The 144,179-nt window shown below is 34.4% G+C and overlaps 1 pseudogene; it reads right to left on the reverse strand.

Annotated features, from left to right (window-relative positions):
* Positions 1-27,498: 27,498 nt before the first annotated feature.
* Positions 27,499-29,438, reverse strand: LOC125137465 (tigger transposable element-derived protein 1-like; annotated as a pseudogene).
* Positions 29,439-144,179: the final 114,741 nt, after the last annotated feature.

Raw genomic sequence — 144,179 nt, forward strand, 5'->3', positions numbered from 1 at the left:
GCTGCTGGCCTACACCACAGCCAGAGCAACACCAGATACAAGCTGTATCTCTGACCTACACCAGAGCTCATGGCAATGCTGGATCCTTAACCCACTGAGTGAGGACAGGGATTGACCCTATGTCTTCATGGATGCTAGTCAGATTTGTTTCCCCTGAACCATGATGGGAACTTCAGAAATAGATTTTAAGAAGTCAAACTTCAGTTGCAAAACAAATGTTATGGGTACGAAATGCAGAAGTGTGGGGAATATAGTCAAAAACTCTATAATATCTTTGGCGACAGACTGTAACAAGGCTTATCGTGGTGATCATTTTGAAATGTATAGAAACATAGAATCACTATGTTGGGTGACGGGAACTTACAAAGGTTTTTTTTTTTTTTTTTTTTTTTTTTCCCACTGTACAGCAAGGGGGTCAGGTTATCCTTACATGTATACATTACAATTACATTTTTCCCCCTTTCTTCTGTTGCAACATGAGTACAAAGTTCTCAGTGCTATTCAGCAGGATCTCCTTGTAAATCTATTCTAAGTTGTGTCTGACAAGCCCAAGCTCCCGATCCCTCCCACTCCCTCCCCCTCCCATCAGGCAGCCACAAGTCTCTTCTCCAAGTCCATGATTTTCTTTTCTGAGGAGATGTTCTTTTGTGCTGGATATTAGATTCCAGTTATAAGTGATATCATATGGTACTTGTCTTTGTCTTTCTGGCTCATTTCACTCAGTATGAGGTTCTCTAGCTCCATCCATGTTGCTGCAAATGGCATTATGTCATTCTTTTTTATGGCTGAGTAGTATTCCATTGTGTATATATACCACCTCTTCCGAATCCAATCATCTGTCGATGGCCATTTGGGTTGTTTCCATGTCTTGGCTATTGTGAATAGTGCTGCAATGAACATGCGGGTGCACGTGTCTCTTTTAAGGAGAGTTTTGCCCGGATAGATGCCCAAGAGTGGGATTGTGGGGTCATATGGAAGTTCTATGTATAGATGTCTAAGGTATCTCCAAACTGTTCCCCATAGTGGCTGTACCAGTTTACATTCCCACCCACAGTGCAGGAGGGTTCCCTTTTCTCCACACCCCCTCCAGCACTTGTTATTTGTGGATTTCTTAATGATGGCCATTCTGACTGGTGTGAGGTGATATCTCATGGTAGTTTTGATTTGCATTTCTCTTATGATCAGTGATGTTGAGCATTTTTTCATGTGTTTGTTGGCCATCTGTATATCTTCTTTGGAGAAATGTCTATTCAGGTCTTTTGCCCATTTTTCCATTGATTGATTGGCTTTTTTGCTGTTGGGTTGTATAAGTTGTTTATATATTCTAGAGATTAAGCCCTTGTCGGTTGCATCATTTGAAACTGTTTTCTCCCATTCTGTAAGTTGTCTTTTTGTTTTCTTTTGGGTTTCCTTTGCTGTGCAAAAGCTTTTCAGTTTGATGAGGTCCCATGGGTTTATTTTTGCTCTAATTTCTATTGCTTTGGGAGACTGACCTGAGAAAATATTCATGATGTTGATGTCAGAGAGTGTTTTGCCTATGTTCTCTTCTAGGAGTTTGATGGTGTCCTGTCGTATATTTAAGTCTTTCAGCCATTTGGAGTGTATTTTTGTGCATGGTGTGAGGGTGTGTTCTAGTTTCATTGCTTTGCATGCAGCTGTCCAGGTTTCCCAGCAATGCTTGCTGAATAGACTTTCTTTTTCCCATTTGATGTTCTTGCCTCCCTTGTCAAAGATTAACTGACCATAGGTGTCAGGGTTTATTTCTGGGTTCTCTATTCTGTTCCATTGGTCTGTCTGTCTGTTTTGATACCAGTACCACACTGTTTTGATGACTGTGGCTTTGTAGTATTTCTTGAAGTCTGGGAGAGTTATGCCTCCTGCTTGGTTTTTGTTTCTCAGGATTGCTTTGGTGATTCTGGGTCTTTTGTGATTCCATATAAATGTTTGGATTGTTTGTTCTACTTCTGTGAAAAATGTCATGGGTAATTTGATAGGGATTACAAACTATTGTAGGTCACTTATAACCTCAAAATCAACCACCCAACCAAAAAACTTATTTGAAAAAAGAGATCAGATTCCTGGTTACCAGAGGCAAGTGTGTATGGGGAGGGGAAAATTGGCTAAAGGCATTCGAAAGTACAATCTACTTAAAAGATAAATAAGCGATAGGGATGTAAAGTACAACATGAGAGATATAATTAACCCTCCCATATGTTATGTATGAAAATTATTAAGAGGGTAAATCTTGAGTTCTCATTACAAGGATTTTTTCCTTTTCTTTAATTTTGTATCAACATAAGATGATATTTAGTAAACTTGTTTTAATAATCATTTCAGGATGTTTGTAAGTTAAATCATTATGCAGTACACCTAAGATTTATACAATGCTCTATGATAATTATATCTGAGTAAAACTGGAAAAGAAAATACTGGCACTATTTAAATTATAGTTTTCCCCAACAAACTTTTAATTCTATTTTCTTCTTCTCATAGCACATTTACTGACATTATACATATTGCTTTTTACTTGTTTGTTGTCTGTGACAACTCTAAAACAATTTATGTACTATGCTGTCTTATAGCACAGAGAACTATTACTAGTCACTTGTGATGGAACATGATGGAGGATAATGTGAGAAAAAGAATATATATATATATACACATATATATGTATGTATGACTGGGTCACTTTGCTATACAGTAGAAATTGACAGAACACTGTAAATCAACTATAACAGAAAAAACTAAAAATGTTAAAAAAATATGTACTATGATGATTTTTTAAATCTTTTGTTTGTTGCTATATATATATAGCTCCTGCAAAGATGTTTAGTACATACTAATAGCTCAAAAAACAATCACTGAGTGAATGAACTAATAAATGCATATGTAGTTAGTCAATTAGCTTAAAATATAGATACTTAAGAATATATAATTATGTAGAATAGATGGTATGATGGAATTCAGAAATGGCTCCAGTACTTTATTACCTTAATCACATCCTTTGCAGTGTGATTTTGTGATGTCTACAATTCTAACTCCAGTTTTAGGTATGCAATTTTCTCTGGTCAATAGGATACCAGCAAATTTTTATACAAGCAAGACAAAAAGTATTTCCGTGATTGAATTTGCTTTCTCTTATGCCATCCACCTTTTATATGATAATACATGTGAGCTAGCTTGATGTGAAAACATTTGGAATAAAACTGGTTGCCTCAGTTGCTTCTGTTGAAGTCATCCTATGTCAAACAAGAATTAGCTGGTGCTATATATGCAAGCTAATCTAGTTAATATCAGCAGATCTGCCTTACTGAAATATTGCTGATTGTAGAAGTATGGAAAAAGACAAATCAGATCAGGCAAGCCCAGCCCATATCTACTGAATTTTATTGACTATTGAACTAAATAACTGCTTGATGCTGTATGTCACTTCTCAATGAAGCTCCAAGCTGAAGTTTCTTTACATGCTGTTAGTAATCCCTTCAAATAGCACAAAGTTTGTTCCTTATAGAATCCAAGAAATAATGCCACTTGACCTGGCTGTCTGAGGACATTCATCTCATGGAATACTAAGACTACCATTTCATGTCTATGAAATATCATTCACGTAGTGTGGCCATTCTAGAATTCTCAAATGAGCTCAAGTCTCTATACACTAGGGAACTGGATTACTAATTTAAATTTTATTGAAACTCACCATCTAAATCTTTGAATTGCTCACATGCCTGGATTCTTTACATATAAGCCTCTGTAATTAATTACAAGTCATTCCCACACTGCTTAGTGCAGTGACACATCTTTTGAATTATTTTTACCCTTTGAAATTCTTCACAATGCCATCTACAACTACCAATTATTAACTAATAACTCTCCTAGTTTCTCAACAATATTTTCAATAATCATTAGTATTCCCAAACACATCTGATAACTATTTTGTCCAAATTTCTGCTTCACATGTACATTTTTCAAATGGAAGTTTTTCATCCCCCATGCTATACAGGTATGAGTTCAATTTGAAGGTCTCTTCTTCCCTCATTTGGAAGCTAGTCCAAAAATATTTCAAGAGGTGAAAGAAAGGAAACTGATTTGAGGATTTATGGTGATCAGAGGGTGGGTCCTGCATGATGATTCCCTATGTACTCTGTATGGTGCTTACATGATTAAACTTTCCCACAAAGTCAAAGGAAGAGGTACCCAGAATTCTTTATTAGCTAGGCAGATGTGAGATAGAAACAAAGAGAGAGGGGTGCAGCCTAAAATCTGGCAGTTTAACATAACTAAAGGGTCAGACCCTTTGTCACATCTACTACTGCTGCTCATTATTATCTGCTTGGTGTTCTATTCCCCATAATATTCAGGATGTTTGCATTCATTACAAATGTCGCAAGTCTTCATCTGCTCTTTTAACTTACTCCTGATTTTGAGAAATCTGAAATTATAACATGGAGACCCTTTAAAGATCTTGCTCTCTCTGGCTCCTAAATACATCTACTTGCCTTCATAGCCACTGTTGCTTTTTCTTTCCTTGTTCACCTTGCCTCTGATTGCAGCCCCTTTCACACTCTCAAATCAGGGACCCGATTTGATTATCTCACCTGTCCTGTCGGTAATTATAAGAAGTAGATTTTTAAACTTTCACTTGAAGCATAAGAAAATCCATAACTGGTGTTTGTAAACCACTGGCAATATCAATTAGGAAATTATTCTATATTATCTTTAGTTCTATTCTTGACCTGACATTGATTTAGATGTGCGGTGTGAGATTGGGTCAATTTTTAGATGACAGAGCTCTTAGTTGCTACAGAAATACATAAATAGAATGGGAAAAAAGGAAATGACTGTTACAAAAATGAATGAAAAGATATAATGAGATGGTAACTTTTGATTTAAATCATGATTCCTCAGGAGATAGTTGGCAACAAATAAGGATAGAGCCAAGAACTCGAAATAGTGAGAATCATTTTCCTGACTGTGTGAGAATCACTTCACTCATTCTATGTGCTATCAGAGGGAAGAGTATTATCAGAAGAGATGGTCACAGAATGAATCAAAGGGCAAAATAACTATCACAGACTATAAAGGAAATAATAGGCAAATGTGCAAAACTTGGGAGAGACTTCTATGTGGGAAAACCGAATGAAGAAGATTTCTTGAAAGAATGGTAAATATAGTCGATTGCATGAAATGACTGACTGGCCTATTAAACAAAACCAAAATATGAATAAGGAAAAAACTATGTGAAGAAAATCCAGATAATGACAGAGAACGAAAGAGTTTAAATGTATAAAATCCAAATTATATGTTTTACATGTTACAAAATATAACATTTATTGATATTTATCTAAATCATATTTGAGAAATTCTGATTGGTATGGACTGTATTAGAAACAAGAGCAGCAGAAACACTATGAAGACCTCTAATGTTATTGTCCAGGCATGAAAAGATTATCGTCTGTCAAGGATAATGGTTAAGAAGTGGAAAATAAAAACTGGGAAGAGATTCGGGAGGACAGAAGTATTTGGTGTATTTAAGGTATTGAAGTGGTAGGAGAGAAAAAAAAGAAACAAGTATTTTGGAGTGAAAATGATCTGTTTAACTTTTGGATAAGTCACAGATGAACCTGAATATAGAATTGTGACAGGAAGATATCTGGGCTAGAGGCAGCTTTTGGAATTGGCTCTTGATAGATATGCAGTCAGAGTGCACAGATTCTCTAAGGGCCTTATTAAAAAATATATCAACAGAGGGCAGAGACTGAACTTACCGAGGTGTTCACAAAGCATGGAGTCCTGAAAACTCCAGTGAGATGATAGAGCAGTCAATGTTGTCAGATAATGCTAGGAATATTTTTTTAAAAGAAGGGAAAATTGTATGATTTTCAAAGGGTAATAATTGGTGATTTATTAATATATTCATAAATTTAAGTTTGTATTAATTTTTTAATTGAAAAATATTATTCTGGTTTAGCCCCGGCCCTCATGGAGCACGTGTAGTAAATGGAAGATTAATATATAAACTAATATTATAAAATACTATCTTGGAGTATTTCCTTGTGCTTTGTATTGAAATTAATAAATTGCTAATTTAAAAAGAAATATTTAAGATAAATCTACATAATTTCATTTTACTTATTTGAAATTTACACTTTCAGATAACCATTCTCATATTTATTGTAGCTATTTGTGATAATAAAATCAGACCCAGTGTAAATTGAAAATTTATAGCTGACTTATGTACTTAGGAATAAATTTTCACTTAGGAGTTTTCTGAATAGTGATACCATCTTAGCAATAACTAGACATATAATAAATCACAGCAAATCTTATTGTTTCAAAATTAAAAAAGAGAATATTGATAATTTAAACAATAAAGAATGTGATTACAAAACAGGAAATTATTGTGTTGGCCATCCTTCAAGTTACTGATGTTACAAAAGTTCTGGGCATTAAATGGCAATAATAGACGGCAATTTTTAATTTCAATGCGTGTCACAAATGATAATTCTCAATATATAAAATTAATATTTTCATACATTTCTCAGCATTCCAGTTTCAAATAGGAAGTGATACATTGTCTTTATTTTGATGGCAAAAAGCAAGAGGTGTTTTGTTTTTGTTTTTATTTTTTTAATTACCTGATAGTGTGCACATACTTATAGAAATATGGATTACAATTTAGAATTTCTTAATAAGAAATACACTGCACATATTCTCATGGAAAGGTGATAAATAAAGACAAAGTGTTATAAACTATGGGAGCAATGAAATTAAGATGATAAATACAGAATTTGTTTTCTTAGGAAATAAACCATTGAATGTGGTAAATTCTAGCCATCATTTTCTCTTCCCTGAATACCTCTTGTTATTAAGCCACATATTAAAAATATTCATTTAAAATTAAATTCTATTATCTTCTATCCAATTTACTATCTACAAACTTCAGAATTATCAGAAATATGAAAACTGCACCTTAGTTAGTTATTCCCAGTAATTTTTAAAAAATGTTTGCTTAGAAATATCAAATAATAAAATACATTTTAATATCTTAATATAAATATATATATGCAAAAATATATAGGATATGGTATTATTTTGCTAGATAAAGATTAGAATTTATGAAATTGTTCTCTACCTTCAACTATTTACTTGCAGTATTAGTGGTAATTGCATAATTATTTTTGCTATATAATTTAAGTGAGGTGTAAGGAACTTAAGGGAAATTAAGCAATACTAAATTGAAAGTATTTCACTAAATGGATTGAGGACAATAAGTTGATTTATCCAGTCTCTGATTTTTTAATGCAGATTCTTCAACACTCAACTATATTCTGTGTCAATACATGACCTTTCTACTCCCATTTTCTTCAAAGTATTATTTTAGAAATTACTTTTCTAAAGTTACTTTTCGTAGTGTCTTTTTCTTATGTGTATTTCTTTTTCTCACACCGAGTTCTGTTTTCTATGGTTTACAAAGTGTTATGCTGCCAAAAAAAGCTGATGTTTTGATGTATAAAAGAGTCTTTCATCATTAAAAATAATTTATTATTGACTCCAAGGGAAGCATTAGAATAGGGGATTAAAAAAAGGATAAGGAATATATTAAAGATAATTTCCCATCTGACTGTACTAAAAGTGTGCAAGCTAGCTTCTGCAAGTTAGAAGTGTGAGAAAAGGACAAACGCAAGAATTTGGGTTCAAGTGTGATGGCTCACAGTCAAAAATGGTGGCAAAGGAGTTTATGCATGTAAGAAACTCTGATGTTCCTTTGTGAAATTTTTGCCCTATTTTGTAAAAAATCTGAATTCTTCACCATACCTAAAATAGGGTGTGTAAGCTCCAAAGCAGGTTCTCTTACCTTAGTCCAAGTTTCATAGAACTCTACCTCTTCTATTTTTCATGGATTGTAATTTGGTGGTATAATTCTCTTTCTCTTCATTTTGTTTCTATCTGTGTTTCAGTGTTTCTCTCTCTCTCTCTGGAAAAGTTTAAAATACCTTTAAGGATGTGGAACAACCAGAACCTTGTTACATTGATGGTGGCTTCATAATTTGACGTAATCACTTTGGAACAAATGTTTGGAAGGACATACTTTCAAAAATTAAAGATAGGTACTTTAAATGAGCTAACTAATCTAATTAAACTACTGCTAGATATACAACAAAAAATGCATGTATCTAAAAAAAAGGAGTCTCTAATGTATAACAAAAATGTACAAAAATGTTCATAGATGATTATTTTAATAGGCAAAAACTAGACACAACCTAATATCCATCAACATTAGATTGGTAATTTTATTTTATATTTTTTACAGAGGAATACTACTCAGCAATGCTGGCACACATAAAAGCGAATACGAACATAATATTCATAAAGTATTCTGTATGATTATATCCACGTGGAGTCAGAAACAGGCATCACTAATCTATGGTGATAGCAGTCAGAAGAATGGTTACTTTAGGGCTAACACTAACATATGTCAAGGAGCCTGCCAGGAGAGTAGGGATATTCTATAACCTGATCTGTTATATAAAGCCATATGCACATTAAAATACAACAATTAGTATGCTAAAGATTTGTGGATTTTACTATAAAAAAGATACATTTTGTATAAAGTCAATCAAAACTGCACTAATTTGGAATATAACCTCAGAAAATTGCAGGTCCTTTAGATAAGTCAATACATATAGCATGGTATCAGAATAAAATATTTTTCTTATTTGCTTAATATTTGGTAGGAATAAATTTTTTATCTTGTCATTTTTGAAAGTTTTTTTTGTTGCATATAGAATTCAAGTTTGACTTTTTTTTTCTTTCAGTACTTTAAAGCTGTTGCACCTCTGTCTTCTCACTTTCATTGTTTCTGATAATAAATACAGTGCTATCTTTGTTCTGACAATAGGACTACTTTTATTCTCTAGCTGCTTTTAGGATTTTCTTTTTATCCCTAATTTTGGCCAATTTGATTACAATATGATATGGCTTGATGTAGTTTTTCTTTGTGTCTCTTGCACTTAAGATTGATGTTCATTGATCTGTGGGTTTACATCTTAACCAAATTTGGAAAAATCTTAAGCATTATTTATTTACATATTTTTGCTCTGCTTTGTCTTTTAGATATTCAAATTACATATATATATATATATGTGTATATACAGACATTTTTTTGTGTGTTAATGTTTCAGTTTACTGAAGCTGCCAAAATTCATTTTTGAAGTAGTGTTTTTTTTCTCCCTGTTTATTTTACTTTTTATTACTATGTCTTCAAATCTACTTAGTTTTTAAGCCTTTAAAATCACTTGAAACTGCCTCTGCCTTTTCCATTAAACAACCTCAGAAAGTGTAAGCAATTATTTATTTAATAAACATACATTGTGATCAGAAAACCTACACATTTGAAATTTTGAAAGGACATGAGCAATGGAAATTTAAGGTAGCAAATTAAAAAAAAATTAATTATATCATTTACATTTATTCTCAATCATACAGAAAGTCAACATATCATTGCAACATTGTAAAAAGGGAACTAAATATATATTAAATACAGAATGGGTTTATTAAAGTGATATAAAATATAATGCCCTTTTTGATATATAGCAGTAAATAATTTTCTTAACAAAGAACTGCTAATATGCCAATTTAATTGTTTAAGCTATTTAGCAAAAAGTGACAGAACGGATGTGTTCAGAAAGCAAAATTAGGAAATTACTTTATCTTTTTTCTCTGATTCTGAGTAAACTGAAATATACCTTTAGCCCTATTGAGCTGTTTTCTTTGACTATCCTTCAAGAAACATATATTTAGAAGTATAAATAAATTGTTTCCCCTGAGCCAGTTATGAGTGATTTCTGCTGTAGGAGGCACTCTCTCCATTGTAAGAAAAATCAGATTTTAATAGAATGGACATTTGCATGAGTGAAAGAACACAAAGCAGAAAAAGTATGCTGGTCATAGTGTCACCACACTGGAAAACTTGACTTCAGATGAAATTAAACCACCTCAAAAACACAAATTTCTTTTATGCCTTAAGATATTAACCACCTAAGTTAAATGTCATGAATGAACCTAAGTAAAAATAAATGTATTTCTATTTCTGTAGGTGGCTGGTGGACTTCCCTACATTATTTTAATAACATCTAGGAGAAAAATTATTGATTTCAATCCCCCCTCTTCTTTTGAAGATCTATAATGGCTATAATTTATACAAGTGAGTTGGGGAGGTGTGTCTGTAGGGGAGAGGCTTCTCACAATTGCAGTCATTTTAAAAATAGGTTTGAAATATCTTGTTTTATTACTATTTTATTTTTGGTAAAACACCTGAAAATGTTCAGCTTCTCAGTGGAATCCTTTTTAAAAAATACATTATGAATATAATATGTCATTAAATGCATAATATAATATGCATTTTCTTCAACCTAGAAAAGCTTTTTGTCATAACAAGAAAATGAGGATTATTATTAGGTAAAACAATAAAAGGATGAACTAAGGAGCACTCTTGGCTTTGGTTATGTAATCCCATTTTAAGTAATGGTGCCAACATCAGAATAAAAGGTATTTGCAGAAAAGCCTGTGGTATTTACTAATGACTAAACCTCAGTCAACCTCTCAAATCTTGATATTAAATTATGAACCTTTCTGATAGATGCTTCTAACCCAGCTCTTACAAAGATCCTAAAATAAAGTATAGCAGTACTACATTATTTTCTCATTGTAACTCAGCTTCCTTGGCATAAACAGACTATGCCAAATAGAATGTCAGGGCAACAGACAATGTTTATAAGAAAAGAAACAGAAATGAGGCAAATATATTTGGGGAATATATTTCAGAGTGCATTTACATGGCCCCCAATTACACCTTATCCTTATTTTTTCTTCTAAACAGAGGGAGTTAAAGGTAGAAAGTGTATGGGTGTGTACTTGTTATCAGAACAATATATTGTGATTGATTAGTGCCCAGGTACATAAGAGTGATCCAGTGCGAGAAAAGCAATAGCGCATATTTCAGACATTGATAAAACCAGAGAATACGGCACAGTTGACCAATGGCTTCGAACTGTTAACAGTTTTCTCTTGGTCACCATATGCTGGTAATGAGGGGAACACATTCAAAAGCTGTTATGCCTTATACATCAATATGTCTTGTAGGGTTGGCAAGGTGTCCTGTAATTACATATAGGAACAGAAACAGTTGTTCGTGAAGAGATCAGGCAAGGACTAGTACGTAACATGGTTTAGACCTGGGGAGGCCCAAATGGAGTAACTTGTATAAAATTTCCACACAGATTGCTTTAATCTTTAAAATATCATTTAAAACATTTCTTACGATGTTAACTTACGCATATATAATACATAAATTAAGGAATATTAATTTAATATTCTAGGACTTTGTTTTGAAAAAGCATGTAAGTTTGACAAATCCAAAGAGGTGCCTTTAAAAGTTGGAGTTCCTGGTATGTCACAGTGGGCTAATAATCTGGCTTGTCTCTGTGGAGGTGCTGGTTTGATTTGGCATTGCATAGGTTACAGCTCCAGCTCGGATTTGATCCCTGCTCTGGGAAATTCTATATGCCATAGATGTGTCAAAAAAAGGGAAAAAAAATCAATAATATACATAATGAATCAAATCCTTCCTTTCTTTCTTTCTTTCTTTTTTTTTTTCTTTTTGCCTTTTTAGGGTTATACCCTCAGCACATGGATGTTCCCAGGCTAGGGGTCCAATCAGACCTATAGCCGCCAGCCCACCTCAGCCACAGTAACATCACATCCGAGTTGCAACTGCATCCTACACCACAGCTCACGGCAATGATGGATCCTTAACCCACTGAGTGAGGCCAGGGATTGAACCTGCAAACTCATGGTTCCTAGTTGGATTCGTTTCCACTATGCCACGATGGGAATTCCAGATCCTTCCTTCCTTTCTTTCTTTCCTTTTCTTTCTTCCTTTATTTAATAAGCCTTACTGTGTATTTGTTCAGAGTGAGGCACTGGATATGAAATGATAAAGCATGGCTGATATCGTTGGGAAGATCATAGTCTAGTAAGGGAGCTCTAATGAAGTGTACAATAGAAATCACATTGCCACAGGAATACTTTTCTTACCTAGTTACAAACACAAAATTTCTAGAGAGAACAAACCATCTTTAGAAAAATTTTTCAAAATAATTTATCTACATTTCTTCCACAAAATACAACATTAGCTAGTACAATTGTAAATATTGACCAAAGGAAATTATAAATATATCATTCAAAAATCTGTGCTAAAAATGACTGGAAACCTGGAACAATAGGAATAATGAAGTCATGTGGGAAAGTTGGTAGTCAGGGGTATCTATGAGACTATTGGGTAGTCTTATAAATATCTGGATACTATAAAAATATCTATTTTTATGAAGAAATAGAAAATTTTTTGCTTCAATGACATTTGTCTATATAAGATGTGATTGAATAAATTTTTATTATTTCTTTATAAAGTCACTAGGTTCTTTCTCTGAGGTAAATATTTTTAAGACTAATATAGTAACAGAGACTAAAAAAATGTGAAATCTTTCATGCTGTCTTTGGTTGTGTTGCTCATTAAGTTATAATTTTTCTTATTATTAAGATATGAAAAGCCTATCTTAAAATCTGAACACTATATTACTTGAGAGTGAATCAATCAAAGGGCATGACCTGAGACTATGCTGATAATTTTCACATAAGGCCTGGAAATGACAAGCTATTTTTATACACTGTTTATGTACATTACTTTGGATATTTTTAAGGTTGGTGGACATATTGTCCATTAACTATTCTGGTTACCATATTAACTGTATCTTAAAGTTTAAGATTCTGAGATTTATTAAATAGCTACGTCAATTTAGATAATCATTTTACCATAGAGATAGACATATAGATCAATGGAACAGAACAGAGGATCTGGAAATTGACCCATGCAAACATGGTCAACTTATTTTTTTTTTCTTTTTATGGCTGCACCTGCAGCATATGGAAGTTCCCAGGCCAGGAGTCTAATTGGAGCTACAGCTGTGGCCTATGCCACAGCAGCACTGGATCCTAGCTGCATCTGTGACCTATACTGCAGCTTACATCAATGCTGGATTCTTAACATACAGAGTAAGACTAGGGATCGAACCTGCGTCTCACAGAGACAACATGGGATTCTTAACCCACTGAGCCACAATAGGAACTCTCTAATTTTTTTTTTATTAGAATTATTTTTTAGAGTAGTTTTAGGCTCTCAATAAAATTTGGTGCAAAGTACAGAAAATTTCTATGTACAACCTGATTCTGTATATGCACAGCCTCCCTCCCTCTCACCATCTTCCAGGAGAGTGATACTTTTGCAACAATCAACTGGGACATATGATTATCACTCAAAGTTGACAATTTGCATTAGGGTTCACTTTCAATGATATATATTCTATGGGTTTTGATAAATGAATAATGGCAATGTAACCATTATTTTAGTATTATGCAGAAATTTTCACTGCCCTATAAGTCCTATGGTGATCTGTCCAACATATTTTTGATAAAAATACAAAAGCAGTTCAACTCAGGAGGGAAAGCCTTTAAAATAAATGGTACTGGATCGGAGTTCCCATCGTGGCTCAGTGGTTAATGTATCCGACTAGAAATCATGAGGTTGCAGGTTCGATCCCTGGCCTTGCTCAGTGGGTTAAGGATCTGGCATTGCCGCGAGCTGTAGTGTAGGTTGCAGAAGCGGCTGGGATCCCGCATGGCTGTGGCTGTGGCACAGGCTGGCAGCAACAGCTCTGATTAGACCCCTAGCCTGGGAACCTCCATATGCCATGGGTGTTGCCCTAGAAAAAGGCAAAAAGACAAAATAAATAAATAAAATAAAATAAATGGTACTGGATCAGTTGAATATCCACAGACAAATAAAATAAACTTGATCTAAACTTCTCTCTCTCACACACACACACGTCAAAATGAATTGTGGAATTAAATGTAAGATAAAAATTTTGAACTTTCAAAAGAAAGCGAAGGAGAGAATATCTTTAGGAATGAAGACTTAGAGAACAGTTCTTAGACGATATCAAAAGCTAGATCATTAAAAAAATCAATATATTGGACTTTATTAAAAACAAAACAAAACAAGATTTGCTCTGCAAAATACCTTGCAAAGAGAAAGTATTTATAAATTGCATCTCTGATGTGGGCCTCATGTCTTGAATATATAAAGAATTCTCTCAGAACTCAAAAGTAAAAACAAAAAATCCAAGTCGAATAATGGGCAAATGATATGAAGAAACATTCTACTGAAGGGGATATGTGAATGGCAAATAAGCACAGGAAAAGACACTAAACATTTCTCTACATTCTCACCAACATTTGGTATTGCAGTTTTTTTTTTTTTTTGAGTCTGTTCTAATAGGTATGTATGATATCCATTAGGGAATTGCAAATCAAAACCACAAGGAGATATCATACATACCTATTAGAACAGTTCTGAAAAGCCAAAAAGCAATGGCAATACGAAATGTTGAAAAGAACATGGAGAAACTGAATCTCTTATACATTGGTGTTGGGAATGCAAAATGATAAAGACATTCTGGAAAATATTTGTAGTTTCTGTAAAAAATAAAATATAAATGTATTGCATGGCCGGTCTTTTAGAACTTTAATTCTAGAAAAATTAAGTTATATCCACACAAAAACCTGTAAATGTTTGTTCATACAAATTTTATTAGTAATAGCCAAAAACTGAAAACAATCAAATTTTCCTACTACAGGCGAACTGTTAAGCAAGCTAGTATATTCATCCCATGAACTATTACTTACTAAAGAAGACCAAATTACTGTTTTTCTTTTTTGCTTTTCAGGCTGCACCTGCAGCACATGGGAGTTCCCAGGCTAGGGGGCAAATTGGCGCTGCAGCTGCTGGCCTACACCACAGCCATAGCATTATGAGATCACAGTTGTGTCTGTGACCTACACCACAGCTCATTCAACGCTGGATCCTTAGCCCACTGAGCAGGGTGAGGGATTGAACCTGTATCTTCATGGATACTAATTGGGTTTGTTTGCACTGAGCCACAATGGGAACAAGAAGACTGAATTATTATTGCACATAATAACTTGAAGGGATCTCAGGAGAATTATGCTGAGTATAAAAAGCCAATCTCAAAAGTTTAAATACTGTATGATTCCATTGTTATAACATTTTCCAAATGACAAAATTATAGAGATGGAGAACAAATCAGTCATTCCAGGGTTTAGGGACAGTAAGGTAAGAGGACAGAGGTGACTATGAAATGTGAGCATGAGAGATCTTTGCAATGATGAAATAGTTCTGCATCTTGATTGTAGTGATAGTCACAGAAATCTACACATCTGATAAAATGACTTAGAACTAGTTATACACATTGTACAAATATCAGTTTCCTGGTTTTGATATTGCACTACAGTGAGATATAACCATTGGAGGAAACTGAGTGAAGAGTACATGAGTGTCTCTGAAACTTCCTATGTATCTAAAATTATTATTATTATTTATTTATTTATTTATTTATTTATTTATTTATTTTTGTCTTTTTTGCTATTTCTTGGGCCGCTGCCTCGGCATATGGAGGTTCCCAGGCTAGGGGTCTAATCGGAGCTGTAGCTGCCAGCCTATACCAGAGCCAGAGCAACGCAGGATCCGAGCCGCATCTGCGACCTACATCACAGCTCACGGCAACGCCGGATCATTAACCCACTGAGCAAGGGCAGGGACCGAACCCGCAACCTCATGGTTCCTAGTCGGATTCGTTAACCACTGCGCCACGACGGGAACTCCTAAAATTATTTTAAAATGTAAATTAAAAAATTAAAAGTAATTAATTTTAACCCAATATCCAAAATATTATTTTATTGTATGATCTAGATTAAAAAGTATCAACTGAAAAAACAACTTCCCACATTATATTTAAGTCTATTTTTTAGGTTTTTATTTTTTCCATCATAGTTGATTTACACTATGTCAATTTCTGCTGTACAATAAAGAGACCCAGTCATGCATACATACACACATGCATATATATATATATATATTCTTTTTCTCATATTATCCTCTATCATGTTCCATCACAACTGACTAGATATGGTTCCCTGTGCTATACAGCAGGATCTTATCCACTCCAAATGCAATAGTTATTAAGCCCAAACTCCCAGTCCATCCCACTTCATCCTCATCCCCCTCAGCAACAAGTCTGTTCTCCAAGTTCATGAGTTTGTTTGTTTTCTGTAGAAAGGTTCTTTTGTGCTGTAGTTTAGATTCCAGATATAAGAGATAGCATATGGTATTTGTCTTTCTCTTTCTGACTTACTTCACTTAGTATGTCAGTCTCTAGTTCCAACCGTGTTGCAGCAAATGCCATTATTTTGTTCTTTTTTATGGCTGAGTAGTATTTCATTTTGTATGTATACCACATCTTCTTAATTCATTCATCTGTCAGTGGACATTTAGGTTGTTTCCATGTCTTGGCTATTGTGAATAGTGCTGCAATGAACACACAGGTGTATGTATCTTTTTCAAAGAAAGTTTTGTCTGGATATATGCATGGGAGTGGGATTTCTGGGTCATATGGTAGTTCTATATTTAGTTTTCTGAGGTACCTCCATACTGTTTTCCATAGTGGCTTTACTAGTTTACATTTCCACCAAGAGTGTAGGAGGGTTCCCTTTTCTCCACACCATCTCCAGCATTTGTTTTTTGTGGGCTTATTAATGATGGCCATTCTGACTGGTGTGGGGTGGTACCTCATTGTAGTTTTGATTTGCACTTCTCTTATAATTAGTGATGTTGAACATTTTTTCGTGTGCGTGGTGGCCATCTGTATGTCTTCTTTGGAGAAATGTCTATTCAGGTCTTCTGCCCATTTTTCAATTGGGTTGTTGGGCTTTTTTGCTGTTGAGTTTTATAAGTTGTTTGTATATTTTAGAGATTAAGCCCTTCTCAGTTGCATCATTTAAAACTATTTTCCCCCATTCCATAGGCTGTCTTTTGGTTAAGTCTATTTTTCATCTCCTTCACTCTATTAGTCTGCGTGTGGATACTCTCACTAATACCACACTGTCTTGATTATTGTAGATTGGTAGTACATTTTGTGATCAGGTAGTGATAAGTCTTCAGCTATAGGTGGACCTTTTAATAATTTGATCAGAAAACTTTAAAATACTCAAGAAGATTTATTATATCTCCTCAAGCATATTCTGTACCAAAGACTTCAATTTTACATTTTTTTCTATTTTCTATCTCTGATTTCATCTAGCCAATTTGTCCAAAATAGCTCATTACAAGTTCTATTATGAGACTAAATGGCACATTTACATATTTCAGTAATAGAATCAAAAAAGTTGATAATAAAATTATAATAATGAATATATTCACCAAATTTTAAGACAAATTATTTCTAATTATCATACATACAAGCAAAGGTTAATGTGAAAAAAAGTTAAAGAAAACTCCGTATCCATATTATCTTTCCTCTTGTGAGTTATATTTAAAGAAATGTGGGCAATGTGGTCATATGTACCCTGAAACACCATTGTGATATTGCTTAGTACAAACTGATATTTAGTATCAGATATGTAAATTTTGAATATTATCCAAGAGAGTGTAATCATTAAAGTCCCCAAAGAATTCAATGTATTGGACCTATAATGTACTCACAAGAGGATAATTAAAATAATTTTCAATTTCTTTTGAATTTAAGTTTAAAAAAATACATCAAATACATCGAGTATTTTATAAACACTCAAATATAAATTTTGAGTAAACTAATCTGATGTAAAAATTCATGTGTGAATGCCAAAATAATAGTAAGAAATGGGATTATTTTGTTTTCTTTCCTGGCTATCTCCCTTGATTTTCAACTTCCAGTGTCCAGAGACTCATGGTTGTGATGGATTGTGATAAAATTTCTTGCCTTTGAGAATGTTCACCACATAGTTATGGAGCTCCATAATTATAAATTAAAATAGATTTATGACATCATTAAAATTATAGTACCCTTTAAATATATTTGCTAACGTCTTTGAAATTCTTTCTTCTGATGAGATAGAAAGCTAAAGGAACAACACTTGCAATGTGGTAGAGGATGGTTTTACCACAATGAAACAAAAACAAAGATGATACTGAGCCCATTGATCTTGGAATGTTATACATTTGCGTATTGAAGATGCTGTGTATGACAGTTTTGACAAATATTTGAATAATTATTCAATACTCTTATTATTTCATTTATATTTAGATCACTGGAAGATAAGAGAACCCATAGGTAAAGACTCACAAATAAGCCCAACTAACTTTTGACCAAGGTACTAAAGCACAATTCAGTGGAGGAGGAAGAGTAATTATTTCAACAAATAGTGTGAAAGCAATTAGACATCCACAGACCAAGAAAAATGAAACAAAATTTTGACCTAAACCTCACTCCTTATACAAACACAGACTCAAAATGAATCACTGACTCACGTGTAAAATATAAAATTAAACATTTTAGAAATAAATATATAAAACATTTAGCCTGAAGTTAGGTTAAGAGTTGGTAGAACTGGCATCAAAACATGACACATACAGAAAAAAAGATAAATTAGACCTTGTCAAAATTAAATTTTTGCTCTTCAAAAGACCACTTGAAGAGATTGAAAAGACATACTAGAAATTGGAGAAAATAGTCTCAAGCCACATATCTGACAATGGTCTTATATTTAGAATATATACAGAGCTCTCAAAATTCAATGTAAAAAAAGATACAATTAAAAATGGTCAAAAGACAAGAACAAATATTTCACTGGAAAAAATATACAGAAGGAAAATGTTCAACATCATTAACTATTTAAAAAATGCCATTTCAAAGCTCAGTGAATGAGATGACTACACACTTTTCACAAAGGCAAAAAAAATGATAATACATATGTGTGTGCATATACATATGTGTTTGTGTGTGTGCATATATATATATATATATTCCTCTTCTCTATATATAGATATATGTAGAGAGAGAGATTGAACCGGGGAGAGACAGAGAGATAAAGCAAGGGTAGTAAAATGTTAATTGGGGGATCTGGGTAATGAGTAGTTAGGATTTTCTTTAATGTTTCTCCTAAAATTTAAGAAGTATTTCAAAGTAAAAATTTACAAATATTAAAAACAAAACAAAACAAAACACTGGTGAGGATGCAGAGAAACTTGATCACTCATACATTGCTGGTAGGTATGTACAATGGTGTACAGCTACTAAGGAAAAATCTATGACAGTTTCTTACAAAACTAATCATGTAGCTCCCATAGTTCTGAGTAGTTTTACTCTTGTGCATTTATCCCATAGAAATAAAAACTTATATCAACTCAATACCCGGAAACAACTCTAATGTCCTTTAATTAGTAAATGTTAAGCATTTGTAATACATTCAAATCATGAAATGCTACTCAGCGAAAATTTTATTTTTTTTTTGTCTTTTTGCTATTTCTTGGGCCGCTCCCATGGCATATGGAGGTTCCCAGGTTAGGGGTCTAATCAGAGCTATAGCTGCCAGCCTACGACAGAGCCACAGCAATGCCAGATCAGAGCCGCGTCTGTGACCTACACCACAGTTCACGGCAATACCGGATCGTTAACCCACTGAGCAAGGGCAGGGACCGAACCCACAACCTCATGGTTCCTAGTCGGATTCGTTAACCACTGCGCCACGACGGGAACTCCACTCAGCGATAATTTTAAAAAAAACAACTATTAATACATGCAATACATTAAATGACTCTCGGAATTATGTTTTAAGTGAAAAAGCCAATTTCAAAATATTATACTAAATGATTTCATTTATGCAACATTCTTGAAATGACAAAACTATAAAATGGAAAACAGAGTAAGGAGATTGGTGGGGCAGGGTTCATGTTGTTACTATAAAAGATAGCACAAAGAATTCTTGTAATGCAACTTTTCTGTATCATGACTTTGGTGGTAATCACAGGAATGCACATAAGTGATAAAATTACATGGAACTAAACATGTGCACGTGCACATGTGCATACATACATACACTCACACAGGAGTGAGGACATGTGAAACCAGTGAAATCTAAATCAGGTCTGTGAATTATACCAGTGTCAGTTTATTAGCTGTAATATTATAATATAATTATGCAAGATACCAATATTGAGGAACACTGGGTGGAGGAAGTATTTGACCCCTATTATTTCATACAAACGCATTTGAATCTAAAGTCATCTCAAGGAAAAAAAAATTAAAGGCAGATGGAAATTAAAATTAGAAAAGTAAGAATCAGTGTATCTATTAAATATGTTATATATCTGGTCTTTTCAAATGTTTAGAAAAGATTTTTTAATATAATTTTTTCAATTTTAAGGTTAATTTAAAATGTTAATACAATTTTTCTCAATATATTACTACTAATTCTAGATAAAAAACTTCAGTCTAAGACTCATATTTTTCCAACTGTTCTTTTTAAACTTAAACATACTGTAGTGTATTTCCTACTAGGTTATTTGTTTACACCACAAGACTGCTTTCAATGCATAATATTATTTGATATAATTTAATATAGAAATACAGAAATTTGATAAAAGTGTCAAAATATTAGGTCCTATGCATAACAACATTTTTGTGTTTATAATATAATTGCCTTTTTTCAAATATATAAAGAAACCATTAAAGTAGCAAACATGGCAAGTTTTAGAAAATTCAAAATATATTCTAAATTAACATAATGTAATAATATTCAGAATTTTAATTAATAGGAGCTATAATATAGAAGTGAATATTAGAAAGTGATCACTTAAAACTTCAATTATTGAATGGATGTTCATAAAACTTTTTAGAAAGTGTCCATTAACAATTAAATAATAACTTCCTGGAGTTCCCGTCATGGTTCAGTGGTTAATGAATATGACTAGGAACCATGAGGTTGCGAGTTCGATCCCTAGCTTTGCTCAGTAGGTTAAGGATCCGGCGTTGCTGTGAGCTGTGGGGTAGGTTGCAGATGCAGCTCAGATCCCGCGTTGCTGTGGCTCTGGCATAGGCTGGTGGCTACAGGTCCGATTCGACCCCTAGCCTGGGAACCTCCATATGCCTCAGGAATGGCCCAAGAAATTGCAAAAAAAAAAAAAAGAAACACACACAAAAAACAATTAAATAATAACTTCCATCACTCTGTATGCAAAAATGTCTCTTCTTAAATGAAATGAAATTGTATGCTAAATTCTGGAAGGTAAGGCCTCTTTGCAACCCAATATCCAGGGCTTACTGCAGTGTCTGCATGTGGTTGTCACATAATTAGTATTTGTTACAAATGAGTGAACAAACAGATGTACATATTTAGGTTCATCCCTACTGAATATTTGAGATCTTCTACAGATTTTCCAAAAAAAATCTCCAATATATTAACTATATTTCAGTTATTCCTTGTCCTCTTTTAAACTAACCATTCTTTTTACTTGTATCTAGTTTAAACCTTTATTTGTAAGATAGTTGCATTTCCTTCTACAGATGATACAGGTGGACAAGTAATGCTATTTGTGTTTTAATTTACTATTTATTGCCAATTACCTCACATTTAGTTGCACTAACAGAAAATGCAAGTAAATCATCTTAAACAAGAGGATTTATTGGGTCATCTAACTGAAAGGGCTAGATGTATTTTGGAAACAGACATAGTTTGATCTGGAATCTGACTTCATTTTCCTCCATTTCTCAGCACCTGCCCCCCATGTGGATACTGGCTTCATGCTCAGTTTTGATCCTTATAGTTGAAGATGTCTAGAGGAAGCATTTACTTTAACTACAAAAGAACAAATTTCAATGCTTTGTGCTTATTGTGCCACTGTTCATCCAATGTGTGTTATCTATGGAATGACATGGAGTAATTAGATGGGTTCTAGTTACCTTAAAAATCTGACTGGCTCAGATCCCGAGTGATTGGGACCCCACATCATTCTTAAAAATCAATGTGTAACTAATTCTGCCTAACTAATTGCATGTTGTATTTATAAGGAGGGAGTTTAGGAGTGATAGTTATAATGGCATTTGCTGGATGTTTTCTATCTGTTTCTCAATCAGAGAGACAAAGTGAGCCATGAATTTGGGGCAGATCATTGGTGAGATTTGGTTGCCGCGTTATAGCTCTAATCCTTGAGCACTTGCTTGGATAATGGGGTTTTCTCTGTGAAGAGTTAAGAAGATATAAACGAAAAAGAAAAAGGAAAAAAAATAATGTGATTGAAAGTACTGTGTACCTCAGTTGCTGATGCTGTCAGGATTTTGTGAAGAGCATGATACTTTTGTTTATGAATATTTGATACTTTATATGAAATTGTACATTGAGACAGTACATGGAGACTCTTAGAGCAAATGAAGAATAAACCTAGGAGAGAGTGAAAAAGTAAATGCTCAACTCATCTGGGTTTCAAAAATAAGCACTCAAATTTCAATAAGATATGATATTCCTCCTGATTCCAACTATTCCCCTGCTAAGAAATGTAAGTACAAATTGCAATAAAAATTGAGGATATGGAGTTCCCGTTGTGGCTCAGCGGTTAACAAATCCGACTAGGAACCATGAGGTTGTGGGTTCAACCCCTGGCTTTGCTCAGTGGGTTAAGGATCCCACGTTGCTGCGGCTCTGGTGTACACTGGCAGCTATAGCTCCAATTAGACCCTAGCCTGGGAACCTCCGTATGCCACAATAGCGGCCCTAGAAATGGCAAAATGACAAAAAAAAAAATTTGAGGATATACATTTTGGAATAGCTACAGAAACAATAATGCTTTTATGATGCCTGGTATAAAATATTTAAATAATTGCTCATATTAGAAAATATCATGAAGCTAGAGCAGGGTCTAAGAACCAAACTGAACATTTAAAAAGGTAAGGAATTGGAGTCATAATTTAAATTATGTCTCAAGTGGTAAGCTCAGAAATGAGAATGAATGTGTTATTAAGAGGGAGACAAGTCAGAAGGCACCAAAGAGGTCAGAGAAACCAAATGGCTAAAGAGACATTTAACCTCGAAAAATTCCAGAGATGCAATTTGTTTTTGACAAGTTTCAGTGAAAAGACATATTGTGAATAATGACATCTGTCAGATGATATGTATTTTTTAAGTGGACTGAACATATGCAGTAGAGCCTCTTTTATATTTTTGAGTTAGCCTGCCCCAGAAACAGATTTTCTCCTTCCATCGCCCAAATGAAGTTCTCAGTTCTCTTTGTCTCAGCTGACAAACTGTTTCTAAGATGTTTATGAAAATAATAGCTGAAAGTTCTTTGAAAAATAATAATTGAATGTTGCTACTGGATTTCAAAACTTCCTATAAATCTATAGTATACTAATGGTGAAAGGATAGACAAATCTACTAATGGAACAGAGGGGCATCTGGAAAAAACTTACATTAATATGGTAATTTTTTTAAACTAATGTGCTAGGCTAATTTAATGGGGAAAGTTTAAATTTTCCATCAAGTTATAATAGGTAAATTGAATATCTGACATTAGTTTAAAAAAAAAGTCAAACAATGTGGACCAGCATCTCATAACATCCAAAAAATTAAGTTCAGATTGATCATATAGCTAAATGTATATTACAGAGATTTCAGAAAAAAATATAAGGTAATGTCTTAGGATAAAGGTACTAAACAATACAAGAAACAGAAATAATGAATTTGACCTTATCAAAACTAAAAACTGTTTTTTGAAAGATATTTTTAATTTTAATAAAAGAAAAGAAACTCCATAGCCTATGGTAATGTATTAAAACATCTGCCATATAAAGAAATGATAAAAAACTGTACTCAGAATAGTGTATCTATATCTATATGTATTTTGAAAACTTCAATAAAATGATAGTCCAGTAAACATACAGAATTACTTGGGAAAAAAGACTTTAAAAAAGAAAGTGAATGTGTAAATGACTCATGAAAAGACACCTGACATGGTTAGTCTCTAAGGTAATGAAAATTAAAGCCATGATGAGATACAACTGCAAATCCCCAAGAATTAATGCCAAGTATTTAGAGGATGTAAGAATATAAAATTATACAAATTTGGAAAAGAGCTTGACATTTACTCATAAAGGTACATATATACCTAAAAATGACCCAGGATTTCCATTTCTAAGCACTTACTCCAAAGGAATGAAAATATATGTACAGAAATGTTCACAGCAGCCTTAAGCATAATCACCAAAACTGAAAAGACTGTTCTGTTTTAGGTAATGGATATATTTATACAATGGGATACCACCTACCAATTAAAAAGAGCAAATTACTGCTTTTCTAAAAGTATAAATAAAGAACACAGTTTAGTGAGTGACAGAAGCCTGCCATCCAATAAAATGTACAGTGTGTGTTTTCTAGTTAGTATTAAGCCCTGAACAGACAGAACTAAGATTTGATGAAGAGTATAAAACCAGTGATCTTGCTGGGTTGAGGAGTAGAGAGAGATATCAATGGTAGTTGAGAAATTTGGGGGATAAGAGATTTCTGTATCTTGATTGTGGTGGTGCTTAAATAAAGACATTTATCAATACACATTGATCTGTACACTTATATTTTATGAAAGACATAGCTCAATGAATTGATTACAATAAGACAAGCAAAAAATTATTTTATGAACACTTAGACTTTGTGAATTACAGAGCTGTCATTCTGTATCAAAGACTAGCCTAACAGAGTCTTACAAAACCTAAACAAATTGGGAAGCTTGAAAACAATGAGGGTTAGAAAAAAAAAAGATTTTACTCAATTTATAAGAACTTTAAAAATATTTTCCAATGTTTTAATTTTATGAAAGAGTTTCAGAAGCTTGTAGGATATTGTTGTTGGCAGATAGAAGCAGAAGAAAAAAGCATATGCATAGGATGCATCTTTGCTTTATAAATCATTTTGGATTTGAAAACATACAGGATATATTAATAAGAATGTTGACATCTTTTGAGTATTAAGATAGAGCCAATTTTTTTTTTTTACTTCAAATGTGTCAGGATAAGTGAACTCTCTAGCTAAATAATCAAGTTTAGTTTGAAATTATGACCATGTAACAATTACGAATTTTGTTAAATGTCTTCTTTCAGATAGATATCTCTTCCTCCATCTTTCATTCTCACTCATCCTCTTTTCCTCTTTTTACCAATAGTATGAATTCTTATCCATAAATCTGTGTTTTCCTTTTATATATAATACCATGCTGTTATTTTTTAAATGAAAAGTGATTCATTGTTACAAAGTATAACATTTCTTGTTTATGTTCCTGGAAATTGATTTTTGTTATAAGGATTTTGTCCTGTTTTCTTCCTGACAAGGCAAGGCTTACAGATGCAAATACCTATAAGCACATATCTTGAGAAAAGTTTCTGCCTCTGGGCAGATGTCCCAGCAGCTCTGCTCTATGTACAGTTAATGGACCATATCATAAAGACACATATGCTGCTAGACAATAAAAACTGATGGTGTACAAATGTTTGCAATATTTAGGTAGAATTTCAGTCACATGTATTGTGACACTGGCCATCTGGGAACAACTTAAAATATGTATACAGATTATTTTTGTAAACATATTTTGCTTTTTTGATGAAAGGTAGGTATGTTTTCAGCAGGAAAGTTATTCAAAAATACACAGTCTGCTTCCCTTAAGCACTACTAATATAATTTGCATTTAAGTTGATTATGCGCAGTCTTGAGCAATAGATTCTAAAAGCTACAACATTTTGATTGAAATTAAAAATAGCTTTAATTTTATTTTGGTGCTCTGTGTGTGTGTGTGTGTGTGTGTGATTTTAGAATGTCATATTTTATCTGAGAATACACTATTTTTTATTAGAACATTTTGAAGCTAATGATATTGTGAGAAACACCAGTTATTATATAACTACTGCACAATGTGTTTTTATAACTAAATGAATAAAGATGTAATATTTGAAGGTATGGCATAAACAAACACTGTGCTCTCTTATTCTATGCTATGAAGGATGTTTATTTTTAAGGCTGTCACTTTTGAATTCCACTGAATCTCAACAAAACAAAACCATTGAAGGGATACTCTTTCTTCACAATTGTTAGTATCTGCTCAAAAGCTATGCCTTCCATCATATTTAAACAAAACTGTCACTTTGTAAAATTAGACTATTAATTTTCACAAGGCATGAATCTCAACCTTCATGGTACTTTTTCAATATAATCATTAAGAGAAAGTTCATGAATACTTAATGAAAAAGAGGCATTTGCATCATATAAATACCTTCAGTCTCCTGTTCTGTATGCAGTAGTTGCACTACCATCTGTCAAAGGTTTCAGTTGACTGAAGTTAAAGCAATAAATTAATACAGTAAAAGATGCTACCAACAGTTTTAAACCAATTAAAATACTTGAAGCAGGCTCAATGCATGTTAAAATGTTATGTCTGCTTCTGCCATTAATCATGTATAGAAGAATTATAATAAGCCAACAACAGCTGAAGGAAAGTTAGTAGGAGTCAAGGGTGCTTTTCACTGTGGGCACTTCTAGCAAAGACTCACAAAATTAAAAAGTCAATCCTGGCATGTGCCCACCCCACTCACTATACCTTCCCTACATCTCAGGCAAAAGTGAAACTTACTATTATTTTTATTAAACATGTGAATACCTTTGTATTTCAATTGACATAGTTTGATATTTCATGTCTCTGAGAAATTACTACTAAATGGGATCTATTAGTGGAAAACTAAAACTTAATTTCCCAAATTTCCAGCTATCACTATTGAACTAAAGAGAAGACAGAGTATGGCCACCAAATAACTTTGAAAAAAAGTAGTTTTTCCCCAATTTATTTATTTTTTAAGGTACTTTTTATTTTTAATGCAGATGGATAAAAGAAAACAAGTGAAGATTTTATAAAATCCTTTTGATATATAAGAGATACCAATAAGATCACAAGATTGGAAAAGCAACAAGATTCTTATGTTTCATATATGAGATAGTAAATATTATCTCCAATTTTCATTCTTTGCAAACATGAAAAACAAGATTGTAACTTCACGTTTCTCAGGCTGGTAATATGTACCCTAAATTCTGATTATTAAATAAAATGAATGAGTTTTAATGGTGGGAGTTCAGTTCTATAATTTCTCTGAGAGTTGTGGGTTTTTTGATGGCTATTTGTCCTCATTATTGTAATTTAACTATAATTATTCTTAAATCACAATTTGTTGATTCAGTCTTTTAATTGTGTTGGCAGTTTTAGAGACACTAATATAAATTAGAAGAATTGGCAATTCCTGTCTATTCTATCTATCTGTCTATCTATCTATCATCTCCTTACCTACCGATCATCTATCGATTATCTATCTATATGGGCAGGCCTTAGAAATACTGCATGTTTGGTTCCAGACCACCACAGTAAAGTCAATATCATAATAAAGTAAGTGTAGTCTGCTAGGTGTGCAGCAGCATTATGTCTAAAAAACAGTATTCATATCTTAATTAAAAATACTTTATTGCTACAAAATGTTAACCATTATCCTCATCTTTTTTCTGGTGGAAGGTTTTGAATTTTGTTGATGGCTGCTGACTGATCAGGGTGGTGGTTGCTGGAGGTTGGGGTGGCTGTGGCAATTTCTTAAAATTAGACAATAATGAAGTTTGCTACATTAATCACAAATGATTCTTCTGTATCATGGAAAGCTGTTTTAGCCATAGTAGAATGTCTTACAAGATTGGAGTCAATCCTTTCCAAATCTACCACTGTTTTATCAACTAAGTTTAGGTCATATTCTAAATCCTGTGTTGTCATTTCAACAATCTTCATTGCATCTTCATCAGGAATAGGTTCCATCTCAAGAAACTGTTTTCTTTGCTCACTAAAAAGCAACTCCTCATCCTTTAAAGTTGGATCATGAGACTGCAGTAATTCAGTCACATCTTCAGGATCCATGCATGATTCTAATTCTCTTGTTATATCCACTACACCTGCAGTTAGTTCCCCCACTGACTCTTGAACCCCCTCAAGGTCATCTATGAGGGTTGGAATGAGCTCCTTCTAAACTCTTAATGTTGATATTTTGACCTCTTCCCATGTATCACAGATGTTGATGGCATCTAGAATGGTGAATCCTTTCCAGAAGGTTTTCAATTGACTTTGTCTAGATCCATCAGAGGAAGCACGATCTATGGCAGCTATAGTTTTATGAAATGTATCTGTTAAATAATGAGTTGAAAATTCAAATGGCTTATTGATTCATGGGTTTTAACATTTTGGTTGTGTTAGCAGCAGAGGCAAAAACATTAATCATGTTGTATATCTACATCAGGGCTCTTGGGTGACCATGTGCACTGTCAACTAGCAGTAATATTTTGAAAGGAATTTTTTTTTTCTGAGCAGTATGTCTCAATAGTGGGCTTAAACTATTCAGTAAACCATGATATCAACAGTCATGCTTTCCTGTTCCAGTCATAGAGCACAAGCGGAGTAGATTTAGCATAATTCTTAAATGCCTTAGTATTTTTGGAATGGTAAATAAACATTGGCTTCAACTTAAAATTATCAGTGGCATTAGCCTCTAAAAAGAGAGTCAGCCTGTCCTTTGAAGCTTGAAGCCTGTCACTGACTTTTCTTCTCTAGCTGAGAAAGTTCTAGGTGTTATCACTTCCAAGAGAAGGTCATTATATCTACAATGAAAATGGGTTGTTTAGTTTAATTATCTCACTTAGATCTCTTGGATAGCTTGCTATTTCTCCATCACCATGTGCTGCTTCACCTTACACTCATACAGAGATGTCTTTTTGGATTTCCCATTGTGGCACAGCAGAAAAAAATCCGACTAGGAACCATGAAGTTGCAGATTTGATCCCTGGCCTTATTCAGTGGGTTAAGGATACAGCATTGCCATGAGCTGTGGTGTAGGTCACAGATGTGGTTCAGATACCACTTTGCTATGGCTATGGCATAGGCTGGTAGCTATAGCTCTGATTCAACCCCTAACCTGGGAACATCCACATGCTGCTAGTGTGGCCCTAAAAAGCCAAAAAAAGTCTTCTTTCTTTAAACTTCATGAACCAACCTTTGCTAACTTCAAATTTCTTCTATAGCATTCTCACCTCTATCAGCCTTCACATAATTGAAGAGAGTTAGGGACTTACTTTGGATTAAGCTTTGGCTTAAGTGAATGTTAGTAGGTTTGATCTTCTATTCAGACCACTAAAATTTTCTCCACATCAAAAATAAGGCTGTTTAGCTTTCTTACCATTAGTGTGTTCACCACAGTAGCATTTTTAATTTACTTCAAGAAGTTTACTTTTGTATGCACAGCTTGGATAATGGGACAGGAGGCTGAGCTTTTGGCCTGTCTCATCTTCTGAAAAGAATTCCACACTAAGCTTAATCTTTCCTAGCTTTTAATTTAAGTGAGGGACATGTAACACTTCCTCATACTTAAACACTTAGAGGTCATTGTACAATTATTAATTTACCTAATTTCAACATTGCTGTGTCTCAGAGAATAGGGAGGCATAAGGAAAGGGAGAGAAAAGCTGGTCAGTGGAGCATTCAGAACACACACAATATTTATTGATTAAGATAATCATCTCAGGAGTTCCTGTTGTGGCTCAGTGGTTAACGAATCTGACTAGGAACCACAAGGTTGTGGGTTCAATCCCTGGCCTTGCTCAGTGGATTGAGAATCCGGCATTGCTGAGATCTGTGGTGTAGGTTGCAGACGTGGCTTGGATCCCACGTTGCTGTGGCTGTGACGTAGGCTGGCGGCTACAGCTCTGATTCAACCCCTAGCCTGGGAACCTCCCTATGCTGCAGGTGCGGCCCTAGAAAAAGGCAAAAATACCAAAAAAAAAAAAAGATCACCATCTCATAGAGTTTTGGTTTTCCCCCAAACAATTATAGTAGCAACATCAGATATCACTGATGACAGATCACTGTAAGAAATAAAATAAATTAGAAGTATTGGGATAATTAGATTGTGGGGGCATAATTAATGTGGTTGAGTAAGACGTAGTGCCCATGTTCTCTCAAAAACATGTCAAAAAAATCTATATGTGGGGAGGTGGGATTAAGATGGTGGAATAGAAGGACTGGAGCTCAATGTCTCTCCTAAAAACAACAAAATTCACAACTAAAGGATGAGAAATCTTCAACCAAATGGACTGGAAACCTTAAAGAAGACATCCTACTCCAGAAGACAAAGAGGAGCCCACATCAAGAGATACAAGATATAAAACTTATGCAAGAAGAGATGTAAAATACAACAAATGAAATAAAAAATTCATTAGAAGCAGCCAACAGAAGAATACAGGAGGCAGAAGAACGAAAAAGCAAGGTGGGGGATAGACGAGTGAAAATCATTGATGCAGAACAGAAAAGAGAAGAAAGATTGAAAAGAAATGAAGAGAGTCTCAGAGAACTCTGGGACAATGTTGAACGCACCAACATTGTATTATAGGGATGCCAGAAGGAGAAGAGAGAGAGAAGGGGACAGAAAAAATATTCCAAGAGATAATAGCTGAAAACTTTCCTAACATGGGAAAGGAACCACTCACTCAAATCAAGCAAGCACAACGAGTACCATATAAAATAAACCCAAGGAGGAATACACCAAGACACATATTAATCAAACTGACCAAAATTAAAGACAAAGAGAAAATCTTGAAAGCAGCTAGAGAAAAGAAACAAGTAACATACAAAGGAACCCCAATAAGGTTATTGGCAGATTTTTCAGCAGAATATCTGCAGGCCAGAAGGGAATGGCATGATATACTTAATGTGATGAAAGGAAAAAACCTCCAACCAAGATTACTTTACCCAGCAAGGCTCTCATTCAGATTTGAAGGAGAAATCAAAGCCTTCTCAGATAAGCAAAAGCTGAGAGAATTCAGCAACACTAAACCAGCCTTACAACAAATACTAAAGGGACTTCTCTAGGCAGAAAAAAAAAAGACAGCAACAGGAAACAAAAATACCACAAATGACAAGGCTCATCAGTAAAGGTATATATACAGTAAAGATATGAAATCACCAATGCACAATTATACCACTAATCAGAAATCATCAGAAGAGGTAGGTACAAATGCAGGACACTGAAGATGCACTTGCAATTAAGAGAACAACAACTTAAAACAATCTCATATACATATAGAATCTTATACAAAACTTCAGAGTAACTGCAAACCAAAAATCTACAACTGACACACACACACACACACATACACACACACACACACACACACACACACACACACACACACACAAGTCTCAAATACAACACTAGAGATAGTCATCAAACCACAAGAGGAGTGAACAAGAGAAGAAGGGAAGAAAAAAGAGCAACAAAAACAAATCCAAAGCAATTAATAAAATGGCAATAAGAACATAAATATCAATAATTACCTTAATTATTAATGGACTAAACACCCCAAACAAAAGTCATAGACTGGCTGAATGCATACAAAAACAAGAACCATATATATGCTGTCTTCAAGAGATGCACTTCACTTCTAGGGACACATACAAATTGAAAGTGAGAGGATGGAAATAAATATTTCATGCAAACAGGGCTCAAAAGAAAGCTGGAGTAGTAATACTCATATCAGACAAAATAGACTTTAAGTTGAAGAATATTTTAAGGGACAAAGAAGGTCATTACATAATGATCAAAGGATCAATCCAAGAAGAAGATATAACAATTTTAAATATCTATGCACCCAACATAGGTTCACCACAATATATAAGGCAACTGTTAACAACCTTAAAAGGACAAATTGACAATAACACAATCATAGTGGGGGACTTTAACACCCTACTTACAGCAAAGGAGAGATCGTCCAGACAGAAAATAAGTTAACACAGGCCCTGAATGAAGCATTAAACAAGATGGACTTAATAGATATTTATAGCATATTCCATGCAAAAGCAACAGAATACACACTCTTCTCAAGTGCACATGGAACATTCTCTAAAATTGATCACATCCTGGGCTACAAATCAAACCTCGGTAACTTTAAGAAAATTGAAATCATATAAAACATATTTTCTGACCACAACACTATACACCTGGAAATCAACCACAAGAATAAAACTGCAAAAAACACAAACACGTGGAGACTAAAAAACATGCTACTAAACAACCAATGGATCACTGAAGAAATCAGAGGAAACTAAAAAATACCTAGAAGCAAATGACAACAGAGATAAAACACTCCAAAACCTATGGGATGCAGCAAAAGCCATTCTAAGAGGAAAGTTTATAGCAATACAAGCCCACCTCAGAAAATAAGAAAAAGCTCAAATAAACAAGCTAACATTACATCTAATGCAGCTCCAGAGAGAAGAACAGACAAGACCTAAAGTTAGTAGAAGGAAAGAAATCATAAAGATCAGAGCAGAAATCAATGAACTAGAAACAAAGAAAACCATAGAAAAGATCAATGAAACAAAAAGCTGGTTCTTTGAAAAGATCAACAAAATTGATAAACCCCTGCCAGATGTATCAAGCAAAAAAGAGAGAGGACTCAAAACAATAAAATTAGAAATGAAAAAGGAGAGGTAGCAACGGACATCATAGAAATACAGAGGATCATAACAGACTGCTATATGCAGCTATACACCAATAAAACGGAAAACCTAGGAGAAATGGACAAATTCTTAGAAGAGTACAATCTTCCAAGACTAAACCAAGATGAAATAGAAAAGATGAGTGGACGAATCACAGGAACTAAAATTGAAACTGTGATTAAAAAACTCCCAACAAACAAAAGTCCAGGACCAGATGGCTTCACAGGCAAATTCTTTCAAACATTTAGAGAAGAGGTAACACTGATCCTTCTGAAACTATTCCAAAAAATTGCAGAGGAAGGGACACTCCCAAACTCATTCTATGAGGCCACCGTCACCCTGGTACCAAAACCAGACAAAGACTCCACAAAAAAAGAAAACTACAGGCCAATTTCACTGATGAACATAGATGCAAACATCCTCAACAAAATACTAGCAAACCACATCCAACAATACATTAAAAGGATTGTACATCATAATCAAGTGGGATTTAAACCAGGGATGCAAGGGGTCTTCAATATCTGCAAATCCATCAGTGTGATACACCACATTAACAAACTGAAGAATAAAAACCATATGATCCTCTCAATAGATGCAGAAAAAGCCTTTGACAAAATCCAACACCCATTTCTGATAAAAACCCTTCAGAAAGTGGGCATAGTGGGAACCTACCTCAACATGATAAAGACCATATATGACAAACCCGCAGATAACATCATTCTCAATGGTGAAAGCTGAAAGAATTCTTGCTGAGATCAGGAAGAAGACAAGGATGTCCACTCTCACCACTACTCTTCAACGTAGTTTTGGAAGTCCTAGCCACAGCAATCAGAGAAGAAGAAGAAATAAAAGGAATCCAAGTTGGAAAGGAAGAAGTAAAACTATCACTATTTGCAGATGACATGACACTATACCTAGAGAATCCTAAAGACTCTACCAGAAAAGTGTTAGAGCTCATCCACGAATTTGGCAACGTTACGGGATACAAAATCAATACACAGAAATTGATGGCATTTCTACACACTAGCAATGAAAGATCAGAAAGAGAAATTAGGGAAGCAATCCCACTTACCATCACATCAAAAGAATAAAATACCTAGGAGTAAACCTACCTAAAGAAACAAAAGACCTGTACTCTGAAAAATACAAGCCACTGATGAAAGAAATCAAAGATGACACAAATAGATGGAAAGATATATACCATGCCTGTGGACTGGAAGAGTTGATATTATCAATATTACTATACTACCCAAAGAAACCTACAGATTCAATGCAAGCCCTATCAAATTACCAAGGACATTTTTCACAGAACTCAAACAAATTAGTTTGAAGTCTGTTTGGGAGCACAAAAGACCCAGAATAGCCAAAGACATCCTGAGGAAGAAAAATGGAGCTGGAGGAATCAGGCTCCCTGACTTAAGACTATACTACAAGGCAACAATCATCAAGACCATATGGTACTGGCACAAAGACAGAAATATAGATCAGTGGAACAGGACAGAAGGCCCAGAATTAAACCCATGCACCTACAGCCAACTAATCTATGACAAAGGAGGCAAGAATATACAATGGAGAAAGGACAGCTTGTTTGATAAGTGGTGCTGGGAAAACTGGACAGCCATATGGAAAAGACTGAAATTGGAATACTCCCTAACACCATACACAAAAATAAACTCCAGATGGATTAAAGACCTAGATATAAGAGCAGAAACTATCAAACTCCTAGAGGAAAACATAGGCCAAACACTCTCTGACATAAATGACAGCAACATCTTCTCAGATCCACCTCTTAGACTAATGACAATACAACAAAAATAAATGAATGGGACTTAATTAAACTTCAAAGTTTTTGCACATCAAAGGAAACCCTAAACAAAATGAAAAGACAACCCACAGAATGGGAGAAAATCTTTGCAACGAATCAACTGACAACCAAACAACCCCATCAAGAAATGGTCAGAATATCTAAACAGACATTTCTCCAAAGAAGACATACAGATTGCCAAAAATGAAAAAATGTTCAACATCACTAATTATTAGAGAAATGCAAATCAAGACCACTATGTGGTACCACCTTACACCAGCCAGAATGGCCATCATCAAAACATCTACAAACAATAAGTGTTGGAGAGGGTGTGGAGAAAAAAAGAACCCTAGTACATTGCTGGTGGGATTGTAAATTGGTGCAACCACTGTGGAAAACAGTATGGAGATGCCTCAGAAAACTAAAAATGGAATTACCATTTGATCCAGCAATCCCACTCCTGGGCATCTATCCAGAGTAAACCATGACTCACAAAGACACATGTACTCCAATGTTCATAGCAGCACTATTTTCAATAGCCAAGATATGGAAACAACCAAAATGCCCATCAACATAGGAGTGGATCAAGAAGATGAGGTACATATATATGCACAATGGAATATTACTCAGCCATTAAAAGGAAAGAAATACTGGCATTTTTAGCAACATGGATGGACCTAGAAATTATCATGCTAAGTGAAGTCAGCCATACAATGAGACACCAACATCAAATGCTTTCATTGACATGTGGAAACTGAAAAAAAAGTACAGATGGAACTTCTTTGCAGAGCAGATGCTGACTCACAGATATTGAAAACCTTATAGTCTTCGGAGGAGACAGTTTGGGGGGTGGGGGGATGTGCTTGGGTTGTGGGATGGAAATCCTGTGAAATTGGATTGAGATGACCATTACACAACTACAGATGTGATAAATTCATTTGAGTAATAAAAAAAATCTATATGTGGAACGATTCATGCAGAACATCTACTGAATGCTGGCAGAAGACCTTAAGCCTACAAAGGGTGTGGGGGGGGAACCTTCCACATATATGGGTATAACAAAAAGAAAAAAAAATTGAGAGAGAAGAGAAAAAAATGAATCAAGATGGGACTGGCACTCCTAAGAAGGAACTGTGAAAGAGGAAAGGAATCTGCACCCTGGGAGGCCACCTAACTGACAAGGAGCTCAGCCAGAGACAGAGAGGGAACTTCAAAGCATTGGAGAAAAGCATAGCTGCTGGACTGAGGAGGGAAAAGCAGAGAGAAAGAGCTGCACAAACCATTGGAAACACCACCTCTGAACACCACAGCCTGAGATGCTTGGGTGGGGACTGGGCACCAAGACTCAGGCTCTGGAGGTCAGTTCTAGGGAAAGGACTAGGGTTGGCTGTGTGGAGAGATCCTGAGGGTTAGGGAGTTGTGTGCCAAGGGCTGGGGAGTAGAGCACAACAAATACTCTTTAGAGTATATTTGAACCTATGTGACTATCAGGCTAAAGGAAGCAGATATAGGAAGGTGTTAACATACTTGAAAAACAGGGCAACCACAAATCGAAACCAAACCTTACATTCACAAAATTAAAAAGAAGAGGACACAAGCATAAAATAAAAGGAAATCATCCAAAAAAAGAAACAAAGGAGAAACATAGAGTCAACTGGAAAACAAGATTTAAAATGGCAATAAATACATTTTATCAATAATTTCCTTAAATGTCAATGGACTGAATGCACCAATCAAAAGACACAGAGTGGCAGACTGGATTAAAAGAAAAAAAAACAAGAATCTATAATATGCAGCCTACAAAAGACTCACTTTAGGGCAAAGAAACATAAAAATTGAAAGTGAGGGGATAGAAAAAGATATTTCATGCAAATGGAAAAGACAGAAAAGCAGCAGTTGCAATACTCAGACAAAATAGACTTTAAAACAAAGGCCATGAAGAAAGACAAAGAAGGACACTATTTAAAGATAAAAAGATCAGTTCAAAGAGAGAAAATTACACTCATCGATATACATGCCCCTAATATAGGAGGACCCAAATACATACATCTGATGCTAACAGCCATAAAAGTAGAAACTGATGGGAATACAATACGAGTAGGAGACTTTAGCACCCCATTCACATCAATGGACATATCCCCTAGCCAGAAAATCAATAAGGCAACAGAGATCCTAAATGACACAATAGAACAGTTAGACTTAATTGATATTTGCAGGACATTATTACATCCCCAAAAATCTAAAATACACATTCTTTTCAAGTGCACATGGAACATTCTCAGGTTTTGACAACATACTGGGGCACAGAACTAACCTTAACAAATCTAGGAGTATAAAAATTATGTCAAGCATCTTCTCTGACCACAATTGCATGAAACTAGAAATAAACCACAGGAAAAGAAATGAGAAAAAAACTGACTACATGGACACTTAGCAACATGCTACTAAAAAAACTAATAGGTCAATGAGGAAATCAAAAGGGAAATTAAAAAATACCTTGACACAAATGATAATTAAAACACAAGTATTCAAAATCTATGGGATGCTGCAAAAGCAGTTCTTAGAGGGAAGTTCATAGCTATACAGACCTGCCTCAAAAAAGAAGAAAAATCTTAAATCAACAGCTTAATATACTACCTAAGAGAATTACAAAGGAAGAGCAACAAAAAAAGCTAAAGTCAGTAGAAGGAAGGAAATCATAAAGATTGGAGAGGAAATCAATAAAAGAGAGATTAAAAAAATTGAAAATAGGAAATCAACAAAACTAAGAGCTGGTTCTTTGAAAGGGTAAACAAAATTGACAAACTTCTGGCCAGACTCTCCAAGAAGAGAGAAAGAACCCAAATAAAGAAAATGATATATAAAAAAGGTGAAATCTCAATGGATACTGCAGAAATAGAAAGAAAGAAAGAAAGAAAGAAAGAAAGAAAGAAAGAAAGAAAGAAAGAAAGAAAGAAAGAAAGAAAGAAAGAAAGAAAGAAAGAAAGGAAGGAAGAAAAGAAAATACTATGAACAATTATATGCCAACAAAATTGACAATCTAGAAGAAATGGACGACTTTCTAAAGACACACAGCCCACCAAAACTGAATCAAGAAGAAACAGATCAACTGAACAGACTGATGACTAGAAACAAAATTGAATATGTAATAAAAACATTTCCTGCAAACAAAAGTCCAGCATCAGATGGGTTCACAGGTGAATTCTACCAAATATACAAAGAACTTAAACCCATCCTTTTTAAACTTTTCCAAAACGTTAAGAGGAAGGAACAATCCCAAAGACATTCTATGAAACTACCATCACTCTAATGCCAACACCAGGCAAGTATACTGCCAAAAAAGGAAATTATATGCCAATAGCTTCAATGAATATAGATACAAAAATGGGCAGAAATGTAAACAGACTCTGCAAAGAAGACATACGGATGGCCAAAAAACACATGAAAAGATGTTCAACATCACTCATTATTAGAGAAATGCAAATCAAGACCACTATGAGTGACCACCTTACACTGGCCAGAATGACCATCATCAAAACGTCTATAAGCAATAAACGCTGGAGAGGGTAAGGAGAAAAGGGAACCTTTTTACACTGTTGGTGGGAATGTAAATTGGTGCAACCACTGTGGAAAACAGTATGGAGATTCCTCAGAAAAATAAAAATGGAATTACCATTTGATCCAGCAATCCCACTTCTGGGCCTCTATCTAGAGAAAACTATGACTCAAAAAGATACATGTACTCCAGTGTTCACTGCAGCACTCTTTTCAATAGCCATGACATGGAAACAACCTAAATGTTCATCGACAGAGGAGTGGATCAAGAAGATGTGGTACATATACACAATGGAATATTACTCAGCCATTAAAAGAATGAAATAACAGCATTTGCAGCAAAATGGGTGGACCTAGAAATTATCCTGCTAAGTGAAGTCATTCACACAATGACACAGCAACATTAAATGCTCTCACTTACATGTGGAGTCTAAAAAAAGGACACAATGGACTTCTTTGCAGAACAGATACTGACTCACAGACTTTGAAAAACTTATGTTTTCCAAATGAGACATGTTGGGGGGTTGGGGGAAGCACTGGGGGTTTGGGATGAAATGCTATAAAATTGGGTTGTGATGATCATTGTACAACTATAAATGTAATAAAATTCATTGAGTAATAAAAAAAATTCTCAACAAAATTTTAGCCAACTGAATCCAACAACATCTAAAATAGATCACACATCACGACCAAACGGGATTCATCCCAAGTTCCCAAGGATGGTTCAACATATACAAATCAATCACCATCTAGAATATTAACAAGAGAAAGGTAAAAAAAAAATAACACATGACCATCTCAATAAATACAGAAAGAGCATTTGACAAAATCCAACATCCATTCATCATAAAAATTCTTACCAAAGTGGGTATAGAGGGAACATATCTTAACATAATAAAAGCCACTTATGACAAACCCACAGCCAATATAATACTCAATGGAGAAACACTGAATGCCTTCCCACTAAAATCTGGGGGAAGACAAGGATGCCCACTCTCACCACTTTTATTCAACATAGTATTAGAAGTCCTAGCCACAGCAATCAGAAAAACAAAAGAAATAAAAGGTATCCAAATTGGAAGAGAAGAGGTAGAATTGTCACTCTATGCAGAGGACATGGTACTATATATATAGAAGACCCTAAGGACTCTACACAAAAACTACTTGAACTGATCAGCGAATTCAGGAAAGTAGCAGGATACAATACTAACATTCAGAAATCAGTTGCATTTCTGTATACTAACAATGATATATTAGAAAAGGAATATTTTAAAAAATACTTTTTTAAAGTAGCACTCCAAAAGTTAAATACCTAGAAATAAACCTGACCAAGGAAGTGAAAGACTTATATGCTGACAATTAGAAAAGATTAATCAAGGAAATTAAAGAGGATTCAAATGAATGCAAAGATACTCTATGCTCCTGGATTGGAAGAATTAATATTGTTAAAATGGCATACTACCCAAAGCAATCTACAGAGCAAATGTTGTTGTAAAAATAGACTCAATAGACTTGCTTGACACAAGGTTGCCACAAAACTTTAATTTGTGTAAAACAGAATATCTGCAAAGTGCAATAAAGTGAAGCACAATAAAATGATGGATGTCAGTACCTTATGATGATACAGATTGATTCAAATGTCAAGTGGCTCTGAAAACATGCCTAGGCCAGTTGCTTTCAGGCTTCCCCACCTGAGTAGTAGAGTATCATGAAGAATCCCACCACAGTCATGTGCACACAGAACCAAAACAAGGGGTGAGTAGTGGAAACTCCACCAAAACATAGGAACTACTATCTTCTCTCCAAAATGGGGAAATATTATTCTTGGAAGATAAAACAATGTCCACTGCACTTTAATTTGTAGTCCTCTTTTCTGCTCACCTTGTTTTTAATTTCTTAAGTTTATCTCAACATATGATTAATTTGGCCAAAACCACACTATTACATTTCTATTACTGAATGAAACAGACAAGATGGCATCGCACCCCTATGACAACTCATAAGATGAGGACCAGTACTGGGGCTACACTGCTGATAATGGTTCTGTAGTATCTATTACAATCAGAATAACTGGCAAATATAAATAATATCTACTATTTATTGAGAGCTATGTTCCATATATTTTTATAACCATTTTATTATTATAAAAATTTTTATATTTATTAAGATCTCTGGAGAATGAATGATTTGGGTTTGAATGGTCCTTAGACGGAAGCTCAACATTCTAAGCTTTTATTTTCATATAGAGATTATAGCAGCACATATTTCATTTCCTTGTGATGATATTTAAATGAAAAAAATATATAAATTATGCATAATATCTGGTATCAGCTGAGGTCTCAATAAATGTTAGCTATTCATTAATGTTGGATATGAATCCAAGGTTTTTTATGACTGTGTTACTTGTTCATTGTCACATTGTTTATTTGACATGTCACATTGTCAAAGATAACATGGTTTAAACCCTGTTTATTCGACTTCAGAATCCTTATTTTGATGACATTGCATCATTTTTCTCCAGGTCCCCATGGCTTTTCTCTTACATATTAAAAGTCATAGAATTTTTATACAAAAGAGACAGTAGAATGCATACAGCTTAGATGTTTACATATGATGACATTATAGCCAGAGAACACTTAGTTCCATGTGAAATATCACAAAATTGGTTAATGGCCTAGTTGAAACTAGAGGTTAGTCCCCTTGACTCCCAATTCAGGGCTTTAAAATGAGGTTATGTTGAAAGAATGAGGAGAAAGCACATAATACAAATGTGACTTCTCTATCATCATGGTAACATGAAAAAGAATACCGGAGACTCACCACCAATTTTGGAAAAAGCATATGTCCAGTAATGTAAAATTTCAACTCCGTCCATAATAAAGGTCATCATTTTCCTGAATTTTTCCAACATTTTTGTCTTAAAAATTGTTTGCCACATATATATTTATCTACTTAATATTTAGTTTTGCTTATTTTTCTTCTTTTTCTTTCTTTTTTTTTTTAATGGATACATGAAAGGCATATGGAAGTTCCCAGGCTAGGAGTCAAATCAGAGCTGTAGCTGTGGTCTACACCACAGCCATGGCAACACTGGATCCAAGCTGCATCTGCAACCTATGTGGCAGCTCGTGACCATGCCAGATCCTTTACCCATTGAACCAGGCCAGGGATCAAATCCACATACTCAATAGAGACAGCATCAGGTTCTTAATCTGCTGAGCCACTGTGGGAAATCCTAGTTTTGCTTGCTTTCGAACCTTATAAATTTGTATCAAACTACTAAATATTACTAATCTATTACATTTACATAGAATCAGATACATTACCCCTACATTTGGAACATAGTATATATAGGGGAAAAAAGCTTATTAAAAGAGCTCTCTTTAATTGATGCTTCTTACTTGTATTTGTCACTCCTTGAGCATCTGTCAAGTGCCAGAATCAGTCAGGAAGAGAGGACTAAGATATTTCTCTATACCAAGAGTATCTTAATATACTAAGGTATTTCTCTATACCAAGGAAGATGAATATAACTCCTTAAATATGACAACCTACTTTATGGAAATATCCTATTGGTTAGGAAAAATAACCATGAGTACCAACTAAATGGAAACAAGTTCCTTGAGTGAAAAGTGAGGGTCTATTAAAAATAAAATATAGGCAGTGTGACTGTTTTATCTGGATACTGGTTTGATCAAGAAACACAGGCAGAACGTTAAAGCCATTGAAATCTCCCTGGTAACACATCTGAAGAAGAGTAGAATTATGCTTTCAAACAGTTTGTGATCCCCATGACATGCTCTTTATCTATTTATCCTTTAGACTCAGCCCTATGCCCCCTACCAAATCCTCTGCTTTTCAATCTCATATCAATTTTCATATTAAATTTGTCAACATTGCTTATTCATTTTAGGTAATCAAATAACAAAATAATATGAATAATATGTTTTTTTCTCTATTTCACTACATTTATTTTGTTCTTTGGTTCTTTTTTTTTTTTGGCTGTGCCCATGCACCTGAAAGTTCCTGGGGCAGGGATAGAACTGCACCACATTAGTGGCCTGAGCCACTGCAGTGACAATGCTGGATCCTTAACCCATTTGCACAAGGAAACTCCTCAATTTCATTGCATTTAATCATATATAGTGAAATCAAAACTGCAAAATATATGCAAGTATAATATCACTAATAAAAATAATTGTTTTATTTCCCTAAACTTTTAGCTTCACATAGAGGAAGCCCTCATCAGGGTCAGCTGGATAACTACATGTATTCACACATGCTACTCCCACCCCTGCCTGGGTTATTTACTCCCATTCAAATATGCTTTACTAACTCTTCAAAACTTCAGTCCAAGCACCACCTTCTCTGGAAAGCCCACCTGATCTGAGTCAGAGAGAATCCCTTCCTCTGTGTATTCAAAGCACCTATTCACACCACTGCCATGAGCCCTAATTATTTTGGACCAGCATCAAAAGAGAGTTGCCTGCAACAGCTTTAAAGACATACACTAGGTCTTACTCATCCACTCTCAGCATGAAGCAGACTATCTTGTAGATGAAGACACATTTGACTGAAAGAATGAACTAGTGGGGATAGTTTGTTAGCAACTCACCAAGAGGGGAGTTTCTATATAACAAGGGTCATATGTCTCTTTTTCTTGTCTTTTCCAAATTTTGCTAATAATCCAAATGATTCTTAGCTGTTTGGATTAGATTACCAGTTTATAAACCATGAGGGCCCACATTAGGAATTAGGAATTTGCCCCAAGATTAGTATCTTCAAATAGCACACACATTATATGGATATCCAAGCTTTTCTTTGAGTTTAGCAATAATGCTTTTATGATATGAGCTATATTTTGCTTCTATTATCCTCTGTGACTATTGAGCATATCTTGTTATCCTTTGTCCACATTTGGCAAAACTCATGGCCAACATGGCAAAAATTTACCATACTTTAAATAAAAACAGAATTAATACAATGGGGTATGGCAGCCCTCCACTAACAGACAATAATCAAATGACATAAATTCGATTTTTCGAGGGGGGTACACCCATGGCATATGGAGGTTCCTAGGCCAGGGACTGAATCTGAGCTGCTTCAGCAACCTATGCCACAGCCACGGCAATGCCAGATCCTTAACCCACTGTGCTGGGCAATGAGAGAATAGGCAATGCCACAGAGATAAACTGGATCATTAACCCACTGAGCCACAGCAGGAACTCCAGACTTGATATTTTATTTTATTTAATTAATTAATTTATTTATTTATTTTTGCCATTTCTTGGGTTGCTCCTGTGGCATATGAGGTCCCCAGGCTAGGGGTCGAATCGGAGCTGTAGCCACTGGCCTATGCCAGAGCCACAGCAATGTGGGATCCGAGCTGCGTCTGCAACCTACACCACAGCTCATGGCAACGCCAGATCCTTAACCCACTGAGCAAGGCCAGGGATCAAACCCGCAACCTCATGGTTCCTAGTCAGATTCGCTAACCACTGAGCCACAGTGGGAACTCCAGACTTGATAGTTTAAAGTTTGTGATTATTAAATTGGGAGAAGAAGCTGTTAATGTTTTTTTTTTCCTTATCATTACTCATCCTCTTTATATAAAGCATAATATTCTCTACCTACATTTCAATTAAAAGTCTCCTATAATGGAGTTCCTGTCATGACGCAGTGGTTAACGAATCCGACAAGGGACCATGAGGTTGAGGGTTCGGTCCGTGCCCTTGCTCAGTGGGTTAACAATCCGGCGTTGTGGTATAGGTTGCAGACGCGGCTCGGATCCCGCGTTGCTGTGGCTCTGGCGTAGGCTAGCGGCTACAGCTCCGATTCGACCCCTGGCCTGGGAATCTCCATGTGCCGCAGGAGCAAAAAGACAAAAAAAAAAAAAAAAGTCTCCTATAATGACATCCCTAACATTAAATGTGTGAAATAATTATGTACATAAGTTATTTTTAAAAATAATAAAAAGTGCTTTACAGATCAGGAAATAAAAGTTTAATCACAATCTCACATTTTTAAAGTTAGAAAAACATTATTTTAATTTCAAATAAAGACATTCCATTGAATGCTAAATGACTGACATTATGCAAATTAGATATAGACCACTATAATAGTGTTTCACACAGGTGTACTATATTTCAAACTACCGTCAGAATAATCTACTCAATTCATATTTGATAAGCATAGAAAACTGTATTGCAAGCTTGCCATGCTTCAAGATTTATCACTAAAAAGCTATCTTTAAAGCATTTCTGGGTTGCAAATTAATTATAATGAAAGCACCCTTATGAAGTTATTATTTTCAGTGCATTTTATTTTCTTTGCAGAGTGGTTTTACACACATAGTCATGTTTTTAGGCATCATCAGCAGACACATACTTTGATTGCCAAAGAATGAGTTGAACAAATAGAAGAGCCAATTATATTTGGAATAGAATTGGAATTAAGTACAGAAAATTAACATATATTTTATGGTGTGTGTGTAGATTTTGCTAGTACCATAATATTCTTGATAATAGTGATTACTATAATATTTATTGAAAGTGTATTGAATGTTATAGGCATTGTGATTAAGAAAAGATAGACCTGAATTTTCTTAGTGTTTTTCAAGTTACTTAAAAACCATTTGTGTTTGAGTTCCCACTGTGTAGCAGTGGGTTAGGGCTCTGGCATTGTCTCTGTGGTGGCTGAGGTTACTGCTGAGGCATGGGTTCAGTCCCTGGCTGATGCAATATGTTAAGGATCAGGTGTTGCCACCCCTGTGGCTTATGTTGCAGCTGCATCTCAGGTTTGATCCTAGGCCTGGGAACTTCCATGGGCCATTGATGTGGCCATAAATAAAATAATAAATAAATAAATAAATAAATAAATAAATAAATAAATAAACTAAAAAAACTATTTGTGTCTTTTTTCACTAATGATGCATATCAAGGCTGCACATTTGGAGACAGATTGATAGAACAGGTCAAGATATAGATTAGATTAGATAGATAGATAGATAGTCTCACTTTGCCTTGTGAATATATTTAAATTTCCTAGGATGAGAAATATACACATGCTTTTTCTAATGTATTTCTCATTAGTATACACCAATATACTAAGTATGCATGCATTAGGGAAGATGAATTGTTCTCTGATAATTCATTTTACTCTACAGTGTAGGTATAAAAACACAATGCTAATACATGGATGGGAGGCATACTTTACTATTTTTGTTTTTTTTTTCTGCTTTGAAGTAAATATACTAAAATAATCATAAGTGTGTTATAACAAAATACATGTAATATCCATTTGTTTGACCATAACTGTAAGAAAATACCCCAAAATAAGACACTAATAAAGCTTCTTTATTACTTGTATCATTTTTATATTATTGCCTAACAGAACCCTCTCACACCTAGTGGCCTGTAAAACAAACTTGCTTTTTATACAATTCTGTGGGTTGGGAATTTGGTTAGAGGTCAATAGAGATAGTCTTTCTTTGCTTCAGGAAATGTGGGCAAAGCTTACCCACAGTCAGATGGCAGGTTGGCTGAGTGCTATCTTGTCCAGATTTCTTTATTTATAGGTGTGTCATTTGACCGAGACCGTTAACTGAAGTACCAAAACATTCTCTACCTGATTTCTCCACAGCTAGCTCAGGACTCATCATACAGTCCCTGAATTTCAAAACAAGTATCAATGAATGAGGTTATCAAGGCTTTACATATGTCACAGTTTCTAATGTCCCATTGGTCAAAATAAGCTAAATGACCAAGCTTAGATTCAATATGAAGAGAGACTACACAATGATCAGGATAACCATTAGGCATAATTCATTGCTAGATATTAATGTAATAACAAACCATAGAATGTGGCTCTAATGATTCCTAACATTATGTCATGAAAAACATACATAGCCCTTTCTAAGATATCTGAAATCTCAAATGGTCATTAAGTCTAATTTCTATGATCTCAGGATTTGGATTACATCAGGTTGCAGATGAAGTTTCTTGATATAATTCCTTGAGTATTTCTCCTCTTTATACATAGACTTTATAATTAAAGCAAAAAGATACATTTAGACATTCCACATGAAAAGTTAAGACAAGGATAAGGTAACATATTTTTTTTACATTCTATTCAAAAACTGGATATAATGGAATGCACATAGGAACACTGGATCATAGCAATTTTAAAATTCAGCCATACACACATTTTCAGGTCTCTTGTTCTAAAGACAGAAAACATTCTCAGATTAGGGCCCAGCTAATTTTTTTTTTTTTTTTTGGTGGAACTCCTTATCTAATTGTTCTCCATGGTTCTTAGATCTGCTGTTTGAACTGTTGGTTCTGTTCTCTGAGGGATTTTTTTCTTTTCCATAAATAATGGGCTGTGTTCACAGCTGAACAACTTTCACGATGTTTCTTATCATAGACACTTGGAAAAGCAGAGGACTTTTTTTTTCCTTCACTTTGAATCATCTCAGTCCCTTAAAGTCTAGTCTTTAGGTGATCTTTTAAAATAAAAGTATCTTAGGAGTTCCCATTGTGGCTCAGTGGGTTAAGAACTTGACATAGTATTCATGAAGATGCAGGTTCAATCCCTGACCTTGCTCAGTGAGTGAAGGATCCAGTGTTGCTGCGGCATAGGTCCCAGATGCACCTTGGATCCAGTATTGCTGTGGCTGTGGTGTAGCCCAGCAGCTCCAGCTCCAATTTGACCCCTAGCCTGGGAACTTCTATTTTCCACAGATGTGGGCCTAAAATAAATAAATAAATAAATAAATAAAATTATCTTAAACTCTTTGGGTGTTACCCATGAATCTTACTGATATTTACTCCATAAATAAATAAATAAATAAAATAAAATTATCTTAAACTCTTTGGGTGTTACCCATGAATCTTACTGATATTTACTCCATGATTCAAAAGTCACTTTCATAATTCTTTTTAAGACAATCTTTTTCTACTTTGGGTTTGTCAGGCTACTGAGAAATTGAACACAGATTCTTATAAATGCTTTTTTATAAATGAGAAACACCAACTTGATAATTTCCAGGGTCTTATGAAAGGGTGTTATAGTTTCAAACCTCAGATCATTTCTTACTTTGAGAATGGAGAAGCTAGGTAAGAGGTACACACAATTTTATTTTCTAATCCACTATGTACTGAGTTTTCAGTTTCCTCTAAATTCTGCATATAAAGTGAATACTTACATTTTTTTAGTAATTCTTGAATGTAGTGCTATATCACAACTGGAAATTCATAATTTATATTTTCAACATTTTTTTCCTAGAAATTAACCTAGCCTGATCCACAATATCTTTAGGTTATTATTACTATTTTTTAATCTTCTGGGTTACTGAGGTGATACTATTTACCTTTCTTTCTTCTACTACATGAGTCTCCTTTCTATCAGGCTCCAAAAGTAGTTTCACAACTTCTTTCTGGTTTTATCTAGACATTATAAACTGCCTTCTCATGTATTTACAGTGTTGAATGATATATATTTTTTAAGAAGACAGGACAGAATTTCTAAAGAGTTTGAATGTGCAAGAAGAATATAAGTGAAGGTGAAAAGCTTCCAGTTTTCTATAATACACTGATAATATTGTGGTGGATTTGTATCAAGTCAACTTAGCTAAGATGGAACCATATTTCTCAGAACTTCCTTCCCTGCCTACTTCTGGGTTAGCATGAGCCATGAGAGATATTTTCCATAGAAGTCTGAAAGAATAAATGAAGTAATGGCCATCTTCTTCTTGTGCTCAAAAACTTTGCAGTGGGCACAGACTGTTGTAGTAATCACGCATATCAATACTTATCTGTTGGCTGGCCTGGTGAGCTTGGACTAGTAGGTAGGCCCATAGCAGTTCCAGCTCCTGTTGAATCTCTCATTTTAGTTTCTCTAGGCCAGGTATGTATTTAATTCCATAATGAAGGGAGATTGCTTTTCTTGCAGGCAACCCATCCTCCAATTGGAGATTTGGAGGTGGTGAGACAGTATACTAAGTTCCAATATATCCTCATAGTTTATAGTTCAGACTCACAGCTTTCTGTCTGTCTCCACTTTCCTCATTTTACCTCCATTTCCCTTTCTGACTGCCTATCCATCAGACCTCAGTCTCCAGCACTGGAAACAGAAACAGCAGTCTCACATAGACTGTATGTCCCCAAAATTGTGAAAGGTGAAAAAAATCCTTATAATAAATTAGAGATAGTAGATATGTTAATAGACTGACAACCCTTATAATAAATTACAGATAAAATTTATGTAGACAGATATAGATATTTATAATGCATACATATGTAGAAAGAAATAGATATATAAATAGATTATTAAATACTTATTTTTAATTCATCCTAACTGTATTTCTATCCTGACCATAACGTTACAATTATTAACTGGATAGCAAATGCAAGAGGAGGTTTGGTTAGTAGAAGAGAATTACTGAGTACGGTTTTTAACGTGCTATTTTCAGTTGCCTGGAATGGATCCAGGGAAAGATCAACATTAGATCTGAATCTTAGACTATAAGGCTGGGCTGGAGTTAAATATTTAGAAGTAGACAGCGTATCAGCTGTAGTGGTAGCCATTGGTATAAATGGAACTTGAGAAAAACTGAGGGCAAAAAACTATAAGTTAATACTAACAGTTAAAAAGGAAAAAGAGAGAGAAACCCACAAGAGACAGAGAAGGAATGAAGAAATTAAAAGAGTAGCATTCTGTAAGTCAAAAAAGGAAAGCAATTAGGGAAGAAGATCATACACAGCAGAGTATAATATCACAGTTGTGCCAAGTAAAATCAGAACTAACGTAATCCATGGATTGGACAGTTTGAGGGACATTGCTCACTTTGGCAATACTAGCTTCAGGGAAATTACAAAGTAAACTCCCCAGTGGATTAGCCCAAATAATAAATGGGAAATTGGAAAAGTGCTAATGATATGTAGAATCCTTGGAAGTATAGGTATGAAGGAGGAGGAATAACAATACTTAGCTAGAGGGCATTTTGAAATTAGGGTTTTTATTTGTTTGTGTTCAAGATGAGATTGAACTAAAGGCAAAAACCCATGGAAATAGAGGTGGTAAATGGATGAGGATGATTAAATCTAATTTTCAAATGGATATAAACCCAGGTCTAAATTATTTAACAAACTTGGGGTAAATGTATACTGAGTTAAATTGATGAAAGAATTAAGGTTAGATTTGCTGCAGATAAGTTTATAAAGGTGTGAAAAAAAACTGAGGAAAAAGTTGGAGGATTTCAACTTTTTCATCTTTTTAGTGGTTTGAATAGTATTTCCTGAAAAGATAAGACCAAGTCCTAATCCCTGGTCCCTGTGAATATGACCTTATTTAGAAATAGGGTCTTTGCATGTTACCAAGTTAATGTAAGCTCATAAGGTGCTATGATGTTGGAGACCACATTTCTGAGTCTCTTTGTAATTAGGTGTGAGCATGATACTAACTATGGCAAATAAAAAAATCAGAGTGATGTGTGTAATCCCTGAGTGCACATTTGTAATGATATCCTTTGTCTTCTACTTCCTCCCTCTCACCTTTCCTTCAGGCTGGGATGTGAACATGACAGTGGGAGCAGCATCTTCTGTGCACCTGTGGACAGCACCTCCAGGGATGAGAGAGCAACAAAATGAAAGGAATTGGGATTCCTGTGTGACAGGTGATATAGAAGCCTCTACTGAGACAAACTGCCACCACGGCCTTTTCCATAAGAGACCAATAACATTCTATTGTATTTGTGCCACTTCATTAAAGAATATTTATGTGACAACAAAATTATAGCTCACAAAATAATGAGCTATTTAAACATTTGTTGAATTATATTCCTAAATAATATGTGAAACAATTGACTCTGATCTCTTGAAAATTCAGGAATTTATGCCTATGTTGGAAATTATTTCTAATCAAATTTATAAATACATTTTTTTTGAGAGCAGAAACACAGACAATTTAAAGACTGGAAGTCACAAACCTGATGAAAAGTTAATGTGGATCACTGCTTCAGACAATTTCTTAAACAAAAAGACATGGCTTCAAATTAGATGGTGGAATTCTTTTAGAAAACAGGAATCAGAGAAAGGCAAGGGTGGTAACAAATTAAGTAGAAGGTGGTAATACATTACTACTGTGAAAAAGGTCAATGTTATTCTCAAACGTATACACCAAGTAGTTTCTTGTAATGGAAGGGATTTAATTTTTGTGAAAACAGCCTTGTTCCAAGGACATCAAAAGCTCACTATGATACATTATTGTCCTGTTGGAGATAAAATAAACCTCAAAAGAGGAATATAATTATAGGTTTAAGAAAACATACTTGCTATATTCATAATAGATCCATTATACAATTATCATATTCAAACCTATCAAATATATTTTCCTTGCTTAAAAGAATCCTTATTTTTATCATATATGTAAATATTGTCAATAAAACCCTGATTTTTAAGGAAAAAAACAGTATCTAGTTTACTTATGACATCAAAATTACATACTTACTAGATGTTTACCATCAAACAGTCAATGTGGCCAAATATTGGAATGAAATTAAGGATAAAGGACAATCTTAGTATTTTATACTATACAAAGGAAAAAAGCATTAAATGGAAATTGTTGAAAATGCTTATTACAAAACCAAGTATGAGTACTCTTAGAGAAACTTGAATTGAAACCTAATAGGGCTTAGATTTCAGAGGAATATTGAATGAGGTTACTTGTATATACAACAAGTGGGGAAGGAAGATGATTAGCTAATAATTTACCCAACAGTCCTTCCTTTCCCTACCCCAACTACACATGCACTCACAACAGAGAGAGAAGGGGTACTCTTTTCCATATCCATTAGAGATTTGTCATGAATCTTTCTTTCTCATTTGAAATAAGCATTTGTGTAGATGACCTGATGCACCAACACAAGCAAGAAATAGCTTCTCCATCTCCCTGTACAATCCTCCTGCTGAGAATCTGAACAGGATTGCCGTCCATTTACCCCAGGGGAGTTTCCTTGTTAAAAATACATTGCCTCAGTGCAAAAACTGTCAAGTAATACTTTTTTATTTTTAACAAACAATATATACTCTACACATATCCTGCAAGCTTAGAATCTTTCTTGGAGAGTTCTAAGTGGTGGCAAAAACTAATTAAAGCAGTACTAGTTTCATTTCCCATATGCACTCTGCTGGAGTTTCCATTGCTTTCTCTGATGCTCCTTTCCTTATACTACTATCATTTACTCCTCAAAGTAAATGGAATGACTTAAATTGCATGCCTCACTTCACAGCCAAAATACTACCTTCCACAAAACTAGAGAATTCTATAGTCTTTGCTCTTTTAACTAGAGGATGAGCTGGTCATATCTGCCATTAATGTGGGAAAATTGAAGCAAGCGGGGTTGAGAACATCATGGCACCTACAGCATGGGGCGGGTTGCTAGAACACCATTGAAAACTGGGAGAATTGCATACAAACTGATTTATTTATTTACAGTTTATCTCACCAGAATATTTAAAACATATTATATGGTGTTTGGAGGTAAGAAGAGAACAGGGGATAAGACTGGGCACAGTCTGGTCTGGTATTCTCCCTTAGAGGGCCCAGTGCCAGAAAACGAATTCTTTCTAGACAGATGGGCTAGGAAAATCTTTTTAAGTACCTCCACTCCTTTCTTTTATCCAGGTATTTATGAACCACACATTTTTGGATTTTTTTCTTTCTTGTTTTGAATATGTATTTGGAAATGTTTTAAATAGCATATTTAATTTGAATGGAAACTTAGAGGACACAAACATTAAGATCAGCATCATGCTCAAATTTTCCTGGCAGTCATTCTTCTGTGCAATTCTTTAGTGTACACTAATCTGCTTTCCCTTAATGCTGCTGCATAGACAGGCCATGCAGATACTTCTAGACTCAGCACAAAAAACCAATGACACTGGCAACTTGCAACATTATTTTCCTCCAGATTGGGTTAGATGCATGTCACTTACATCCACAAATAGTATGTACACCTCTGTCATAGCAGTACTTCCCAGGGGTTGCAATTATCATTTTATTTCTCAGTCTCCATTATTGAATTGCAGGTTTCTTTCTAATCTCAGGAAACAGCAAAAGTGTTGGACCCTCCGCGTCCTCAGCAAATTTTTATCAGATAATTGAATAAACTACTTATTTTACAGGTATTAAATTGTGGCTCCTATTGATTTGAGGGCTCATCATTATTAAGTTACTTGCAAAGTCAAAACATATCATCTATCTCCTGGGCCAAATTTTTTATCATTTCAAATTATGTCCACTCAAAATCAGTTATGTTCTCCTTCAACTTCCTTATGCTGTATCAACAGCTCTTTATGGCTAGGAGTATCTTGATCAAGTAAATCTCCAGCTGGGGAAGTTAAGTGCATAAAGAGCAACTGCTTAAAAAAAATTTGCTTTTTGTTTTATTTCTCAGTTATTTTCTACAGCAACTGTTTATAAGTCTGTGCTCACTTGCTCTGTCACATCTGTAGGAAATGGCAGGCAGGAAAAAAGGTGCAAACTACATTTCTCAGTTTGGTGCACAGCATTCTGATTAGACAGCATTGAGGTGCACTTTGGCTCTGTCATAGCAAAGCCTGGGAAATGCCTCGAGAGAATTATTAGTGCAAAGGTATTAAAGAATTAAACATCTGCCAATTTCTCAGTCTTTCTCTTTCTGATTCATAAAAAGATTACAGAGTATAGAACTTGAAGAGGTTTACTTTTTTCCTCCTAAGACTCTTTTTCTTACCCCCGCCAAGATGGATATTTTTATATTCAACCAGCCAGAAATATGAGCTTTTCTAATAAAGCTGTTATCTTCAGTATAGAATGAATTTTAGGACAAAAAAAAAGAGATCCTTTAGAATAATCCTTCTTTTAGGTATATGGCAATTGAGGCTTGGAAACAGGAAGCCATGTGCTCATGATCATACTACAAATTAGGGGCAAATATAATTCTATGTTTCTGCTGTTAAGCCAAAGTTCTTTTCACTATAATAGTTCATAATTTCATAAAAATAAAATTACCATATATTTTTAAGAATTTTTTATGAAAAAATTTGAAACAGTTATTACTGTGTTCATACTATGACAATATGAAAATTAGAAATTTAAGTTAGTGGTTATAACTTAATTTAGGATGAATAACATATTTTTGATATTTTTCCAAATAACATATATAAAAATATGAAAATTAGAAATATAAGTTAGTGGTTCTAACTTAATGTTGGATAAAAACCATATTTTTTACTTTTTTTCAAAAATGTAAAAAATAGGAGGTCTCATTGTGGCTCAGTGGAAATGAATCTGACTAGCATCCGTGAGGACTCAGGTTTGATCCCTGGCCTTGTTCAGTGGGTTAAGGATCTGGCATTGTCATGAGCTGTGGTGTAGGTCACAAACACAGCTCAATCCTGTGTTTCTGTGGCTCGTGGTATAGGCTGGCAGCTGCGGCTTCAATTCAACTCCTAACCTAGGAAACTCCATACAAGCAGGGGCAGGCCTAAAAAGAAAAAAAAAGTTTTTAATGTAAAAAATAAAATAGGTAGAATTCAGTTTATCATTTCAATCTCCATAATTATTTCTACTTTTGTCATGTAGTCAGTTATGATGCATAAGCAACTCCGTTTGTAATTTTCAAGTTTTATCTGATCTGCCCCACACAACAAAGTTAGTTTTATTTTGTTGGTTGTTTCATAAAAAGCATTTTTCAATGTACATGGGAAATACTTCCCCTAATCTAAGACAGATTGAATGTTTTGATGCAAACTCAGAGTTCTGCAGAGAGGTTAAACCTAAAAAGTTAGCACTGAGAATTCTATCACACAATGTACACCGTCTTGCATAATTTAAGCAGTGAATTACTTTTCTAGGACTACCATAATAAAGTACTACAGATCGGGTGGCTTAAACAACAGAAATGTATTTCTTCATAGTTCTGGAGGCTGGAAATCCAACATCAAGGGATCAGCAGGTTTGGTTTCTTCTGAGGCTGCTCTCCTTGGCTTGCAGATGGCCACTTTCTCCTATGCCCTCACAAGGTCTTTCCTCTGTGTACATGCACCCCTGGTTCTCTTTGTGTGTCTAAAGTTCCTCTTTTCATAAGGACATAAGTGAGTTTGAATTAAGCTCTATCCTAAAGGCCTCATTTTAATATAATCACCCCTTTCAATGCTTTGTTTCTAAATACAGTCACATCCTGAGATACCGGGGTTAGAACTTCAACGTAATTTTTGGTAGGGGACAAAATAGGCAGCACATATTTCTAGTTTATATTACAAACTAAATTCTGCAGTGTTAAGAGGCAACAATACTATGGAAAGCACACTGATTTAAGAGTTAGTAGTTCTGAGTATTAGATCTATATATCTCCATCTACTCTTGCACAAGTCAAACTCTTTCTATGCTTTAATAACCACAATAGCAAAATGAAAAGATAGGACCAAAAAATTCTCATGGTCCATCTCACTAAAGTTCAATGATCCATGAAATTTTTAAGTATGTAAAAATTCATTTTGATTTCATACTACCTCTGATATTTTCCATAATATGAAATAATGAAGTTCCAATTTCTCAAGGTTCCTAAGCTATCTTTTAAAGTAAGAACATAACTCTTTCCACTTTGTTGCCTTCAAAGTTTTTCTATCAGGACTGTGTTAAAAATGCAAAATGAATTTTTAACAGAGCATTGACACTTGCATTGTTAATGTGCCTTCAGGCATGTAATTAGCTGAGAAGTTTAATCTTTTATATTCCAAAGTTTGATCAGAATGCATAAGCTCAGAAAAGCTATAAAGTATTGACCAGCATCTTTGATAAAAAAAAAAGTTCTAAGAAAGCACTTGAAGGTACTTTCTATAAATTCAAATGTTTCTTGTTGCTTCTTAATAAGTATATTGAATATAATATGATGATTTTTTCTGTTTATATATCAACCAGAAACAAAAATGTCTACTCTTTTTCCTACTTTAGATTTTTGAGAGATCGGTTTTGCTTATGAATATTTGAAAAGTCAGGTGTACCTTTCTGATAAATAAATGATTTATTCTTTGGATGATTCACTTTTAACAATGCATATCCAATTAAGGAAAATAAAAAAGTCTTCCAGGTGAATATATAAAATGAAATTATAATCTAGGTAATTTAAATAAATTAATGTTACCCATTTGTTTATCTGAGTAAATATGAACACACATTTATTTCTGTGGCATTCAACTTCATGTTTGAACACAACATTTATTTGATATGAGATTAAGAGCAGACATTAGGATTGCACTGGAACCTGGTAGTCTGGTTGTGTAAGGAACAGAAAACGGAAATTTCCATAAGAATCAAAAACATATTTAAGTTGGAGAGAATCAGAGAATTAACCACATCAGATTGGAGTTAATTTTCTTTCTTTTGAAGCACTTGTGCATAGGTATATACTTGAATTGTTCAGAAGCTTTCTCTTTAATTACTTTTATATCCACTCATTGTTCAACAGAGAGTAGGTGGTAAGTAAATCTTGTTAATTAAAAGTTGCAGAGGCCTCAGAAGAAAATCAGATTTATACAGTGCTTCTGCTTTAGGGGAAATGTGAGATTAATTCTGGTGTGAGTATGTAGTAGTCAGGTAGGAGAGGCTAAAGTGTGGAATAGAATAATGCAGACCATGACATTGAGATATAATATTATCACAATTTAAAGTAAACAGTAGTGACGAGAGAACTAGGAAAAATAACTCTCTTGGGAAAAGGTCATTCCTATTGCTGAGATAATCCTGATATCAGTATTTCAAAAATATTTTATAATGATAGTTGATTTACACCATGTTTTCAGAAAGCACCTATCCATAGATTAATGAAATACTACAATTAATTACTTTACAAGTGAACTTTTTGGGATCTAGTTGGAGACAGAAATGAAGAAAGGTGATCTGGTTCTGTTTCTCTGCTCTCATAATATTGTATACAGACCATTAATATGGTGGAGACTGATTACATCCTATTTCATATTTATCTATGGGTATAATCATCTTATTCACAACTTTGTGAGTTTTTTTAGCCATGACTTTATCTCACACAGCACCATTCATTCTTCCAACAAATACTTATTGCATCTTCACTATGTGCCAATGATGCGACTATTCAAAATAAAAGAATGGAAATGTACTCTTTCTGGCATTAGTGAACACTGTAATCCTGTGGTCCATGGACAGACAGACACACACACACAAACACACATGCATGCACACACACATACTATACTATTACCAATACTTGACAGATTTAAAAAGGAGTAGGAGTATTACAGAATGTATGCAAGGATCACTCTGGAAGTCAGATAAGGGTATCTAGCTGTAGAGTGTTTCACATGAGATTAGAAAGATGAATAGGATTTTATGTTTTGGAGAGTGGAGGACAAAATTTGCAAAGCATGACATCTGTGAGAATCACCAGTGTTTGCAAGTTACAGAAATTTTATTTTAGAAAACTCACATGTGAGTCCTAGGGTATATATATATATCTCAGGAGAGGTGATTTATAAAAGGAACGATGGGAGAGGGCCATCAGGAAGAAAAAACATAGGGGGCGCGGTTGATCAGTAGAAAAGGAAACCAATCATAGAAGGATATTGTATCATGACAGAGTGTTTGCAGTTTATAATAGAAGAAAGACTCATTGAAGAAATTTAGCAGGGGAGTGCCTTAATAAACATTATATATCAGTAAGATTTTTTCGCAAATAAAAAAACTCTTGAAAGTCACAGAAGTTATTTTGGAAACATCTGAAAATGATTAGAATATCAATGATTCCAAAATAACAGGGAACAGTGGAATCATCTAAGGTTATCCTTTAACCACCAACTCAAAGGCTACTCCAGACTTTTAAATTAAATTAACTGGGAATGGTCCTGTGTATCTGCATTTTAGCAGGCATTGCCAGGTTATTCTCATGTAAGTGGGAGCTGAAACATATCTTGATAATATGGCTTTACAGACAGCTCTCAGAGTTACTTCAGTAGACCAAATCAGGTATAAGGGGAAGTTGGTGTAAAATCTGGCTCCTGAGATTAATGATGATAATAATGCATAAGTGTATCTTTGTGTACAACACATGTGTGTGAAGGTGGGTTGCCTCCAAACCTTTAAAAATACTATCCTATTTTATCCACCCAGAATCCAATGATGAATGCAGGTGAAGTATATTTTCCTATTTTAAATGAGAGAACTAAGACTATAGCAGAGAGGTGACTTATTTCAGTTACACTGAAAGTAAGAGGTAGAGGAAAAACCCAAACTAAATCCACATGATTCCCTTGGTCATTGTAATTTCTTCTCCTATTCACTCTAGTTCAGGGGCTATTTAGGAGACACCAATAAGATTATTCATATTTTGGATTCTCACAGATAAAATGATAGTTCAGGAGTTCCTGCTGTGGTACATCAGAATCAGTGGCATCTCTGGAGTCCTGGGATGCAGGTTTGACCCCTGGCCCAGCACAATGGGATAGGGATCCAGTATTGTTGCAACTGTGGAGTAGGTTGCAACCTCGGTTTGGATCTGTTCCCTGGCCCTAGAATACATATGCTGCAGAGTTGCCAAAAAAGAAAAAAGAAAAAAGAAAAAAAAAAAAGATGGTTCCAATGTGATTCTCAACTGCAGGTGGTTTTGCCCCAAAGGGGATATTTGGCCATGTGTTTCACTATCACTGCTTTGGGCTTGGAAGTGCTACTGATACACAGTGAGGAATACTGCTAAACAACCTACAGCGTACAGGACAACACTCTATCCCCAGCACCAAAAATGATCTGGGCCAAAATATGAATAGTACAGAGGCTGAGAAGTCCTGATTTAGATTAAGTAAATACTCAAGTTCATTCTAGCTCTAAAATTCAATGACTATTCAATTACTTATGCATCCAATGCAACAAACAGAACAGATTTGAGAAGTTGTCAGAGCTATAAGTCTTGAATTTCTCTTTTGTCTAAATACTGCCAGTAGTTTGGTTCTCTTATGTTTCATCCTGATATCTTTTGGACTCAATAGTTTTTTTGGTTTGTATCATCCTTTATGTAAAGAGGACATTAACATTCACTGATTTACTACTATGTGTCGGGCAATTTTTTCTTTCTTTCTTTCTTTCTTTCTTTCTTTCTTTCTTTCTTTCTTTCTTTCTTTCTTTCTTTCTTTCTTTCTTTCTTTCTTTCTCTCTCTCTCTCTCTTTCTCTCTCTCTCTTTCTTTCGCTCTCGCTCTCTCTCTTTCTTTCTTTCTTTGTCTTTTTGCCTTTTCTAGGGCCACTTCCGTGGCATATGGAGATTCCCAGGCTAGGGGTCTAATTGGAGCTGTAGCCGCCAGCCTGCGCCAGAGCCACAGCAAGGAGGGATCCCAGTTGTGACTGAGACCTATACCACAGCTTACGGCAATGCTGGATCCTTAACCCACTGAGTAAGGTCAGGGATCGAAACCACAACCTCATGGTTCCTAGTCAGATTCGTTAACTACTGAGCCACGACGGGAACTCAATTTTTTTTTTTTTTGTCCGGGCAATTTCACTATGTTGACTTATTGGATCCTTGAAACAGATATTTTTAAAGCCACTGCCCTTCTTATATATAATTAGTCCCATAACATTGAACTTAGAAATAATTGTTTGATTTTCCCTGGCAAAGAAATTAGCTGATTATTCTTGTCTACATATCTTTTTAATAGAAGGATCTGGTTAAACAGTCTGAACCTCAGCACCAGTTCATGCTTTGCAGGATCTCTACCATGCTGTTTAGACTTACAGGGAGAAAGGCAGATCAGTATATGATTCATAGGACTCAGCATGAACATTGCACAGAAGAAGAGAAAGCTAAAGTCCTTTTCATTTTTATGAGATACTATCAGTAGCAAGCAAAGGGCTTGGTTGGCCAGTGAGAGGAGTCAGCAGATTTAGCTTATAAAACAAGTATTTATGACTCCAACCTTGTCACTAATTAACTATGTGGTTTGGGGAAATTCAGTATCTTCAACTGTAGAGTATATGGTTGGAACAGAACTTTTCTAGTGTCCTTTCCAGCTTTTTAAAATAAATTTTGCTTTTGTATATCACTCATTTGGAATTCACTTAAAAAGTCTCATATTTATTTGGAAACCTCCCTTATAGAACTTAGAAAAAGGTGTATGTGTGTGATGTTTGTTTAGATTTCCCACAAGTGGGGAAAGGTTTATTTTAAGATTCAAAAAATTGAGTCTATTTTCTGGTCTGAAAATATTTTCCTCCGAGGTGTTCCAGCTTCAGTGGAAATATTGTCAAGTTTTTAAATTTTTTTTTTTTTTTTTGGCCACGCCTGGGATATGTGGAAGTTCCCAGACCAGGGATCAAACCTGCATCACAGCAGCAATCCCAGCCACTGCAGTGACAACACCAGATCCTTAAACCACTGTACCACGAAAGAATTCCTTTAAATAATAATTTTAAGTAAAAGTTTTAATTAGAGCTAGAGACTAAAGCATTTATTTAACAGGAAAAAGAGAGATTGACTTGGTATAGAAACATATACTTGGAGTTCCTGTTGTGACTCGACAGGTAAAGAATCTGACTAGTATCCATGAGGATGCAAGTTTGATCCCTGGCCTCGCTCAGGGAGTTAAGGTTTTGGCGTTGGTTTCCATGAACTGTGATGAAGGTCACAGACTCAGCTTGGATCCCATGTTGCTATGCTGGTGTAGGCCAGCAGCTGCAGCTCTGATTGGACCCCTAGGCTGGGAACTTCCATATGCCGCAGGGGCAGTCATAGAAAGCCAAAAAACAAAACAAAACAAAACAAAAAACAACAGCAAAAATCATATACTTGAATATAACTCCATTAGGAAAAGATCAAATCCAAAGAAACTAGGATTTCCAGAGATTTTTCTAATCTGTCCCTCTATAGATGCTTTTGGTAATTGTCTGTCCATGCAAGTATGTTGAAAGGATTAAAATAGGAAAAAAATGGAAAGATTGTATTTTTATGACAAATTCAACAGCTTTTGCTTACCTTATGGAGAGAAGGTATTATGTTTTGATTAGTTTCTCTTTCTCTGCTCCTTCAACCAGCTGGAGCCTCAGCTATGATTTTAAAATGTAACTTTATTTAGAAGAAGGATCTTTGCAGATGTAATTAAGGATCTTGAGATGATATACTAAATTTAGGATGAATGTTAATCCAATGACTGATGTTCTCATAAGAAGAGGAGGGGACCCAGGCGTACAGAGAAGATCATTTTAATGTGGAAATAGGCAGAGATTGGAGTTATGCTACCACAAGCCCAAAGCCACTTGGGACTATCAGAAAATGAATAGAAAAGCATGAAGTCTCTCCTAGAGTTTTCAAAGGGAGCATTGTCTCTCTGACACCTGGATTTCAGACTGCTATTTTACAGAACTATGGGAGAGCAGATGTTTGTCTTTTTAGACCACTTAGCTTGTGATACACTACTATGGGAGCCCTAGAAAACTAATACATATTTTGGCACTTAGAAGTGGGGTGCTTCTTTACCAAATACTTTTAAATTTGGAAATTTCTTTGAAACTGCATAATAAGTAGAGACTGCAAATAGGCTCACGATAGAGAAAGCTTTGGTTGCCTTGAAGAGACTATTGGTGAAAATGTGGACATAAAAGCACTTCTGTTGAGGTCTCAGAAGAAAAGGAGAAACATGTTATGTGACACAATAGAAAAGGTAATTGCTGTTATAAAGGAGCACAAAATATATTGACTGAATTGTGTATTACTGTTGGGAAAAAAGCAGACCTTGTTAGCAATGAACTTGAGTATTTAGCTGAGGACATTTACAACCGAAGTGTTGAAGCTGTAGTCTGGTTTCTCTTTGCTGTTACCATAAAACATTGAGATGAACGAGATAAATCAAGGAAGAAACTCTTAAGCCAAAACTTGATGTTTTGGAAAATTTTCAGTCTATACTTATCTCAAAAGATGCTCAATCTTACTTTGGAGAGAGTGCCAAAGATGAGGACAATTTGTTGCTGAAGATATTAGGTATGTGACTTATGGATCTAATAAGTCACCAGCAGAAGACAAGAACAGAGATGAAGTTGCCCAGAAAGGATCTATTGAAAACTCTTGTGTCCAAAGGCTCATATGGATCCCCCTGACATACATGGGCAATGAACACGGTTCTTGAGAATATCAATCCCGCAGAAACACTGCAAATGGACAATACCCAGACTTGATTTAGATGATGTGATTTGGAACTTTGTGAGTTAAGAATGTTGAGATGAGATGTTTTACTTAGAGAATTTTTTGCTGAAATGAATTGACTTGATAATGTTGGGATGGAATGAATGTTTTGCTTGTGGAATGAATATAAATTTTGGAGGAACAGAGTGTGGACTACATTGTACCTCCTTAAATTCATGTCCAGTCACCCAGTCTGTGGTAGTTTGCTATGCAAATTTGTTGATAGAAGGACACAGGAAAGGTCTGCAGAAAGATTTTCTGAGTTTATGGATCTTTATGGTGTCCCACACCATACACACCTTTTGGATACTACTCTTCACCATTCCCCATCTATCCCAAATAGGCAACATTCCTCTCAATCAAAATAACAGGACTTAGATTCACTTTTTTTCTTTTGCATTTTTTTTAGGGCCACACCTGCTGCATATTGAAGTTCCAAACTCTAGATGTCAAATCAGAGCTGTAGCTGGCCTGCCTATGCCACAGCCATAGCAGCACAGGATCTGAGCTGCATCTGCAACCTACACCACAGCTCACGGAAATGTCAGATCCTTAACCCACTGAGCAAGGCCAAGAATTGAATCCACATCTTCATGAATACTAGTTGAGTTCATAACCAACTGAGCCACAATGAGAACTCCCTAGATTTACTTTTGAGTTGGTAAATGGTGGAAGACTGTCCTAATGAAGACCACACATGGTGCTAACTTGTTACAGATAGTCAAAATTCAATGCTGGCTCCCAACAGAGCATAAGCAACGTGTGGAGTATAGTCAAACATATAAAGTTTTGCAGGAGCAGATTTTTTTTAATATTTTAGTCTTAGCTGAAATTTTAAAGAATCAGAGTTAACAAAAGACTCACAAAGAATTGTTCATGGCACATTATGCTTAATAACTGGTAATTTTTAATGTTTATAACTTATGTTCATTTCTCCACCTCAAGAAAGTTGAAATCATTCTCAATTCCTAACTTAAAATAATTACTTAAAAATGGTACACATCTTGGAGTTCCCATCATGGCTCAGTGGAAATGAATCTGACTAGAATCTATGAGGATGCAGGTTCGATCCCTGGTCTCACTGAGTGGATTAAGGATCTGGCCTTGCTGTGAGCTGTGGTGTAGGTCGCAGATGCGGCTTGGATCTGATGTCACTGTGGCTGTGGCATAGGCCTGCGGCTACAATTCTGATTCAACCCCTAGCCTGGGAACTTATATATGCTGTGGATATGGCCCTAAAAAGCAAAAAAAAAAAAAAAGGTACATAAGGTACATATCTTCTTTGATTACTTCTGTAGATGCTCACTTAGTTCTCAGATAATACAACATAGAATTGAATACTTAGTATACCTGATGAGTAATTCTGAAAAAAAAAATCATTTATTCTTCGAGTATACAGTTTCTTAAACTGTCTTTCATATGTATTTAAAGCAACAGGTAAATGCATATTTTCTTTCCCTTTACAATTGTTTTCTTTGTGCTTTCCCGGGTAGCTGAAGGAGGCTAAAAATATTCCCTTTTTAGCTCATGCAGAACAACTACAGGCTGTTCTGGGACAGAAAACAAATAATGAAATAGATGTGAAAAAAAGAGTTCCAAAGCACAGAAAGAGCCAAAATAAAGAAAATCATAAAAGCAAAGTATATTGTATAACCAGTACTATGAATAATAATTCTCAGTATGCTGAGAATAGAGTACACTTCTTTATTCCTTCAAGAAATCTTGGTGTCATTAAAAATCAGGAGATCCTGAGGCTAGCTTTGCATATGTCTTAAATCAACAATAAAATATAAGGTAACTTACTGACATAGTGGCTCTTATTTTTTCATTAATTGGCAATAGAGAACAGGTATTTAGGTAGATTATGTAATGAATAACTGACCAATATTTTTTAACATTTTATTCTATTTTCAAATCATCACTTGAAATAAACTGTATGAAAAGATACAGCCTGTTATAGATAGACACAAATAAAAAGTGAATCATGAATATTACTATATACATATTTAGTCCCTTATTCCAGAACTTAAAATGTCTTTTCAAACACATTTCTTGGCTCTTATCTCATGCCAACTCTTGCTAACTAGGAGGCATTTTAATTACTTACCTGCATAGAGAAAGTGAAAGTTTGTTATTACAAATATGTACCTCTTTCTAAACAGCTTAAAGGACATAACAATTGTAAATATAAATTATTCAACTACTTATCCCATTTTGAAACATTTCATAGTATGCTAATAAAGATAGAGAAATGTATGAATACAATTTAACTGTAAGATAGATAGACAAATAGATATTGATGCCTTCATGACTGGAAGTAGAAAAATCAAAGTTGGTATTGGTCAAGGTAACTATAAACAAAAATAAGAGGGAAGAATATTTCTGTCTTCATGACTCCTCTTCCTCCCTGTAAAGCTTTGCTTCTCAGCTAGTTTTGTATTGTTTTGAAAGTTTTATGTTTTCTTCTTAATGGAAATACAGACTCAATATGTGTTAGAATCTGTAACAATTCCTATAATGCTAATGTAAAAAGTAGATAAATTCCTATCATTAGTAAAGTATTATTTTATAGAGGTTCAGTTCATAAAACTGACATGTATTAATTAGTTGAATTATTTGATATTCTAACTGTGGGTAAAAGTTAGATTCTGGGTGACGTTTGAAGTTTCTAGCCAGGAGCATTTATTGCAAACATGAAAGTTATTTTGAGGTTTTATGTTTGTATCAATATTAAATATGTGTATGCCCACATGTATAGATATACATATCAACATATACATATATACACATATGTATATAGATATACACATACTTATATCTTGGGGACTTAAGCATAAATCTCAAGTATGTGCAAGAGATTTGCTTGTGATTTAGTTGAGGATGAGATTTCCAAAAGTGGTGAGTATTCTTACCTGAACATTTTATTTCATTTCAAATTATACACATTTCTAAAATTTAAATGATGGACAATGGAGGGTTAACTTTTGGGAAGTCTGCCTCAGATTTGTGAAAGCTTCTATAAAATGAACTACTCTTCCTTCTTTTCTAAAGTTTGTTTTGTCAGTTAGATTTTTACTTTAGATGGTTTTTACATAACTTTCCATTGATTTATTTGCCAAAATTGAGAAGTTGTATGACTTAACAATACTACATGTATTTTTGTTAACCTGATTTTGGGCACGGGATTTGCTCAAAATGGCTTGTGGCTTAAAAACTGAGCTGGAACATGACATTCTTAACATAAAAAATTAAAAATATTTGAAAAAATCAGTAATTCATCTATGCAAATGGTTTTCAATAAATAAAATCCTTTGTAAGTAACTATGTAATTGTCTTAGTACTATCTGATGTTCTCTCAACCAGTTTGGTTGAAATTAATTAATTAATTAATTAATTTATTTTTTATTGTTATTCCCCCAGCGCACTTTTTTTTCCCCCACTGTACAGCATGGGGACTCATTTACACATACATGTATACATATTTTTTTCTCCCATTGTCGTGCTCCATTCTAGTCATAGTTGACATTTAATTACATAATATTCATGGGAACTTTAGAATGTATACCATCAAAACCAGCAAAATATTCAACATGGATTCCACTGATAAAACACAGCCTGCATGATTTAGAGGTGCACTTGTTCTGCAATTTTTCAGCAACAAGAAATTATAGACTAAGTAGGAGGTTTTGGCTTTGGTCAAAATACAGCATAGGACATATCTATAATTGGAAAAATTACTAATAGATTATGAAATAAAATAAAACAAATGTAAAAAGAAAAGAAAATTTATAGCTCAGCAATGGTATAGTAGGCAATTTGAAAGGGAAATCAGTAAATTAGATTTCATTTTAGATTGGATAGATATAAATAAATATGTGTATGAATGCATGTATTCACATACACACATGTATGTGCAGAGGAACCAAGAATATGGTGGGCTGAATATAAATTATACAAGGCTTTTTGAGTGTGTGGATGGTCAGTGCCCATAAGTCCCATGAATGAACTGTATTTACAAACTAGCCAAACTTTGAGTGATACATATCTTAGCTCTCTGAAGGTGCATTTCATTCATGAAATATTGAAACATTATTAGTATAATTTAGCAATGTGAATATAAGGCATATATTCTCCTGATGTCCATCATTGGAAAATTCATACACACACACACACACACACACACACACACACACACACACACACACACACAGTTTTTACCCCACTTACTATATTAGGGTCAAAAAAAATTAGCTTTACTTATCATAACATTCTGGAGCAATAAATTTGGATTAAGCACAGATATCTAAGTGTTCAAAGGACTTAATTTATGTGTATACTTTAAAACATTTCCTTAGTACTGTTCTACTAATTTTTCCTGCTATATTATATTTTAATTTTTTGAGTTAAAAAGTTATATGTTATACATATCAATAGTGATATCAATAAATTGGTGCTTAAATCTTCAAATTAATCAGAAAAAAATTAAGAGTTCTTGTTTGAAGTTACTAAGCAGTAAGATGCATTCCTGATAGTATAGATAGACCTCAATTACTCAGAGTTGATTCTCCAGGTTGTAGATATTTCAATTCCTTTGCTCCTCCTTTTGCCTGTTCTTTTATTTGTCTGTTTCTAATTTTACTAGTTTTTTAACTTCATCACAATGTGGGACTGTATAAATTGAAGTAGCATATACCTGTAATACTTGAGAATTTCATTAAGTAGAGTGGAACAACTATTGATGCTGACTGAATGTCTTAGGAGAATGAATTATTACTGACATCTCTTTTTCATATTTCTCAAAAATCAGGTCTATTACTTTTTTGCAAAAATGCGCTCCCAATATAAACAGTATTTAGGTATAATTCCTAAAATTAGAGATTCAAATTTTTCAAATTAAGAATTTTAAGAGTTCTTTAGCCCATGCACCCTGGTTACACTTTCCATCAATTATTTGCTAATAAAGATAAAGGTGCTTTTATTATTATTCTAATAAGGTTTTGTTCATTATTTCCAATAAGTTAAAATTCTATATACTTACATTTTATTGGAAAATTAGAAGGGACTAATGACAGCCCCCAAAATTAACTATGGCAAATCTTCATTTGCTACTTAAATCCATTAACATTTGGGAGATAAAATGATTGAGTGGTGATTCACTTCCTATAATGACAGTGACTAAGAAAATAAACATATCTATAAATAAGCATACATTTTTTTCTTGTACTATAATTTTATTATGAAAATAAGTATTGGAAATAATATATTTAAATTAGTTTATGTTTATGAATAGAAATATTAAAATAATTTAATATATTATCTTTCATAGAATAATTATCATCAGACTGTTTTTTTGTACGTGTCCCCTTTATACTATCTGCAATTAACCTAACAATAACCAAAATAGGGATTTGTACTTTTCCTAATTAGAGCCTGGTCCTATGAGCAGGTAGAAAAAATATGAAAGTTTGAGACTCATACTGAAAATAATATGGACATATTTATTAATGAAAATTTAACTGAGATACGAAATATCCTACTCAACAGATTCCTTAGTCAGAATGTGGTATAATCAAACTGCACATGCTAAAAATGTTTGACTTTGGGTTAAACAAGATACTTTAAAGTGTTTTATACCTGAGCAAGGGAGCAATACAAACAGACTTTTCAGGGAACTGATTGTGGTCTAGATCTCCGGAGAATAAAGTTATAGTGGTTTCTGGAAAAAAATGAATAAAATGTATGTGGGTGAAAAATTTTGGATCCCAGTGGGGGTTGTTCCAAAATGTATAAATAAGAGATGACTGGCAGACACAGGTAGCTTTTTTTTTCACAAATGGAGAGGACAGTAATTGTTAAATAAAATGTTCCTCTTTTCTTTGTTTATTAAGCAGACCTGCCTCTGAATTTGGCCTTGAGGTGGGCTCTGCAACAACACTCAAGGCAAGAATTAGCAAAACATTTCTTTTTCAGAGAAAAATCTCTAAGCAGGAAGCAACACACATTATTAGGGAATTTTTCAAATAAGCATGAGGCTAGGCAGTTCAGGTTAAGTTTGTTTGAAGTCTTAGCCTGTTATTCCCCTCAATGAACTGATAACTTGCTTGGAATTACAGAAATAGATATACTGCCACTTCCTTTTTAAACTGAATGCTAATGTATTCTGCCTGCTGGAGTAACATTCAAAACCATCCACAAAATGAGCTATCAACCCATTTCAAAAACAGTTTGAAATCTACTCTGAATAATTTTCTACAAAATATAAATGCAAAATCATATGGCTGCCAGGAACTTCCAAAGGTCATTTAACTTTCTAGCTTGTACATATTCCAAACAGAAATGAACATGTCTCATTCTTCATCAGTTTACTCAAGAGCATCAATGGATAAAACTCATTTCTACTATAAATTTCTTTTGTCCAATGAGTCAGGGAGAATAATAGAGTTGACTATTCATTTTAAAATATTTTTATGTGATGTGATAAATGCCAATTTTGAAATGACTACAACATGATATGAGACTGCTTTGAAAGGAAACAATTCTATCTGAGAATTGGACTAAGTTTCACAAATTTGTTAGCTGGATCTTGGCAGATGTTATCATTTACCGGGAAATGGGGTACTTTTCAAAAGGAAAAAATTTGGGTAGCAGTCTTCTTTTATTGCTATTTGACAGTAATGCCACAAAGGGATCCATCCCACTCTCTGCAATATATAGAATTTTTATTTTAATGGAAATTAGTTGGACACTTGCTCTATGGTTACACGCATGTACCTGAACATAACATCATAGACTTTCCCTAACCCATTTCTTCCATTTCTACTGTGGCCAGATAATTATTTCAAATTTTCATTTTTTATCACTTCTCTTTCTCCTTTGACACTTCCTCCACAATCCACACTCCCAACTCACAACTTCACTTTCTGTTTCACAGAGAAAATAGAAGCAATCAGAGGATAGCAGATTAACTGGTACTGATATAACAAATTACCTCCCACTTCTGCTTCCATATATGCCACTCTTTTTTCCTGTTGAAATGTATTAGCAGACCATGTTCCTAACTAAGGCCACTCCAAACAGCTGTTCATAGGTCACATTCCTGTTAATTGCTCAAGGACATTTCTTAAGGTGCTCTCCTCATTGCTTTGTCTTACATCATCATTTCTCTCTTTGTCATATTTCTTTTAGAATGCATATATCATTTAACCATATAAATAAATGGCCTATTTTTCTCTCATCTTATTAAAAGTGACTAAACCTTATGGTCTCATTTATTTATAGGCAAAGTTGAGACTATGGTGATGCAAATGACTGACTCATCTTGAGCACCAAATTTAAAGGACTGCCAAAAAGCTTAGTAACAGAGTTAAAATTATTTCAATATTTAAAAAAAATCATGCAAAAAAATCCATGGTAAACAAAATACCTAATTATAAATAAAAACAGAATCAGTATTATCAATTTTTATTTTTGCCTTGAGCCTCAATATGGTTAGGAATGGCATTGGTGCCAGGGCACAATCCTCTTTGACCTTGTTTATTTTCTGTCTATGCAGTCCTTACATAATCTTAATCTCTCTTGGTTTAAGAAAGCATCTATATTTGTGAGTGGCAAGATTATATCTGCAGCCAAAATTATTCCTCTGAAATATTGTATATCTAACTGCATATTCAACATCTCAACTTTGATGAATGAACATATAATCATAATAATTATTTTTTTATATTTTAAGTCAGTTTATTATTACTTCTGTTATTAATTTTTTATTTCAACACACTCCATTTGGGGTTAGCTAATGAAATGTATTATGATTTGATACACAGGAAACCCATGGCAATAGATCACTGAAACAAGTTTAAAGTGATCTGAAATGGTATAGCCACTATGAAAACTGGAATAGCCACTATGAAGAACAGTGTGGAGGTTTTTTAAGAAACTAAAAATGGAACGACCATATGATCCTACAATCCCACCCCTGGGCATATATCCAAAGAAAACTCTAATGTGAAAAGATATATTCACCCCAATGTTCATAGCAGCACTATTTACAGTAGCCAAGACATGGAAGCAACCTAAGTGTCCATCAACAGATGAATAGATAAAGATGTGGTATATATATATATTCTAATACTATTCAGCCATAAAAAAGAACAAAATAATGACATTTGCAGCAACATGGATGGAGTTAGAGATTATCATACTAAGTGAAGTGAGCCACACGAAGACAAGTATCATACGATACCACTCATATGAGAAATCAAAAAAAAGATACAAATGAATTTATTTACAAAACTAAAATAGACTCGAAGACATAGGAAACAAATTTATAGTTTCTAAAGGAGAGGAGGAGAGAGTGTTTAGGAGATTGGGATTAAAATATACACACTAACATATATAAAATAGATAGACAGTAGGGACCTACTGTACAGCACAGGGACATATACTCAGTATCTTCTAATACTCTCTGATGGATGGTAATGAAAAACAAAAGAATATATACATTTATATACACATGTGTAACTGAATCCCTTTACTGTATACCTGAAAATTAGTTTATTCACAAGAAGAATATAATAATGGATCAATGAAAGAAAATACGCACATTTTCCCAAAAATAAATAAACAGGCACTCAGTTTCTGTCAGAGTGGGCATTTCAAAGTGGGAAAAGGAGAAATCATTAAATGAATCATGAAAAAAATGATTGCTTAACTCTGTGGCAAAAATTATATGTAATCACTGAAATTAAATGTTTTTAGTAAAGAACACCGTAAGATACCACTAGGCTAATAACTGTATATTTTGTATATAACTAATTATTCAGGGAGGTGATTATGTAACATAGTATAGTAAAATTTTTTGTTAATATACACAATGTAGACAAAGCTGTATATTCAATTTCATTAATTATGCCTTCTCCATTCTCCTTGAAGAAGAAAAGAAAAGTGTGCTTTGGTGTCTATTTGCAGCTTACTATATTTAATAAATGTTTGGAAAATTTGGAGTTTGGTGAATGCTCTGCATAGAAACTACTGTAGTCATGATACAGAGATTTCAGTTATAATGAAAAAAACAAAAACAAAACCACAGGAGTTCCCTTCACAGAGCAGCAGAAATGAATGAATCCGACTGGGAACGATGAGGTTGTGGGTTTAATCCCTGGCCTCGCTTAGTGGGTTAGGATCTTGCGTTGCCGTGAGCTGTGGTGTACGTCACAGACTTGGCTCAGATCTGGTGTTGCTGTGGCTCTAGTATAGGCTGGCAGCAACAGCTCCAATTAGACCCCTAGCCTGGGAACCTCCATATGCCGCAGGTGTGGACCTAAAAAGACAAAAACCAAACCAAACCAAAACAAAACAAAAAACCCACAGAAAATGAATAAGTTGATCAAGGGTAAGCTTTGCTGAGGAAAATCTAAAGTAATTGACCTTGGTAAACTAATTGAGGACACTATAGATAATTCAATAAATGTAAATATGAATATGAATACAGAGGTAAAAAGTGGTAACTAATTCTTGCCATATGGTTACAATTATGCTGGCATATTCTTAAAGTTTTCATATACATGATGATTTTCAAAGCACTCTAGTAGCTGGACCTATACATCAATACTACTAATAGATAAAACAGAATGTTACTTTAGATTATAATTTTGACTTCATCTATGTTAATATCATAAAACAGATGTCCTAGCAGTAAGAAGCAAAACACTGGCCCAGTCGTTGACTGAAAGCAAGAAGTGTTCTTTATGGAGAGAGGGGTAAAGTGTTAGATATAGGATAAGTAACCTTTCCATTGATGCTACTCATTCTTATATAAAAAGCATGTCTTTGCAGCAACATGGATGGAAATAAGAGCCTCTCATACTAAGTGAAGTAAGTCAGAAAGAGAAAGAAAAATTCCAGTATCTCAGTTATATCTAGAATCTAATATATGGCACTAATGAACCTTTCCACAGAAAAGAAACTCATGGACTTGGAGAATAGACTAGTGGTTGCCAAGGTGGAGCAGGCAGGAGTGGAATGGACTGGGGATCTTGGGTTAATAGATGGAAACTATTGCATTTGACATGGATAAGCAATGAGATCCCTGCTGTACAGCACTGGGAACTATATCTGGTCACTTGTGATGAAACATGATGAAGGATAATGTGAGAAAAAGAATGTGTGTGTGTGTGTGTGACTGGATCACTATGCTGTAGAGTAGAAAATTGAAGAACACTGTAAACCAGCTATAACAGGAAAATACAAATCATTTAAAAAAGCACATCTAAATATTTTCTTTAAATATTTGTCTCTTCTCCACACTTTTAAGGACAATGAATATATCATTCCATATTTTTCAGTTGTTCCACTACCTACTTCAACTGAAAGAACTTTTAAAAATATTCTTTATGGTGTGTTTTTTGCATCTTGAAGTTCAAAATATGTCACTTTTCTGGAGTTCTCCCCCAGCAAGACTTGATTTTGCTGGCTTCACCTAAAGGTATAAATTTTAGGCAAATTCATTTGCTTGCTCTGAATATTTTTTTACAGTTTTTCTATGCTTCCAGTATCATTTCCTTCCTTTGATTTTTGTGCCATAGCTTGCTGCACCCTGGTTTTCATATCTTTCTGGCTCTATCATCATTACAGCCTCAGTTATAATTACTTCTAAAACACAAGTCCCGATAGTTATCCATGAAATACTGCAGTAGTATTCTTTTTTTTTATTATTTTGTATCAAGTCCAAATACTTTTTTGTGCCTTATTATGAAAAGAACTCTACCTAAATAACAATTTTCACTACTTAAAATCTTTTTCATCTCACTCCCAGCTACCTACCATCTCATACCCATGTTGTGTTGTTGACATTGTCGAAGCTATTTCAGTTTTTACAACATTTCTTATTTATCTGCCCTCTTAAAATTTTTGTATATTGCATTATCTCTCCAAGGAAAATTATCACTTCTTTTTCTGTTCATTTTTCACTTCAACTTTACATACTTGCCATGTCTTCTGCATGTCTACTCTTCATTTGCCCTGTATTATCATCTTCAAATATTTTATTCCATCACATATCATTACTGATTAAGTAATAACAATGCACTTTGTATCTTATTATTATCATTTATTCATCTGGTTTCACCATTATACAGAGAGAGAGATGAGGATAATGTGTACTTTCATTTTATCATCATTGAACATAGTGCCTGAAAAATTGTGAGTGTTTAATAAACATTTGCTGAACGCTATTAAATGGAAGGGATAAATTTTAAAATATGTTTGTCACAGAGAGTTATGAGCGATATGTCTGCAATAAATTATTAATACTTTGTATCTAACTCTGAGGACACAGCTTTAATTTAATCAAAATATGCTAATCAGTAGTCAAGATAGGATACAACAAGGTCTCTATAACGATACAGAGAACTCATAGGACTCTTTAAGTGGATCCAGGTGCATAAAGCCCTTAGTGATTACTTACTATTGTTCCAAATGAACTCTCTACAGTGTTATATTTTACTTTTTACTATAGATTAAAATTCATTCCCTGTGGTTAAATTCATAGGTCGGTCTCATTGTTACGAGAGTGGAGATAATTTCTATTTTCCATGTCTGTCATCACACTAATTCTGGTGATGTTCATCTGCTATCTACACTTCTGCATTAGCTTTGTTATTGGTTCCTCACTGTCTTGCAGAAATATAAATCTGATCCTGTTACAGATCCCTGCTTAAAAATAGCTCTAGCTGTTCTGTCTCATAGAATGTCGTCCATTTCCTTCAGACATTTCCTGCACATCCACTTCAGAATGTGCAATTGTATGCCTATGTGCTTGTGTAACTTATTAAAGTCTCCACAGCTAGACTTTAAGCTCTATCAGAACAAAAGCCTCATCTATATGACAACTCTATGCCCAGCAATCAACACATAGTAGGTGCTCGATAAATGCCATTAAATTAATTTACTGGATAAATTAATCTTAATCTCTATTCCCAGCAAAGTCCTAGCATGATGAAAGTTCTCCATATCTTTGGGTAAATAAAATAAATCCACTTTTATAAGGTACATCAGTCAATAGTCAGGAAGTTCAAAGTGATGCTAAAGAATGTTCCATTCTATTCTCACTCCCCCAAAGCCACTTCCCAAGAAAGGATGTTTAATAATAATGCTAAGCATCTAAAACTGGTGGCTGTGGGAGTTCTGGCAGCTCTCACTGTGAACTGCAGTTTGAGTACCCTGGGTTCCTGGTGCAAGACTAATTCTACAGATAGTTCTAGTAGAAGATTTTTCAGAACCAGTTCATATCAAAGGTTCTATGTTTGTTGTCAAAAACTGAAGACTATTTCTCACTGAGACATCTATTTTTGACTCCTTCACCAAAAGAATTTATAGCAACATAGGGATAAATATACATATTTTCAGTTGCTAACAAACCTAGTTTTCCTTGATTTTCATGAGGGCAACATCTGCACTTGAGAATAGTGATTCATTTGCTGCTCGCATCTTCACTCATCAAGATCAGATCAACACTAACCATGTATTTAAAAGGAAAGATTTTAAAGAATTTAATACTTTAAGTGCAAATTATCCCTTTGCATAGGGTAAAATATAAGAATCTTAATAGTATATTATATGTTAAAGCAAGTTAAAATTGTTCTGTACATGTAGAACGGATAATTGAGCTGCTGACAAAATATCTGAATGAAATCACTGAAAACAATGAAAATACATTGGAATATTTTCCTTTTAAAATCACCTATGTTTTTCCATGATAGCACTGAATTATTTTGTATGATAAAAGCTCTTCCTCCATTTGGCTTCAGGAAAAATCCATTTGATAGTTGTTTGGACTATTACTGTGTGTCCTTGAAGATTTTTCTAAACACATTTGGCCATCTGGTTATTCCTTGGTTATTATTAAAGGGCGAAGTCTATTTTGTCTCTGGTACCATATTATAATCTTTATATTATAGGACTTAGGGATGTGCTTTAAGGTGAGGGTAATTCACTTATCTTGCACCTTAAATTTTTATACCCCATCCTTTTTTCTTTTCTCACTTATTCCAGCTAGACTTCCTCAAAACAGAGGAACTGTATTCTGTCTTTTAGTCCACAAACTTTCTCTCTCCCATCTTCATAGAAAGAAGTTGGCCTTTTGTAGTCAGTGGCTGTAGTTTAAATCCAAGCTCTAGTATATAGTTTTACCTTGGAAAGCTGCTTTAAACTATATATATATTTCTGCTTCCTCTTTTCTAACTGGGATACTGATGTCTACCCAGAGGTTGTCGTGAGATCTAGATGATAGTATATATAAATCAACTAATGTAAAAACTATCATAGAGTAAGAGCAAATGGATAGAAATGGTTTTTAATCTTATTTTTTTAGGTGACAACATTTTTCAGACTATCATATAAAGTTTCTATAAGCTCACTCTTAAATCCACCCTGAGGACTTCACTAAGTTTCCGCTATTAATCCATGTTGGATCTTCCAAAACAGACCTGTGCAAGGCCATTTTAAATCTCTGTGGATTGGTTTCTCTGGGCTCTGATACTCCATCTGGTTAGTTACCTCCATCTTTAAACCTCTAGCATTTTTTTCTCCTTTTAAAATTTTAATGTTTTCATCATTCTATACTTTAAAGTTAAGAGGACTACATAGACAAAGTAATACTTCCTGTGGGGAGCTGAAAAGATACAAGGAGCCAAGGAAGGGAGCTTTCCTAAACGGTGCAAAACCGAGGGCAGGCTCCTAATCAGAAAAAGGGGCCTGCCTAAACGGTGCAAGCAGAAGGTGGGCTTCTGGTCAGGATAGAAGCCTGCCTGTACGGTGAAAAACCGAGGGCAGACAGAGGCCTGCCTGTATGGTGAAAAACCGAGGACAGGCTGAGAGGCCTGCTTGTACGGTGCAATCCGAGGGCAGGCCTCAGGTTACATGGCTCTCATGTTGACGTTGATGGGGAAAAATTGGGGCTATCCTGGGAAAACAATTTCCATGTTTGCGCTGGAGAACATGGATTGTTTCTCAGGTGACGTAGTCTTTCCTGTTGTTTTGTTATTCAGTTTTCCTCAGTCTTTCCTGATTATTTGCTTATTATTCTTATTTCCCATTCTTATTTTCCTGTGGTGATTTGTGATTTAACAAAATTACAATAATAATATAATAAGAATGTCATCCTAAAAGACTTTCCCCTATTTAAATCCAACCTAATTAAAACATAGTGTTTATCTACTAACTAGTTATACAGTAAACTTTAGAGTTAGGATTTTAATGAGGTTTATAGAAGTTACACACATATTAATTCATGATCAAAAGAAACCTAGCTGTGAGTTTTGTCCTTGATTTTAGAAACTTTTATGGCAGCTAGCTAAGTTGATTTGTATTTTCTCATGCTGTTTCCCTGACAAGGACACTTTGCAGATAGACACTAGTCTGAAGATAAGATGTTTTGTGTCTATAACTTCTTCAGCTTGTGGGAATTGGCTGGCCATGAGATGGTTTGTGCTGAGTCTCCTCTTTCCCACATGATATGTTGTGCCTGTTTGTCCTTGAATTGTACTCATTAAATTTAGTTAAACTGAAGATTTTAAAACATGATGTACTGCTACTGTACCATGTGATCAAAAAAGAAAGCCTAATAATTAACTAATGTACTTTTAACACTATGATGTAATCTGTAGTGAAAAACTGTCTATATAATCAACCACTTATGCCAATAAAATTTGAGCAGTCCAGCGCCAAAGAAGGGACAAAGAGGCTGTCTCCATTACAAAAGCTGACGCTGTTCATCTCCTCTCCCTGGCTGCTAGGGAGCTGGTTGTTGGAGCTGGACTCCGGCAACTTCTCCCATGCAAACTGCCTTTTAGCATGCAATAGCCCATGCCATAATCCCAGGTATTCATTTTCACATAAACACTTTGAATTACACATTAAAAATTTAGGGACAAACAAGGACACCTCCTAATTTTCTCAAAATAGGAGAAAGTTGTGGTTTTATTCTCAGTACAATTTTGCTTTTTTCCCCTTGCAACAGAGAGAAAGAGTGAAATAAAAAGAGTCCATCATAAAATTAAAAGAAATTGGTTGTAATAATGCTTGGCTTTTAAATCTAGGGAAATAGCAATGAAGAATCACAGTAATCAAATTTGGCCTGAATCGAGCTTTGTGTAATTAGTACATTATACATAATGATAATGATCTTGTATTTTATTTAATTTTATTTATTTATTTATAAATGACTACCATACTGCACCTGGATGCTGTGCAATAATTAAAATAATTTAAAAAGTACAAAATGAGTCAAACTAAAAAGGCTCACCAATTTCCCAGACTGAAAAACTAAACTAAACTATTTAAAAGACAGAACTCTTATTTTCATCTTACACTGGGCTAAGAATTACGGTACATCAATTTATTTCCAAGTTAGAGTGATGTTCACATACATAGAGATTTCACTAATAATTCTATTTAAAGAGTCAAAATTCTAAGTATTAGCAAATTTTATCCCTAAGAATGTGATTATAGGAAAATCATAATGAAGAAACACATTCCTGAGTGTTTTAAAAGTAACTCTATTAATCAAATGTATTTTCAGGACCCACTAAATAAAAGGCTAGGGTCTCAAGAATACAGAGATCTTTTTCATCTGGTATGTGTTTCCTGACTTTTGGATACTTAAACTCTTGTAAGAAAGATAAGTACATTAAAAATATACATGTCAGAATAACGCAGATGGTGCTAGAAAGCTATGAAATGACTGCATATTTATAGGAGGAAAACATTGCCTGCTCGGATATAAGAACAAAAAGTTTGTGTTTTTCAATGAGAATGAAGTAAATCTTACATAATAGCTAGTATTCAAATATCATTATACACTGTATAAGATAAAATAATGATTAGAATAGGGCAAGAAGGGAGAGATTACAATCCATAATAAAATATAAAATTGGATTTTGTATATAACAGTATACAGATAATATACTATTAAAATTCATAACAGAAAAAATATTGTAACTGATTTTAAAGTGGTGATCCCATTCATTTGTATCATATCTTACATGTCTTTTTTTTTTATATTTTTCAAATCCGGTCTTTTATACCTAGATAAGCAAATAAACCTCTGAGGTTAGTGATTCTTAGAGAAGGATCACAGATGTCTTCTGGGGCAACAGCACTGTAAAAAATTTCTCTGATGAAGGATCCTGGTATAAAAGCTTTTGGGACAGAAACAACATTGAAAACCACTGGTGTAAAGAAAACAGTTCATACACTATTTAAATGACAAGGCACCCAAAGTGTTAATAGGGAATAAAAAACATTTATTCCAGCAATTATTTCCTTACTTTGTTCTCAAATTATTTTTCAATGCCAAGTCAAATTTGCTATTCTAGATTTATATAATTGTCATGTTTGTAATTTTTCAAACATGGTTGAATTGCTTGAATTAAAACCTAAAAATAGTTTTGTCTCTTCCACTAGTTTTTGACTTTTGCTACTTCTGATTCTTGTTCATCGTTTTAAAAATGCAAGCAAAAATGAAATCCAAAGTGAGCAGAAGAAAAGAAATAAAGCAAAAATTAATGAAATTCAAAACAAGAAATCAATAGAAAAAAATCTGCAAAACCAAAAGATGATTCTTTAAAAAATAAATCTTAACCAGGCTAAGAAAAGGATAAAGGACACAAATTAAAAATATCATAAATAAAAGAGGGGGAATTACTATAGCTCATGTGGAAATTAAAAGTATGATAAAGGAATACCATGAACTATGCTATGCCCACTAATTTGATAACCTACATGAAATGGACCAGTTGCTCAAAAGACGCAATTTGCCACAATTCACACAGGAAGAAAATAGATAATTCAAATAGACCTGTACCTATTTTAAAAATTGAATCAATAATTCATAACTTTCCAAAATAGAAAGCACCAGGCCAAGAGGGGTTCACTGATGAATTCTATCAAACATTTAAGGAAAAATTATACCAATACCCTATAATCTCTTTCAGATGATAGAAGCAGAAGGAATACTTACTAAGTCATTCTATGAGGTCAGCATTTCCCTAATACCAAAACCAGACAAAGACATTTGAAGAAAATTATAGACCAATATCTCCTATGAACATAAAGGCAAAAACTTCAAAAAAAAATGTTAGAAAATTGAATCCAGAAACATAATCAAAAGAATTATATACCACAGCCAACTGGGTTTTACCCAGATATGCAAAGCTAGTAATACATTCAAAAATCAATTAATATAATCAATCTTATCCCTAGAATAAAAAAGAAATTCACATGATCATATTAGTTGCAGAAAAAGCATTTGACAAAATTCAATGTGACAAAACTCTAAGGATATTAGGGATAGTGGGAGACCTTCTAAACCAGATAAAGAACATATATAAAAAATCTAAAAGTAACATAATATTTTTAATATTTTTTGTTAATTCAATAAGACAAGAACAAGAGGTTAAAAGTGTACATATTGGGAAGAAAGGCATAAAACTGTCCTTGTTCACAGATGACATTACCATCTATGTAGAAAATTTGAAAGAATGTTGTATCCTTCTAAGTTGCCCATTTTATTAGGTCTAAAACTGAAAAGTTACATGTAAAAAAATGAAAATACTGTCTAACACCATTACTAAAAGTAAACTCAAAGTCAATTAAAAACTTAAATATAAGACTGGATGCTATAAAACTCTTAGAGGAAGATGTAGGCTGAACACTCTCTAACATAAACCTCAGCAATATCTTCTCAGATTCATCTCCTAGAGAATTACTACTAAAGTACTTTCTCACTTTCCTTTTTATTTTCTCTTTGATCTATTAATTATGTAGAAATAATTGTTTAATTTCCACATATATTTAAGTTTCCCCAATGTCTTTCTGTTACTAATTTCTAATTTCATTTCATGTGGTCAGAGAACATTCTTTGTATTATTTCTGTGCTTTTAAATTTACTGAGATCCACTTATGTCATAGCATATTGCCTATCCTGGTGAATGTTCCATGTGTATTTGAAAAGTATTTATATGGCACTGTTGTTAAGTAGAATGTTATGTAGATGTCTGTTAGGCCCAGTTGACTTATAATGTTGTTCATATCTTTTATCTGCCTTTTGAAGTTCTGCTAAGTATTTCTATCCATTATTGAATATTGAGGGTATAGAATGCTTCAACCATTATTGTTGACTTTTCTATTTCTCCATTAATTTGTTAGTTTTTGCTTTCTGTATTTTTATATTCTGTTGTTGTATGCATATGTTTCTAATTGTCATATCTTCAGGATGGAGGGACACAAATTATTTTAAAATGCCACTTTTTCTTTTTTCCTTTTTAGGGCTGCCCCTGCAGCATATGGAAGTTCCCAGGTTAGGGGTCAAATTGAAGCTGCAGCTTCCAGCTTACATCACAGCCACAGCAAGCCAAATTGGAGCAACATCTGTTACCTATGCCACAACTTGTGGCAGCGCCAGATCCTTAACCCACTGAGAGAGGCCAGGGATTGAACCACCTGCATCCTCATGGACAATAGTTAGGTTCTTAACCCACTGAACCACAACAGGAACTCCCAAACTCTATCTATTTCTATTTAACATTTTTATAAGACCATTTTTTTCAAATATTAGCATAGCCACTCCAGCTTTCTTGTGCTTGCTCTTTGCATGATATATCTTTTTCCATATTTATACATTCAGTCCTGTAAACAACATATATTTGGACAATATATTTTATTTAGTCTGATAATCTCTGCCTTTTGACTATGTTGTTTAAATCCATTCAAGTGTAATACTATTATTCACATGGTGGGAGTTAAAATATTTGCTATTTTATTCTTGTTTTCTGTATAGGTCATGTCTTTTATACTAGTTATACTTTACCCTTATCTTTGGCATTCAATGCATATTTTCTAATGCAGAATTTTGAGTTTTATATTATATTTTTATTTTTTAGTGATTGCTATAGTGATTGTTGCATATATCTTAACATAACAGAATCATTTTCAAGTTTACACTAACTTATTCCAATAAGATAGCGAAACATTACTTCTGTATACTTCTATTTCCTTTCTGTATAATTCTATTCTTTTTCCTCTTTCTTGTGGTACTATTTATATTATACACATATATATTATAAAACTAACACATACATTTTATAGATATTATATAATTTTATGATGTTTAAAGAAGATGAAGAAACAAAAGAAAATATATATTTATAGCTTTTATTATATTAACTTCCTATTTATCATTTCTAATTCTCTTTATGTCTATGGATTCAAGTCACTATCTTCAGTAATTTCTTTAGGCCAAAAGCTTTGCTCCCACTCATTTCCATTGCACTCTTATTGGGTAATATTCTATATTCATATGCTATAGACCCCCATATATATTGTATACATTTTTTTTGTTTTTGTTTTTGTCTTTTTGCCAATTTTTGGGCCACTCCCGCAGCATATGGAAGTTCCCACGCTAGGGGTCAAATCGGAGCCATAGCCGCCGACCTATGCCAGAGCCACAGCAATGTGGGATCCAAGCCACGTCTGCAACCTACACCACAGCTCATGGCAACGCCAGATCCTTAACCCACTGAGCAAGGCCAGGGATCGAACCCTCAACCTCATGGTTCCTAGTCAGATTCGTTAACCACTGAGCCACGATGGGAACTCCAGTATACATATTGCTTTATGTGATTGTTCTTAAAACTCGTTGGGAGAAGAAAGGAGAAGAAATATGTATTTAATTGTCTTTATAAATGCATAATTACCTTTACTGATGCTCTTTGTTTTGTCTGTGGATTCATATTGCTGTCTGGAGTCAATTGCTATGAGTCTGAGTAAATTTCTTTGGTGTTTTTGTAGTTGGGTGAGCTAAAAACAAACACTCACTTTTCATTTATCTGGGACTTTATTTTTAAAAGATAACTATGCTGGATTAGGATTCTAGAGTGATAGTTTTTTGGGTTTTTTTTTTTTCACTTCAAATATATTTCCTCACTGCCCTTGGACCACTATTATTTCTGATGAGAGGTTAGCTACTAATATTTTGGGGATTACTTTGTAAAGGTAGTAGTTTCTTTTTACTGTTATCAAGATTTTCCTTTTTCTTTGACTTTTAGCATTTTGACTTTGATGTTTCCCTTTGTTTATCTTTTTGTATTTATCCTATTTGGAGGTCACTGTGCTTACTGAGTTAATGTGAAGATTAATATTATTTTACTAAATTTTAAAAGTTTTCTTAAATTGACAGAACACTGTAAACCAGCTATAATGGAAAAAATTAATTATATATCAAAAAAGTTTTCTTTGAATTTTTATCCTTTTATTCTCTCCTCTCCTTTTTATATTCTCATGTATGTTTAAGCCTTCAAAGCTATTTCCTATTTCTCTTAGGCTCTACTCATTTTTAAAAACTCTTTGGTTCACTATTCTCCAGATATACAAACTCTTTTAATCAATCTTCAAGCTTGCTTGGTCTTTTTTTTTTTACATGTTCAAATCTACTGCTGAACACTTTTAGTGACTTTTCTATTTCAATTATTGTATTTTTAATTTTAAATTTTTCATTTGTTTCTTTTTAAATAACTTGTATTTCTCTACGAATATTTTCTGTCAGTGAGGCATTTTCCTCATAATCTCCTTTACTTGTTTAATCGCAGTTTCCTTTAGTCATTTGAACATATTTATAACGAATACTTTGAAGTCTTGTGTGTTAACTCTGTTATCTGGTGACAGTCACAGGCAGTGTCTGTTGCCTGCTTTCCCCCCTGTGTATGAGTCATTCTTTTCTGTTTGTTAATTATCTCAGGATTTTTTGCTAGAAATTTTAGGTAATATATCATTGGAACTTTTGGCAAAGCCACCCTCAGAGGATTATTATTCTTATTTTCTTGTTAAATTTTTAATTACCATATGAATTATTAGTGGATCTACCTTTCCCACCATCCCTTGGGGCATTAAGCCTCTGATGTTGCTAATGGTTTGTGGACTTGGATATGTCCACTATCATCCTGGAAAGACAGTGCTTTTCTCAGGACTTATTTCTTTTCCTGACCACAAACTATCATTAAATTCTACAACTTAATTTAAGTTGGTGTCTGATTGTTATATTTCTTTCAATAATAATTAGAGGCACATATTACTCTACCAACAAACCCAATCAAACTCAGACTTTGAAAAAATAGTCCCTAACGTCGGTGTTTGAGATTTTTTTCTCATCCTTAGTAAGTCTCTTCCCATCTGTCTCTTTCCTTGGGTCTCTCCTGCAATCTAGCTGGCCTACACTTTAGCCTGTATCATCAACACATGTATCAATTTGGTCTCAGTTGCCTTTAAACATAACCTTAACAATCCTTTGTTTTGAACTACTCCACACTCTTGTAAATGAAGAGTGTGGAAACTTTGGGAAAAGTTTAAAAGATTTCTGTTGTAAGTTCTGCTTCTCTCCCCAGGAAAACTCTCTGAGCTATAACTCTTGAGCTATGGGCAGGGGTACAATGACATGCTTTACTCTGAGTGACAACCCCACTTTAGGAGCTGGGTGTAAGACTGAAGATAGTTGTCTTAGATCTTCCCATCTTTTGGCCCATGGCTTGAAACTACCACCTTACAGGCCTGAAATTTTGAAAATTAATGCTGAAGTTATAGTTGATATATTGCCAGCACTCTAACTAGCTTGGATGCGTGAAGCCCAAACAGATCAGAGGGATTATAATACAAGTGAGATTATAATTCTTCAACCACACTCAGTTCTCCAGCATAGAAAATGGTAAGATAACGTAAGTACAGTGTTTACTTACTTTAAAAATGCTAGTATTATATTTTTATATGTCCCTTTTGAATTATGTAAGGCTGCATTATTGTCATTATACACATTATTATTGTTATTTGTTTTACCTTTTTTAGGACCACACCTGAAGGCATATGGTGGTTTCCAGGCTAAGGGTCAAATCAGAACCATAGCTGCCAGCCACAGCCACAGCCACAGCAACACAGGATATGAGCCACATCTGCAACCTACACCACAGCTCATGGCAATGCCAGATCCTTAACCCACTAAGCAAGGCCAGGGATCGAACCTGCAACCTCATGGTTCCCAGTCAGATTCGTTTCCACTGTACCACAATAGGAATTCTGAAACCGATACTGAGTTTTAAATTGCTTTGCTTGTTTCCCAGAATTAGTAAATGACAGAGTCAGAATTCAAATATAATCCATGTATTTCCAAGTCCTTTATTCTTTTCAGTAAAACTTGCTACTTTTGGACAACTGTTGAACAATCTAAGCACTTTTTAAGAATGAAGAGTGATATCAATTTCATGTGTAGTCTTAAAAGATAAAATCTTTGCTTGTGAAGAAGGGGAGACATAAAATATCATTTGGTTCAAACATATTAGAGGTATAGAACAATAAACTTCTAAATATCTACTGGCTCCAATGTTCTAAGACCAGCTTAAATGACAAACTTTGAATTTTACAGTACTCCTCCAATTTAAAGAATTAATAGATATTTGAGGGTTGGAAATTATAGAAATGATGTCTCCATCCCTTCCAGTTTAAGATCAAGGTCCCTACTTTTGTACTCATTCTACATCTAAATAGTTTCATACTATAAATTTCTGATTGATTTAGAAAGCAGCACAAGCCCCTGCACTTAACATACTGCCCAATCAATTGCAATAAATGAAGCTATATATGAAATAAAATTTACCTACTGGTGCACTGATATTTGGTGGGCAAACGAAATTAAGGTAGAATGGATATATCAAAACAATCTCAGGAGCCATCTGACCCATTCCCATTTGAGATCCTGGAACACTCACTTACCCATATGGAAAAATGCTTATAGCTCTGAGAAAGGGAACATTGGGAACAAATCTATTAAAATGGTCTCAAATGCTCTTGCCACTCCATACTCCTCCCTTTCACATACACATCCTTTGAAAGCCATCTGAATATAGAGAAAAGAATCAATAGTGATCTTAACTTTTGGATCTATATTACAGATTTTGTCTTGATGTCATCCCCAGCACCAACACAAACAGGAGAGCTGACCGAATACAAAATGTATTTTGAGTGAAACAGTGAGTTTCAAGTTTGAGAAAAGTGAGTCATTGAGAAAGGAATCTGCAAGAATTTGTATGGAATACCTGCCAAATGATCCATAATAGCAACCCTTTGTTAGTTACTTTTTAGATCATAAGTTAAGAATTTTCTTTTTAATCTATTGATCAATAAATATTGAAGTGGTCTGTTTGGGGACAGGAGCACTACAAATATTGGCCAAATACAAATAAAAAAAATTAAAGTTATACCTATATATGAATAGAAGGCTTTATTTTTTTCTTGCTTTGTGAGCTAATATTTCTATATTATTTGGTGATATGCTAGTGTACATGGTTAATAGAAGTGATATTTCTAAAGAAACAATTTATAAAAGGTATAAAAACAGGAAAACACTGCAAGGTATTGAAATAGGAAAAAACTTGAAAATAAAATAAGATAAATCATGGATATGGATGACAGATATGTGTGTGTGTCTGGGAAAGGAAACACAGTTAACCTGTAATTGATGGACAGAAAACATTCACAAAGTCAGTATCAAATTGTGTGGAGATCAGAACCTGTTATTCAGTTCTTGTAATAGAATACCTTTTTTTTTTTTTCATACAATTTTGGAAGTTGCTAATAGAAGATAAAGAAATAATTCCCAAGAAAGGATATCCTCCTTCTTTTCTTGCCTTTCCTTCCTTCCTCATATTCTTTTCCAGAGAGTGTGTTAGGCATACAGTCTCAATCCTTGAGGAAAGTTTGATAGGGTGTGTGTGTGTGTGTGTGTGTGTGTGTGTGTGTGTGTGTGTGTGTAGGGGCTGCTTAATTACAATACAGAATAAATGTTTTTATAAAGCACAGAGGGAGAGTAATTAGCTCTTCCTTAGGAAGTCAGAAAATGCTTCCTTCATTAAAGAGGTGATCAAATGTACTCAATAGCTGAATTTAAATTAATAGCAATCATAATACTTAGCACTCTCACACTCAATTGCCTCTTTCCATCTTCTACTTATATATACTATTTATGAGATCCTCATAGAAGCACATAATATCTTGTTCAAGGCCACATGCATGGCTTGTAATGGGAGCAGAACCAGGCACCAGGTGCCCAAACTTAGTTCAACAGCACAACTTTTGGTTTACCACAAGGACGAAAAGTTTATGCACTATTCAACTACAACTAAAAGTTCTCAATTAGAAGTAATTAGGAATAATTAGGTAACATACATTTTCAAACACAGAATGTGGATGTGGAAAGAAATGATGTTAATCCATCTTATTGTATTTTCCATTTAACAAGGTGTTTTTCCTGTATGTAGGTGATAGTTGTTTATTAGTAGGAGCTGTACTATTGAGCAAGATGTCAGAAAATCATTATTCTAGCAGCTGGAAATTCACTTGAATTGGAGTTTGTCCAGAGAAAATAGTATACTAAATAATGACCTAATCTTTCCCACATAAATTCAGTGTACTAGGCCAGAAAAATGATTATTTCCTAAATTAAGAGTCAGGAAAAATATGAATTCTATACCTGCCATAAATTAACCTAGTGTAATTTTTTTTTAGAGATAACGGATAGTAATTTATATCACTTATTTTTTACTAGTAGAAAATAAAATTCCTAGTTTATAAATTCCTTTATATTTAAACCAAAACAAGTGTAAGAGAGATTATATAAGAAGATAATTCACTTATAAAATATATACAAACTAAAGTCAATTTATTTAGGCCAATGTCAAGATATATACTATGTTTGCTTATTTATAGCATCTAATGCTGTAAACAACACACTAAAAGTGGTAACTACTCACTATTTCCATAGCACTGCCCAATCGCTTAAAATAATGGCAAGTTTTTGACTACTTGACAAAAGCATTTCAACACCTTCTTTATTATTACTACACATCCAATAAGAATGTGGATTAAAAATGAGCAAAAATATATTCGGTTAAATTTAGAGTATACTGTTTTTTATGAGAGCAATAAAAAATAAGTTTTTACTATTCTCTAAAGTATTGTACAAAGTACACTAAATTCTTCTTTAAAAGCCCAACAATCTTAATTTTATTATTGACTTAATACATTTTTCAGCAGAATCATGGTTGTGTGTATGTTGTGATACATGACAAAATTTCAGTTTTCTAGGAAATATCTCACCCCACAAATAATCTGTTCCTTTTTACTTTTTCCCTTTCCTAACTTCCTGATAGCATCATTTCTAATAATCATTACAGTAATCATTACTTTGTTTAAGCTGGATATTTTGCGATGAAGCTGTTGTGTCTACTCTGCTCTTCCCCACTTCTTGGTGCAGTAATGGTGTCAATTAACTTCTGATTTCAATTGCTTGAGGTCTTAAGCCCCAGATTCACGCAGATACCAGGAGAATAGGTTTTCAGTGTCTTTTGTAGTAACAGAGTGGCAAAACAGTCATTGCTGAATGGTAGCTGGCCTTGGTTAACTGTAAACTCAGTGGAGATGCTACTGCACATTACCTACTGCCATCATCATTGACATGATAATTGCTTTAATCATTTCTTTCCTTTGTCTTCAGTGGTAATAATAATTATCTTTGTCCTTCCTAATCTATGCCAGAGATTATAGAGATTACTTTAATGAAGTATTACTATATCTAGGATGAAAATTATTCAAGAATCTAGTTTATTTTAGTCACAGAGCTCACAAAGAAAGAAATGGAGTATTAGTCAGGATCCTCCAGAGAAACAGAAATATAATAGATGGATGGAGAGATATATAGATAGACAGATATACAGACAGACATGGAGAGATTTATGATAAGGTAATGTCTCACATTATTGTGGGTGGTATCGATTTTAAATTTTGTAGAGCAAGTTCACCAGCTGGAAAAGAGTTGATGTCGCTCTTAAGACTTTCAACTCATTGGAAGAGACTCAACCACATTATGACATGAAATCTGCTTTACTTAAAATCTACTGATTGTAAATGTTAATCATACCTACATGATAATTTCATAGCAACATCTAGATTAGAATTTGACCAAACAATAAGTACCACAGCTTAGCTTAAATGACACATAACATTAACCAATACACATGGTATTTTTTCTGTTCCTTATCCCATCTCTTTGTCTTAAATCTGCATTATATATCATAGTTCAGATCTCTAGATGATGCAAAATGTTATGAGTGCTTAAGAACAGTCTTATTATTAATATTTAAAATCAGTAACATTACAAATTACACAAATATACAGTATAAAAATTACATATATGTGAGTTGTATTATTAATATTTTAAAATCTGCATTCATAAGGGCTATGTGCCAGTTTCCTTTGCTGGTAATATCTTTGTTTGCTTTGGGTGTCATGGTAAGGCTATTTCTAGAGTGAATTGGGAGGCATTTCATTCTCTCTGACTTTTGAGATTTTTTTTTGGTAGAATTGGTAATATTTCTTCTTTAAATTTGTGTTAGCATTCACCATCTGTCCTTTGAGTTTTCTTCCTAAAAGTTTTTTCCCTACAAATTCAAGGGTTTTTTTGCATAGACTATGATATTAAAGTTATGTATTTTTTCTTGAGTGGATTTTGATAATTTGAATCAAGGAATTTGTAGATTTTAGCTATGTTCTTGAATTCTTGACAAAGTTTTTCATAATAGTAACATAGTTCATTTTTATTATCTACATGGCCTGTGGTGGTACCACTTCTCTTGTTCTTAAATATCAGTCTTTTGAATCTTCCTCAATTTTTTTTAATAATAAGTCTTGCTAAAGATTTATTAATACTATTTTTCCTCAAAGAACTTGCTTTTAGTTTCATTGCTTTTCACTATTTTCTGTTTTGTTTTGCATTGATTTCTGCTTAGGACTTTATTACTTACTTTCTTCTGATTACTTCGTGTTTAACTTGCTCTTCTTTCCTTGATGTCTTGATTTGAGACTTTTCCTTTTTAAACATACACATACAGGGCTAGAAATTTTTCTACTAAGTCCTGATTTGAATTTCACAAATTCAAATATGTTGAACATCCAGTTCTCATATGAATTTTTCTTTGTTCCACAAGTTATTTATAAGTGTGTTAGTTTTCAAATAGCTGATATTTCTATTAATGATTTCTAATTTTATTCTATTGTATGACTCAAATCCTCTTAAATTTTGGAATCATTTTTATGTTCCAGAATATGGTCTGTCAATAAATATTAGAGTTCCGGAGTTCCCGTCGTGGCGCAGTGGTTAACGAATCTGACTAGGAACCATGAGGTTGTAGGTTTAATACCTGGCCTTGCTCAGTGGGTTAAGGACCTGGCATTGCCATGAGCTGTGGTAGGTTGCAGAAGCGGCTCAGATCCCACATTGCTGTGGTTCTGGTGTAGGCTGGTGGCTACAGCTCCAATTCGACCCCTAGCCTGAGAAACTCCATATGCTGTGGGAGTGGCCCAAGAAAGGGCAAAAAGACAAAAAAATAAAAAATAAAAATAAGAAAATAAATATTAGAGTTTCTTTTGATTGAATTTTCTCTTTATTATGGGTTGCACAACTTGAATTTTCTCAAGTCAGATAATTTGTTTTTTATTCTCACTGAAGTACATTCTTCAATAATTCTTACAGTGAAAGTCTGTGAGTGACAAATTCTTCTAGCATGTTGCTATGTCTTTTTGTCTGTTTTTGCACCCATGGCATATGGAGGTTCCCAAGCTAGAGGTCTAATTGAAGCTGTAGCTGCCAGCCTACACCACAGCCATAGCAACACCAGATCCAAGATGTGTCTGCAACCTACACCACAGCTCACATCAACGCTGGATCCTTAACCCACTGAGCAAAGCCAGGGATAGAACTGGCAACCTCACGGTTTCCAGCTGGATTCATTTCCACTGCGCCACGATGGGAACTCCAAGTTAGATAACTGCTGATGTGGTTCCAGACATTGTAAATATCACCTTGTGGGCTGCTGGATATTTTTTGTATTCCTACAAGTATTCTTAGCTTTCTTCTGTTATGCAATTAAACTACTTAGTTTTGTTTGGTCTTTCTGTATCTTATTTTCAAGATTTTTTTACTTAGAACAATAACATTACTCACTTTACAGCTAATTATTTCTAACTTCTGAAGAAAGGTCTTTCTGAACACTCTAACTAATATGTCAGTCACTAGGAAATGTCTTTGTCTGCTCACGTTGCCATAACAAAATACCATCAAGTGGGTACTCAAATGACAGAAATTTATTTCCTTCGGGTAGTGGAGGCTAGAAGTCCATGATAACAGTCCTGGTATGAGCAGGCACTGGTAAGGGCCCTCTTTTTTAGCTTGCAGATGACCACCTTCTTCTTGTGTCTTTACATGGCAGAGAAAGAAGGAGGGCAAACTCTCTTCTATCTTTTTTTATGAGGGCACTAAATTAATCAGAAAAGAGTCCTACCCTCGTGAACTCATCTAACCATAATTAATTCACAAATTCCATCACGTTGGGAGTAAGGACTTCAATGTACACATTTGGGGGAAACACAAATGTTCATTCCATAGAAGTACATTTTCCAGCCTTGCTTGTGAGAAGTGACAATGCTCTTGATTATGTATGAGCACTGGTTACTACTATTTCTAATCCTCTTGAATGGTTATTCCCCCCGTCTCTGATGATTTCTTCATGGGTATAGGCTGTTCTTCACAGGTATAGGCTGATCAGTACTGCATTGAAAATTCAAGAATGACCATCTGGAAATCTCAGATTCTCATTCTGAAGCGCTCTCCTCTCCAGAACTCTCTGATGAGAACCTTCATGGTCTTGGTCTCCCAAAATTTAAGCTTCTTTTCCTCAAAACAGAAAGTCCATTGGACCCCGCTGGGGCACCCTTTCTGAACTGCATCCTGAAAGCTGTCAAATCAGAAAGGTGGGGCAATTAGAGAGCTCATTTTGTATTTTTCCTATCTCTCAGAAATCATTATCTTCCATTGCTTGATGTCCAATATGTTGAAGATATTTCTTTAATAAATTTTACTTTTTTTTTTGAGAGGTGTCGGGATTTTTTTATTTTTAATGGAGAAGAGTAAATCTCGTACCTATTTCTCTATTTTCACTATAAGTGATTGTTTCAATTATTTAAATAATAAAATAACCTTATTATTTTATGATTGCTTAAGTAATATTCTAAATAACTCAAATACAACCAGAAAGTACAAAAAAGAAGTTCAATTGGAATTCCTACTCTGAACATTACTCACTTACTATCACATTAACATATTTTGGCTTTCCATTCATGTATAAATTTAAGTGAGAGTTCCTGTTGTGGCTCAGCAGAAACAAATCTGACTAGCATCCATGAGTCCCTGGCCTCACTCAGTTGGTTAAGGATCTGGCACTGCTGTGCGCTGTGGTGCAGGTCACAAATGGGGCTTGGATCTGGCATTGCTGTGGCTGTGGTGTAGGCCAGTGGCTGTAGCTCCAACTCAACCACCAACCTGGGAACCTCCATATGACGTGGGTGCGGCCCTTAAAAGACACACACACACACACAAATTTAAATGTGTATGTGTGTGTGTGTACATATAAAAATTACTTTACATAAATAGAGTTTGTGTTAATTTTTGATTTATAGTCATGGAATTGATCTTCTATACTCTTCTGGGCTATGTTTTCCACATTCAAAACATATTATGAACATCTTCAGAGTTATAGCTTGAACTCATTTTTATGAGTTCATTTATTTGTTTTATGATATTACATGGAGCACGATTACAAAATGAAATTATACAGTTTTTCCTGTACTGATGGGTATTTACTTTTTAAAATTCTTGACTCAAGCTAAATATGAAGCAATAATCATTATTTTACAAGTATTCTTTCAAAAGGGTTTTTTTTTAAAACTATGAAGTCTGAGAAACAGCTGTGGGCCACTCCATTATTGAAGCTATTCTAAGGATTTTTTTCTTTTATTCTGAGTCAAATAAAATACTGTTAGAAGAAAATCTACACAGTCTAGTTAGGACTTCTTGTCCTATGGTTGGTTTCTTTAAAAGGAAAAGTTCACTGAAAAAAGTTTCTAGATGATGGATTTAAGGGAAAATTCTATCAAAATTGCCATGTTTGAGGAGTTCCTATCATGGCTCAGGGGTAATGAGCCCAACTAGTATCCATGAGGATGCAGGTTTGGTCCCTGGCCTTGCTCAGTGGGTTAACGATCTGGCATTGCTGTGAGCTGTGGAGTAGGTTGCAGACACAGCTTGGATCCTGTATCTCTGTGGCTGTGGCATAGCCCACAGCTGCAGCTCCAATTCGACCTCTAGCCTGGGAACTTCTATATGCCATGGTGTGGCCCTAAAAAGAAAAAAAAATACTATAGCTACACATTATAAAGCATCTCCCTCAGCTACAGAAGACAGTAACTAAGACTCTGAACTATTTGGAAATTCTGGTTTGTTTAGGCAGTCAAACTGTTGAGTGGAGGTACAGAAAAACATGATAGGTAGGTGATTCCTTGGGTTTCCGGAGTGCCCTAAGGAACCAAGTTTGAAATTGTCACTTGGCAAGTGTCAGTTTTGTAGCAACTCAATAAATTAGATGGAACAGTGATTTCATAGAAGAGATTGAGTCCAATCTGGATTCCTGCCTTCCTTTACTTGCTCTATCCTACAAAATTTAGGGAACTAAATATATTCAGTGTCTTAGAGCATACTGTAGGCAGTTTGTCAATGACTAGTCCAGTGTTGTCAAGCCTCTCTGCATTACTTCTCATGGCCACTCTAAAACCTTGCACCACCAAGCTCATGGTCACAGCCCATAGCATCAGTTGTGACTCAGGGATCCTGGCTCACTGATTTGCTTAGGAATGGTGATGTCAATACTCTATGTATACTTGAAGAATATCGGTAATCTGACAACTTAATGTTAATTTTTCAAATTCACATACAGTAGACTTCACAAAGAATTAACATTATTATACTAAATAGTATTATATTTAGGAAAATCACAAGAAAAATAAACCATATAATTCACCATTTGAAGGTTATCTGATAGACTGCTCTGGTTATTATTGCTGTATAAGTAATTGCCACCAAACCTAAGTGCTTCAGACAATCATTTTATATTGCTCATGATTTTGTGGGGCAGGAATTTGGAAGGGTCTCAGCAAGGCTCAAGAGGAAGGATATCCAATTGTCTTCCTCTCATGTCTGAAAGCTGATAATGGCTAATGACTGCTATATGTGGCACTCAATATGCTCCTCTAAGGGGAGTTAGGCTTTATACAGTGCAGTTCCATTCTCTTAGAGAAAAAAATCTTTAGACAACAAGTTGGAAGCAGCAGTGTCTTTCTCTGATCTAGCCTTGCTAGTCTCATACCATCACTTCTGCTAAACTCTGTTGTTCAAAGAGGTCACAAGGTCTGCCAAGGCGGGAGAGATTTCAGCATTTGATATAGAGTGGGAATATCACATTAAAAAATATATATATATTTATACACTGCTGTGGCTGTGGCCGGCAGCTGTAGCTCCGATTCGACCCCTAGCCTGGGAACCTCCATATGCTGCAGATGTGGCAGCCCCCCAAAGAAAAGCAAAAAAAAAAAATGTGATATGAGAGATAAAATTATGGTTATCTTTATTACTAAATTGAGCTAATTTTATCATTACCACTCCAAGAATGACAGAAATCATCATTCATTATTAGAGTATTGATTTAGGTACATTACCCCTACACAGCTTATATGGCAGACAGTGATGTCTTCAAAACACCAATCCATAGATCCACATATACTATATGATGAATCTGGATGTAGAAGAAACTAACTTTAGGACAAATTACAGGGTAGTTCTTCAGGCTATAGGTTTGAACATACAGTAGATGAAAGCAAACAAACGATATTTGTGTCTAAAGCATACAGTAGCAAATATTGCTCATAAACCCATAATATTTAAAGAATTTCTATTCAAAATAACTTAAACTTACCTAGCTTGAATTTATTTATTTATTTACAGTCTCAAGGTTTAGCATAATGGAATTTTATTTCATTACTCAGTGAATTTTATTACATTTATAGGTGTAAAACAATCATCACAACCAAATTTTATAGCATTTCCATCCCAAACCTCCAGTGCATCCCCTCACTCCTAAGCTATTTCATTTGGAAAACATAAGTTTTTTATAAGTCTGTGAATCAGTATCTGTTCTGCAATGAAGTTCATTGTGTCCTTTTTTTAGATTCCACATGTAAGTGATAGCATTTGATGTTGGTGTGTCATTGTCTGACTTCACTTATGGTAATTTCTAGGACCATCCGTGTTGCTGCAAATGCAGTCATTTCTTTCCTTTTAATGGCTGAGTAGTATTACATTGTGCATATGTACCTCATATTCTTTATCCGCTCCTCTGTGAATGGACATTTAGGTTGTTTCCATGTCTTGGCTATTGTATATAGTGCTGCAATGAACACTGGAGTACATGTATCTTTTTGAGTCATGGTTTTCTCTGGATAGATGCCCAGGCATGGGACTGCTCAATCAAATGATAATTCTGTTTTTAGTTTTCTGAGGAACCTCTATACTATTTTCCACAGTGGCTGCACCAATTTACATTCCCACCAACAGTGTAATAGGGTTCCCTTTTCTCCACACCCTCTCCAGGGGATTTATTGTTTGTAAACTTTTTGATGATGGCCATTCTTACTGGTGTAAGATGGTACCTCACAGTAGTTTTCATTCGCATTTCTGTAATAATTAGTGATGTTGAACATTTTTTCATGTGTTTTTTGGCAATCTGTATGTCTTCTTTAGAGAATTGTTTGTTTAGATCCTCTGCCCATTTTTTGATTGGATTGTTTGTTTTTTTGGTATTGAGTGGTAGGAGGTGTTTATAAATTTTGGAGATTAATCCCTTGTCAGTTGATTCATTTGCAAAGATTTTTTCCCATTCTGTAGGTTGTCTTTTCATTTTGTTTAAGGTTTTCTTTGCTGTGCAGACACTTTTAAGTTTAATTAAGTCCCATTTGTTTATTTTTTTCTTATTTCATTACTCTAGGAGGTAGATCTGAGAAGATTTGCTGTTGTTATGTCAGAGAGTGTTTGGCCTGTTTTCCTTTAAGAGTTTTATAGTATCTGGTCTTATATCTAGGTCTTTAATCCATTTTAAGTTTATTTTTGTGAATGGTGTTAGGAAGTGTTCTAATTTCATTCTTTTACATGTGGCTGTCCAGTTTTCCCAGCACCGCTTATTGAATGGGCTGTTTTTTCTCCATTGTATATTCTTGCCTACTTTGTCATAGATGAGTTGACTGTAGGTGTGTGGGTTTAATTCTGGGCTTTCTATCCTGTTCCACTTATCTATATCTCTGTCTTTGAGCCCATTTAATACAGTTTTGATGACTGTAGCTTTGTAGTATAGTCTAGAGTCAGGGAGTCTGATTCCTCCAGCTCCATTTTTCTTTCTCAGGATGTCTTTGGCTATTCTGGGTCTTTGCGCTTCCAAACAAACTTTAAAATATTTTGTTCTACTTCTGAGAATTCTGCCAAATTCACTCATGAATTCTAATTATTCACTGGTAGCATTTTTAGGATTTTCTAGGTATAGTATCATGTCATCTGCATCTTCTTCCTTTCCATTTTGGATTCCTTTTATCTTTTTTTTCTTCACTGATTGCCATGGCTAGGACTTCCAAATCTATGTTTTTGAACCCTCCTGATGATTGAAACTATTCAACTCACTGAACCCAGGCACATGTTAATTGAATCTAAAACCTCCATTGTAGAAAAAAGATGTAGAGAATGTTATAGCCTTTTTATAGATTCTCTACTGGGATCTAGTCTTATTAAAGGAACATTTTTCATTGCTTGCCTAATGTGGGAAATATATTAAGAATTTAAAATACCTGAACCACTCTCTAATATCCTCTAAGGGATCTTGACTAATTTAAAAGAAATTTCGGACATAATTAGAACTCCAACAGAAGTAGAAAATGCAGAACAGGCACTGGGTTTTCAGCTAGATGCATAAATATTTCCTAGAAGAACACTGCTCTATCTTGCTGGCTATCCCCCACCAACTCTTTTAGAGAATAAGTGGGATGATAAGCATAATCTTCTACAGAAATAAATCTTTTTTTTAAGTGTGGCAATATTCCAAAGTTCAATATAGGTAGAATTTACTCAAGAATTTTGACAATATATTATTTAATTCTCACAATAACTTATGTGGTAGATATTATTATAATTATTTAACAAATTAGAAAATTGAAGACCAGAAGAATTAAATATCTTTCCCTCATGTACAGTTACTCTGTGAGAACCCAGTATATGAAAATAAGCAGTATGTCCACAGACCATCCCACATAATTTGTCACTGGTGGTTGCTGCCTCGCACTCAATCTAACTGTCTTAAAACTTTGTTAGAAAAACCTCAGCTTCTGCTTTTACCTGTGCTTTATCTCTTCTTTAGAAAGTTGGCCACCAAATTTCTCAGTCTCCAATTAGACTGTAGTCATATGAGAGCAAATACATTTGAAGTTGAAGACACATTCTAGAAGAAAAAAAAAATCCTTGTACTGTGCTTTTGCAAATAGGAATTCAATTGGGAGAGAAGTATTTTAGTTTAGTTCTTAATGGAAAATGCATTGTCATATGTTATAAAGAGTTAAAATTTATATAAAAATCTCTGCCTGTATGGTATATAAGGGGGATATTGTCCACATTATTTTGTCTCATATTTATTTGGGGGGTTTAGTCTGCACACATGACCTACTGACACCATTGATATAAGAGACTATAGACTACACTGGAGCAGATCTAAGAAGGCATAGTTATGACCATGGAGTAGAGGGCAAAAAGCACTGCCATTTGTATCTTAGAGAGTAATTCAAGTTGGGTTTGCCTGGTAGCAAATTCTGAGATATTAGGACTTATAATGTTTGTTAGGGAATGCCCTTTTAGTCAATATCTGTGGATAGAAAGAGAAGAAAACAAGAATGGTCAGAGAAAATTGTTGATGTGTGACGACATGTCAAAGGAAGCCGAGATGGACCTAATACAGAGCTTGGAAGCTGGAATGGATAATGACTCAGAATTGAGACAAGAGGTGAATCTTTATAATTACGCTCACCTTCTAATTCCTTGAAATTCAACAGTCATTGAATTTGGGCTGCCCTAGGAAGGGAACATGACTTTGGACTAAATTATTCTCTTCATTCAAGGCAAAACCCAAAGCAAGCTGATGGTTAAATTCCATTTGCCAATAGCACAAAGTACCTGGATAAGTAAGTGCTTTATATTTGAAGAAGGATCTAGGCAGTTTATCACAGACTAACCTAAGAAGACAATGGTTAGGACAGGAAAGAAGCTGCTTATGCAGACTGTTTGATAAAGGATAGCCTGAGGCACAAACTAGTAACAGACACCACCTTAGCCCTTGGGGACTGGAACCAAACTTCTGATAAAGTGGACTGGTAATGTGAAAGACAAAAGGAGGCAAATACATTGCATGATTTACAAGATAAAAGTCCCAACTACAGACTTTTAAGAGAAAACCATTAAGTTGAATCAGCTCAACTGGAATATGGCAGTTCTTCCAAAGTATGACTATGAGATGGATAGATGTGAGCAGTGATGTGTATTGAGCTACGACAAACTGAATACAAGACTATATGTTTTCTGCCTATTTGGGGTTATTCTTTGAGTTACATGTAGCAGGAAAGTGTCTGTTAGATGAGGTTTATCATCTCTCCCAAATAGGAGAGCAGCTTTAGTCAAGAACAAGATTCTGTCTTAAGTTTTCCTAGATTAAATAGGCTGAAATAAATGTCAAATTCTAATGGTCCTCTTGAACCTTTACTATTTTTGTCTTAAAATTATCAGAACAAATAGGTTATGTTATTTGAAGACTATTATAGCAAGCATTGACTTAGGTATTTATTATTAATCAAGAAAAAGACATCCTAACACAGAATTCAAAATGATCTTACTGAAGTTGATTTAAGTTGAATATTGAGATATATCTCCTGCAATTCAAGGTTATGTGAGTTCCTTTCAACACGACACTGCCATAGAGAAGGGGGAAATACATATTTATCTTTTGTTTTCACACAATATGTAAAATGATTCAGTTGAAGAACTTTTGATTAAATAGCTAAAACAGAATACTACCTGAATCAAACATAAAATAGTTGAAAGAAAAATGAAGATTTCTTACTTATAATAAAGATTAAAATTTAAATATATAAAATTACTCTACTGCTTGTATTCTAATATAACATAGAAAGACATTTCATTACATTTTCAGATTAGAAATTACAGGGTTTCTGGTTTTACATTAATGGGTATAAACTATATCACCAGACTGAATGTCATCAGTCACTTCCTCATCTTTGGAAACTTTGCAGTGCCAAAATTGGGAAATTTTAATTAAGTCAAACATTCCTTTCATATGTAGTTTTCAATAATGATAATCTCTCATTTAATAATTTAATAGTTCCAAGACAATTTGGGGGCATTCTTTCTATTCATTGATATTTTATCCTGACCCAAATAATGAAGAATTTTTAAAATATAGGGATCCTGTCATTGCTACTTCTAATAGAATATACTCCAGTAAGAAATAAATTATTTCTCATACAATATCCAGGAAGTATGGGAGATTTATTTGCTAATATATATTATTATATCACTATATATATTATAATTTAATATATAATTATGTCATGGCTCTTCTTAGAACACTGTATATTTCTTTTAGATATTCTGACAAGAATGCACAATATATTGAGTATATTTTGCTATTTTTCCAAACTGCTTAGGGTTAATATTAATTATTAATATTAAGAGGCAAAAATACTACCCATTTTATTTGGCTCACTAGAAAGAGTGTAGAATCAGAAATCACATACTTCTGATCCTACCACTAACCACCTTTGTTTAAACATTGGAAAATCAGGATTGATCTTAGAAAATACATTTAAAATTGGGCTTTGTCCTGGATATTCTAGCAGTGTGTCCTTTACTCTGAGTGCATTAGAGACATGAATTGATGGTGCTACAAGTCCTCCACTTTTGGTCTTCCTTTAACCAGAAAAATATTCCCATATATTTTTAATAACATGAGATTCTGAAGGTTATCCCTTTTGAAGAAATGTCTCTAATATTGGCAGGAAAAAGCCATAATGTGGTTGTATGTTTTCCAGAAAAAAAAAATAGACTAATTTAGAGAGGTTTAGAGAAGGGAGAATCTTTAGTGATTTCATTTAATAATTTCCACTCATAAAGAGTCATCAGGCTCAATGGAAATTTTCATAAAAAAACATATATCCCAGGTCTTCTTCCTAGTAATCATAGCTCAGTCTGAATTTGGAGCTAGAAAAACCCCCTTGACAAACTTTGGTTGATCATAACAACTGATCTAGTCTTGTCCCTAGTTTTAGAGATGATAAAATTAACAATCAGAAAAGAAATGAGGAGTTGCTATTGTGGCTCAGTGGTAAGGAACCCAACTAATATCCATGATGACAAAGGTTCGATCCCTGACCTTGCTCAATGGCTTAAGAATACAGTGTTGCCATGAGCCACAGTGTAGGTCACAGAAATGGCTTGGATCTGGCATCGCTGTGGCTGTGGCATAGGCTGATAGCTGCAGCTCTGATTCTATCTCTTACCTGGGAATTTCCATATGCCACACATGGGGTCTGAAAAAAAAAAGGAAAAAAAAAAGAAAAGAAATGATACTTAGGTGACCATCTCTTGACCCCAAGCCTGTGCTACAAAATGTAGAATTTTCTCTTCATATTTGATTGTAGTACATACAAAATGAATACGTTAATTTTTCACAAGTTATATAGATGCTTCAGTATTGCAAGATGTATATTTTATGAAGTAGTTTTATAATATTCTTGATATGCATCTAGTGCAAGAGCACCATCCAGTTGTACAACTCATGGATGCCCTCAGGGTGTTTTTGACATTCCAGAATTTGGTCCCCTTCCACTTTCCCCTATTGCTATATGCCGACATCGACTTCTATGAAACAACATAAAATCCGTAGAGAGAAGACAAGTGTAGGCTTCTAAAAGACCTATTCATATAAACTTACAATATCTGCCATTTTTTCTGCCCTCAGATTTTCAAATATGTTTATATTCAGTAATGCATTTTCTAGAAAAACTTCATGGGGTACATTGACACAAATTTAAAGGTACAATATCAAAATTGTGTGTGTTATGTGTATCTTCCTTCTTTTGGAAGATGATAGATAGAAAGACTAGATAGATATCTTCCTTCTTTTGGACAGGTAATAAGTGCAAGTGCTCATAGATATATTGTAGGAAGATCAGAGATTGTGACTTTGTGGTGTGACAAGCAGGGTTTTCAAAAAATGATTCTGAGCATAGTATGGTTTGCTAAGAAATTGGAGACATTTCTTCTACTTAGGGAGACTGTACCTAAGTATTTACAGGACTGAAGACTTCATACTCCTGGCTAGAGGAATTACAACTCTTTAGATTATGGGAATCTGGTTTTTGGATACCTTTTGTATACAGCAGGTACTTAAACTCCAAATACTTAGTACCCAAAAAGTCTTTTTTTTGGGGGGGGGGTTTCCCAACTGGAATGGCTTTCATACCTGTCCTAAATGGAGGGAGAAAAACAAGAGAAACCATTCATCCATTACAATGTAAAACTCACTGTAGGTCAAATAGATGGCTCATGTTTTATGATGCTAATAAAAGAATTGGCAACCACATGCCTCTTTACTTCTTCCTGATCCTTTAATGCTAAGTAGATCCATTGATCCATGCCAAATGACATAGTTAAATTCACCCCAAAATCTATTGTTAGACAGCTGCCTCTACAAAGGAATCATCTTTCCTAGACAGATGTATTTAACTTTCTCACCCTTTAGTACTTATGAGAAAAAGGACTTGAACTTTCAGAAGAACAAAATGGCATGGGGAAATTCTCTCTTCTCTTTAACTTAGAACTTAATCTCCCACCAGTTCCTATGCAGCAATCTATTTCATGCTCTATAATCAGATTTTCCTGTCAGTTCTTTGGAAAATCTGACACTTTTTCACAAGAGAAAGTCTACCTTCTTCTACTAGTAAACTGTAGCAACAAAGTCTTGAGTCAGAATCAAAAGATGGTCTTCTGTTCAGGCTCAGTTTTCTTGAGTGACTAGGATGGAAATGTGTAAAGATTTGAGAGAGTAAGAAATTCTGTGCTCTCTCTCTGTTTTCCTAATAGCAAAAACAACATTTTCTTTATTTAATGATTTCCTTCTAATTACTAAAGAACCAAAGAAACCTTACTCAATTGATGATTAAACTTTCTCTACAGTTAATAAAAACCTCCCCCTGCTTTTTTTTTTTTTTTTTTCCTGAATGAGTGTATTGGCTTTGACTTTTGCAGTGTCACTATTTAATTTTCATGGTTAATTGCAAATATAAAAATAAATACCATTGTCTATTATTTAAACAAATCAGGCTGTTGGACATTCTGGGGCAGCAGTTAACAAGCAGATGGTAGACAATACATCATTTTTACTCTTGTGAGTCTGTATGAATGAACTCTGCAAACTCTGACCTTGGCCATCGCTTTTTCCATAGGCCTCACTGAACATAAGCCAAGAAGAAAGAGTATTAATTCAAGTATATGAACTAGTAACAATTCAGTCCCCGAGTTTAGTCCCTCTTTGGTCTTCTGGGTTCATCAAAATCAGGACACTCTCTAAGGTTAACACACCTAGAGACAGGGCAGCCCCTCCTAGAGAACCCCTTGTGAGTCTCCCTGTTAGAGATCTCCTGTTAGAGATTTAAGAAAACCTGTCTCAATTCCAGGATGCCAGTTGACAGAGGTTTTTTTCAGTTGATCTCATTCAATATAGCAGAGAACAAAACTCAAGATTTTTTGCATCCCCCCAAGATCCTGGGAGAATTCTGAGCCTCCAGTTCATCCTCTACAATTCAGAAGCTATGTCACATTTCTACTATGTTAAACTTAGATAAATCAGGCCATTTAACATTAAAGTAAGCATCAGAATACTTGTTTGGAATCATGCTGTCTTAGCCATTAACTAGATGTATAATTTTAGAAATAACTGAATGTCCTTTACATATCCTACTCATTTATAAAATAAGAGAACTAAATATTATTACTAACTAAAGGTTCATGTTAGGCCCAATATTATTACTAATATCCATTTTAAATCTAATATTACCACTCATATCTCAACAATCCATCAATGATTTCATAGGTTCAGCCTATCCATATTTCCCATCCATAATTGTAACAGTATCTTAAGAGTCACCTGCTCTAGCTTTCTCCCTTTCCAATCTGTTATCACAGTGAAGTCAGAACTATTTCTATTGGGCAATTCTGATTATTCCATTTTCCTTGAAAATATTCGTTAAGTCGTTGGTTAAGTTTTTTAATCTCCAGAGGTAATCAATCTCCAAATTCCTTGCTAATCAATGCCTGATTATATTCACAGACAAATTGCTCAGTGATTACATCAGCTCTTTGTCCCTTGCTCATGGTCTTTGAGGCAGCTTCTGATTGTACTAAGAATGTATTTGTCCTTTACCCTTTATTTGCCTAAGTTTCACACTTTCTAGGGATTCATTTCAATGACTATTTCCTATTGGGAATAATGGACTTCTCTAAAACCTTCCAAGTTGGAGTTTGGAAGTTCCCCCCCCTTTTTTAATATTGAGCATTATTTTTATTTTTTCTTAAAGTTTCATTGAGATATAATTGACATACGGCACTTTTAAGCTTAAGGTGCACAGCATAATGACTTGACATACATATATTGTGAAATGATTACAGCAATACATTTAGTAGTATCCATCACCTCATATCATTAACCTTTTTTTAGGATTTACTTTCTTACAAACTATCACATACACAGCACAACAGTGTTAACTATAGACATCAAGTTGTACAGTGTACTCACAGGGCTTATTTATCTTCCATTCCACACTTTACACCATATTTTCTTTTCTTTTTTAGTTTATTTTTATATTTCTTATTTTTTATGGAAGTATAATAACTCACAATGGTATATCAGTTTTAAGTGTACAACACAGCCTACAAAATGATTACTAGGATGAGTCTAGTATATGATATTCCTATGGCCTCATGGCTTCCTCCCCAGGGATCACTACCCTGGGGCCCTCACCCTCTGCCCTCTGTGACATCCTGGTTTTCCTCATAATTTGCAGACTCCAAATTTTAAACTCAAGAAACAACTTAAGATTATACGCTGTCACATATAGTGACTTATATTCTGTTTCATTGGTTTACTAAGTAATAATAATACAAAAAAACCCAAATATGAATAAATTTAGAGATGGACCAATTCAATATGCCAAATGTGTCTTCAAGAACTTCTATAATAAAACATACAACTGGACTTCCCCTTGTGGCACAGTAGAAACAAATGTGACTAGTATCCATGAGGATGCACCTTGCTCAGTGGATTGGGAAGCTGGCGTTGCCTTTGCCATGAGCTGTTGCATAGGTTGCAGAGGAGTCTTGGATGCCACATCGATGTGGCTGTGGCCTAAGTTGGCTGTAGCTCTGATTATATCCCTAGCCTGGGAACTTCCATATGTTTCAGGTGCAGCTCTAAAAAGCAAACAAAAACAAAAACATGCAATTATCTCTTAGACAGAAGACTGAAGGGTGGAAAAATCAGCCTTACCAAGGGCTCAATGCATAATAGAACTTTATCTCCCTGATTCAAAATAATTTCAAGATAAATAGCACAATGTTGTCAGTACAACTACAGGTCCAAATGTGGTTTAATTTAATTCTCAGCAGTAAGTCCTCTAAGTTCATCCAAAAGGACAATAAAGCAGATTCCCATGAAACCAACACTTTTAAAAGGACTTGGTCATTTTTTAAAGAGGTTACATCTAGCTATAGCCAAACTCACATTCCCATACTAAAATAATTCAAATTATTCTAAAGGTGGCTAAATCACAGAGTAGAATTTGAAATTAACTTTTAAATGTTCATTTTCACCAGTGATCACCTGCTACTATATATGCAATAAAACCTATTTCCTAAAATCAAAGGACAGCATACTGAGAGGTAAAATTGGAGTATTAACTCATCTATAACACCGAATTCTACAGACTATAACACCGAATTCTACAGACTATGAACAGCAAATTAAATTTGTGTTTAAGGTCAGAATAATAAGGAACTTTTTATTTTTGAGAAAATTCAGTTATTAGTATTTGTATTGTTAGTAGTTACATGTAGGTTTTCTTTAAAATTTTTTTTTTTTGAATAATGTTTACACCTGAGAAGACCTTATGGTTTGGTTTCTGAGTGGTTTAAGCACAAACAAGTACAAGTGATTTTCATTATTTTGATGCAAGATTGAAAGTGGACATTTCATGTTAAATTTTTCCATTTAACTTCTTTTGAATAAAAGGAAGTTTGGGTAGAAGTCTGATGGAATTTTATGCTGTGATTTTTTGTTTAGCTACTATTATGGTTTAATTGAAAGAATAAAGATTTTGAGGTCAATAACACATGACTTTAACTCTTTCCACTACTTACTATTTATGTAAATTTGGGCAAACTACTTCCTTTTTCATAAATGCCATATCATCTTTTGGAAAATAATAAAATACTTACTGTAATTTATATTGTTAAAAGACATAATGTGTGGATAAGCCTAATACAAAGTAGCTCTTTAAATGTTAACCTATCACAGTAAGTTCCTCTTTGATTATGACCTTTAAATTCATCCAATTTTATCCTTTCAATTTGCAAGTAAGTTAACTTCAGACCAATGAATTATATTCAGACAGAAAAAATTCATAATACACAAAATGTGGTTAAAAAAACAACTGAGTACCTAGGAACCACTGTCCTTGGGAAAAATGATTAGGTAGGGTAAAATTATTTTGATTTAAGGATAGTCATACTGTGCTGAAACTATTATAACATAATTAATTTTTTTTTCACTTTCAGTTTCCTCATCTACCTAATGTTCCTAATAAGTAGTAACTTTCTCATGATTTCCATGATAACATACCTTAATATGAATAGCATAGAGTAAATAATACAGAAATTTTTACTTGAATTTAATTAAAGCAATGGCAAAATGATAAAAAAGAAAAAACTTGGTGCAAAAAGTTTTCAATCACATGATTTATACCCCTACTTAAAAACATTTAGTTGGCACCTAATCCTGGTGTTTTGATTTCACTTGAGAAAAATTATGATAAAATTTCTTTTTAGGTTAGAACCTCATTTCATCTTTACCCTTCATTATTGGTATACTTTTCGCATTATTATAAAGGTCAGCAGAACCCACAGAGTGAAAGGAAATTAATGGATTTTGAATCAGGGCAAAAAACATTGAACTTTACTCAGAATTCTATAGTGGCCCTTTTTAGTATAGTGTTTCAGGAAAGAACTTGCTAGTGAAATTTGCAGAAGAACTCATGTAAATAAGGGAAAGTACTTTTTATGAAGTGGGTTTTAAACATTAGCTTTCTCTTCTCTGTAGTTCTATGTTGAGATAAGAGTGGTTAACTCTCTCACTCACTCACATATTCTCTCATATGCATATTCTACAAAAAAAAATATGGTCACTATGTCTAGACATTCAATCTTATACAGACAGAAACACACACATATATATGTATCTATACATATATACACACATATGCGATACATATATATCAGATATAGATGTTCCATTATTTGTTTATCTTAGGAGAAGATAACACTTTTTATTTGTGCAACATGTTGTAGTGTTCAGTGAAAGTAAAGTCTATCTTCAACCATTACTTCAATTATTTTGACAAGAATGTCAGTTAATTATAAACTATTTATATCATTCATTGATTCTATTTAAATACTCTTAGCTGTGTTATACACCACCTGCACCTCTTTCTCACAATCTTTGTATATTCATATTAACACTATTTTTTAAAGTTCAGTGTATTATAAACTTTTCATCTTTTTCTCTTGTATCATTACATTTCTAAAAGGGAAACATTAATGGAAAAATGCAATTTAAAATGCACATGTGCTCTTTATTTTTTCTTAAAAATATTTCATGCTAAAAAGTACCAAATATGACATTTATTTTCTATAAAACAACTGCAGAAGTCAATATTTTATTGCTAAAAGCCACAAATCTTGTATGCATAAATTTGGTGAGACTCTTGTGTTTAAAATCCCTATATGATTTTTTAAAAGTAATATTCTCTAAAATAAATATAATATTAAATAAGTTTAAAAATGCCTGGAACTATTGTTCAATAAGAAGACTTTAGATAGCTTTCTACATTTTTTTCTTAGAATTTCAAAATTGATCCAGTCTATCAATACGCATAGACTAAAATGTTGATTCCATAAAAATTTTTACATTAAATTATAATTTAATAGCAGTTAGGTATTACTTTGCACCTTAATCTTATTTTAAGTGAAAACATGTAAATTTACCTACAGTTTTTGCAGATCATTATCTCTAAATTAGAGATGCAAAACTTATACTGAATATTCTAAGGGCAAAAAAACTTAATTTGTTTATTAGTACTTCTTATTTATTTTTTCAGAAGTGTAATACAAATTCCACAGACATAATTAAAAGAAACTGTAAATTTGTTCCCATTGCTCTTTTAAGATATTATTTCTATGCTTACTTAAATTCAAAGTATGTGTTGCAATACCAATTTCTTCATCATTAGCACTTAATGGCTAAATATACACTTGATTTGGATCAGTGACATGGATGAAAAAGTTTTCTTTAAACGTGTGTTTAGTTTACTGCCTGAACTTTAATATCTTTAGAGACACACATACATAAACATTCTTTTGATCTTTCTGTATCAGATAAAGGGAGAGAATATATAATTTTTCTACTTAAAATATTTATAATTCCTTGACAGCTACTAAAGTTGACAGGATATTAACAAAAACTATTAAATTGCATTGTATAGCCAGTATTTTAACAAGGATAATATTATAGGTTCTAGATAATTTAAAAATATAACAGAAAAAATGGTCATCTATGTGAATTTATAATCAAGGAACCAAAAAAAAAAAAAAGTGAATCCACATTACTCCTGGTTTTCTCTAAGCTCTCAAGCTAGTTTTTCATGATGTTATTTTGCTACCATCCTTTACAATGCTAGGGTCACTTTTTTTTTTTAACCAAACCACAATACTAAGATGAAATGGGCAGTTTTACACTGCTGCTATTTTTTGGATAATCATTAAAGCTTTTCATTTGCCTATGATACTTCAGCTAAATTATATAATTTTGGGGATAAATTGGCATAATGGCCTCCTCATTAGCTGTTGCTAAGTGATATGATTAGTGAGTCTCATCTCAGTCTTGATGTCAGCATTCATTAACAGATTTTTTCATGACTGATTCCAATTTATGTACAGCCACAAGTTGGCAATGCTATAATTTTGCATGGGCAAAAATCTCATAATCAAAGACTCAAATATTTAGGGATAAATATCTTTTTCAAGTTTTGGGAATGAATATAAATTTATTGTCATTTATACTACAATGAAGGATACAAAGTATTATAATTAGTTTACCTTTTTTTCGCAAATAATAGCCTCAGCATATTTTATTTTACTTCTTTCAACTCATTTATTTTACCAGCATTATATTTCCTTAACTTGTCAAAATTTTATTTTTTTATACCTTAAAGTCATAATATCTGAAATAAATAATAATAATTAACTAGAGTTTATAATCATTAAGATAAAAATAAATTCAAATTAATCAATGCATTTATGTTTGAGAGATTTTTGCAATTTCCTTTTTTTTTTGTCTTTTTGTCTTTTTGGGGCTGCACCTGTGGCATATGGAGATTCCCAGGCTAGGGGTCTAATCGGAGCTGTAGCTGCATTTGCGACAGCTCCCCAGCAATGCCGGATCCTTAACCCACTGAGTGAGGCCATGGATCAAACCCGCATCCTCATGGTTCCTAGTTGGATTCGTTTCCACTGCTCAAGGACGGGAACTCCTGCAATTTCTAAATAAGGTATTTATTCCTCTTCTCTTCATTAAGTCTTTCAAGAAACAATGCACTATTTCAATAGGCCCAGTTTCAGTCTTTGATTTAGCAGTATCATTAAAGTCACAATATATCTTTGATTTTTTTTTTTTTTGGTCTTTTCTAGGGCCGCACCTGTGGCATACGTAGGTTCCCAGGCTAGGGGCCTAATCAAAGCTGTAACTGCCAACCTATGCCAGAGCCACAGCAATGCAGAACCTGGTCTGTCTGTGACCTACACTACAGCTCACGGCATAGCCAGACCCCTAACCCACTGAGCGAGGGCAGGGATTGAGCCCACGTCCTCATGGTTCCTAGTTGGATTTGTTAACCGCTGATTCACAACAGGAGCTCCTATCTTTGAAATGTTTTGACAAATATATAAGTTTACTATTATCCCTAATCAGCCAGAATAGTAAACAAGAGTAAGAAGTTAATACCAATATTAAGTTTAAAATTTCTAAATGGCCTAAAGTACGCATACACACTTGAGTTTTTTTGTTATGATATTGATTTTTGCTTTCTGCTATAATTTAGCCAAGGTTTAATTAGAATTTGAACACAATAAATTAGTTGATAATTTAATTATGTGGTCACACTAAATACGCTAACTCTGAAAATGCCATGAAATGTATAAATATATACATTTTTATAAATCAAGTTAACATTAAAGGCTATTGGATGAAATCTCCTAGTGATCAGAAACTATAAAAATTAGACCAACCATGAAAATTAACCTGATGGAAGAAATTGGAGAGCCAAAAATTATATCTTTAAAAACACAAAAGGGGAAAATAGAATGATTACCTAAAATGAGAAGAAAAATTAGACATGAGGCTCACACTTGGAGCCCCTCTTCTGCTGCTGCCTGCTCAGGAGAGATTTCTGAGAAGCTGATGGAGTATTACTTTTTCTGTGACTAAAGGGAGATATTAAAGAACAGAAACAAATATAAACAGTCTTGGGGGTGAAACAACACATCTATTTTAAGATATTGAGTTAAAATCATTAGAACAATATCAAAATCAACAACAGGAAACAGCAACATGAATGAAAATAGAGACTCTCATACTGAGTGAAGTAAGTCAGAAAGAGAAAGACAAATACCATATGCTATCACTTATATCTAGATTCTAATATATGGCACAAATGAAACTTTCCACAGAAAAGAAAATCATGGACTTGGAGAATAGACTTGTGATTGCCAAGAGAGAGGGCGACGAGGGGGATGGATTGGGAGCTTGGTGATAATAGACTATTGTCTTTGGAATGGATTAGCAATGAAATCCTGCTGTGTAGCATTGGGAACTATGCCTAGGCACTTATGATGGAGCATGATAATGTCAGAAAAAAGAAGGTATACATGTATGTGTAACTGGGTCACCATGCTGTACAGTAGAACAAAAAAATGTATCAGGTAAAAAAAAAAAATCAAGAAACCCCTCAAAAACAGCAACAAATTCAAATTATACTAGATTTTGATAAAGTAAAGGTGAATGTTTTAATCTCTAGTTAACCATTTAAAGAATATGGTTATGGTTATAATGTATGGTTATAATATCAGAAAAAAATTTAAAATGGAATTACAAAGCATGATTAAAATGAGAGCCAAAGAGAAAAGAATTAAAAAAAAAAAAAGATTGTGAAAAAATGAAGACCAGATCTTAAGACAATATTTGGAAAAAAGTATATCAATTTTATATTAAATGTGTTATAGTTTACTTTAGAATATAAAGATTACTATACTGGTTTAAAACTAACAAAATTAAATTAAGTTTCATGGGAAAGGGTAAGTCATAAGTGTATGAATTAGCTAGCAAATTAGGTGAGGAAGGAAGAAAAGGCACTATAGGATATTATTTGATGTTGATATTGCTCCTCTTTCCTCTAGTGTTGATAGTATGTTCCCTTTTCTGTAACGCAGGAACTTTGTAAGAATACATTCTTTACGGAACAAATGTGGTTCTTCACTATCTCATTTACTCTATCACAGATATGAATTAGCAGGATAAAATTTCACAAAGTTCAAAGTGCATTCTAAGATAGTCTAACATAAAGTCTAGTTTATGTCATATATGTGTAAATTTACATTAGTGTACTTAGATCACCTTATAAAGTAATATAATAAAAAAGGAATGTATGAGTGCAGCTAAAACAGAGATGCAATAAAGACTTGACATTGTTGATTCAGTCTCATCCTTAAAAATGAGTTACTGTCTGTAATCACAAAGATAGAAACATCATATTGTTGCTATAAATATGCAAATAAAAGTTTCTCACATAACATGTTTGATAGTGTCATTGTATACTCTGGGTCATAGAGTTAATACCAGTAGGTATTTGTTTATTTTATGAGGTCTCATGAGGCTTCCAAATAAACCTGTGAGGTCAGTCAGTTGGAAATAAAGGAAATAAAATAGCAGAGTAGAAAAAGTTTATACAATAAGGATATTATAATACAGAAACAATACTTCCATTGCCCAATCAAATTTGTGAAGTATTCAAAGATATCAAAAGACTTATAAATCCAATTACTTGCAGTTACTATGAATATTATGTCCTTGTCTCACAGTTATAATGTATCCATATGCTCAACTGTATCAGTTTCTAATATTTTAAACATATTATTACATATATCTTTTTACTTTTGTTCACGTACAATGTATATTGGATTGATTTTTTTTTTTTTTTCTGCTTTTCACGGCCACACTCACTGTATATAGAAGTTCCCAGGCTGTGGGTTGAATTGGACCTACATCTGCTGGCGTTCACCACAACCATAACAATGCCAGATTGGTAACACTAGATCCTTAACCCACTGAGCAAGACCAGGGATCAAACCTACATCCTAATGGATACTAGTCAGATTTGTTTCCCCTGATCCATGATGGGAACTCCCTGGATCGAAAGATTTTGAAAATTGTTTTAAAAGTTAGATAGTAAATTATCTCTTCATAAGATGATTTTAAATATGATCCATAGGAAGATAAAATCACAGGACTAATCACAATTGTATGTTCAAGTCATTACAAAATCAGTCCAGGGAGTAACTACGATACTATGTTGGGTTCTTAACCAGCTGAGCCACAAAGGGAACTCCTATATGTTTATTTTTAATTTATTATCAAATTGATCATTGCTTTTTCATTGATTTTTTTTAAGGCCAGTGTGAATGAAAGTATACGAAATAACTATGTAGGTGATAGAAACATAGCAAAAGAATAGCATAGATACCATACTTGAAATTATAGACTTGAAATTACATGAAAATTACTGTAACAAAACTGTTAAAGAAAATTTAGATTGCTCTTATCAGAACTGCTGGAAGCTACTTTCATCACACTGGTTAAAGACAGACCAATTAAGAAAATGCAAAGTTGTTAGATGTTAGATAAAGAAAATTCTTCTGATCTAATAAACACATTTCAAGATAATGGTACTCAGATTTGAGGTTTCTAAAAAAGGAAACATTTGCTCAATGGACACAGGAACAAAACTACTTACTACCACCAAATTAATCTCAGAAGAGAAAATCTTGTTTATGTTGATTCATTCTGTCCTTCACATCTTGTCAGTTTACTTGTGAAAAGAGGAATAATGTGAAGATAAGCTCTTATGTCAAAATATATCATGAAAGTGTAGGAGAGAGGCTGAGCGAAGAATTAAAAACTCTGGAACAAAATCATCAATTTTATGTATGTGTAGATTAGTGTAGGTGGAACATCATCACATCTGGAAGAAGAACATTGCAAACGAAGGGGAAACCAGCGTTGAGACCAACTATCTGGATGGCGGAAGAAAAAGTAATTATTCTTAGACTATTAATTGTCTGGGACTTTCTATTCCAATTTTATTAAACTGAAAAATATGGCAATTTGAACCTATATGTATCAGTTCTCTTTTTTTACCTATTCATTAATGAGTCTCAACTTAATAAGACTGCATTATTAATGCAATGTACATACTTCTGGCTTAAGATATATATAAATATGTAATTTGCCACTATTTTATAATTATTTACCAAAAATAATTTAAATATGAATTATGTTATATTGAATCAATGTCTTTTTCTAAAAGATAATATAAATACTTTCCTATTTGATATAAAACAATGTTTGGTTACTTTTACATAAACGTATGGGGAAAAAAGATTCTATATTACTCAGCTTAGCAATGGAATTAATTGCTTCTCAAAATTCAGTTAACACTTTCTTAAAATCTAAGAAAGTCAATGGCTAAATGTATAAAATCTTTTGGGCATCTTTATGCTGAATAAATATGTCTTTATTGCCATTTTATTTATTTGACATTTCATTTAACATTCATCTCCAAGATTATCTTTCTTTAGCTAAGAAAATAATCTGATAACTTTTGTTACTTTCAGTTGTGGAACAAAATGACTATGGGATGGAGTAAGAATGATGTATACATACAATGCTATGTTATAATAATATAGTATAGTATATTGTAGTACAGTACATGGCACCATGTGATTTAGCAGTATGATTATGATGATTATATTTATTTCATTTTACTCAAAGTATAATTCATTAGTTTCTTCTTATGGCTCTCTGTCACTATCTGTGCACTTTATTCTCATATTCTTTGAAACCTAGAAGATATGTAATTGTTCTCTTATTTTTGTTACCCATTTTATATCAATGATTGCCTCCACATGTACGCACATATTCCTTTCTCTATAAGAGACTCAAAAACTTAAAGGTGAAAATGGATCTTTTTGTTTACCACTTACTTGTGAAGAAGTATGCTAGGTACTTCACATGCCAATATTTTTCTGTAGCTATAAAACTGAGTAGTTAGGGATACAGTATCCATTAGAGAAAAGTGAAGAAAATCATTTTAACATATTGCCTCTAATATTAAGGCTGCCCAAATAACTGATTACACAGAAACACACACACATATTAATAGGATACCCAGTACTATTCATATAATTACACGAGTTGTGGATTCAGTGATAAATGGTTAAGGAATGATAAAAAATCAGTATTTTCTTGTTTGAGTTTTCATTTCTTAATTATTCATGAGGGTAAGTTAGTTTTTTGTTTGTTTTATTAATTGTGCTCTGTAACTTGTGTATTTATGTCTTTTGGAAATTTTTAAATTGAGATAATCCTCTTCTGTAGTTTTTATTTATAGGGAGTCAAATTAGTATTATAAATACTACTCTTTCCTCAATACTAGGGATGATTCCTTCTACCAGCAGTGGTTGACCTCTATACCTTAGTATTGGCTTTTTTGTCTTACAGTCATATATTCCTTCCTAGTTAACAATGCACTAGTATAATGCATTTTTTCTTTCAAATAATTGGTGTGACCTCTTACTCCCATTTGATTGATATAGACATGTTTCTAGATTGACATATTGATAAATGTCTCTCCTCTCTCTTCAAATCTATTGAATTCTCTAACAAATTCTCTTGTGCTATTCTTATATTTGATGGCCAGTTTTATTGTGATTTTCACGTGGACAAATGACTTTACCAATCCATAATCAATTGCTGATTTTTATCCTGTTTCCTCAACATATTCTTGAAAGCATATAAAACCACAATAAACAATGCATTTTTTTAAAAGCAGCAAAAGAATTTTTCCTTATCCATTCTTTCAGTGTCAGCACTGTCACAGCAGTAACTTCTGTCACCATATGAGATGAAACTCTTCACCAAAACACCCAAAATAAAATTCAAGATAAAGGAGCTGCAGTGAAGGGAGTAGGATATGATGCAGAACACACGATTCATAAGGGAAAGAATATTATACAACCAATATATAAAGAAACAAAATGATTTCAGTGATAATGAAATCAAGAAAAACTTTGGCAAGTTGGTGGGCATCAGAATCAACTATACGTAAAAGTAAGGGCCGGAAGAGATTGGGGAGGCATTTACCATTGCAGACATGTATTATGACACTACTACTTTAATTTTAGGTGCAAAATGGAGCTTTATAATAAGGAAAAAGACCACAAGTTCTATTTGAAAATGTTTTGTGTGAGAGGTGTATTGAACCTTCAAGCAGAAATGTTAATTTGGCTTTTAAACATAGTTTTCTGGGGCACATGACAGAGGTCAAAATTGTATATACACATTCCATCAAGTAGTTAACAAAGCATAGTTATACAAAATGACCATAAATAACATATAATGCATTCCTGATATTGATTTCCAATGCCTTGCCAGAAAGAAACTCTTAGCTTGGTTCTGCTCCAGTGCAGGCAGAATTTGTCTTTCTTTGCTTATACTTGGCAGTTTTCTTCCTAGGTATCCTATACTATTTTCATTTATATCAGCTTTTGAATCTTTGTTTCTTTGAGACAGAACAACTGTTGTACTTGTTTAAAGAGAAAAAAATAATTTTGAGAAGTAGAACTAATAGCTTTAGTAGAAGATCTTTCTTCTGATAATACAGTATTAAAAACTTTACTGAGTTTTAGATTTTATTTTTTTTATAGGACCAGCTTATCTCCTTTGTGCTTCTGGGTTTTCCTTGTGCTAAATTACAGAGTAAGATTATGAACCTATCCAGGGTAGGAGAAAGCAACTTTTTGACTGAATCTTAACTGAAAAGCAATTCCTGTTATTGACCAGGAATATGGAGGAAATAATATTTTATCTCTTTTATTATTTAAATTCCATGCATGCAGCCATCTTGTATTTTGCTATGTAATCACTTCACATAGGGAAATGTGGGTTCTATTACCCACAAATCCAGGGCAAATATCTCTTGGTGGTAGTTATGCAAATTTACATGGTGATGGTAAACTTGTAGAACTCATTTCCCATTACTAGTGATCACAGTTTAAATATTCAGAGAGACTGTTTTACTTCCAGGTCTTGAAAGAGGCACTCTAAAAAGATTTCTTGAGGATGCAGGAGAGTTAATAGGCTCTCTAATAAAAAAGATGTGTTATTTCCTAATAACAGCTTACTGAAAAGAGTCAATAGCTTTGGTTTATCAGGTTTTTATCAGTTGAAATTCCTTAGTCATAAGTTAAAAGTTAAAAATCTTGGACCTAATTATGAAATACAGACATGCACACATCCTAACTCCACTGCAAAGACAATTTTGTACTTGTCTATTTAGTTACCATCAGGTATAAATAAAGTGCTTTCTTTCCACTTTCATTAATCAGGATTTTTAAAAATTGGCACTAGACAACGAAGCTTATTATGTCTTGGCTAATTTTCCTTGAAAACAAGATTGTGTACGCAAACACATGCTGCATTTGAAAAATTGATTCACAGCTGCAAATAGGGACTTAGTGCCTATGAGTTCTTTGTATTTGTCAAAATAAAATAAGGAAAATCATATGATATAGTGTTTGTTGTGATTACATTTATTTTATTAATATAATTCATTAAAATAAATATGAGTATAAATCCTGTTAATTAGGGTATCCCTTTTTTTTTTTTTTTTCTTTTAGGGCCTTACCCAGGGCACATGGAAATTCCTAGGCTAGGGGTCCAGTCAGAGCTACAGGTGCTGGCCTACACCACAGCCACAGAAATGCAGGATCCCAGCCACGTCTGCAACCTACACCACAGCTCAGGCAATGCCGGATCCTTAACACACTGAGCGAGGCCAGGGATCTAACCCACAACCTCATGGTTCCCAGTTGGATTCGCTTCCGCTGCGCCACAATGGGCATTCATTTTCATTTTTCATTTTAAGTTAAATAATTACAAATCAAAGATTTTATTGAGTAGAGCACACTGTAATTTTCATGCACTAAACAGATGCTACAGTGGGTTCATGAGAATCCTTAGTGAAACATGGTCCTTCTATGTGTATAAATGAAAGTATGAATGAAAACATTGTCATGACCATCAGAGTAATGGGTATAGATGCCTGGATAAAATAGATACAGCACATTTGCATCTTTGTAACTTTCAAAAAAAAAATTTTTTTTTCCCCCTTGCCAGAGCTGCACCAGCGACACATGGAGATTCCCAGGCTAGGGGCTCAATCGGAGCCACAGCTGCCAGCCCACACCACAGTCACAGCAACATCAGATCCGAGCCGCGTCTGCGACTCACACCATAGCTCACAGCAACACCGGATCCCCAACCCACTGAGTGAGGCCACGGATAGAACCAGCAACCTCAGTCGGATTCATCTCCACTGCACCACGACGGGAATCCCTAACTTAAAAAATTTTGGTCTTGAATTGAAATTGTTTTGAAATGTGTTGATTTATTTCTTTCTGATTTTGAATAGCTGGTCATTGCAATATTCTGTTGAAAATAATAGGAAGCTTTTAATTCATCAGACTGTCCTTGTGATAAGAAAGATACCCTTTTTATTAAAGATAACCTCTTAAAGTATTATTCCCTATTATTTGGTATCATTTATCTGCTCTGTTCAGTGTTCTGACAATTCTGGCATTTTCCGCCATGTTCATACTACTTTTGACTAAGGTGGGATGTTGAAGAGACAGGTACTAGTTGTCTAGTTTTGCTTCATAAAAAATTAAAAAAAAATTATCACGTCTAAAACTTTATTTCATAATAGATTTCAAATTATTTTAAGGGTTAGCTCTAGAATTGAAGAATGAAGCAATAACATTGTGTCATTAATTTCAAATCATATTTGTAAGTGGAGAATGCCTAGTAGTTTTTAAGAAATAATTTACTTCGGGAGTTCCCATCGTGGCGCAGTGGTTAACGAATCCGACTAGGAACCATGAGGTTGCGGGTTCGGTCCCTGCCCTTGCTCAGTGGGTTAACAATCCAGTGTTGCTGTGATGTAGTGGTGGTGTAGGTTGCAGACGCGGCTCGGATCCCGCGTTGCTGTGGCTCTGGTGTAGGCTGGCAGCTACAGCTCCGATTAGACCCCTAGCCTGGGAACCTCCATATGCCACGGGAGCGGCCCAAAGAAATAGCAAAAAAAAGACAAAAAAAAATTTACTTCAAAACATCCTATTAAAATCCTTTCTTTGTTGAATAAGACAAATAAACATTAGCTAAATTTCTTTTAAACATATGAGTTGGTTATAGAAATTATACTTAATGTAAAGAAAGAATATTAGAATATTATAATTTGCCCCAAAAGGCTTTTTACAAATGTGAAGATATTTAAACCTGTTTTATTTAAAATATATAAAATATATTAGAAATATTTAGAAATATTTATAGAAATATATTAGAAATATTTTATATATCTGTCCTATTTAGAAATATATTAGAAATATTTTAGAATTAGAAATATATTAGAAATATTTTATATATCTGTCCTATTTTAAATATGTGCTCTTCAAATTTGATGATTATACTTAAACTGTGTTAATAAATAGGCTAGTAAATTCTCCTTAACTCTCCAAATAGTCATTTTTCTGTGTTTTGTCTTTGTAAATCACTACAAATGTTTTTAAAATTTTTGTCTTGATTTTGGTAAAAAAGTCAATTATGTTCTGTGTTTATTAGGAATCAGTTACATCAACAGATGCTAAATTGTGGAGTTCTCAGTAGAGGAGTAAAGGCTAAGATGAACTCTAACATCTGAACTTGCTAAGGATCTAAAAGGTGGAGCATATACGGGAGGGCCATACAGTTACAAAAATGGATTTTTTTTAAAGCATCTAAAAGCCATAATCTAATATTTTTACTTAAAAATTAATCACATTGGTATTCCCACTCTAGTGCAATGGTATTGATGGTGTCTCTGTAGCGGTGGGGATGTTTGATCCCTGGCCTCACTCACTGGGTTAAGGATCTGGCATTGCCACAGCTGTACAGTAGGTTGCACCTTCAGCTTGGACTGGATCCCTGGCCCAGACACTCCATATGCTGTTGAACAGCCAAAAAAAAAAAAAAAAGGAATATTATAAACATTTGAAAAATATAAGAAAGCTGGAAATACAGGGGAAATCTCCAACATTTCCACTCTATAGCAGTCACAAATGCTTTAACATATCAAAAAAAAATTTATTCCAATAACTGTGTCAGAAAAATAAATGTCCTGACCTCAATGGCTTTGTCTCAGGCAACATGTTAATTTGGTAGTTTTGCTGTAGAGAAAGAACACACTTATTTCACAAAAACCATACTTTATAAATGCATGAATTAGCTACCCTGTGAATTATCTACACGTGTTGAGAACTCTCCTTCAGCAGTAGGACATCTGATTACAGACATCACATCATCTTAAAAGATTTAATTAATGGTGACTTTGGTAGGTAGAATTCTAAAAGATCTTAGGGGAATCTTGTAAAATCCCCTACCATTTTTGAGTGTGGATAGCCCTCTGGATCTGATCTCACTTCTGTGATTATGTAACATTATAAGCAGAGCTGGCTTTAAGAAAGCAAGATTATCTGGATGGGCCTAGTATAATTCTATGAGCCTTTTAAAAGCAGAGGGTTTTCTTCTATTGGAGGCAAAATAAATAAGTAAATCATCATCTTGTGGAAAATAAGATATTTTGAAGCCACTTGATTAATATTACATCCTTGTGTAACTATTATAACTCAAGTTGCCTGTGTAGAACATTCTGTCATTTATAGCATGCAGTTATAGTATTAGAGCTCATAAATGTTTATGATATCTAATTTGTATTTCCCAAAGGACCTAGTAAAAATCTACAAAAGTGGCTGATGATTATATTTCTGTCAAGTTATTATGAAATAAATATAACAAGTATTTTTTGGAATGTGAATGTTTATATATAATATAGACTACATATACTTCCAGAATAATCTTGATACAAATTTTTAAGTTTAAAATATTTAGAATTATATGCTATATAAGATAAACTCATATAAAGGATACATGTGTTTATATACATGTGAGTATAAATATATATGTATCTATATTTTAGATGAAAAATATATATGCCTTTAATTGATTTTCTCATCTTTTCTGTCTATAATTTCCTGTTGAGGATTGATGTTCCTGTCTCTCACTAAATACTGCCAGCTTGACAGACTCCTATTCTGTTCCCTTTCTGTTGATATGATATACAGTGGCATTCAGTAGCTTGTAGCCACAAGATTGATGATTCTGTTATTCAGGATTTTTTGGAAGCTTTTAGGTTATATGGTAAATGGGAAGGACAAATCCACCCAGTCTATTACCTCAGTACATGTTTTAATAACTATAAAAGTCATCATATTCTCCAAGAGGCCATGTTCTTTTACAGAGGCTGATTTGACAAGCTGCAGAGAATTTTCTATGATGTCTGGATTTCTGCTTTCAAGAACTGAGGCGGACTTTTAATAGTTTAAATAGTTTTTTTTTTCCCTTTCCTTAGTATGTTTAAGATCAATCTATTTCTAAACTGTTAATATTTTATTTTGTGAATCCTATTCCATTATAAATATTTCTTTACTTTCAGAGATTTTTTTTAATATTTTCTATACATATGTATAATAGTTTATGATAATTACTATCATGTTACTCTTTCATTCCAAAAACCCTTGACTTGATATTGATATTGAAGTGATAGCAATGAACTTGAGATTCCCTGATTTATTGCTTTTTAATCCGTGTTACTTCCTACATTCAAAAATAGGTTTAGGAGTCTGAGATATTATACTAGCACATATAATATTCATTTTCCCATTTATTTGGCTTTCTTCTACTCTTTGTTACATCATTTTCTGAATTACATCTTATACCTTTCTCCTCCTTTCTTTGCTCAATGTTATAACAGTGCTACAAACTTATTTATGTCCTGATTATCACAATTATATTTCCCAAATTATCAAATGATATTTGTTTGGTTCATCATATACATACTGATTACAGGTTCAAAAATCTTTGCTCTATATGGCATCAATACAGAACAAGAGTCAGCTTTAATTATTATTATTATTATTATTATTATTGTTATTAAATATCTAGAATTCTTTACAAGTTATTCTCCCATTTATTTTTTATTATTCTTGAACAACATTATCTTCTAGTCAGTCCACTTTGGCTACCTCTCATACCAATAAAATTTCTTTGCTGTTGCCTTCTTTTCTCCATTACTTGCCCTTCATCTTGATGTTCTCTAACCTTTTGTACATGTTACCTATCCAGATAGTAGGCAGTCAGCAAAAGCAAGCATCATACATAATATCTCATTTCTTTAGGAATTGATTGTTTCCTGTTAATTCATGCACCCAAATGTTTCCTGTCTTATTTCTTTTTTTTTTGTCTTTTTTTTGTTGTTGTTGTTGCTATTTCTTGGGCCACTCCCGCGGCATATGGAGGTTCCCAGGCTAGGGGTTGAATTGGAGCTGTAGCCACCGGCCTACGCCAGAGCCACAGCAACGCGGGATCCGAGCCGCATCTGCAACCTACACCACAGCTCACGGCAACGCCGGATCGTTAACCCACTGAGCAAGGGCAGGGACCGAACCTGCAACCTCATGGTTCCTAGTCGGATTCGTTAACCACTGCGCCACGATGGGAACTCCTCCTGTCTTATTTCTTATTTCTAAAATCAATGTATTACATATTATGTTTTACTGCCTAAGGCATACGTGGGCTTTATGTATTATATATTTATTTCATGTTATAAATTTTATCCCAAGTCTCTATTACTCCCTTCCTTCCACCCCCTCAATAAATGAGAGCTTAAGAAAACCATCTATATATTGCGGGTATGCCTCTGTTCCCAGAACAAAGCAAGGGGAAATCACATATTCTGAAATAAATATCAAACCAATTTTCTCTTAAATAAAGCATGACTTTATTCATGATATATTGATCTTCCTAATTTTTTCCATTGAGACTTTTCTGCATTTTTAATTTGAAATTTAGACAAAAATCGTGGGGTGGGTTCAATACCTTTCATTCCATAATAGAAGAAACTTTGCTACAACTAGATGATAATGGGAAAATATATGATATAAACATTTACAATTTTTGGTAATAAAATTAATAGGGACTTTAAAGTGAGATTAACCATTGGTTTTAAAGAAATAATACTTATTGCATAGATATTGTGTCAAGTTTAATCAAAGAACAGACTAATCTTTTTAAAAGCCTTTATCATATAAAGTCTATATACTGTGATGAATTTTATAAAGTTTACTAGAAATAATAAAAATCAATAAAATTATCCTCTTGGAGGGCTATCACCTAAATTCACATATGGTGACATAGTTAAAGATGTTGTTGAACACTATTTGAATTGAATCAGAGCAGTTCCAATAATGTCTTCTCTGATTCAAAATCTTTATTCTAAAAAATGATTAAGATGTTTTACAAAAACAACCATGAAAATTAAGAGTCGTCAAATAAGGTATTATTAATTCTGAAGTTTAATAATGATATTTTTGTTTAAAAATTCTGTCTCAAAGAAACAACACTAAATTGAAGCAACAAAAAAGTTTTTTGGTATTTTACTTTGCTATTGCTCCAGTTAAGTTTATAAATTCCTTGAGATGGTATTTTTTAAACAAAAATGTTCCTATCTTGAGAATATGATTATTTTCCCTGGGGATATTAAGGATCATTGATTGGGAAACTCATAGTTTATTTTGGTCTAATGAGTAACAGAGATACAGTAAATATTAGATTAACTGCCTGTGGTTTCAAATAAAAATATAACATCTTAATTTATGGACATTAATTTCATTTTAGATCTAAAATATAAAAATTATATTTATCAGAAAAATAAGAGGTATGAGGACAGGAGTAGTTAAGGTGGTCAGAGCATGTAAATAGCTCTACCTTAGGGAAGATAATATATCCAGCTCCACTAACTTGCAGAATATTAATTGCTGATAAATGTTCACGAATTTATGTGTCACATTCATGTACTTGTTTGAACATGCACAAATTATTCATTATTCAACTGCCAATAATTATGTTGCAGATTTTTCATTCTCTACTTCTGCATATTATGTAAACTAACCAATTTGAGGTCTTGTCATTGATTCAGAATTCTCCATTTAAATATAAAGAAAGTAGTTACTATAATATTTGTAATACACTTATTCTTTATTTTCAAAGTGAGGAAGAATGGAAGATGTATTAGAAGATTTGTATGCAATCAGTGATGAATATGAATAAATTTAAATTTTTCCTGTGTGGACAAAATTGCTTAAAATTTGTATTTTTCCTCACTCAATAGCATTTACATGGTTATTATGAAAGCTTAGAGGGCAGATATTGAAAAAAGGATGTTCATTTACATATATATGAAAAAACAATCCTTTAAACTACTAGGAATACTTGTTATACATTTTGCTTCCATACATACCAAAAATTGTTTAAATTATCCTATTATTTTAAAAACCTCATGTATAATTAAGTGTTTAAACAAAAAAGAGTTTGGAAATGGATAAAAATAAACATATCAGTATTTATGCTTGCTTTGTCAGTCACATATAATAGTAGATATAAACTTAATAAGAATTACTCCCATTTATAACATCGTTTTAGCAAGTGCATTGTTCACAATGTATAAACTACCTAAAAGGCTTTTTTATTGAGGGGGTAGTATTGTTTTTATACATTGTGAAAGACAGAAGTCTTTGGGAATCTGAATGTGAAACTCTCTAGGAACCACAGAACTGACCAATCTGATGACCTCTGTTCAGAAGAACTCTGCTAAAGAGAATAGTGCTATTCTACATCATTAAATTATAGCCACGTGCTCAGAAAGGTTTTATTCTACATGCTTTGAAACAGCAGAGTCATATACCATATAGTGAAGGTATATCTTTGATTAGTCTCTATTTTTCCTATCTTTAGCCTCCTCAAACAGAAGCCTGGTGACCTCTGGTCCCTGCCATGGTAACTACTGTTCTAATAAAAGCAAATGCATATAAAGGAAAGCTATATGAAGTACAGTTCCCTGTGTTTTCATTAAAGACACTGAATGTTAAAAAGTCATAAAATTTTATTTATGGACTAATTACATATAGAACAGGTATTTATTTTGTATTAAAATATTTTGAAAAGCACTTCTTATGTTATTCCATTGCCTCCCATGTTAAAAGACATAAAGGAATATAAGCTTCTTAATTAGAAGATTTTGTTTTTAAAATAGGTTGCCAAGTAGAATATGCACCATCTAACAATTAATATTTATTTTTCACTTTCCCAATTACAATAAAAATTCCTCGAGGGCAAAGAATTATTCTCTCTTGCTTTCACAGTATTTCTAATACAGTGTATGCAAACTATTTCTGAATTAAGTAATTAATTCCATTATGCTAATATGTGCTTCTGATATTTACATGATAGTGTTACATAAAACCTTATTCTGTCAAACTTCGCAAGTGCTATGGTATGAATGTTTATGTCCCCCCCAAAATGTATATGTTGAAATCCTAATACCCAATGTGGTAATATTGGAAGGTGAGACCTTTGAGAGGCCATCATACTGTGAGAAAGCCCCAAAAAATTCCATGGAGGGACTTACATAGTGAGGGCTGGAGACACATGGAAGATTGCCCAACCTCTTGGTTGACAGCCAGCATGAATTTACCTGCCTTGTGAGTGTCTAACATTGGAAATGGCTATTTCAGTCCTAGTGTGATAAGCTATCACACTGATGCTTCATGAAGCAGACTTAAGACAATACTGGGTCTCACCCAAATTGAAGATATGTGAATAAAATAAAACTAACAATTTTGTTGTAAGCCACTATATTTTGGAGAAACACAGCAATGGGTTGTCGACACCTTTATCACATCACCTTCATAATCCACTATTATGACTGCCTGGTTTTGGTGACATGTTAATTACACGATGAGATTAGTATGTTTAGAATTACCATTTATTAATGCCAGTAAGGGATCTAATTTCATTTTCTTTAATGTAGTCACCTATTAAATGGCTACAAGTACTTTTGAGGAAAGTTAGGGAAAGAATCAAAATATAGACTATTGGTTGCATTGCCGGAGAGATCCCGCTTTCCCTTTAACTGAGGGATTCTGGGAATGCAAACCAGCTTGCATCTGAAACAATTAACAAGCCATAAATCCTCTATGTCAAGTCACATTCAGTATCTATTCATCAGATCTAGACTTTATCCATCAATATATGCCAAGAGATTTCTTAATAAATTGCCCGTCCATAAAAATACTTCAGTCATTCATTTCTCCTTGATTTGCTGTGGTACTGATTCCACGATTATCTGTGAATGTTAAGCACTATCACCAACCTCTGCAATACTCGAATCCAGTAATCTCATTGAGGTAAGAGCAACAAATCTCCATGTCAACATCTTCTACTATCTACTCTGAAGGCAGCCATCACAGAGATTTCCAAGGATGCTCAACTACATATCTATCAATACCCCGATTAAAGACATACCCGCTGTACCTCTCAGACTTATGGTGAAGAAGTGGCTAAGCAATCTGTACATTCTACAAGTCCATGTCCCTAATCTCTAGACTCCTTCCTTTACATTATTCAAGGAAGTCCAGACAGTTCATCCTCATAGACTAACATCGAATATTTAGTCCAAGGTTTACAGCCAAACTGGCAGAACGTTAATGCCACTTTGAGGTGCTCATGCCAATACGCTAATATTAATTCTGGATGAATAAATCCATACTGTGTTAAGTTTTTGTGCTGAATAATAAAACTAGCACAAACTCAATGTCTCAAAAGACATACATTTTAAATCTCAAGGTTTCCATGAATCCTCTGGTCCCAGGTTCTTAGAGGCAATGGCTGGGGTCTGCTCAAGTTACAACTTGAGGCAGACAGCTGTCCCCAATCCTGTGACACTCTCTACCTTCTCCATAGTTAGCCTATGAGAGTTTCTTTAAAACCAGCAAGGAAAATCTCTTGTGTTACAGTAGGCTAACTTGAATTTTCTCAAAACACAACCTAATCAAAGGTAACCTCCTGTAATCTTGGTCAAATATTATTGTTTTAGACACAAATCACAGCTACCTTCCACATTCAAAGGGAGAGAATTTTATATAACTGAGTCCTAGGGGGGTCACCTTAGGGTGTGGTTGCCATAATATTTATCAATGAAAGGTTCTCCTCTTATCTAGAGTATAAGTCCCATGAAATAAAGAACCTTGACAAAAACAAAATAAATTCAACAATATACTATAGTCTTACAGATTGTATTATGTGTGTGTTTTATATCAATGTGGACCTTAAATTTGTAATTATATAGACATTTGAGGAAAACTGAAGTGTATGGTTTTCTGGGAGAATAATGTATGGAGTTTTGTCTCTTTTTTTAATCATTATGTGTTGATAATATATAAAACACAAGAACAAAAGTGAAAATCTGATTATAATAGCAGTTACCGATTTCTATCAAATTTTATCTGATATGAGTTCCAACAGTATATATCTCTCTAGCTCCTGACATAAACTTGATTTCAATCCTAAAAAAAATCACATATTTTAGCAGAAGTTTAAAATAGTTATCTTCCAGTTAGAATGCAGGCAGTGATGGATGCAAGTTTGTTCCCTTGAGACCTTGTTAGAGAAAATCACTCATATGTTCAGTGAGCATTTGAACAAATGGACCTGCTGTTCTACCTAATGCTAGTGCAATTCCTTGATATATGACCACTTTGTGTGGCAACTGATACTGTCATTTAGTTCAGAATGACATTTCTAAACTCAAGTCATAAAAGCTACATATTAATGCTTCCTTAAGAGGTTATCACAAATAAGGCAAATTAATAATTCTGGTCCAGGCAGTTAGTCAATTAAAAATAAATTCATGCCCATTGTTGAGGAAATTAAGATAGTATTCCATATACATTTTTTTTTTGTATTAAAGCACTGTGGAAAACTCTTGTTCAGTATGCCTGCTGATGGAGTATATTTGTTAGGCAACAAGTATTTCATTAGAGGACTCTGCTGCTGTAGGTAGGATGGTTTAACCAGCAGAAAGCATGAATCTGCTTATGGCTTGTATAAAGCCACCAACAGTAACTTTAATCTGGACTCCATGACTTAAAGCATTTAATTTGATTTTTATCAACAAAATTCTGAAGACTTCAGGTGGTATCTTTGCGGATTATGCTTAGAGGTTGCTTAGGCATTTAATACAAAAGCTAAAAATAAATATTAATATACATTTATAACAATACACAATTTCCCTAATGGAATTCATTTAATGGATTCAAATTACAGTTAATCTGATCTGAAAGGAAAAGTTTTCCAAAATGTATTTTAAAGATACTCTCTGGCTATTTAATACCACATTCAGCATTCAAAAGGAATCATAGAATAATTTAATTTTTTTCACATGAAAAAAAGAGAATTACAACTGAATAATCCAGAGACTTAAAACATTTTAAAAACTAACTGTGTTTGGCATTAAAATTTGATTTATTAACTTAATTTAAATAAGTATTATTTGAATTCTAGGAATTGAGTACATTACCATAGATTGAAGTCAAAGCTGATGAAGAAATTGCCTTTGTATTAACTGATGCGCTGTTTTTCTCTCACAATCAGAACATTGCCGTTATTGTCACAAACATGGACACTCTAGTGGGTTCAATTGGTTTTAAAAACCTCTCATAAATGTAGATGATTAAATGTACTCATCCAATAGATTTCAGTAACCTATAATATTAACAAATAAGTAGTTATAAAATTGTAAAATATAAAATAATCATGAGGTGTTGCAAGACATGTTTTCTTGAAAACTCCATCTTGTCCTTCCTTACTTTATCCCATCTTCCTTCTTGGGGAGAAACAGTCACAGTGCTGGTAAATGACTTAAGCTTAAGAGCAAAGACCTAAAGGCATAAGTGACTTAAGCTTAAGAACTGTTATGTGCCTAGAGGTCAGAGTAAGAGCTTAACCCTTTACCACCTAAGTGGCTTTCTAAATAGTAAAAGAACTTATATAATAGCAAACAAACCCTGTATCATCCACCCATAGCCACTCCTCACTTGATCTCATCTAAAGAGCACAATAAAAGCAGTGTGGATTCTTGAGGGCGCGCTTGGTCCCTGAGACCTTGAGTTCCCTGGCTCCCACCTCGACTTAAGATAAATGTCTCTGTGTCTTGTTTTGTGTTAACTACTTTTTCCTTAAGTTCCACAGCACCCGTTCTTCAGCCCCATCCTGCTGAGCTGGCCCCGGCAATGAGGCAAATATACAAATATGACTAATGTCATTATTTAGAATATTAAATACACATATTTCAACCTGATTTTTCTAAATTTCTAATTTAATAAAAAAGAAACATGATTATTCAATAATAAAAATTATTAAGTACTATTTGAATATTAAGGTACATATGTAATTTAGGAGACTTACATATATTTAAATAGTGCATGTGACTATATAAGTATAAAACTTACACATATTTAAATGTAATAAAATAGTATGAGTAATGTATTGAGAACATCAATTGCATTACATTTGTCTCATTATCATTACTATTACTGTACCCCTATTACTGATGTTTATTACAATTCTTGCCATGGTGCCATGATGTTGAGACATGTTTCTCATAGTTCATTATATTCCATCTCTCTTCCTTATCCAACTTACATACATGTTATGCAGAATATTTTTATCTGACAATTTGATGCATTCATAAAAATATCCCAGGAAAAGTAGACAAGGAAAATATTTAAACTTCATTATCAGTGTAGAAGGTATGACACTTCAAGTTATAATGTGGCTAGGTAGAGATTCAACTAAAAAAACTTTAATTACTTTACATACTAAATTAATAGTATTTTGAAACAAAAAACTGATAACTCTGGAAGTTGAGATTACAGAACAGGTTTCTGATTAGAAAGAAATGGACCCCAAAATATGGTGGGGTGGCTGAGGCCAGTAAGAAAGGGAGCCAGGAAGAATTTACTGATAAAGGAGAAAGTCCAAGAAGTTTTCAGGGAAGGCACAAGGTTGAGAATAAGCTTTATCAGAACTTTTATGGTTCAAGGAAGCAAACACTGTTTATTTCAATCAAGTATGTAGTAAAGAAAATGGTTGTCAGGTAAATTATTACTTAAAACCTTGAAGTTACATAATTTATATAAGATACCATAGCTAAAGAAGTAATGCAAAATTTATAAATTAGAATGTAAAACTCTAATCCTTCCAACATTCCCGAAGTGAATGATGTTAGGAGCACGGTATCCATTTCTGTAATTTTCTATTTTTATATATGTATGCACAAAACAGTTTAAAATATATATATATTTTGATTATTGGTTGTTTTAGAAAATATAAATGAATCATGTTTCAGGTCCACTAATGCACATCTGAAACTCTTGGGACTATATATGTTTCAGTATAAAGAATTTTTATTCAGATTTCAGAAGGGTGGTGTAATGCTGGTAATGACCAGTTCAGATAACTGGTCAGAGTTTGTGCAGTATACCTTAATCAAACACATCAATATATCTGCAGTAAAGCATATGGAAATCCACACTAAGTAAAGTAAAACAATATTAGGAAGAAACTTGTATCAGTTCAGGCTAAATTTAGATGCCAAATGAGTTTAAAACAAATTACATTACTGGAAAAAATTCAATTTTCTGAACTTTGCAGGGGAGTTTCTGAAATGCAAGTAAGACATTGTGAACCTATAAGATGTACAGTCAGCTCTTTTGTATGTGTAGGTTCTGTGCATCTGCAGATTCAGCCAACTGCAATAAAAATTATTTGGGGAAAAATTTTAGAAAGTTCTAAAAAGCAAAACATGAATTTTCAGAGGCAACTCTTTATATAGTATTTACATTGCATTTACAACAATTCACATATGGTATTTACACTGTATTAGGAACTATAAATAATCTAGAAGTGATTTGAAGTATGATGGAGGACATGCTAGATTATATGCAAATACTACTACAAATACCCATTTTATATGAGGGACTTAGGTGTGATTAGATTTTGGTGTCTAGGGGAATGCACGGGGGTGAGAGTGATGTTCTGGAACCAATTCCCTGGAAGATACCAAGGGACAATTGCATTACTCTCAACTGGCTTTTCTTACACAATGTATTATGGAAAATCCTTCAGCCTGGGAACCTCCATATGCTGCGGGAAGCGGCCCTAGAAAAGGCAAAAAGACAAAAAAAAAAGTTATTTATACTACATGATATAAACAATGATACAATGCCACATAATGTTCATAAAAGAATTCTATTTGTGAATCCATTTCATAAAATAAATGATAGCATTAGTGACTCGAAATAATTTTAGAGAAGCTTTCATTAGGAAATATGATTGAAGATTTCATGTTATTAATCCAAGTTTTTATTGTGAAATAATCTCTTCTTTAAAGAGGATATTAAACTAAATATAAAACTTTTCATCAGCCATTTAAAGAGGAAGAACTTACATTAACAGGGCAGGTTTTTTTTTTCCATCAACTTTATGGGTTATAGTTTATAGTAATAAACACATATTGGAATTCCTATCCTGGTGCAGCAGAAATGAATCTGACTAGGAACCATGAGGTTGTACATTCGATCCCTGGTCTCACTCATTGGGTTAAGGATCTGGTGTTGCTGTGACCTGTGATCCAACTCAAGCTTGGATCCTGAGTTGCTGTGGTTGTGGGGCAGGCTGGCAGCTGTAGCTCCTATTAGATCCCTAGCCTGGGAACCTCCATATGCCATAGGTGTGGCCCTAAAAAGCAAAAAAATAAATAAAAATAAAAATAAAGAACACATTAAAAAAAATAAACACATGTTAAGTGCATATTTTGATAAATTTTGACAACTGTATTTATCCACTTAATCATTAACAAAATCAAGATATATCAAGTTCTCTTGTATCCCTTTTCACTAAAATTCCCCACCTCTACCCTGGGCCACCACTGATCTTTGTTCACAAGACCACTTTTTAATGACATTATTGGATAGTTCATGTGAAAGGCATTGTATTTTCTCTTCCATTGCATTGCTCTAAATACTTTGTTAAACAATATCAGATATCAATCACTATAGTTGGTTTTTTGACATGGTGAGACACAATTCATTGCAGTATATTTTTGCTACTTAATTGCATTTGATGCTTTAGAAAGGTCATAAGTAGATGAGATACTTATACACTGAAAAACAAATAACAATTTCTTAAAACATTTTTTCTTCAAAGTGAAGTATAGGCAGCATGACATTTCAACTTGTGACCAAATGAATTCTTAAACTTTCACAAATGTCTCAATTTCAGTAAAACAGATTTCAAAATGGTAAGGGTTTTTTTTTTTTTTTGTTTGTTTTTAATAACTTTGTCCCAAATCTCAATAGAACAAAGCCAGAATAATGGGTTGTTTTCACTTCATTTTCTGATTATATTATATAACTTTTCTAGCATTTCCACTAAGATATTAACTAGAGGAGAACCTGCTGACTGTAAAAAGCAAGCAAAGTTATTCCATTTTTAACGGCAAAAATGGAAACCTTTATAATGATGAAATAGTGCTCTCAATGTTACTATTTCCAGTGAATGACCTGGTCCAGTGCATTGAAATTTTAGAAGTACATCTTAAAACACTGTACTCAGTATATTAGCCTTTTTCATGAGGTAAGGGTGGTTGTAAAATTTAATAGCAACCTTTTGAAAATATAAAAATATTATTTTAAATAATTCTCTATAATCACATTAATTAAATCATTATATAACAAAGATATTTCATAAAGCTTCAATTACTTTCTATTTTACGCAAAAATTTATAAGTTCCTAAGTGAGTGGATGATAAAATTTAGAAGGTTCATCTCTAAAACTTGGCAAGATAAAACAAATCATTTCCTTGTATGTCTGAATTACTCTCTTAGACAAAGTCAATTTATGGTAAATTGAAAATATATGACTTATAAAAGAAATCCTCATTGTTAAGTCTCAAATAATATGATAAAGTGACAAATTTTAAATGTTTCATGAATATAACAGGAATAATTTTAAAATACTTTTGAAGTATTTGGCAATCTCTTGTTCAACATAGTGGGAGTAAGTAGCATTAATCCCTCAAGTGGAAAGAACTACTTATAACTACCTAAACACATTTGAGTTTCAAAGTTGATTTGTCTGAGTCTCTAGAGAGTCAAGGGTCTTAAAAACTAGACTTGGTTACCTATGAAAGCAAAGTTTGAAGTTTTGAGTAAAGAGCTTAACATAAGCAATAACTTAGGAAAGACAGAGGAGGCATGTAGGAAAATTTTTTTATCAGACTGAAGGGGACTCAGAACCTTTCAGCTAGAGAGTTAAAAGAGTGGACTCAAGAAAGGGGAATCATCAGTCTTCCCATTTTCTGTATTTAGTGGATTGAAATACGGTAGGAAAGGGAGAGAGAAAAATCTCAGGTGATTTCAATAAAAGTCAAAGAAAGTCTGTCTCCACCTTTTAAGACTAGGACATAGTTTACTGTGTTTGATGGACCAACTTTACCTAGGAAAAGCAAAGTAAAATTGGCAATTTGACCAGTCAAAGAACCTAATACTTCAGGTTCTTCAGGTAGGTCAATTCCAGTAAAATACAAAATGTCCTGGAATTTTCCACTTGTTCTCCAGTCACAGATATAGAATATCACTGACATTTAAGAGTCAATGAACCTGTGATCAGTTTCTGTGGTAAGAAGACAGTGATCACACAGCACAAGTTATGACATATAAGGTCTAGACCTTGGATTAAATAAAGGGTGCAACTGAAATTGAGAGGGTTAGAAATCTCTATTAGCCTTAAGTGAGTACTCCATTGGGTCATAGTGAAGTGAAGAGATCACCGAGACTTGGTAATGCTAAAAAGACTGAACATGAATTACACTAGCCTCAAGTATTTAGTGACAGAGTCAGTAAGGGAAGAGGTTGCTGCCCAATCAGTGAAATGAGTGAAATGAGTGAAATTAATAAATACTTATTTATTTATAAGCATCAACATAAGTACAAAGCATCCAAATGCACTATGGAAATTTATCCTTTTTTAAAACATTTATTTACTTTTTAAATTTTATGCCTGTCATCATTTAGATGTACTTTCAGTAAATAGTAATTAGTTAATTGCTTATTGAAAAATACACTTCATATATAATTTTCATATATGGATAGTGCATTGATTTCACAGCTTGTGTCTAATTGTATGAAAATATAATGTATCAGGTTTATATCATTAATTGATACAAAATCATGTTAGACAGTTCTGCTCTAAGAAATCCTTTTTGCAACAGGTCCAAACGTTATTGAAAATATAGTAATCATTCAGATATACGAAGTGCTGAATTCTTCTTTGAATTTAAATAGCATATTTATGAGAATTCTCTAAATAAACTAAACTGCACACATAGTTAAATCAGTTTTTACAAATGTCATTGGATAGAACCAATGATTAAATTACTTATTTCTTCTTTCATATAAATTATGAAGACATGGTTTGTAATTCTCTATGCAGCTCTCTCATGCCTGAACATCTTGTAATAAGACATACTGACAACTTTTTGTTCTGGACTATCATTTCAAGGATATGTATACAGCAAACTTCCTTAGAAGACAGAGATAGTGCTTCCATACAGAACAGAAAGCAGGGTTTTGTTTTTTGTTTGTTTGTTTTGCATGATGTAAAGAAAACATCTCTCTTAGAGACAAATATTAGGGAGATTTTGTGATTCATTACAAAAAATTTGTGGTTTTCCTAAGCTTGACATTCCTTAGCCAGGGAATAAATCCCCTTGAACATTATCCTTGTAGGTCCACCTGAATCATAAGAGCCCCATGGGGAACCAGGGCAAACATGAAGAGAGATGTAGTGCCACAAATTATTGGTCTGATTCAGAATTCTCATGTCTTCTACCTGCATCTGTGAAACATGCTAGGCTAACTTACAAGCATGCAGGCAAGAGACAATCTCAGATCCTTCACAGTTCTTGACTAGACACAACACTAGGCTCTAGGAAGACATAATTTGGACCAGAAATGCATGATTCCCAATGTCCAATAAGTTTATTATCCAATTTAAAGAGATAAGCACATATGTCTATGGGTCACACAGTGTCACGAGACATGTTTCTACAATATTTTCTTAGCCTCTTTGCTGAAAACTCCATATTGTCCTGCTTTACTTTATCCCATCTTCCTGCTTTACTTTATCCCATCTTTCTGCTTAAAGAACAGTCACAGTTGGAGTTCCCGTCGTGGCGCAGTGGTTAACGAATCCGACTAGGAACCATGAGGTTGCGGTTTCGGTCCCTGCCCTTGCTCAGTGGGTTAACGATCCGGCGTTGCCGTGAGCTGTGGTGTAAGTTGCAGACGCGGCTTGGATCCCGTGTTGCTGTGGCTCTGGCGTAGGCCGGTGGCTACAGCTCCGATTCGACCCCTAGCCTGGGAACCTCCATATGCCGCGGGAGCGGCCCAAGAAATAGCAACAACAACAGCAATAACAAAAACAAAACAAAACAAACAAACAAAAAACAGTCACAGTGCTGGTAAATGACTTAAGCTTAAGAACAAAGACCTAAAGGCATAAGTTATTCATAGGGTCAGCTGAATGAGGACGTAATGTGTTGGTCTAGGCACACCGGACCTGTGCAGATTGGCACGCTGTTTGCACAATCATGATAAGTCTTCTAAGGAATAAGAGAAAGAGGAACCTCATGGCTAAGTGGTTTATGAGTGGTCGTTAGCAGAATATGCATTAGCAAAAGAGAACCAAGGTGCAAACCTAGGCATGGAGGGTTGCCACAGATAGGCATGCCATTTGAGAAGGCACAGTGAGGAGTCTCTGGAATGCTATGCATAGATAGCTAACTCAAATGCTAATTATTATGTGCCTAAAGGTCAGAGTAAAAGCTTAACCTTCTACCAGCTAAGTGACTTTTAAAATAATAGAACTTATAAAGTAATAAACAAACCCTATAACTTCCACCCATAGCTCCCTCCTCACTTGAGGTAATCCTAAAGAGCACAAGTGTGGGAGTTCCCACAAGTGTGGGAGTTCCCGTCGTGGTGCAGTGGTTAACGAATCCGACTAGGAACCATGAGGTTGCGGGTTCGGTCCCTGCCCTTGCTCAGTGGGTTAACGATCTGGCATTGCCCTGAGCTGTGGTGTAGGTCGCAGACGCGGCTCGGATCCCATGTTGCTGTGGCTCTGGCGCAGGCCAGGGGCTACAGATCCGATTCGACCCCTAGCCTGGGAACCTCCATATGCCGCGGGAGTGGCCCAAAGAAATAGCAAAAAAAGACAAAAAAAAAGTGTGGTTTCTAGAGGTGGTGCTCTTGGTTCCTGAGACCTTGAGTCCCCCGGTTCCCTCCTTTACTGAAGATAAATGTCTCTGTGTCTTGTTTTATATTAACTTTTTTCCTTAAGTTTCACAGCACCCATTCTTCAGCCCCATCCTTTTGCACTGGTCTCGGCAACACAGGAGAGACACATCTGTACAGCAGCCTGAGGAATGTGGCATGTCTGGTGGTCTCTCTGCATTCCACATAAATTCGGCCTAACAATAAGAGAAAAAGAAGCAGGACTGGCAATGATGAGATAATGAGGACATCAGTGTTAAGACCCTAATAAGGAGATAAAGATCATTATCTAACCGTTTAGGACATATTTCAATGTGCAAAGAACTGATTTTACTGTAGGAGATCCTAGCTCAGTTTACTTTTCATTCCATAGTTGGTGACAGAAAGGAGAATATGAGTTTTGACCCTCTAGGTTACTTGTATTGTTCTTAAGTAGTATGTGATAAACTTTCCACAACTTACATGAGCAAGGACAAATAAAATAAAGCATGCCATGAAAGGGCATTGTGTTAAGAAGGACATTAAAATATAAAAATTGATCTTGCTGAAAAAAAAAAAACAAGGTCTGTTATTGAATCAAGAATTATAACACATCCTCAAAAGAAAGCAGGCAGAAATAATTTGATGAGCAAAAGAAACCATAGGCTGAACATGCACTGCTGTCAAAAGGGGTAAAATTTAACTTGGGAGAAATTTAACTGTTCCAGGCAGTAGTCAACAATGACCCTTTGCTGAGGCAGAAACAATGAATATGAGTGGGATTGCTGGGTCATATGGTAGTTCTATGTATAGTTTTCCAAGGTACCTCCATACTGAACTCCATAGTGGTGATACTGAGTACTCGTTTTTACCTGGTTTCCCAGCTTCCTTTCCCTCTCTTTATAGTGTGTCTCATACAACAAACTTTTTCACACTCATCATTAGTTGTATCTGATTGAAACATAAAGTAGTCAATGCTCATTGTTAAATGGATGCTTAAATGCTTAAAAAAATACTAACAAATACAGAGCAGAAACATAATAGCTTATTATATGTAACAATACATAACATTAAAATTTTAAACAATGAAAAAGTGACATCAAATTCAAGAAACCAAAGGACAGATCTGGTATAAGAGAACTAACAGAAAAGGGAAGATGCTATTTAAAGAAAATAATTTTCTCAGAAGTTTGATAGGATATATCATCCACAAAGTAAGTAAAGATTGTTAGTTATGTAATATACCAATAACCCCAACAAAGATTAGCACATCTGAAAATGAAATAGTGGTACACATAAATTAACATGTCATTGGCTGAATATATGAATTAAAATAATTAAAAATTCAATTACTTAGGGAGATGATGAAGCTAAGAAAGTGTAAAAATGCAGTGACAAATGTCAGAGTGAAGAACTATGAGAGAAAATGTAAAAAAAAGCCCAAATCCACCCAAACTGGTGAATATTCTAGAATTCTCCACAACAGACGTTTTAGGCTGAGAAAATTGAGAAATTGGAGGAAAATAAAAGATAAAAAATAAAAAGACCTTTCAAGAATTACAAAATAAACACATCCTTAAAGAGACTGGAGAATGTCAACCAAGATTGGTTAAAATAAAATAATTAAAATAAAAAAAAACAGAGAGGACAAGATGGCGGAGGAGTAGAGGGACATGCTCGCCCTCTCCCACAAACACAACAACAAAAAAAAGCACACCTACAGAATAAATGACTCACACAGAACAGTAACCAATCACTGGCAGAAGAACCTAAACTCCAATAACGGCAAGAAGTTCGTGACATTACGGGGCAGAACGGGAGAAAAGAGGAGAGTGAGAGAAGGTGAATCCGAGCGGGACGGGTGCTCCCGAAAGGGAACTGCGGAGGAGAAAGGGATCCCGCACCCTGGAAAGTCACCTACATGGGGGAAAGATCAAACGAACTGGAGGAATCTCCAGATGCAGAGAAGAGTGTAGCAGTAAGTTGGAGTACGGAAAAGCCGATCAAGAACCGAATGGACCTTGAACTACGGGCACGGTCACCAAAAATTGAGACGCCTGGGTGAGGGCTGGGCACCGAGTCCTCGGCTCCAGAGGTTAGTCCCCGAGAAAGGGCCGGGGGACGCCTGGGTGGGGGCTGAGCACCGAGACCTAGGCTCCAGAGGATAGTCCCCAGGCTGGGGGGGCGGGGCGGAGAGGAAACTGCTTGGGAGGTCTAGAAACCATTTGAAGGGGCAGAGACTGCCTGGGAGACTAGAAAACAAAGCTGTCGCAGAGGAAGGGAGCAATACTCTAGGGGCGGGGAAGTGGAAAGCCGCATCAGAGGGAACCTGGGAGAAGAGCCTGGTCTGCGCCCATCTTGGGGAGGGGAGAGAAGAAGGGGTGGGTCCCCATAGAATACCCCCCACGACACAGCAAGCTTACAGGCCCGCTAGCTAGCTGAAAGCTGTGCTTCCCAGTGCATCCCCTCCCCCCACCCCCGCCACCCGCTACGCTCTCGCCGAACCTGGGGCTGCCTGCCATCCAGGAGGGCTGGCCTCAACAATTGCCTGAAGCCTACCACCGCAGGGGCTGTCCCTGCACAGGCCTGCTTGCCCTTTGGAGGGGCTACACTTCTGCAGAGTAGCACCAAACACCACCGGCCCCCGAGAAAAGGCCTGCAGCCCAGAAAAGCTAGAACAAGCCTAGCCAGGCTGTGAATAGATCTGCCTAATTCCCAGATGGTTTTTCTGAGTCGGGCTGCCCCGGGGAGGAGCCTCTTCAGTTTCCAGCGGCCCTGCTACCCACCCAAGCCCCCAGGGGGTGCCCTAGTGGATCAGCTGCCTAGGACTGCCAGCTCCAGGCAGGACCCCCTGCAGCCCAGAAAAGCTGCAACAAGCTTTGCCGAGCCAGGAAAAGATCTCAGACGGTCTTTCTGAGTCAGGCTGCCTTGGGGAGGAGCCCTCTTGGGTTTTCAGCAGCACTCCTAGCCACTCAAGCCCCCAGTGGGTGCCCCACTCCCGCAGAATAGCTGCTCAGAACCACCAGCCCCCTGGAAGTGCCCCTGCAGCCCAGAAAAGCTGCAACAAGCTCGGCCAGACTGTGAAAAGATCCACCTACATTCTCAAGCCGTCCTTCTGAGTTGGGCTGCCCTAGGGAAGAGCCTCTGAGGTTCTCAGTGGCCCAGATAGCTGTTCCAGCCCCCAGGGGGTGCTGCACTCCTGAGGAACAGCTGCCCAACACCGCCAACCCCCTGCAAGAACCCCACAGCCTAAAAACACCAGAGCAAGCTCTGCATGACCAAGTGAAATCGGCTACCATCGTGGTGTGGACCTCCCAGTCCTGTCTGCCCTCAGGAAGCCCGCCTTTGCTTCAAAGAAACACTGTTAGCCCCATCAACACTCCAGAAAAGCCACACTGCCTCAAAAAAGACTGACCAACAACACCAGCCCTCAGGAAACATTGCACGGCAGTGACAAGGCAAACACTGCCTGATAACGGAGAGTACAACTCCCTCAGGAGAAAGAAAACAACAAGCAAAATGAAGAAGCTGAGAAACCACCCCCAGTCAAACCAACAGGAGAACTCACCTAAAACAGTCAACAATGAAACAGATCTCTGCAGTCTGACAGACCTGGAGTTCAAAAGAGAAATAGTGAAAATACTGAAGGAATTAAGAGAAGATATGAACAGTAATGCAGATACCCTCAGAAAGGAACTAGAAAATATAAGGAGGAGCCAAGAAAAACTAGAGCATTCATTTGCAGAGATGCAGACTGAACTAAGGGCAGTAAAAACCAGAATGAATAATGCAGAAGAACGAATCAGTGATATGGAAGATAGAATAATGGAAATCACCCAATCCGGTCCACAGACAGAAAACCGAATCAAAAAACTGGAAAGCAATATAAGAGACCTATGGGATAATATAAAGCGGGTCAATCTACACATAATAGGAATTCCAGAAGGAGTAGAAAAAGATAAGGGGATGGAAAATATATTTGAAGAAATTATCGCTGGAAACATCCAAATCGAAAGGATGCTGGGTTTAAGATACAAGAAGCACAGAGGGCCCCAAACAAACTGAACCCAAAGAGACCCACACCAAGACACATCATAATAAAAATGGCAAAAGTTAGTGATAAAGAGAGGATCCTAAAGGCAGCAAGAGAAAAACAGAATGTTACCTACAAGGGAACCCCCATAAGAATATCAGCTGACTTCTGTACAGAAACACTACAGGCCAGGAGGGAATGGCAAGAGATATTTAAAGTGCTAAAAGGAAAAAATATGCAACCTAGAATACCCTATCCAGCAAGAATATCATTTAAAACAGAAGGGGAAATAAAAAGTTTTTCCAACAAACAAAAACTTAAAGAATACAGCAACACAAAACCCAGGTTAAAGGAAATATTGAAAGGGCTTCTCTAAACCAAAAAGAAAGGAACGAAAGGGAAGAAAAAAGAAAAAAAAAAAAAAAGAGGAAGAACTAGGACTGAGGAAACCACAATCAGAGAGCAGTCAGTCAAATAAGCCAGCATACAGATTTAATCATGAACAGGCCTCAAACAAAATAAACTTAAAAAGAAAAAAATAAAAAAGAGTCATCAAAACCATAAAATGTGGGCAAGGGATGTTAGGAAGTAAATAACCCTTTTTGTTTGTTTGTATGTTTCTCTTCTTAATTTTAGTATAGTAATGAAGGGTTTGAACTTACAGGACCATCAGGCTAAAACACACAATTATGGGAAGGGGTTAGCATACTTAAAAAACAGGGCAACCACAAGCCAAAACCAAACATTGCATTTGCAAAAAAGGAAAAAAAAATACACTCAAGCAGATAATAACAGGAGACCATCTAACCAAAAAAAAAGAAAAAAAAAGAAAGAAAGAATGGAGAACAATAGAATCAACTGGAACACGAGGTTCAAATGGCAATAAATAATCATCTATCAATTATCACCTTAAATGTCAATGGACTGAACGCCCCAATCAAAAGACACAGAGTGGCTGAGTGGATAAAAAGGCAAAAACCTTCAATATGCTGCCTACAAGAAACTCACCTCAGAACAAAAGATACATATAGATTGAAAGTGAAAGGGTGGGGAAAAATATTTCATGCCAATAGACATGACAGAAAAGCAGGTGTTGCAACGCTCATATCAGAAAAAATAGACTTTAAAACAAAAGACATAAAGAAAGACAAAGAAGGACACTACTTAATGATTAAGGGATCCATCCAAGGAGAGGATGTTACTATCGTCAACATATATGCCCCAAATACAGGAGCACCCAGATACATACAACAAATATTAACAGACATAAAGGGAGAGATTGATGAGAATACAATCATAGTAGGAGACCTTAATACCCCCCTCACATCAATGGACAGATCCTCTAGACAGAAAACCAATAAAGCAACAGAGATCCTAAAGGAAACAATAGAAAAGTTAGACTTCATTGATATCTTCAGGACACTACATCCAAAAAAAGCAGAATACACATTCTTCTCAAATGCTCATGGAACATTCTCAAGAATCAACCACATATTGGGACACAAAGCGAATCTCAATAAATTTAGGAGCATAGAAATTATCCTAAGTATCTTCTCTGACCACAATGCCATGAAATTAGAAACCAACCATGGGAAAAGGAAAGAGAAAAAACCTACTGCATGGAGACTAAACAACATGCTACTAAACAACCAATGGGTCAATGAGGAAATCAAGAAGGAAATTAAAAATTACCTTGAAACAAATGATAATGAAGACACAACCGCTCAAAATCGATGGGATGCTGCGAAAGCAGTGCTCAGAGGGAAATTTATAGCAATACAGGCCTTTCTCAAAAAAGAAGATCCCAAATTGACAACTTAACCCTCCACCTAAATGAATTAGAAAAAGAAGAACCAAAAAGGCCTAAAGTCAGCAGAAGGAAGGAAATTATAAAGATCAAAGAAGAAATCAATAAAATAGAGATTCAAAAAACAACAGAGAAAATTAATAAAACCAAGAGCTGGTTCTTTGAAAAGGTAAACAAAATTGAAAAACCCCTGGCCAGACTCACTAAAAAGAGGAGAGAAAGAACCCAAATAACCAAAATTATAAATGAAAAAGGAGAAATCACAACAGATACTGCAGAAATACAAAAAACCATAAGAGAATAGTATGAACAACTATACGGCAACAAGTTTGACAATCTGGAAGAAATGGACGATTTTCTAGAATCTTACAGCTTGCCAAAACTGAATCAAGTAGAAACAGACCAACTGAACAGACCGATCACTATAAATGAAATTGAAGAGGTCATAAAAATCACTCCCTACCAATAAAAGTCCAGGACCAGACGGCTTCACAGGTGAATTTTATCAAACATATAAGGAGGAATTGGTGCCCATCCTCCTTAAACTCTTTCAAAAGGTTGAAGAAGGAATACTCCCAAAGACATTCTATGATGCCACCATCACCCTCATTCCAAAACCAGACAGAGATAGCACCAAAAAAGAAAACTATCGCCCAATATCATTGATGAATATAGATGCAAAAATTCTCAACAAAACCTTAGCCAACCGAATCCAACAACATACCAAAAAAATTATACACAATGACCAGGTTGGGTTCATCCCAGGTTCACAAGGATGGTTCAACATACGCAAATCAATCAGCATCATACACCACATTAACAAAAGAAAAGTCAAAAATCATATGATCATCTCAATAGATGCAGAAAAAGCATTTGACAAAGTCCAACATCCATTCATGATCAAGACCCTCACCAACATGGGTATAGAGGGAACATTCCTGAATAGAATCAAAGCCATTTATGATAAACCCACAGCAAATATAATACTCAATGGGGAAGAACTGAAAGCCTTCTCACTCAAATCTGGAACATGACAGGGATGCCCACTCTCACCACTGCTCTTCAATATCGTTTTGGAAGTCCTAGCCACAGCAATTAGACAAACCAAAGAAATAAAAGGCATCCATATAGGAAGGGAAGAGATCAAACTGTCCCTGTGTGCAGATGACATGATACTATACATAGAAAACCCTAAGGACTCAACCCCAAAACTACTTGAACTGATTCATCAATTCAGCAAAGTAGCAGGATAGAAGATGAACATTCAGAAGTCAGTTGCATTTCTGTATACCAGCAATGAAATATTAGAAAAGGAATACAAAAATACGATACCTTTTGAAATTGCTCCTCACAAAATCAAATACCTTGGAATACACCTGACCAAGGAGGTAAAGGACCTATATGCCGAGAACTATAAAACTTTAATCAAAGAAATCAAAGAAGATGTAAAGAAATGGAAAGATATTCCATGGTCCTGGATTGGGAAAATCCATATTGTAAAAATGGCCACACTACCCAAAGCAATCTACAGATTCAATGCAATCCCTATCCAATTACCCAGGACATTTTTCACAGAACTACAACAAACAATCCAAACATTTATATGGAACCACAAAAGACCCAGAATCGCCAAAGCAATCCTGAGAAACAAAAACCAAGCAGGAGGCATAACTCTCCCAGACTTCAAGCAATATTACAAAGCCACAGTCATCAAAACAGTGTGGTACTGGTATCAAAACAGACAGACAGACGAATGGAACAGAATACAGAACCCAGAAATAAACCCTGACACCTATGGTCAATTAATCTTTGACAAGGGAGGCAAGAACATCAAATGGGAAAAAGAAAGTCTATTCAGCAAGCATTGCTGGGAAACCTGGACAGCTGCATGCAAAGCAATGAAACTAGAACACACCCTCACACCATGCACGAAAATACACTCCAAATGCTCAAAGACTTAAATATACGACAGGATACCATCAAACTCCTAGAAGAAAACATAGGCAAAACACTCTCTGACATCAACATCATGAATATTTTCTCAGGTCAGTCTCACAAAGCAATAGAAATTAGAGCAAAAATAAACCCATGGGGCCTCATCAAACTGAAAAGCTTTTGCACAGCAAAGGAAACCCACAAGAAAACAAAAAGACAACTTACAGAATGGGAGAAAATAGTTTCAAATGATGCAACCAACAAGGGCTTAATCTCTAGAATATATAAACAACTTATACAACCCAACAGCAAAAAAGCCAATCAATCCATGGAAAAATGGGCAAAAGACCTGAATAGACATTTCTCCAAAGAAGATATACAGAGGGCCAACAAACACATGAAAAAATGCTCAACATCGCTGGTTATAAGAGAAATGCAAATCAAAACTACCATGAGATACCACCTCACATCAGTCAGAATGGCCATCACTAATAAATCCACAAATAACAAGTGCTGGAGGGGGTGTGGAGAAAAGGGAACCCTCCTGCACTGCTGGTGGGAATGTCAACTGGTACAGCCACTATGGAGAACAGTTTGGAGATACCTTAGAAATCTATACATAGAACTTCCATATGACCCTGCAATCCCACTCTTGGGCATCTATCCGGACAAAACTCTACTTAAAAGAGACACGTGCACCCGCATGTTCATTGCAGCACTATTCACAATAGCCAAGACCTGGAAACAACCCAAATGGCCATCGACAGATGATTGGATTCGGAAGAAGTGGTATATATACACAATGGAATACTACTCAGCCATCAAAAAGAATGACATAATGCCATTTGCAGCAACATGGATGGAGCTAGAGAATCTCATCCTGAGTGAAATGAGCCAGAAAGACAAAGACAAATACCCTATGATATCACTTATAACTGGAATCTAATATCCAGCACAAATGAACATCTCCTCAGAAAAGAAAATCATGGACTTGGAGAAGAGACTTGTGGCTGCCTGATGGGAGGGGGAGGGAGTGGGAGGGATCGGGAGCTTGGGCTTATCAGACACAACTTCGAATAGATTTACAAGGAGATCCTGCTGAATAGCATTGAGAACTTTGTCTAGATACTCATGTTGCAATAGAAGAAAGCGTGGGGGAAAAATGTAATTGTAATGTATACATGTAAGGATAACCCGACCCCCTTGCTGTACAGTGGGAAAAAAAAAAAAAAAAAAAGTCAGGATCCAACAGAGAAAGACAGACATATAAACACTAAGTGCAAACACTGTTCTATAAACACTGCAAGGGCGTAAAGGAAGCACAAAGAGAGAGATGGACAGGAAGACAATTAATTCATTAACCTCTGAAAATAAACTGTAGTAGTTAATGCTTCCTTATATAAAGAATAGTCTAAATGTAAAAAAAATAAATAAAAATAAAAAAAAACAATGATCAACTCACTTGATGGAAATAAACAAAAGGAAGACTCTCCTCACCAGATTATAATATATATTATAATCAAAACACTGATTGTCTTGTCTAACATTTATCTCATGCACTTTTAACTAAACACGGTGCTTAGTTTCACTTATCACAGTAATTTCTGTGTTTGGTGTTGAAACTGCATATATTTTTTTTCAAACATACTTTTACGTTTAATAAGCCAATACTCTCATTTTCAATTTTCTATTAATAAGAAGAGGGAGAAGGAATAAAAAGAGAATACAAAAACGTAATTTTTTCAAGATTGTCATTGTAACATGACTGGATAGATAATTTTCTTTTCTAATGCTTCTAGTTTCTGCAGAACTTCTGTGTCAGTTTAATAGTCTTGTTTTTAACTTCTGTATTATAAGTAGTAACTATTCTTTCCAAATCTCTGCTATTTAATATGTTTTCTACATATCTTGCAAAAGCAAAAGGCATATATCCATTTTTTGAAGCATACATGACAAGATGCACACCATTACATGAAAAGAATGTATTCTATTTTTCAGAAACAAATATGTACACTATGTTAAACTTCTGTCAATTATTTTTTGAATTTTTATGTTATTGAGAGAATAAAATATGATATAGATTGACATTATTTTATATAAGTAAAAACAAACATTCCTACCTCATTTAAAATGTTACAAGCATCATTTTAATTACTATATATTATTGTAATAGTGAATTTCATAATGTTTAATGATAATTCTTAAAATTTATGTTTTCATTGTTATGTATAATGCTACAATGAATGTCTGTATGATGTTATATCTTTTTAAAATGTTATTAAAACTGTCACAAGTGGGATAATTACTGGATTAAAAGATGAAAACTTATTATATACTTCTGATATACATTGCTAAATTGTTTTCCAAGAAGCTTTAACAATTTACAATGCTCCAGATATTTTATAGTCATATTTGTTTAAGTGTACAATGTCTAACACTGGATATTCTTTTATTATAAAAACTCTTTCAAGTATATCAATAAAAATGCATATCCTGGTTTTAAGTTTTATTCCTCTCATTATCAGTGAGCTTGCTGCATCACAAATATTTGTTGGCAATTTTCATACACTTTTGTACATTCTTCAATTTAGTGATTTAGTTTGAGTTTGGAGTCAAATAGATGTAGGCTTTCCACAGCTCCTTACTAATTATGTCACTTTGGAGACTTAATTAACTTTCATAAACCTCATTACACAATGGGGGCATAATGGAGGATGGTGTATAATATTGAAGTTACAGAGTTTTTGGGAAAGTGTCACACAATGATGAAATAACAGACTCTATAATGGAACATTCACTGGTGTTTTTTGGTTGGTATAGAACCAACAGCACATTGGCTTTAGAGATTCCAGCAATGGTACCAAGAGTCACCTATACTGAAGGGCTGTCAAAATGGAAAGCAAAGTGGCAGGTCTTACTGATAAACCCAGCTATGCTTCATCATACCTGTAGTCAAAACAAGGAAGTGACCGAGAAAAGGGGGTGGAAGTCATCAGGGAAAATACTATGAGTTATTTTCTTCCTCTGCTCCACAGTTCAACTATTTTTTTACTCCTCAACTCAATGGGCCCACCCTTTTGCTATCTTAGATGAGAGTACATTGAGAGAA

The sequence above is a fragment of the Phacochoerus africanus genome, chromosome 10 (assembly GCF_016906955.1).
Source record: "Phacochoerus africanus isolate WHEZ1 chromosome 10, ROS_Pafr_v1, whole genome shotgun sequence".
Taxonomy (NCBI): domain Eukaryota; kingdom Metazoa; phylum Chordata; class Mammalia; order Artiodactyla; family Suidae; genus Phacochoerus; species Phacochoerus africanus.